General features: G+C 32.3%; 7 protein-coding genes and 1 pseudogene across 7 annotated transcripts in view; 4 read left to right on the plus strand and 4 right to left on the minus strand.

Annotated features, from left to right (window-relative positions):
• The first annotated feature begins 5619 nt into the window (after positions 1-5619).
• LOC134265098 (uncharacterized) lies at positions 5620-7859 on the plus strand. Its single transcript, XM_062747335.1, has 2 exons — positions 5620-5671; positions 6260-7859. The coding sequence occupies exon 2, from the start codon at positions 6286-6288 to the stop codon at positions 7813-7815; it is 1530 nt and encodes a 509-aa protein (XP_062603319.1). The 5' UTR covers positions 5620-5671; positions 6260-6285; the 3' UTR covers positions 7816-7859.
• A 3119-nt stretch (positions 7860-10978) lies between these two features.
• On the minus strand, positions 10979-12065 carry LOC134265099 (uncharacterized). The gene is made up of 3 exons (XM_062747337.1): positions 11962-12065; positions 11516-11705; positions 10979-11173 (listed from the first exon to the last, which is right to left on the minus strand). The coding sequence occupies exons 1-3, from the start codon at positions 11996-11998 to the stop codon at positions 11023-11025; spliced, it is 378 nt and encodes a 125-aa protein (XP_062603321.1). The 5' UTR covers positions 11999-12065; the 3' UTR covers positions 10979-11022.
• Positions 12066-37306: 25241 nt separating this feature from the next.
• Positions 37307-40181, plus strand: LOC134265100 (baculoviral IAP repeat-containing protein 7-like). The gene is made up of 4 exons (XM_062747338.1): positions 37307-37385; positions 37527-37656; positions 38162-38296; positions 39354-40181. Exons 2-4 carry the CDS (start codon positions 37599-37601, stop codon positions 39551-39553), a joined length of 393 nt encoding a protein of 130 aa, XP_062603322.1. The 5' UTR covers positions 37307-37385; positions 37527-37598; the 3' UTR covers positions 39554-40181.
• Positions 40182-56522: 16341 nt separating this feature from the next.
• On the plus strand, positions 56523-60104 carry LOC134265104 (E3 ubiquitin-protein ligase TRIM36-like). The gene is made up of 2 exons (XM_062747341.1): positions 56523-56664; positions 57147-60104. The coding sequence occupies exon 2, from the start codon at positions 57172-57174 to the stop codon at positions 58837-58839; it is 1668 nt and encodes a 555-aa protein (XP_062603325.1). The 5' UTR covers positions 56523-56664; positions 57147-57171; the 3' UTR covers positions 58840-60104.
• Positions 60105-62180: 2076 nt separating this feature from the next.
• LOC134265105 (mannosyl-oligosaccharide 1,2-alpha-mannosidase IA-like) lies at positions 62181-74828 on the minus strand. Its single transcript, XM_062747342.1, has 11 exons — positions 74210-74828; positions 71992-72207; positions 68657-68737; positions 68327-68421; positions 67737-67860; positions 67517-67610; positions 67164-67279; positions 66752-66860; positions 66255-66359; positions 65332-65504; positions 62181-64808 (listed from the first exon to the last, which is right to left on the minus strand). The coding sequence occupies exons 1-11, from the start codon at positions 74786-74788 to the stop codon at positions 64569-64571; spliced, it is 1932 nt and encodes a 643-aa protein (XP_062603326.1). The 5' UTR covers positions 74789-74828; the 3' UTR covers positions 62181-64568.
• A 5665-nt stretch (positions 74829-80493) lies between these two features.
• LOC134265101 (uncharacterized) lies at positions 80494-114163 on the minus strand. The gene is made up of 17 exons (XM_062747339.1): positions 114085-114163; positions 111668-112003; positions 99883-100161; positions 97910-98179; positions 97495-97764; positions 97040-97300; positions 96589-96873; positions 95975-96265; positions 94881-95030; positions 94726-94744; positions 93416-93521; positions 93322-93334; positions 87832-88161; positions 85779-85975; positions 84896-85157; positions 81078-81137; positions 80494-80978 (listed from the first exon to the last, which is right to left on the minus strand). The coding sequence occupies exons 1-17, from the start codon at positions 114161-114163 to the stop codon at positions 80494-80496; spliced, it is 3693 nt and encodes a 1230-aa protein (XP_062603323.1).
• A 267-nt stretch (positions 114164-114430) lies between these two features.
• Positions 114431-115548, plus strand: LOC134265102 (uncharacterized; annotated as a pseudogene).
• Positions 115549-143572: 28024 nt separating this feature from the next.
• The window catches only part of LOC134265103 (uncharacterized), a gene marked incomplete at its 5' end in the record, with an annotated part of 678 nt that continues 71 nt past the window's right edge, over positions 143573-144179 (minus strand). The window contains one exon of the mRNA XM_062747340.1: positions 143573-144179. This exon is cut by the window's right edge and continues 71 nt beyond it. Within this exon, the coding sequence (XP_062603324.1) occupies positions 143573-144179 (607 nt within the window).

Below are 144179 nucleotides of genomic sequence, written 5' to 3' on the forward strand. Positions count from 1 at the left end.
AAATATTCTTGCTTTCTTTAGTATGTGGAATTTATTTCAATTTTATTTAGATTTAATATTGTTGGAATGAATCTCGAAAATTGCGATTTTTCCTGTCAAATAAATTTCCACGCTCTCAATGACACCGTTTTTTTTTTCCTTCCTGAGATGCATGTTTCAAGTTTAATTTATGCTGGTAACTATGAATTCAATTCAAATAGAAATGATTATTAAATTTTACCTATGAATTGACCATATCTATCAGAACGAACGCAGCCTATTTCAAATACATAAATTGTTACGCAACCTCAAATGCATGTATCCCCGTTAATACCAATATCATAATTGTAATCGGACCCTATCCCTTACATTTTAACTCGAAAACAATCTCATTCAAACTCACATATACTCCCAGGAGCTTGTCAGAAGTGTCTCAACTGGAACTCTTTGACTGGTCAATGAATCGAGGAAATTCCGTTAACTTTGACTCGACAATAATACAACACAATTTCAACGGTACCCGTGGTGTAGTAGTAAGAGCGCTCGCCTGCTAATCGGAGGGTCCAGGGATCGAATCCTGCTGGAGCACCTTATTTTTTTTTTTTTTGAATTTTTTTTTTTTTATTTATTTTTTTTTTTTTTTTGCGTTTTTCTTCGTTTTTTCAACCCAAATGACACGGAAACACTTAAAAAGCTGGAAAGACCTCTTATTGTTCTGTGAACAATAAGTCTCCTAGTTTATATTAGTACCCCTGTAACAGATACATTGAAAACTGTCTAAACCGACATCTGAGTAATCCAGCACACTGGGAATTCAGACGTTATTTTTTTTTTCCAATTTGAGTATTATCCTTTTTTTTTTAAACAATGTGAAATCTGACACCCTGTCTTTTCCGACACAAAACTCATCTCCTAGTGCATGTCAAATAAGACAGGTTTCACTGTATAACAAAGTAAATTATTCACGGATATTAATTTCCTACAAAACCTGGGAATTTAAATCACACAACGTGGAGGGAGGTCTAATTAAAAAAAAAAGTACAATGCAAATAAACATACAATCAGAAAAAGACAGAGAGGTTATCTTTAATTTAATGGTGAGACTATGAAACTTTTTAAGACTCAATAATTTTGCTGACATTTCTCTGCACAGTGTGCATATAATGGCCAATAATTAGAATGAAAAAGTATACAGTAGTTGACATAATGTTATGTTCACAGCGACACACTTTCAGCGATTGCGTGAAATAAATTGTCAAAAGATGTTACAGAAGTATGCCTTTATGATGTTTGTGTAATTTCATTAGAGGGTATGAAAAAGTATGTAAAAAAGATTAAGTACCTGTTGACATTTTAGAAAATACATGTACCTTTTGCTCTTTAGTTTTCATATACAAACTTTGGAAGAATGTAAATGAGAAACCATAGATGTAAGTATGTTGTATAGCTACTTTTTAAATAGAATCAATACAAGTTGTAAAAATGTATAAGATCTTTTTTCTTCTTTATGGTATACAACCCTTGGAGTAAATCTGAGTAGAAAGAATAAAAAGAAAATTTAGGCACTTGCAGATTTAATTTTATTTAATCAATTCTACTGAGAACAACAGCAAAAGTTTGGACCGCAGTGAGTAGCAGCACAACTAAAACTTCCGTATCTCCAGGTGTTGACCCATTTGGCATTGGGAGTATTCTTAAGGCCTCGTTTGGAGTAAATATGCAAGGCATCAATGCATTGAGGTTTTCTGTGCAAATGATTAGTGAACATTATCAATTTACATAAACCTGATATAAATGCAACATGATTTAATTATACATTACAATAAAAACTTGCGTATTAAAGATTCCGAAGATTTTTTAAAAGCTGTTGTTATTTATATAGAACCAATGCTTATTCAGGATATTATAAGAATATAACTCAAACACTAAACTTTATTACACGTAATTCAACTGCAATACACATTGATAGCACTACCTACATATGACTGATCTTACAAACTCTCGAACTTCAATTAAAATGATTATTCATTTCAATCGTTTCAACTTTTCTTACTTGTTAAAGGCATCCCAATCCTCATTCATATCAGTGACTGATTGACAGATTGCGTTGCATGACTCTCCACCGACACACTTGCTAGGAATGGCCGCGATGTAAGACCTCTCTGGACCCAAAGCGATACAAGAAGCTGTCGCTATTTCATGATCGTTATCTTGGTCGTAATGATGATGATAATATCCACTAATTAGCAAAATATATGTCTCTAAGACTGAAAATCAATTTTGCTTAATCAATAAAGATCACTTTACAACAAACATTCATGAATTTCATAGTTGTATGCATTTTTAGGCATTTCACGTTGCTTTAATTTTTGCAGAGTTACATGAAAACTTAACAATACCTTACTTCCTTTTGAGATTTATAAGAAAACACTGAATAGTTAGCAGTAAAAGAAAAGCGAGAAAGGGCTTACTCACCCAATGTAACAATCAAATAACTTAAAGACATTGCCATTGCGTATCAATTTATCAGTTCGCCTTGCAAGCAGATGAGCTTACCAAAAATGAAGTTCGTCCCCAACCTATTTTTCTCTTATTTATGCAATGGATATATTGATAAGTATAACCTTTTAAAACTTTATGAATTATGGAAAAGTTTAAATTAAATCGATTTCAACGTCTCCACCCTTTTTACATCTTTGAAATAAGAAAAATATTTTTTAGTATTTATGAATCATCGGTCTATCCCTTTAATTTTATCCATAATTATAATGTCTTTAGCACGCAGAAAGACATGAAATTTGAGAGGAAGAATAGAAAAACTACCTCATGAATTTACACTATTATTTGCAAAAATAATTTAATTAAAAAAAATACTTGGATAATCATGATTATTTTTAGATTGTTGATTTGATATCGAAATAAAAATGTCTGCCATAACGAGCTTCAGCGAAAATGCCGCAACATACCTCAAGATAAGCTTTTTCTCTCGCTTAGTTACAATTGCATCGAGTTTTCCCACTCAAAAATGATTTAAATTATACAAAGCATCTTTCAAGAGGCAAAGAGTACCTTGCTTTAGAAAATGTTTATAGGTAGAACATAATCTAATCAACTGAAATATTGACGATTTAAAAGTTAAAGTCATAAAGTTTATCAAAAGCTCTGCAATCAGATAACAACGAGTTTTTTTTAATTTGAGATCCAAATATGAACCAGATGTTTCTGACTTTGTGGTATGTTTTATTTTAATAGAACTGAGAGATATTGTGTCGACATAAGAATGGAATTAATTATTTTTTTATTGACAATACGACTTCAGTATATCTAGAGTCAAAGGCCATATAATCAAACAAGGTACATTATCAACTAACCCTTTTCATACGGTTGTTGGGCAATTATTTACACAGAGATGTACATATATATTTCCATTTTCCTGATTTTTACAAAGTGCACATAAATGGTGTGACAGGTAGGCAGGTGATGCTCACTCTTTCATGGGACCTGATCCCATTCCTGATGGTTTTGAGGTGCATGTTTGCGTTGATAGTAAAATCAAAGGTTAGATATTTGCTCATTGAATTTATTCTGCGTATATTTGACTATTTTCCGAGCATTCATTATTCCTGTTTAGTTTTTATGTTGAAACATAGGCATATTTCATTAAAAGCAAATATTAACCTCTTTAGAATGGAGAAAAACAAAGAAAACAAAAAAGCATTCTTTCTTCTTAAATATGTTATGCGTCCCTTCATTTCGAAATCATCTCTTTATTTTAAGACTCTATACTAATACAACCTTTTCACACAATCTTCTTTTTTACGCGCATGTTATTATCTACCTTAGTTTAAAATATATTTTATTCATATATAGAAATGGATTGAACAGCAGGCATAAATGCCTATGGTCGTTCTCTCCATATGATCGTTATCTACTTTCAATGCAAAAAAGAGATAACAGCTAAAATTGTATTCTTTTTTTCTTTTTTACGTCATTTAAATTTTCGTATTTTTATTGTTTTTTATGTTCAAATTTCAAAACGTCTTTAATGCTGACGATGTTTATTCCGTAGAGCCAATAGAATTTTTATTATCCTCGTAATGCAGTTTAGAAAGGGAAGCAGCTGAAATGATAAACATTAAGTTTTATGTTTTTCGATCTTTAACACTTTATAGCTTTATTTTTTATTGAAATGAAGTCAATTTACCTTTTTTTCGCATTTTTTTGCATACTTTTTCCTATGAAAACAAATGTCGATATGAACGGTTGCGGGCGAGGCCCATTAGAAGCTTGTTTTGGAAAAAAAAAATGTAAAATTATAACATCATAAAAAGACTTCAAAGTGCTTGGCTTAATCTATCCATAATTTGTTTTGCTCTTCAATGCATCAACTTTTGTCTACATGGGAGCAGTTGCTACGGAAGTCATTAACCGGTGTGTTTTTGAATATTCAATGATACAACAAACATTATAAATGTCCTACAATTACTGTAAAGCACGTATATTGTCACTTGAGATTTTTCAATGTATGCCTTAAAGAAATTGGAAAATGACATAACAAGTGTCAAATATGAATTAAAAAAAAATTCGATAGGCAATATACTAGAAGGAGATGGTTTTGAATAAACATCAATCAATTAGATAAATCAAGAACTGACAGAGATAATAAAAGACAAAAGAAATCTTGTAATTGAAGATCAAATCTATCAGGTATCTCATTTAAAGTCGTGCTGGTAGATCTGCATCAAAAGACATTTGGCCAACCCTTTTCATAGAATCAAAAAGAAAAAATATTTTATAATCCCAACTTGGTCAGAAAAGACTCTTCATTAGATAGTGTAGGATAATTCTGTATGTTTCCGCATGAATAAGATCCTTCACTGCTCAATAACCCTTAGTATCGTGCTTAAGTCAACTATTTCTAATGCTTTGATATTTTTTTAATGTTTATCACATTAATACAGTTTAAAATTGCATTTTGTTTTCATTTACTGGTATTATGAGGAAAATTATTGTTATGTGATATCAAAAGTAAGTATGTCCGATATGAATGAGGTCCCGATCCCTTTATGCAGCTTTAACAATGCAACGTTTAGATACAGGACATACACTTCACTTAATAATTGCCGGTACATGTACGTGTAATAGTCATTTAAATAAACCTTTAATATTTAATCAATTGATATATAACTCCTATAATATATTATTATATTCAGTGATACTGAATGATAACCTAAGGTCGCAGGAATGCAAACAGAAGGTAAACTGAACTTCATTTCAACGATAATAAATGCATATCAAAGATCAAAGATTTACTTACTGAAATATTAAACTTAATTTTTCTTTAAAAAATAAAAAAAAGTAATTGAATGCATCCCTAAATTAAAACAACTGCTTAAAAAGTATTCCGAATATTTAACTATCGTTCAAAAATTTAAATCAAAAGGTTAATTAAGTAAAATAAATAGTTTGATATCCTTTACCACAGGGTCATTGAAAGGGTAAACGTATCTGAATTTTGACCTTCTACATTAGAGTTATCACCTTTATCAAAATGTAATATGCATTTAACACTTTATCAGATTAAGGTAGATGCAAATAAATCGCGTGATCTCAAATCTGGGTCAATTAGAATCAAGATGATTAAACTGTAGATACATATACACCATTAAGAGAGGCTATCATCGATTAACAGGTATTTTTCTCAGAAACTTTATGTTAATGGCTTTGATGTTAATTTAAGTTATTTTAAAATTACCTGTAGGACAATTGTAATATTCTTATTATCTTGAAATTGTCTTGTTTTAACTGAAAAAATTGTGATGAAAGATTAATAATAATTGTTTATATCAGCTGCACCGAAGAGATAAATCTGAAATATTTAAAAATTATAAAAAAAACCTTCACGTGATCAACAAAGTCACATGTTATCATGATAAATATGCTTATAAATAGCTGAAAGAACTCTCTTTAAATATTGGCTGTACCAAAGTGCATAACTTACAAAAAAGTACAAAAAGACCGTGCAATGCAGTATAAAGATTGAACGCATTTAAAGATTTGGAAAGTCTTAACATTGCTGCTTAACACATTTGAGGTGGGATCAGAACCCATGGAGCAAGGATCCCCTAGCTACTGACCAGTCACAACTGCCGTATGCTCCTTGTCGTGATCGGGAAATGATTCAGAATATAATTAAGAATTTTATTAAAAATTGTTCGAAACATGTATTAGTGGAACACGCAATATATATTAGTTTATAATTCTAGAATTTCTTTTCCAGAATCCCCGTCATTTACAAACATTTCAATGATGGATTCCTTATATAGTGCCCAAGATGTTCTCCTTTGTGACCTGTGTAAAATAGCCGCACTTCAGAGCCATTGTGAAGTTTGTAACATTAACCTATGTAAGGATTGTGTTGGTGAGCATCTTTCTGATTCATCCAATAGACACAATGTCGTACCATACACGCAAAACCTATACACAAAGTCGAAAGATTTAGCGAAAGATTTGGAAGAACTAGAAAAAATCATCTATCCTGCCTATGAAAAATGTTCAATAGATTTAAATTCAGAGAGATTAGACGTGGAAAAACATTATGAGAAACTGGCAAGAGATATCATCAAGGAAGGCGAATGTTGGCAGAGAGACATTAACATCATTGTCAACAAACATTTAACAGAGATAGATGGAATGAAGACAAAACATATGGCTGCTTTAATTAAACAGGAAAAAGAAGTTCTCAAAGTTACTTCCGACCTAAAGGTAGCTATCCTTGATCTCAGAAAAATACTAAAATCTTATGATACTTCCATTACCTCTACGTACCATTCCCAGAATGCTGAATTCAGAAGTTTGCCTCCAAAAATCAACGTTTCATTACCTAGCTTTACTTCTCATCAGATCAGCATAGAACACCTATATCAGATGTTTGGATCTCTATCAACATTATCAACTACAATACAAGAGCATGACACAGTTTTAAAGGCATCGAAGACCATGCCCTGTCCTGAACACAAACAACTGCTTGATAAGCCAAAGCTCACAACTACAATAGAGACCAAGTACGAACTATTATACAACATTACATGTCTTGATGATGAAGAAGTATGGACATGTGGCGATGACAAAAGCATGAGACTTTTCGATCTACAGGGTAAACTACTCAAGACAATCAATACCAAATCAGGGAATGTACCATGTGACATAGCAGTGACAAGGAGTGGAGACCTATTGTATACTGACCGTGAAACTAAAACTGTTAACATTGTAAGGAATACGGAGATGCAGGAAATTATCAGACTAAAGGCGTGGATTCCTTATTTTATCTGTTGTACCTTGTCTGGTGACTTCCTAGTAACAATGAAAACTGACAATGGAGACTATTCAAAAGTTGTCCGTTATTCCAGCGCCACAGAAAAACAAACCATACAATTTGATAGTAAAGGTCAACCATTATATTCACCGTTTTACTTGAAACACATAAGTGAGAACAAGAATTTGGATATATGTGTAGCTGACAATGGAGCCAATGTAGTCGTAGTGGTTAATCAGGCAGGAAAACTCCGATTTCGATACACTGGTCATTCCACTTCTGGGCGATCATTCAATCCAGCAGGTATCACGACAGATTGCCTTAGTCAAATCCTCACATTAGACAATAAAACCAGCTGTATTCACATTCTAGATCAGGATGGACAATTTCTCCGTTACATTGATAGTTGTGATCTTCATCACCCTAGGGGGATCTGTGTCAACACCAAAAACTACCTCTTTGTGACGGAATGTCATAGTGGAAAAGTAAAGAGAATAAAATACATGCAGGACATCCAATAGCTATATGTACTAATTGTATTTATGGTCGAATTGTTTCATGTACGAAGTGCAATCTAACTGGATAGTAATGTATATGATCTTTAATTATAATGCATTCTCAGATAGGAATATTTATATCAGTAAATTAAACACTATATGTATTGTAAAAATATCGCTTATAACCAAGTTCTCATTTCGAGAAGATATTTATATATTTACATTACTTTTACTGTTTTTTTCTACAAAACCAACTTTGAGATGGATTTGGATGCCATTTTCGTGTATAATCTCGCTCAGTAAAAACGCGCGCTAAAGTGATGTCACAGTGAGAGTACACACCAATAACTCTAATACAACATAAAAAAAAAGTTTCCTTAATTATTTCTAGTACTAAATCAGATTATAAAAATTATGTTTGTGTAAAAAAAATTAAGGCTAAAAAATACCAACCAACCACCCAAAAAATCATTGACAGAGAGAAGGATGGACAGTAAACGTACACCATGATACTCGATCACATATCTAATGTTTTCAAAGCTTTTTTTCCTGATCGAGGTTCGTATTCTTTTCTTGATTATAACATTTAAGAGTAATTGTTTTATCGACACAGATCTCCAATAATAATACTTCTATTTATAAGGACAAGTATGTTTTATTAGTAAAAACTTTGATATCTTTTTTCGGGGAGTGGGTCAGACATAAAATGATCCATATTCAATAACAACCCCGTATAGCTGGTGTTTCCACCAGTGTAATGATAGGAATATCACAATTTTCTATCACATTTTTAAGGTTATACACAAAGTATTAAACATATGTAATTATAAATTGAATTGTGTATTTTCTATAGTTAAAAAAACAATAATAGTTAAAACTACACTTGATGCATATTTAAAAATTTCAGAGAGTTGTTTCTCCTACGCTATCAAATGAAGACTAGTCATTATAGGATATGTATATATTTTAGTTAAGATTTAAATAAAGTTAAAACTATTTTTTCTTTAAGTGTGATATCTACTTCTCAAGTATTAAATAAACACTGAAATATCAAATTAATTACACAAGATCATTGATTGATTATTGTTTTACGATGATACATAAGACAAGAGGCCCACAGGCCTTATAGGTCACCTGAGTATCATGTAACAACTTTTTGTCAACAATTCAGCTTGGCTCGTGTTTTAAACCAGAGGCCATGAAATTCAAAATTTTGAAAAAGGCACCATTACTTATCATGATTATACACTTCGCAAGCTTACTCAGGACTCCATACTCATTACATTCATGACAACAGCTTGATTGCTTGATGTCAAGGAGTAAAGAAGATTTTTAAATATTTCATTAATTCTACTGGCTTTAGCCGCACCCCTCAAACCCCAAGTGGGATGGTGCGGGGATCATAAAATTTTCACAAATTTTGTTCCCCTTAACAGAAAGATGCTGTATACCAAATGTTGTTAAAATTGGTTCAGTGATTTAAGAGAAGAATCTTCAACTATTCAAATGTTAACACACGACACACGACCAACGATGCACGACGACGGACGAAAACGGATAGGAATAGGTCACTTGAGTGACTCAGGTGACCTTTAACATTTTGCTCATATAGAGATGTAAGTTGAAAGGTATGATTTCTTTTTACATTAACCCAGTACTTGAGGACATTGAGTAGTGAGGCATCTATTTTGAAAAACCTACTGCAACGCTGGACTTCGTTTTTTACGACCTCATTTGAAGTTTCGGCCAAAACACGGCCAGTAGTGGGGTTCAAACCCACGTCATTAGGATCATCTCCTAACTCTGCAATTTTAGATCAAGTGGGTAGGGCATGCATGTTTGAATGTAAGGAGGGTCATTTATCAGCCTCACATTTTAATAAAAGTTCAAAATTAAATGGTGCTTGATACATGTAATCACAAAACATGTTATTATGTCAAGTGAATTACATGTACTAGTGGACAAAACGCCGTTTTTGTTTTCAAAATGTCCTACATGTAACACAGACAGTGCACATGTTTAATATCTTTAAATAACCATTCAGAATTCAAAAAAAATGTTAAGTGTATCATCATATTTTTATATTTTTCAAAGTCAAGTTAAAGGTCATGAAATCAGCAAGCTTTGTAATTTGCCATCGTGTCAAATAATTCAACACCAAATCAATCAATACTCTATATCTCTTACAGATCACAAAGTACAAGATGCAATAGACTGTTAAGAATTTAAGTAGAGACGGACATAAGGAAGGACAGACCCAGGCTAAGTAATCTAAGTAATCTTGTAGCTTCGCTCTGACAATATTAAAATGATTCTTCTTTAATACTTTATCAGAAGACAAATAAATCTTCCCAACATTTCTGTGTATGACTTGAAAACAGGTACAATTTAGTTAGGTTAGTTAGTGCACAATTTTAAAGCAGGTAAATGTTGGTATAGTTTTCCTTTAAACGAAAAATATGAAGGTATACCTTTTTCGAAATCCATTTAAAACATCGCTTTAATGCTACAAAAAGGCCGTGGAATATGGAGATAAAGAATATCATTCAAGGTTAAATTCAATTTAAGCTATACAAATCAGGAGCTGAACACATAGAGACATTCGCAAAACAAGCAAGGATCAGCCACTAAGAAGAAGAAGGCATCCTGTCGACTGTTCCTCACAGCCGCCTTGTGCTCCATGTAATGGTAAAAATACCGAAATATCTGCAGGAATTCCATTGTGTAAATTATTGTACAATAATTTGTATTAAAAAAAAGTCAGTCAGCATTTAATCAAATGATATGTTCACAGCGACACACTCTCAGCGATTGCATGTAATCAATTGTCAATAAATAAAATACGCATTTATGTTGGTTTTTGTAATTTCATCCTAGTGTATGAAAAGTATGTAAAGAGATGAAGTAACTGTCTATAGAGCTTTTGGAAAATACAATTTGCTTGAGCATATCTATCTGCTGCTTCCATAATACATAGTTAGAATAATGTCTTTCTATTAAAGATTTCAAATAACTGTCTCTTTAGCTCTCCATATACAAAATTTAAAAGAAAATAAATAAGAAATCCTATTGTGTGTTTTATAGTTACTCAAAAGCATCATTACAAGTGTAGATATGAGCAAGATCTTTTCTGTCTTTTAATGCTTTATATATATTCCTTGCAGTAGAAAGAAGAAAAAAAATTAAACACGTGCAGATTTGATTTTATTGAATCAATACGCCATTCAAATTTTACCGAGAACAACAGCAAAAGTTTGGACCGCAGTGAGTAGCAGCACAACTGAAACGTCCGTACCTCCAGGTGTTGAGCCATAATGTATTGGGGGTATTGTAAGGGCCACGTTTGGCGTAAATATGCAAGGCATCAACGCATTGAGGTTTTCTGTAAAAAAGATGATTAAACATTTACAATTTACATATACCTAGAAAACAATGCTTATTCAGCAAATGAATCATCACCTCTTTCAAGTGAATCTTGCCACGAAAATTTAAGAAGTCTCAAATATTTTTTGTAATCTCTTTTTCCGCTCGATACTTATTTGAAATGCATCTAGCATTTTATTCCAGAATACAAAATAAAACTACACTTAATTAACTCAAAAGCAAAATACTGATTAAAACTGTTACATGTACATTAAATATATGTTCCTACAAACTGTCAAACTTTAACTGATAAATGTATATTTATTTCGATTATTTGCTACTTTTTCTTACTCATACTCACTTGTTGAAGGCATCACCATATCCCATATTAGTGATTGATTGACAGATTGCATCGCATGACTGTCCACCGCCACATTTGCGAGGAATTGCCGCGCTGTAAGCTCTCTGTGGACTCAAAGCAATACAAGCCGCTGTCGCAATTCCATGATCATAATTAAATCCACTAACGAGCAAAATATTTATTCCCAAAGCTGAAATTCAATTTTATTTTATTAATCTGAGCACATTACATTAAACATTCCTGAATTTTGTCGTTTTTTGTATTTTAAGACACTATACTCTGTTTCTTTTTCAGAGTGTTATAAAAACGCAATGTCTGAATTCCTTTCAGATTTATAACAGAACACTACATAGTAAGCTGTAAAAGAAACAGCTGAATTCTTTTTGTTTGAAAATTGTGTGCGAGAGAGAGAGAGAGAGAGAGAAAGACGATAAACAGTTACTCACCCAGAGTAAAAATCAAACAGCTCAAAGACATTGCCATTGCTTATCAATTTCTCAGTTAGTTTTGCCAGCAGATGATCTTTCCAAAAGAGGAATGTGCCTTTCCAACCTATTGTGATATTATCTATACAATTGAAACATTGATTAGTATTACCTTTCAAAACCGTATGATTCATATAGGAGGAGTTGAAACTAAATTGATAGGAACGTTTCCGCCCTTTTTTGCATGCTTTAAATAATGGGTGGACTTAACTGTCCAGAAAAAAAACGTAAATTAAAGTTTCATAAAAAGTTAATTTTTTCCATCATATGAACCCAGATATCTTATCCGTGTGAGACAGATCCGAATTCAAACGCTCTTTTAGAGGTAAATTAAAAATAATTATCATAATGGAAGGCATGGTGTCGGAAGATTTCTTTCACGTTTTTTTTTTTTTTTTGTCATCGTCTCAATACATAGTCAACGCATGCTTTTCTGCTGTTCTTAAGAAAACAGTAGTTGCATATTGAATAAATAATGCATATTAAAAGAAGAAGAGCCCACCAACGTGTGCACATGCTCACACTTAATTTAACAAAAAACAAATTTTCGAGACAAACTTTGCGTTAACCTTGATTTGTCTTCCATTGACCTGTTGATTATTCTAATGCAACACGTGATATCCACCCGCGAGTGTACATGTGAAAACATTAATTGAAACATTGTGTTCTTCAATCTGACTTCGATCTATATCACATATTTGAATGTGTTTTATTGCCGAAATATACCTATACATTAAACCTTTGTTTTTTGTTGTTGTTTTGTTTTGTTTTTTTCTGACTAAGTTACGATTGCATAGAATTTTCTTAATCAAACGATGTTTTATATCAACAAGTGGAAGAGATTTACGTGTATCTTCTTCTCCCAAAATTTATTTTTTTATCTTTCCTATAAATTAATGTAACCGTATTTTATTAAAACAATAAAACCATATTACTGAGATCCCAAAAGTAATAGCATCTATATTGAAATAAAGACTATACGTTCATTGTTTTTGTTTGTTATACTTACCACAAGTAAATTTTTCTGAAAACAAACACATCTTACATAAAGTAGGATAAGCTGGAAGACCTTGAAGTGAAATAGCTAGTTATTGTATTTAATCTTATTTCATACATGGATAATAGTAAAATTCATAATTTCTCTGTAGTTTGAACATTTTGGATATTTAGGTCTAGAAGTTCTGTGTTTGTCTTGAATAACATTGTGTCTTTTAGATGCATCAGAAAGATGTTTTCCAACACAGACTATAAAGAGGTTTACATGACAAAGTTCACAAAGACTCTGTAATACTGGTTTATGTCCTTCATATTTTAAAAAGAGGAACAATCAAGTTTTTTTTACCTTATTTACGATATCAACAAAGTTTGATGAATTTGTTGTTTTTACAGTGTCTGTAAACCGTTTTAATTCTTCGTTTTTAGTGGTTGATGTTTTCTGTCCGTAATTGGAATTAATAATACCGAGTTTTCTCAACAGACAACAGAAGGCTTACTTATGCATACATGAAAAACGTAACACAACGATCAATTCTGAAATTCTACCGTGTTCATTCTCTTATAGATAAGATATTAACTTATAACAGATATAATTAAATGTTGAAGCAGACATGAAGGAATTTTTCCACATCTCCTATATTTTGGGGGTCAGTTTTGTGATTTAAGAAGTATGGATTCGTTGAGATTTGATTTGATGGATGTGTCTTCACAGTTTACAACATGACGGTGATTGTAAGACTATTCAGTAATGGTATACAAAAACAGTTTAATCAACTATTAGAACCAGATGTTATTTAAAAGAATGTTTAATATTTAAATTGATATTTTATAAATTAAATTAATTTTTGAATATTTAAATTGAAAACAAAGTAGAAACTTTAATTAAATAGCTGTGGAGTTTTATGCAGTAGATAGATTAATGATACAAAAATCTGGGAGGGAATAAATAAAAATATTGATAAGAATATAGTTTCGTGATGTTGAATATCCATTAAATTATAATCAAAACAAAAATAATTTTCATAAATATTTACGAATACTGTTGAATTAAAATATTAGAAAAATAATGTTGAAGTTCAGTTTTAGATAAATACGTAAAAGGACAGTATGGACAATTTATAAAACAATAAAAAGTCTCGAGTAACGGTCCAATATTATCCCTTCAACATGTTCAATGCTTCACAAAAGATGGAAATAAACACATTTTTAAACTGTTAAAGAATAATACAATTCCAATGGAAATATGACTTAACACAAAAGAATGGAAAATAAAACGAAAGGTGTGTGTTAGGGTGAGGGAGGGTCTGCATGTATGTTTGTGTGTTTAACGTCCCTTTTGAGAATTTTTCCCTTATAGGGAGATACCATCATTTGACGGTGGATGTCTACAAATTCATGTATATATTCTCCACTCAGGGTCATACAACAGTGAAAGACATTTTTTGTGCCAAACAACCACTGCGACACGATACCTCTGTTACAATCTCGTCTGAATTAAACACTTTGTAAACATCAAAAGTTGATCCAAGTGCCATATAGGACTATAGCACTCCTGTCTACTGATTAGGCCCACCGTGTGAGAACATTTATTAAACAAAAAAAATGGAGGAATTTTACTTGAATTCTATACTCCACTGCTTATAAATTACTATATATTTATTTTCCTTCTATTTTAAATTACAACAAATTTACGTATATATCTAAAACAAAAAGGAAACCAAGATCCAAAATTACTTCTAGATAGATTCATCTTTATCTTTCCATATTATTTATGATACTTGTGTAATATACGTCTGCAGAAAATATATATATGTCTGACTACAATCAACCACCCTAATAAATACCCCAATCAATAAACAACATTCACTATCAACTCATCACTTGCTTTATTTAAATAGATATAACTGGTAAGGATCAAGTCTTTTGAGTTAGAATTTCACGGTTTACCAAAGTACAAAATAGCAACAAAAAGAAATTTGTTACATCACTGGATATAGATATATATAGTTTGGGAATAAACTCAAAATTTAGTCATTTGCTAAAGAATTAAATAAAACCATTACGAAATGCCTGTCCTTATTCAACATGATATAAAAATGAATCAATAATTACATCAATGAACGAACTCTGTCAAATAGTTGATATGAAATATCCTTATTTAATTTGTTACATTTTCGGATCAGAAGTAATAAGAAAAATTAAAATTTGTCCTAATTACTAGTTCCTCTCATAACTTTTACTTACTTTAGTTCAAAACGCGAGGAAAATCTGTCCAATGGAAATAATCTTACTTGTAAAAGGCGAAGAGAAGAGCTTTTAGTGAGATGTTGATTCTCAAAAACTTAAGAGATCTTTTAGAAACTTAGCTTTAACTTTTCTACTCATTATACAAAATAAAATATAGACTGTTTGATATTACAGGCAATTGATTCTTTAATAAAAACGCTTTTTTTTATTTACTCGAAAGTTTTACAAATACAAAATAAGACGATAAATATTTCTTGAATAAGGCAAAGGAATATGATATGTTTATGCCAAATGGCCGACATCATGATATTTCTTCTCTTTTTCTCCTTTACTCGATTGAATTTTACACCTGCTAAGCTTTAAAGTATAGTCTTTATTTCTATATATGCACATGTAATGATCTATTTTGAATGTAAAATGGAGTAAATACACATAAATTGTATTTGTTTTTCTACATATCTATCATTTATGTTTTATTTCTGTTTTATTACGTATTTTGATGTTTAAACTTCATAAGGTATTTAATGCTGACGATGTTTACTCAGCTGAGTTTCATGCATTTTAAATTTCCTCGTAATGCTGTAAAAATAGGAAAGTAATTAGAATGAAAAAGCATTCAGACAATTTTTCTTCTATTTTTATACATTATATATTTATTTTTAAACTTCATAAGGTATTTAATGCTGACGATGTTTACTCAGCTGAGCTTCATGCATTTTAAATTTCCTCGTAATGCAGTAAAAATAGGAAATTATAAGAATGAAAAAGCATTCAGTTCATTTTTCTTCTATTTTTATACATTATATCTATAATATGTGCATGCACTTTCCTATAATAATAACTGTCGATATGAACGATAGGCCTATTAGAAGCATTCACAAAGTGCATATATGATTACACAAGCAACATATGCACAAATTAAAGACAGAAAAAATGTCAAAACAAGTGTCATATATGAAAAAGTACTTTGTAAGGCAATATACAAAAAAAGATGGTTTAAAATAATTGTCAATCAATAAGATCAGTCCAGAACTGAGTTAATTATAGGTAAAAAAGAAATATTGTAACTAAATTAAATAACAAATCTATCGACCAATTTATAAAAAGACGTCCTGGAGAACCCGCATCAAAAGACTTTTCGCAAACTGTAAAGGCTTAAGTTTTGATATTAAAGAGTATCTGCGAGGATACATTTTGTCATTTTGTACATGCTGCACTTGGCGACAATATGAACCATTCCTTATCGAACATATGGTCGTTCATCGGCGGCGACAAACTATAGTGAGACTTTTCTTTTTCCCCCTACTGCATTATGGACAACAAAATATATAGTCGTGGGAGACAATACAGTGTGTGAACTGAGACGATTTGCACATTTTGTCAACATACTCTGTAGTATTTTGTTAAAGAATATTTACTCAGAGAGGAAGAGAGAGGGGAGGGAGTCCGACAGACAGACAGACAGACAAAAGGAAACATAAAGGATGGAAAACCAAGAAAAACCGTAGTGAAAGCTTAATGATACACTATATATACAGTTTTATTCAGACGCTTGTCAAGTTTTTTTTATAGAATATACAGGAAACAATATTTTAAAAAGCACAACTTGATCAGAATTAATTATACTTTTGTGAAAGATTCATCAGAAAGTGTAGTTCGCTTCTGTTAGTGTTCCGTAAGTGTTCAATGGTCCTTAGTGCCGAGAATTAGTCAAAAGAACGATTACACTTATGGGCCCCGGTAAAATGTGAAAATATATAAAATAAAAAAGCAATTTTTTTTTTCATCTCAAATCAGTAACTGGTATCTAAACCATACGAATCAACAAATTTTACCGCTGAAATTCAAGAATATAAAAAAGAGCAAAGTCATATGATGTGGTAAGGGTAAGTAGATATTTATGATTTTCAAAGCGTTTATTAACTGTGAGGCTAACGTTGTACAAACTTGTGTGAATGACAAAAGACGCATCATACATTTATAAAACTTGTGTTAGAGCTGGTACTCAAAATATTGAAAATTTTTTATGTTTTTCCTATAGCAAGCGAGAGTTATTTACTTGTACAACCTATGTTGAACCCACCTGTGGAATATTCCGGTAAAATCTTGAAAATAAGCCGCGGCTTATTTTAAGTTTTGGTATATTATTTAAATACTGATAGTCACGTGGGTTCTATCATAGTAAACATTCCTCAAAGGTACTCACTGTAAAACATAGCCAGGTTTTGCATAATTAAATTCGTGCCGCTTAGAGATTTTTTATGTATTTGGTTTAGGAACACGGGAGGGTGAGAGTTTAGTGTCATTCATAAATGAGTCAAAAAAGAACTACATTCTTACAAGACAATAAAACAGGTATTAAAAGCCAGCTAAATATTCTTTTTTTTACTTTTAGTATTCAAAGAAACTTCTGTTAATGCTAACTGTTTTTTTATGCAAGCGTGTAAATTACTTTCTATGATCACTATGGCTATAAGCAACTACACAACTTCATTCGATTATTTTTTTAAAGCACATAACATTGCACAAGAAGTGTCATTTAACAAATGCAACCGTGTTGATCCATCACCGTATTGTTCAATTGTCGATTTAAGGAAGCTCTAAACACTGCACACTAAAGAGTTCTTATTATAGGTTAGTTTTATGCTGTTAGAGTGACCTGCCCTTGTAAGTGTAATAGAAAAAATGGTTATTTACAATTAATAACACAATTTGTGTTATTATACTTTTATGTTAAATACTAAATTCTGATTGGTTTAGATGCAGTACACAATCCGTTCTATTACACTCAGCCTTAGCAACACATGTGAGAACGGGTAACACAACGGTAATGTCACATGCGTGGGAAATTATGCGCCTACAGTTCACCGTAGAATTCTCAAAACATCAGTTGCGCGTTTGAAAGAATCGGAATAAACTTGACATGAATAAAAGCTTGCGTCCAATGTAGCTTACTTGAAAACAACAAACGACAGACGAAACATGCTTGCGAGTGCAGAAATAATGAAACTTTAGATGATAAAGGACACTTACAGTATCAAATAAACAATAAAGAGGTCAGTAAATCTTTTTCTAAGTAGTGGAGAGTTTGAAATAATTTCACAAGTACGATTGCATGCAACCACGCGCGACCATGGTCGCACGTGAAAAATCCGTGCGACCTAGGCATTTATTTTCTCTCTGCGCTTTACGTTCGATGTTATCTCGTATAACTTTCGTTGTAAACGTTCTTGGTGCGTCCTACACGCTCTATGGACGCTCTTTGCACGCTCTACCTGCGCCTTTCCATCCAATCTTAACACGATCAAGGATCGTTGTGTTCGATCAGTCTACCATGTAGCATCGACCTCTCGACGACCTATCTTCGAAAGTGTGCTACCTCTGCCGACCAGTACTCGACTTTGGCCGATTTCGGCGCGTACGAGTTGCAATAAACACTCGATCAATACGATTTAGATACGATACAAACGTTCTAGCCTCGATCTATACGCTCAATTCTAGTTCTTTTCTCAACTACTCCTCGTCCGAGTTACGCAAAATTTGCCCTGGTCGTTCAGATTTACGTGCGACCTACTGCTATCGTATAAAAAGACCCAGCGATCAGTGGGCGATCATCAGTTTTGACCACCCTGAAAGAAAATCCTATCGCTTTACAAAATGCAATAACACATGCCCTGAAACTACAGCAAGACTCTATGATCATGCTGAGAAGAAAAAAATATATTAAAAAGAAATATTGGGTTGTTCCGTGGTTACGAGAACGTCAAAGATATGGCCAGTGAAAGAATTGAGGCTTGGAGATTCTGAGTATGCCACCGAAGATGTTCAACGAATGTCCAGGGTTAATCGTGTAATGATCATCGCATGAAGCACGGTTTTCAGTAGGCGTGGCTTAATCGGATTAGGCGAAGGTAAGTCGCAACTTAAGCGAGAAATGATCTTAAGTGGTTGAACCTTAAACGCACATAGATCGCACCTCAATCCTCTGATCATAATCAAATCGTGTCCATTTCGCAAACAGTGAGCGCACTGGTCTAAGGAAAATCGGGAGCAGGTCGCACGAAGCGTGTGTGTGTATAGCCTCGCTCATCCCCGCTCTAGTCTCAATTTCGATCAATATGTATTCGCTGTTTACGCTCTCTTTGCGACTTTTATTGTTTTTTTCGATCTATTTTTCAGGAAGTCTTCGACAAAAAGCGAGGCGTGACCACTTCGCGGTCAATCTTCGACTTTGCGTTACGCTCTTAGATCGCAACTCAGTCTTCCGGGAAGAATTTTTGGTGAAATGGCCCTATAAACGTGAACGTAAAGACGATCGACGATTTTTTGCTGACATCCTAAATCAAGAAGACATTCAGTATAAGTTGTTGTGTGTGTGTGTGTGTGTGTGTGTGTTTTTTTTGTTTTTTTTTTTTTTTTTTGAGATATCCATTAGTGTATAACTATTACCAAAAGAGAAATATTCAGTAAAAAAAAAAATCTTAAGTAAAACGGTATGTAAAAAAGGTACATCAAAGCATCGCTTAAGTGCACTTGTCCTTTGCAGTCCAACTTAGACAAGTGATGTCGTCTCCTTATGAGTGAAAAAGATGTTAACAAATAAAACTAACTAGTCTTTTTTGCAAAGTGAATAGAAGATCAAGGTCAAGAAGTTCAATATAGATGGCATTCATCAATTTTTTTTCCACGTTAAACAATATACAATCAGTGCACTTGCTAAAAAGCATAAACCTACCTCTAAAATACAAAAAAAAAATGCTGCGTACCGAAGCTATGAGTTTCTTCGAAAAAAAAAAATGAAAAAAGTCATGTTCAAAACCATGGACTGGTCAACACTCTCCTTTACAAAAGCCAAAGTACCAAGCAGTATTTATGCAAAATAACAGTTTTACCTCTTACAGTTTTTTTTTAAATAAGGAACATTGTAAAAGACACGTACAAACTGACAGACTGATGGGATAGACGCCTGCTAGAGTCATACTTTATTGTCGCTTTGCTCAGCAGGTGACACGTTAAATAAATATAGATACAGATAAACCGCATAAAATGACCCACCCACCCCCAGCTTGTCATTTTGTATTGATCAATACACTCATTGTTATGGAATATGCCCGTTAAAATACGACTGAAGGATGTGTTTGAGAAAAGAACAACAAAATATAATCTACAATATCTTTACATTTATTTAGTGGACAGCGTTTAAATCAACGTAACATTAAAACATTTGTTTATAGCTGGTTTTTATCATGCACAGAAAATGTTTTATTGTGAAGAATGATTGAATCTGTTGGATACATGTATTTAGCCACCATATGTATGTGGAAACAGAATATTCCATTAAACTTATTGGAAATATTGTTAAATTTGAACCCTTCAGTTAACAATTTATAATTTTGCTTATTTGATAGTAGGTCTAATCTCGATAAACATCGAGATATGAAGATACGTGACCCAATCTGCAGCACGTTTATCACATGGTATACATATACTAGATATAGAATTATTTAAACGACTTATGAAAGATTTTTAATATATAATTGAGGACATATTGTTGATTTGCTTGAATATTTAAGTTGAGACAAAAAAGCCAAGGTATTTTCTTTTCATTTAAAAGAGTTTTTAAATATATTTTTTTAAATATACGAATATGTGCACGCTATTAAATCTGTAATTATAAAATATTAGAAAACATTAAACAATTATGGACTCTTTTGGTGGTAAACTGGATTTGTTATTCACATGAAAACTATAGACCGAGCAGAGGCAGTAAAAGTTGATATTTTTTTTTATCAAATAACTGTTGTTTCTCACCAGCTACAATCTAAAAAGCTTGAGAAAGCCTTCAATTCAAAAATAGATGTACCCACCTCAGGTGTTTTGGAGGTCCGTGCTTGCTCAGCTCTTATTTTTTATTGGTTTATGGTATTTTGATCTTGAATACTTTTTCTTATCTCAATATATTTCATTTAAGAGAAGAAATAATTTCTATATTTTGTGATATTTGACGACATATGTCACACATTATATAAAAGAATCTTTACTTATATGGTCTTCAAAATTTCATATCAAAATATTGTAAATTGGTATCAGTTTTGGGTGATTCATCTGGACATATCATTAAGTCACGGAACAGGAAAATCTACGACGTCATAGGAATTATAAAAAAATCTAAGCTTCTATATTTTTCAACATTTTCCAAAAGTTTCTGCACTGTTTAAATTACATAACTATATGAGTAACAGTAATTAATTAATAAAAGAATCTGCGTAAGTTTTGAACGGCCCTCGTATATGAAGCATATAAAAACCATTATATTCCCTGAAAAAAAAGACAAAACATGATGAATTCAGTTCAACCATACCTAATGTATTCTTAGTTAAATGTTTGTCAATTTTGTAGAAACGAATGATGAACCTATTTGGTAATTTTAAGAAAAAAATGACCCTCTCTGAAATGAGAGATTTTTTTAAAAAATGAAATGGTCAATTGTACAAAAAGATATGGATTACAACAAAATACATACAATGACAGTTTAGACGATTTGTTATGATTATTCAACTATAAAAAGTCAAAAATCAAAAAAGATGAAGAATATTGTTTCAAATTGATATTTAATAATTATATACATTAAAAAGTATGTTAAGACCAAGTTAATGTATATCTCAGGATTTGAATGAACCTTATACAGAAGAGACAGGATGACAGACCGCTTAGTACATATATATCTAATGCTAACAATACAATCTCAGCTAAACACGGCTATCAAAATATATATCTATATCTGTTAATAGACATCCACCTATTTTATAAAGAGTTATACATGTACATGATAAATACATCTAGATTATATCTCGGACATTCAAAATATAGAACATCGATCTGAGTGAAAAAGGAGCAAAATTTATGTGTACATTAACAGGTATAAATCATTTTTTTTTATATTAGAACAGCGGTTATTTAGATAGTATGTGTATATAATGTTTGAGCAATTCTATATATGAAAATCTTTCACAAAAGAGTGCAGAAGTGTTTGAAGGGGAAAAAATCTTATAATAAATTTTGCAACAAGTAGAAGAATAGTTTTATAATTGGGACTTAACTTTTTTAAAATGGTGAACGGCAAGCTAAGTTGCTAGATATTTTACTACCAACTTATTTAGAACAAAAAGAAAACATGTATAGACAAATACAAAAGCAGGCATGCGATTTAGAAAAATTCTTCCGACAAAAGTCAATTAATTTTTCTGTAGAAAGATTCCGTTTAGTCTTTAAATTCATTGACAAACTACATTAAGATTGATTGATTGTATTTTTTTTATTACCCATTCAAGGATTTTTACTCGGTTTCAAATTTTAACCATTACCCAATACTCGGGGCCATTGAGCAGTGAGGGATCTTTATTTTCCTAGGTTTTCAGGGTCATATCCGAATGAACTGCAACTTCACTTCAAGTGCCGAGCGCATTAAGAAGGAACAGTTGCTACCATTTTTTTTTTTTGACTTAAGGTGGCTCATTACATCCACAGTTTATTTTAGATTTCAATACAGCACCACTTATAATGTAGATGTCAAATATCCATTGATATCATAAATATTTTTTATAGAATTTTTTAGTTTTTGTTTTATTTTAGTGAAACGTTTTATTTCAGGTTTATTATTCACAGAATTTCAGAACTTTCAGTGTCAAATGATGGGCATCTTCTTAAGACAAGTACACACAGTGAAAATACCTCATAATACCTAATAATAATTTTATTAGAAAAAATAATTTTCTACTAGAAAAAAATTAATGTCATTATCTTTTTAATCTATGCATAAAACATTTAAAAAATGTGTTCTGAAGAGACAAGGAATGTATTTCAATGAATTACATGTGTCAAATTGAATGAAGAAAGTTTAAACGAAATGAAAAATCCAATTTAAAAAATATTTGGTATAAAAAGTCCACTTTCAAGAGTTATCTTTCCTAATTAGCCAAGACTCAAAACACTATGAAACATTTGACATTACATCTAAAATTCGGAATAAAGCTTTAAATTGCCAGAGTATACATTTAAATCAATAAAACAAATATATAAATTAACACCAACACAGTAAATAGCGCAATTAAATAAAATTTCAATTTCAACAAGGTTGTAGATTTTAACTCGAATTTCCTCCATACATACATGTCAGGGATTGATAGAGTTCACTGCATGCATGGCTATGAAATTGACATTACTTGTTTGGCGAAGATTTGACTGTTGCTTTCTTTTGTTTCTGCCTAAAAGCAATTCTTCTTGGTATATGCATAATGAATCCGTTACTTTGTTTTCACTGTTTATAACACCGCATGTTTCATCTATTTTTAAAGCGTTTTAAAGGTCAGGGTCATATTATAGAGGTACCTATACAACTCGTCCCCTGAGCAAACCGGTCGACACAATGGAGGTTTATTTTTTGTGTAGTACGTCATCAAAAAGTGGTGTAATGAGCCTCCTTAAGTCAGTCGCGGTCGAGATTTGAACTCACGATCTCTCACGGAACAAGCGTTCGGTAACTACGTAAGGAAGAGGTACCCTTACGTAAGAAATTTTCAAGCAAGGTAAAAACTGATAATTGTCGAGTGTTAATCATGGAATACTCACTCACACAAGGTTATAGAATATTTTAAACTTTCATTTCTATGTAAAAGTGATTTCTTTATTTTACAGATAAAGATTGCTGAAGTTAGCTAACGTCGCAAATATGAATCCCCGTACAAGTGCTCAGGACGTGTTGAGGTGTTCTAATTGTCAGTTGGCAGCTGTACAAATGTACTGCAACACTTGCTATATCAACCTGTGCAAAGCCTGTGTTGGAGAACATATATCTACAAAACTTTCAAAATCCCATAATATTATTGACTTTAAGAACAGGAAATCCCCTGTAAATTTTCCATCGTGTAGCTCACACTTAGGTAACCAGTGTGAGATGTTCTGTAATGAGTGTGATGTCCCTATTTGTCTTTTGTGTGCTGCGTCAGAACGTCACAAAGCACACACACTTACTCTGGTGCAAGATGCTATCGAGACTAAGAAAAAAGGTATCGAAAGAGATCGAAATGAATTAAATGATGTCATTGAAGCTATTGCCTCTGTTGAAAGCAATGGAATCACTCTAATAGAAAAAGAATATAATAATAATAATAATAATAATAATACTTTATTTTGAGAGGGTAACCCGATTAGTGCAATGCACTAGTCTTCCTCGGGGCCCTCTAAACACATTCACAATAATACAATATTAAAAATAATCGTACAATATTATAATAAATAATACAACATGACGTGAAAAAACATGTACATATACAGATTGATTCAAGAACATGAAATTTTACAACTTTTAGTTTCTACATGTTATGATGAATTTTTCTGCATTTTTACGAAAAGTTTGTACAGTTGGTGAGAAACGGATATGCAAAGGTAATTTGTTCCATAAATGAACTCCAGAATAATGAAAAGAATTTTTAAATTGATTTGTTCGATATTTTGGTAGATGAAGGTCATAGTTCGTTTCAGATCGTAGAACATAATTATTAGAGGAAATAAATTCAAAGGAGTCTCTTAAATAATACCATGAAGTGTTTTGTACAGTAATACATATTTATGAAAATCAATTAACTCATAAATGGTCAGCCATCCAAGTTTTTCAAATAATGGTAGTGAAGGGGCATCATAAGCTACATCTAGAATAATCCGGGCTGCCCTTTTTTGCAATTTAAAAACTCTATCTATGCATATGCCAGCACCTGGCGCATTACCCCAAATAGTAAGACAATAATTCAAAGAAGGCAGAATGTATGCATTATAAAATATTTTTCTCGTGTGTAAGGGAAGAAACTTCTTAATTCTGCGTAAAGTATACAATTTATAAGTCAAAGATTTACAAACTGAGTCAATATGATAATTAAAGCGTAATGAATGATCAATATGTACTCCCAAAAGCTTTTCAGACTCAACATTTTCAATTAATTTGTTTGACGCATATAAATTTAGTTCAGGGGAATTTATTCTTGATTTCCTCTGTTGAGTTCCCATGAGCATACATTTTGTCTTGTTGGTATTTAACACCATTTGATTTTTGGAACACCAATTTTCTATCTGACACAAATCAGAGTTTAGGGCATTTTCAATATCTTCTACATTTTTATGGTATGTATGTAAGGTTGCATCATCAGCAAACATATCAATATCTGTTCTATTTACATGTAAAGGGAGATCATTTATATACAATAAAAATAATAGGGGACCAAGATAGATCCCTGGGGCACTCCTGCTGTGACGGGCAAAAAATCAGAGGAATATGTACCTAATTTTACACACTGAGAAGGTTAAATAAGATTGAAACCATTTAATAGCCATTTGGTCAAAGTGATATGATTGAAGTTTACTTATAAGAATATCATGATTAACCAAATCAAATGCCTTGCTAAAATCGATGAAAGTTATGCCTACTAAATTTCCTTGGTCCATAGCTTGTAGCCAATTATCTGTAAGTTTTGTTAGAGCGGTTTGACATGAGTGAAATTCTCGAAATCCAGATTGTGATTTAAATAAGAGATCAAAGCTAGAGGTAAAGTCACGTATCTGATTGGCTATGTGTTTTTCAACTAATTTTGATAATGTTGGAAGAATGGATATTGGTCTGTAGTTCCCTGGATCTGCGTGGTCACCATTTTTGAAAATAGGAGTAACTTTTGCTTGTTTTAAACGGGATGGAAACACTCCATTATTGATGCTAGTATTTATAAGATGTGTAATAGAGAAAGTGTATCAGTAGCGATAACAATACATGGAGAAATCTGGCACAAAGAAATTGACAAACTTGTTTATCAACTTAAAAGTGAAGTAAACTTAATGAAAATTAAACATACTGATGTAATTCAAAAATACATATCTGAAATTAACAGAATGCTTGGAAGAGTTCGTGAAACATTACAACAGTGCGATTTGTTACTAGCATCTAAAGATATCAAGCTTTGCTTTGAATACAAGTCTAATAATAAGAACTTAACGAAATTCCCTCCAAAACCTAACATAGATGTACCAATTTTCACACCACAGAAAGTATTACCTGACACCCTCAATCAAGTTTTTGGAAATTTATCAGACCTTTCTATAAACAGAGAAAATCAGGACTGTGGCATGACGTCAGAACAAAAACAACAGGAATCTGGATCTTTTTCGCTAGCCCAACTAAAGTTATCTTTATCTGGATTCTTTAATTTAGGCAAACAAAAACTGTTTGAAGCCAGAACATCCGCAACTGATTCACAACTGCTTGACGTTGCCGAAAACCTTTCCACCATTAATACTGGTTATAAAGAACTTAACAATGTCACCTGTCTGAACGAAGGTGAAATCTGGACAAGCGGTGACGGTAGCACAATTAAACTGTTTCAAGTAAATCAAAATTTTGACTTAAGAAAGATTTTCAGCGGTAAGTGGGATCCACTGATCAAGTCAATTCAAACCAAGTCAGGAAACAGACCCAGCGATATAACAGTGACAAAAACAGGATTTCTAGCATATTCTGACGAGTATGATAGAACGATTCATATTTTACATGACCAGAAAATTGAAGAGTTTATGAGATTTTATGAATGGAGGCCTCTCCAGATTTGCAGTACCTTGTCTGGCGTGCTTCTTGTAATGCTGACAAGCGACGATAACAAACAATCAAAAATTGTCCGTTATTATGGATCCAAACAGAAACAAACAATTCAGTTTGATGAAAGCAGCGAACCTCTCTATTCAGCAGCTAGTCATTACCGATACATGACTGAAAACAAAAACACGGACATCTGCGTTGCCGACTGGAAAGCTAGAGCAGTAATTGTGGTCAATGCCGCTGGGAAGCTCAGATTTAGGTACCGTGGTCACGAACCCGCTCCAAAGAACAAATTCTTCGAGCCACGTGGAATCACCACTGACAGTCAATGTCGTATATTAACGACTGACAATGACAATCAATGCCTGCACGTTATTGATCAGGATGGACAGTTTCTCTGTTTCATTAAATTACATTTAGACAATCCCAGGTGTTTATGCACAGATTCAAATGACAACTTATTTGTTGCTCAATATCAAAGCAATCAAGTTTTGAAAATGAAATATCAACGTTAACACGGAATAAAGTAGTTCAAACGAATGTTATATCAGTAAATGCTCAACCAAGCCCTTTTCTTGACCCCCTAATTGATATAAACAGTAGTGAAGGAGAAACTTTAAGAGGACTGTGCTACAATATGATAAAGAAGTGGTGTTAATCAGATGTGGATACCTACAAATTTCAAGGAAAATACTTAAGACTTTTCAATTTTACACACAAACATTCCACTCGATAAATTACAGTTGCATTTTGATACCATCGACAGCTGCTTTTTCAGTAAATAGATGTGGCTAATTTATTTACCCTAGCATTTTTCATCTGTAAATGATCTTGTTAAAACATTCTAAACATTCTGACTGTACACATAAGTAGTCCAAAGTTGACATAAAAAAGATGGTTGAGTTTCTTATTGATAATATATATGTGGTTTTTGTCCTCCAAAAATCTATTGGAATTTCCATAGGTACCAATTGCGCCCTGTTATAAGCAGAAAAATGTTTGTATTCATATACAGCATAATTTGTCCAAAATCTACAATGGTTATTTCCATTCTTTGTCGATACAATATATCCGGGTGAGGTTAGCTAGAGATAAAAGATACCACACAGTCTGTTTTATATTTCGATATTTTACTTGAAAGATATTGCACGCCAAATACACAAAAATGAGCATAATTTCACAGTTGATAAACCAGGCTTATCAGTTATTTATTATAGTTTACGGAGTGTAAACTATATAGTTGGCAACGTTAATCTATATTTTACATCAGTAAACCAAAGTTAAAGCGATAACCCATGTTTCAGAACCGTAAACTATACTTAACATTAAAAACAATCATTTGCGATTGCAAAACATAGATTACTGAGTATCTGATAAATACAGTTTCACAATTTGAAAACTATAGTTTACAACTTTCAACTATAGTTAACGATCTGATAAATATAGTTTCACTATTTATGAACTGTGAAAATATGTTTATGTTATTTTTGTGAATTTGGCGTGCCAAAGAAAGACATTTAATGGAGATCTAACCTCCAAGCTCTATGATAAAGGTGATGACTTTAACTTTTCTATCGTCAACTTTTATCGTCAACTTCCCTTACTTAAGCAGCAATATACCTTTATCACCTGCATAGTTACGAAGTTTACATATTTCAGATGATTTGATACACAAGAGCATGCTCTACATATGAACAATTTCTAAAACGAGGGATTTTATTGACAAACAAGTTAATGAAACATTAATATCAGAAACCTTATTTAATGCCAATATTTCGTAAGTTCTATGGTCGATACAAAGACTTTGTCAGCAAATATATTTATCACTGAGTCAAATGTTGACTGCTATTTTTCATACTAATTATTATTAGACTATTTATACATTGAATTAACAACCGGATATATATATAGTTTTTATGACATTTATAGCACACGAATTGTTAACTAAAGTCAGCAGGGTATGCTCACTCCTCCATGGCACCTGATAAATATAATATTATTGTGAGGCTATGTTTGTTCTGCTCTATTTTGTATTTTTTTATGGACCAAAATTGAATACTGTTCGTTATCTCAATCATGTTTTATGATAAAATGACAGACTTTAGTTTGACAATTCACTGACAAAATCATATAATTTTCCACATGTGTCAGAATATTTTTATCTTATTTTATACTGTATATGAAAGAGCAATTTCAGTGGAAAGTGTTTCAATGTGTTTTAATGTAATGAGATTAAACCATTGATTCGATGATTAGAGTTCTTATTTTGAACAGACATTAAATCGCAACAACCTATGTGTGAAGATATTTATAAATAATGCATAGTTTAATGTTTCAGAGACACTTTGTTTTGTATTGTCTTAAATTGTATAACAATTCTTAAAGAAAATATACTTTATTCGAAACACAAATCTTTTGGCTACAAAAACTTTATTCAAAGTGTATTAGACAAAAACAATTTTTAGAATAAATAGAAAAAGGATTTAAGAAAAGTTCACAAAAGTTGCAATATTCTATCCCTTTAAATCAAGATATTTCTACAGTTTTGTAAAGCTTTCTTCCGATATCATTCCATGAAAATCAACACAACTTCAAGTAATTGTCACTGAACATTCCTACACTTTACAGACCATTACATTGTTTTCCATAAAGTCATATCCTGCTGATGCTGGTTTGCCCACTAAATCGTATTATTTTTGCACTGAAGTGTTTAGGAATGTTTCCAGTTTTACCAATCCTTACAAAGAGCACACGGTTGTGTGATATCTAAGCAAGGAATGTTCCCTTTTTGTGATTTCTGATCGTTTAATATATTTATGCCCATCTTCCTGATACTTGCACTAAAGGTTGCTCTAGATCTGTTTGATGTAATATTACACTATCTGATCACAACACAACACCGTTTGAAGTTGAAAAAGGTCATTTATTATTAAATGACAATTTTTTAAAACTATTACAAAAATGAAAATGTAGTTTGATAGATTTACACAAGACCGCACGAAAGTATTAGAGTTATCTCGCTTGTCCCACTTTCAATACACAAGAAATGGGCATAAAAGTGAACAAAACGTAGGTATAGGTGGCTAATTTCTAAAAGGGAAAATTGTTAACAAACGTTAATGAAACAACTTTGGACTGCTCTTGATTATGTTAAAATACCTGTCAGTTCTTAGTTTTCTGTTTGCCAAATAAATTTATCCTTGGTCAAATGTTCATGGTATAATAATCCATATTATTGCATTAAAATATTTCCCTTTCTGTAAATATTTCTTTGATATTATTGATACCAAAGAGATGACATTTCAGGCTTTCTGGAAAGCCAAACTTGTATTCACTATAAACTTAATTTTCCCTTTTTAGAATACAGGGTACACATCTCAATTTCAGTCCAAATTCGTATTGACTGAATACGGTACATCCTAAATATGCGTTTCTAAAATTCTATAAAGCAACTGTGAATATCAAAGTCATTTTCATTCATTTAATTCTCTAAAACCACGAATTTGAAACAAAAAAAAAAAAAAACAAAAAAAAACACCCGACATGTACCTGATAAACATTTTAAACTAGTATGTAAACCAAGCTGTTAAGATGTTGGTGTTGCATACTTTGTTGGTGAAAGATATGGAGATAAGGAAGAATATTCAAGATCAAAAGTCCGTAAAACAATACAAAATAGGAGCAGAGCAAACACGGGCCTCCCGAGGTGGGATCAGGTGCCATGGAGGAGTGACAATGTCTGACATCTTTGACATCTTTGACATCGATATTTGTAGCCAACGGCAGAGGTCAATGTAAAACACAATTGTAGTTAATAAATTGTATGCTGAACACAAGCACTAGCGGTATATATAACTGATTCTCAGTTTTAAGTTTCCTATATTATGTATATGCATGTTCAATGTATTAGGTTTTTGCATGGACACCTTTAAAAAACTATAAGTAATAATAATGATTATTGCAGCCCGGAGGACCGGGCTGCTCTATACATATAAGTTTAAGTGTTGATGTATGGGGATTGGGGTGGGAGTAGTTATGTAGAATTGAAGGTTTTTCAAACATTGAAAAGATTGTTTATCAGAATGTTCTTTTCTTTTATAAATTACGAGATACTTAATATATTTACTTCCATAAAGTGAATCTGTAAAAATATGTATGTTTTTCATATTTAATATATAAAGTTACTTATCATTTACTATCAAAACAACGACAGGTCCCTTTTTTTAGAACATCTAATTTTACTTCTCGGATAAAAACGTACTCTGCACAGTTCGTGTTTTATATTCTAAAATTGAAAAATTAATACATTTTTAAATATAAATTATGCGTGTGTCTAACTTCAATTATATTTTATGCAGCCAACATTTACTTGAGGAATTTATCAAGTTTAAATTGTATCATTTTTGATTGATATTTCTCCGACTACAAGTTTTTAAAAGGATACACGCTATAACTTGCTCCAATTAAAATACGATTGGAAATTGATATCATTTGTTTATCAATAAAAGTTATGAAAATACTGTAAATTACACCATTAAAATTAAACGCGTTACAAAGTTATCAAATTATAATTATTTATTATCCTGCAAGGAAAGAAAAATAGCTATTTTTAAATAAATCCATCACGTGACGCCGTCGCTACTTTTAGAATGATAAATACACGTGTCGTAAATAAAACAAGGTAGGCCGTTTGAGATACTACTCACTTTTGACGTGGATGGCAAGCGTCTTACTCTTAATGGTACTTATCTTTTAATGTATTCAGTATCAACCATCTTCTCTGTTATGACGTAAAACATATTGACCTTATATTAGTAATTGTTGTCAAAATGCAACATACAAGGAGAAGCTGTGATTTCCCGTGGACATGTGTTTCTATATATAAAAAAACTGTTTACGCACTTCCTTCATCATATATTTTTGAAAAGACTGAATTATTATTCCTAGAAAATATTTTTGATTGTTTAGTTATTACAAAGACATTGTCACTACAATTTTGTGAAATGTATTATTTTTCATTACACTTTATGTGTTTTAAATCATTAATCATTTTGTTTCACACAAAATTCGGCGTTCATACAGCGTATATGACTTTAAAATATTTGCGACTATCGTCTCCATCAATTAGATGCATGCTTTTTACACATATCGAAGCGGTTTGTTGATCAAGACTCATTTTCATTGTTTACTTTATATATTTCCCGGGCGACAATTGATGGTTACATCAATGTTTTCTTGTAATTTTTACATATAAATCTACTTCTTTAACGTTTTGTCTCCCACGTAGCACAGTGGGTAGGGCGTCTGATCCAGAGTCACGAAGTAAGGAGTTGATCTTGATGCCGCGGGTCCGAATCACACTATGTGACGTGGTGATCAGTCCTTCAGATGAGACCGTAGAAACCGAGGACCTGTGTCGCAGTAGGTATCCCTAAATGCTCAATCAATGCCCCTGAGTGCCGAGTATAGGAAAAAAATGCTGTTCACCGACGGAGAGTGGAAGTGACTCCTTACATGTACATGTATGAGTTGAAATTCTTGAGAGAGATGTTAAACAATATACAATCAATCATCTTTATGCCTTTACTTTCATAGTTTACAGTCAGATAAAAGTTGCATATTACATCTGTCGTTTAATGATTTTTATTTGAAAATGGTCAAAATAAAACGTGTATCCTATTATTTAATTTTTCAATTATTAAAATTTTTTGTACGACACATTTTATAAAAAAAAAATTCTGTTTCTCTCAACAAATTGGTCACCAGTAAAAACGTTTTATCCTATAAGGTAGGCTTGTGTAATTTGGCTAGAATATTTTATTTTTTTGTACTTAAGATTAGATGAAAAAAAAAATCCCTGTTTGTTATGCAACAAGATACCGGAAACCTTTTTCCATCGTAACACCTTTTCCACATTACATTGTTTTTATATGAATTATTTGTTATAATATGAAATATTGTTCCATGTCTTTTGTCCGGTAATCTCAGTTTTTTTCAACCGCTGCATCAGTCAAAATATTTTGTATCATTTCAAATTCATTAAATTTGGCTAAGTTTTTATTATTTTTATTTCTCTGTTGTTAAACATAAAAGATTGAGTAAAATACCGATAAAAAGATAATCATTTTTGAAGACTTCAAGTGCATCAGTTTTTTTGACGCTGATTTAGCGATTTGTCAAGGAATATGCTACAAATGGACATATGTTTGATACCAAACAGCATGTAAACAGAATACTTGATTTTTTAACTGTTGTAGAAATAATTTCTACCGAGTATCCTTGTACTATTACCGTAGTGTGTAATTTTTCATTTGGTCGCATTTACCAACTGACTTCGCATTCATGCATGGGTATACATAACTTTGACTGATTTATGTTCAATTGATTTGCAATTTAATTTGTAAATCTAAATCCTATAAATTAAATTGGTGTAAATGTAAGTTTCAAAACATATTGGTAATTATCAGGCAGAGGATATCCATCGGTTGTTTTTCTTCATTGTTAGGTGTGATAATTCCTGCTATGGCTGAAAAAAAATACTTATCCGTAATTTTTCGGGTAATAATTTCTCTTCTTTCATGTAATATTCATTTAAGAACCTAATTATGTTAGTGAGGATAAAAGTATTATTAACATGACTTGTATTACTTTGAAAATGCTTTTAAATAAATGTGAAATGTTACAAACAAAATATTTTAAGATATTAAATAAATGATCTAATTTAAAGGTATTATCCGGAAATTAACCCACTGGTCAAAAGTACACAAAATCTACCCATTGTGATATTTTAAAATTTTGTCAAAAAATCCAAAAAAGGAAAATTACACTTTTCCTTTACAAATTTATTTCACAAATGTTAAAAATCCCATTCATATTTTAAACCAGAATTACAGTATATACATCATTCATATCCTTATCTGATTAGAAGGGATAGACACGTCTTTTAAAAGAAAAAAACTTGTTTGAATACAGTAGCAGTTCCAGTTTCATTTATTTTTAAATATTCATATCATTCTGAAAATGCTCGTTTGATCATTCCACAGATTCATAAAACAAGCAAAGGGAAATACCAATTTATTTATAGAACAAAAATGTCGATAAGTTTAATAACATGGGAGAACTAAAACTATTTTTACCCTAACAGCTCCGCCATGCAGACAGAATTTGTGAAAGGTATTTATCTCACCTTTTTGATAAAATATACTTTTCTTATTTTTCCTTACAAATCAGTGTTGAAAGAAACTGGGATATTTTTTTAGATTTGGAGACTGAGCAGTTGAGAGATGACTACATCAGACTACGAGAACAAGTTATCTGTAAAATATGCCTGGACAAATACGTGTCCTCGGTATTCCTCCCGTGCGGCCATTTTGTTTGCTGTGCTGACTGCGCCCCTGCACTCCGGAAATGTCCAGCCTGTCACGACACAGTGAAGGGATGTGTGAAAGCAAAAGTGAATTAAAATCTTTTTTTACAACAGAATGACTGAAAGATTTTTGTAACTCACAAACTGTGAAAAAAAACTTAATGTAACTATTTACCTTCTTGATAAATTCATGCTACTTTATCCAGCATTGTTATTTATAATAAAAATAAAACATTTAAAACATTCTTGCTCTTTGTGTTAATGAATCTACTAACATTATTCATCACACCCTTATTAATTTACAAAAATATTAATTATGTATTAAATATGTCTGTAAGAAGAAATAAAAAATAAAAGAAATCATGTAAAAAAGAGAGAACCTATAAAATTCTTGGTCATAAAACTGCAAATGTTTCTATGTTTCAGTAAACTATATCATACGCCATTTATTCCAAATACATTTATTTCATGGTCAACAATACATTTATTAACGTTATACATGTATATCCAATGTTACAAAACTTTATTTTCTTTTACATATCAATTATTTTTCCAGCGTTCTTTTTATTCTGTCTATAAGTTTAGAGTCTATCACATCGGCATTATAAATTGTTAAAACAAGATCAATTGCTTAAAATAGATATTTAAAAATATTGCATTATTTCACGAGCTGACGTGTAGTTATTTAAATATTGTTTTTATCTTTTTGGAATTTCCATATAAAGTATTTTTATCCACTACCTTTGCTGAACGTTCGTTGATAGGCTCGTATTTACTATGTAAGTATTGCTTTGAAATTGTTGATTTCAAAAATTCAAATTCAGTTGAAATCTCTCCTGAATGAGCAGATATTGATATTAAATTTTCACGATTTTATCACTTAAAATTCAATGTTAAATAATTAATAATGTAAATAATGTAAAACATTAATAATTAATATGGGGCCTATATCACTTGCAAATGGTTCAAAATTTGTAAACAATGTTTTTATATAAACAATTAGATGCAATGCAACATTGGTATCAGCTGAGTTGAATAATAAAAGTATCTTTTTCCTAAAAATAGAAGTACAAATATCGAATAAGGTGATATGTCCCTGTTTATAGAATGCACATACTGGGTATTTTTGTGATTTATTTTTAACTTTGCTGGTGCAAAACTCCTTCTTTTAAGTCGCAACCATATTGAAGTAAGTTATATATTCACATATAATTAAATAAGTAATCATTTACAAATCTATTGACAAAATAATAAAAAGTAAAAAGCGTGTAATTTAAATGCAATTGACAATGTTGATGTATAAAAATAGATCTTTTTGCTATAGAGAAATCATAAGTGTGGTAGATTTAATTCTTTTCACTCTTGATTTATAAATATTTAATAAAAATTTTTGCTTTAAAAGTTAAATATGTATGTTAATTAACAAATTTTACACAATCATTATCGCCTTTTGGACATGAAAGTTTTGGATAAATAAAGTCTTCTGAGAAAATATTTTGCAAATTTTATATAAATGAACAGTTAACTTATTCTTCCTTTTAAAAATTATGGCCTTCTGGAAAGAATGTCTACACTATTCACATTTTTCATTAACGAAATCTAAATCACACACCTGGAGAGGAACATAATGTAACTTGCCAGTTTGTTGCCACGTCTATTTTTACTTAGTTACAATCTCTCGGAAACTTATGTGGTATAGTATATATGTACGATTTTTGTTCAACAGAAATTTTTCATTATAATAATTTGTTTTCTTATTGAATATGCACATCAATGATGCATATGCATCATTAAATATAGCAAATTGTCACATATTTTTTCTAAAGGATTCATCACATGGCGTTTTTGCTATAAATATGAAAACTTACAATACAGAGGGAGATAACGGCACCAAAAACTTTTACTGAAAATATTTCTGAAAATACCCAAAAAATCATAAAAAACGAGCAATTGACCGTATCAATAGTTATCAAGATAAATTTTATTTTGCCTTATAGTGTTTGTGCACACAAAGCATTTAATATACGTTATTTATAGGAATAACCATTTTGCACTCTGTTACAAAACAACTAAGGCAATTTAAGAAACATGAAAATATTCTGAAGTCGATTTCTGGAGGCCCACATATTACACAAAACTCTCCATTCTGAAATGAAATTTTAAAGGATATGTTTTAAAAACTGGGCAAAAAGAACTCAATCATAAAACAAATGAATGTTTCATAATACACGAAACAGGAAAAAGTAAATACGAAGGCTGTTCAATAAATAATGTCCTCCGTGCTCAACCATAAGCAAAAGACGTTTTTTTCAATGTATAATTCTAAATAATTTGAAGAAAAATTTGATATAAACATATTAATTAAAACACATTTAAAAAAATATTCTAACTTTTTCTCTGAGAGATTTTTAGAATCAATATAAATTTTTTGTGTTTTCAAATAGAAATTTCAAATATTTTCCTTTTAAATAGATGTTTTTTCAAGTTTAAAAAATGAAACAAGTCAAAAGGCTAAATAAAATATGAAATATTGTTCATGTAAAAAAAAATTTTTGCTGTTGCATTTCCCAAAAATTATATACTCTTTTGGACAAGTTGCATGAAAATTAACCTGTCAAAGATATGTTTTTTATGGGTGTTTTCCTTAGATTCAATAACCTATTCAAGATTTTTTGCAAAACAATTCAAAAAATAAAGAGTTTCCAGACAGAAAATTCTACCTTCCTGAAAACGTTATTAAACATGCAACACGACAATGATAAAATTGCATAAAAGTACTTCTTTTTGCTATAGATAAATCATAAGTGTGACAAATAATCTTATGTGGTTACACTTAATTTATTAATCAGATGTTAATAGGAATACTGTAACTGATTTCTTCCTTTACTTGTATTTGAACTATTCATGAGATTTGATCCAATTATCGCAATGATCTCTTTACCATAAAAGTTGTGGATGGATAGAGTCTTCTTAGTAAATATTACTAAATTTCATCAACAGAAACAGAACAGTTAAATTATTATTTTCCTTTCTAGCATTTATGGCTGTCAAATTTTTCTTGAAAACAAAGATGGAGAGGAACATAATTCTCCCCGTCAGTATATTGATAAAGATTTCGGACATGTCTTTTCGGAAACTTACGTGGTATCAATGATTATTAGTTGATTTTTGGCAGAAATCTTCCATATAGAATATGTAATTATTTTTTTTATTTAATATCCATATCGATGACGCAAATGCCTCATTAAATACAAAAAAAATTGTCACTTTCATATTTTTCAAAAGGATTCATTACATGAGTCTGGAAACGGATATGAAAATACATTAAGAGGAGAAGCAGCACACAAACTTTTCGAGATGGGATTTCTTCCAAATATCATTCAACAAGCAATTGACCGTATCAATAGTTATCAAGGTAAATACTATTTTTGCTATTTGATTTGCATCTAAATTAATTCAGACTAGCTGATAAATTACTTGAACCTAGCACTATCTTCATGCAAAAATAGCTCAGACAATTTAAGAAGCATAAACACATTCTGAAGCCGATTTCTGGAGGCCTACATATAAAACAAAATTCTCCGTTCTGAAATAAAATTTTTAAAGTCATGTTTTAAAACTAAGCAAAAAGGAATCAAGCAAAGAATCAAGCAAAGAAATCTGGAATGATGTTTCATATAACATGCAACAAAAAAGGATATAGTATTAAAGTACAGACTAGGCTGTATAGAGGAAAATACATGCAGTGACTTTTGAAAAAAAAAATCTATCTACATTCGAATTCGGACATGCAAGTTTTAAAAAGTTGGCGTTATATAAGTACCATAAATATTGATATAAAAGAAAATGAAATTAATAAAATTACATTCGTAAAAATTGAAATTTTTGTAAAACATTGATTTTTGTTTTTATTTTAAAAGGTCAATATCCAGAGATCACTCCTGAAGTTATCCTAGATGAGATTGAAAAAATCAAGAACGAAGAAAATGTTTCAGCCTCCAAATTGAAAAGACCAATAGATGCTGATAATATAAAAAACATTACGATTCCTCAAGGTTAGTATTTATTTTAAAATATAACACTCGTAATATTGTATGAATTGTATCTCTACACGTGAAGACTAAAAACTAAATGAAAACTAAAAGCTGCTTTTTGATCATCCTCTATCATCAGTTATCCTTATTTATGTAGTTACGAGGGTTGTCCCAAAAAGTCGTAGACAATGTTTATAACTTTTTAAACATGAAACCAATAATAACAAAATTTCGCATAGACATAATATATTCAATGTTCTTTAAAATTGTGAATTCTTTAATATATATCTTTCATATCAATAATATTAATACGATTTATATGTAGGCGGAGAAGGACTGTCGGCGCATGAAAAAAATTCGGAATAATTTACGCATATAACTTTTACATTTGCTTTTATTTCTTTAGTGCTTTGTAAAACATTGAACTCATATTTAAATCAGTGAAATCAGAATCAAAATCGTAATATTGTGACAATATTTCATATAAATAGCATTAAGAACAGACGATTGGTGTCATGATTTTCAAAGTATTGTCGGAATCGAGTTTGATGAAAAGGACGTCGTCAAACGCGTAACCGGCGCATGGAGATATAATAAATTGTTTTGGATATGGTTTATTTATATCAGAGACAAGACAAAAGAGTACAGAAATGATATTACACACAACATTTTAATAAAGAAGTTATTTTTAAATGGCATGAGATTCAATGATAGTTACAGCATGTACAGTATCGACCAGACCCAACCTGACACCCAAGTAGTTCCAGAAAGCAGTACCCGGGGACTTCAAAAAAATGCTGAGGACGGGATGGGACTGCTCTTAAAAGCAGTAGGTACATGTATCCCCTAACGACGGGAACACCCGCCGTGTGGTCCTTGTCATAATTAATGAAAGCAGAAGCATCCATAGACAGATCAGTTTGTAAATAATGCTCTAACCATTAGTATGAAATGTAAACTTTGGTTGACGTACCTTGCAATAGACTAGCTAAATGCATATCGCTTTTAAAAAACAACCTTTCTTTACAAATATAGACCATGGAAATTTAAACAAAACTTGATCATAATTTCTTTTCAGATCCTGAAGATCTACGAAAAGAAAATCATGAGATGCGTCAGATGTTGCTGTGTAAAGCCTGTAAACTGGTGGATATCAGCCATGTTGTACTAAGCTGTGGTCACATGCTGTGTGAGGGCTGCCTTAAGAATCTAAAGATTTGTTGGAGTTGCAAATCTGAAATCGGAAAGGTGCACAAAGTACGGTTTGATAGGGATTAGATAAGAATAGTTAGCTAGTGACATGGTCCGTAATGTACCATAAATTTCAAAATAGAAAATTTTAAAGGTATCTTAACTGCAAAATTTAAGTGATGATATCTTTTTAGATGATAAAATTTTGAATGTGTAAATGAATAAGAGTAAAAATTTCTATTCTTCAGCCGTAGATATACGATCGCGAGGAATGTCCCTTAAAGTTGTAGACAACGATTAAAACTTTGTTAACATGCAACCAATAATAACCAATTTTTGCAAAGATAATATATATTCAATGTTTTTAAAAACTGTTATCGCCCGTGTGGCGCGCAGTGGTTAGAGGCTCTACTCTAGAGTCGTGAAGTAAGGAGTTGATCCTTATGTCATGGGTTCGAATCCCACTGTAAGACATGGAGAGCGGTCCTCCGGATGAGACTGTATAAACCGGGATCCAGTGTCGTAGTAGGTGCTGGCACGAAAAAGATCCCTCCCTGTTCAATGGCCCTGAGTGCCGAGAACAGGACAGAATATGCAGTTCTCCACCGATAAGTGGTGGCGTCTCCATATGAGCGAAAAATTCTCGAGAGGGACGTTAAACAATATACAATCAATCAATGAATCAATCTTTTAAACTGAATATCTTTCATATTAATCTTTTAAAGTCGCGAAGTAAGGAGTCAATCCTTATCTTTCCCACTGTGGGACGTGGAGACTGGTATCGGATACCGTATAAACCGAGGTCCTGTGTCGCAGCAGGTGCTGGCACGAAAAATATCCCTCCCTGCTCAATGACCCTAAGCGCTGAGTATAGGACAAAATTTGCATCTCTCCACTGGCAACTGACGTTAAACAATATACAATCAGTCAATCAATCTTTCATATTAATAATTTTTGGACGATTTATATGAAAGCCTACATAGTCTTCGGTGCACGAACAAAATTTGGAATAATTTAACTATCACTTTTACATTTGCGTTTATTTCTTTGGACTATGTGAAACATGAACTTAAATTTAAATAAGTGAAACAAGAATAACAATTTTATTTACGTGTCAATTTTTTATGAATAAATAACTTTCCTCAAATGCGTAACCGACGCAAAGGGAAGAAACCATTTTCTGAATACGGTTAATGTACATCAGAGACGGAAAAAGAGTACAAAAGTGACATTACACACATAAGATTCTGATGGAGAAATTGTTTATAAATGGTATGCGATTCTATAATAGTTTTTTCTCTATACCGAAGATAATTATCCATGTAAGAAGTAAAATATTGTTTAGCTGGCAGTGGGAAACGTTCCGGGCCACGATCGACGCCATACAACGTGTATTCTCTGCTGCCTACAACGTAATCTATCGACTAAATTTCGACTGAAATGTGAATCTGCTAAAAAAAAAAAAAGGATTGTAGTGAATACAAATACATGTGTATGTCTCTTAGTCAAGAGTGGTTTTTTAATTTTAAAAAATATATATCAAATTTTAACTTGTGTTGAAGAAAAAGAGATCATGGCGTTAGGACAGACGTAAATTAAGTCGTGCTCCGAGGTACATATAAATGCTTTCTTTACTTTGTGATATCATCACGAAACTTGAAATGCAAGACCATTAAATGTTACATTTTGTTACGACAAGAGAAGAAATTAAATAAAGCAAGGAGAAAAAAAAACTTTTTTCCCTGTCTTCGACTTTTTGGGACAACCCTCGTACATGTATTTTAATACTTATATATTTGATAACCTACGAGGATTGTCCAAAAGATTTACGCAATGTTTGTAACATTATAAACATTTAGTCAAAACTTAGCAAAATTTTCCAACCTTAAATCTAATATGTCTTTAATCAATATTATTTTTAAACAATTTATACATTATGGACCATATCACTCAAAGCAAAGGTCATCAAAATAATAGAAAACAAATAAAAAAAGAACTGGAAAAAAGGTTACTGTTTTTTATTCTTTTACTGATACTTATCGTCATATATTTTTTTTGAAATTCAAAGACTAGTTGCTTTTTATTGTAGAATTCTTAATATTCGACATATCTGATTGTAGTGATAGATCATCAAATCGCACCTCGAACTGTCATTCATAGCTAATTTTGAATATGGATTCATTATATCAAAGTTGCTTTCTTTTAATTTTGATCATTGCATATAACAGGTAAAATGTAATAAACAGGGACGCGGATGTCGATAATTTTATGTGCAAAATTTGAAATATTTCTTTCTTAACAATTTACATTTTGCATTTTGAGTTATTTCAGTATAAAACTGAAGACACGGGGCAAGAGAACAACCATGGCCTGTAATCTATTTCTTAACTTCAGTTTTAATTGATAATCAATACAATGAAACATGGAATTTGGTAAGTGTTTATCAGAAAATTCATTTTTATAAATATATTTCTTATCTTTTGATTATAAAATTGAATATTATAAATGCTTTTATCAACCCAAATGTTTTAAGGACATTTTCTATTTTATTATGTGTTTACCTAAAAAAGTTTTTAGCACTTCAAGAAAAAAAATTATTGATCTTCTAGTATAAATTAAAAAACCGTCCTTTGGTGTTATTTTGATTTTTATAACTGAATAATATGTTAAAAAGCTTGATGAATGTGTGTTTTTAAATGAGAGAAAACCTACAAGGTTTTATTACCTCCTTGATTAAACTTCAACCAGCTAGATAGACTTGTTGTAACGATAACTTGGCTTCCCAAATGAATGGCCCTTTAACAACATAATATTTACATCTCCTCCTATCACAAATGACGTGATGTTTACTGGTAGAACAGCAGAATTGCTGTATAAAAACAGTTTTATGATATTCTCGTACTGTTGAAATAGCAACGTAAGAGAAAATTTCATATGAAACCATCAAGGGTTTCAATTAGCTACCCGTACCTGATACTGCTTTTCGGATTATTGGACCAGGCTCATACATTCGTCTAGATTTGACGAGTGCTTAATTACTATAAGTCCAAAACCGTACAATGCAGTTATATGTTAAGGCGGGTTCTAATATAATAAGGAGGACTGCGATGGAATATGGCATGTCGGTTATTGTATAGGCCAGCGATGAAATATCACACAAATTATAAAGTGTGTCTTTGCATTCTGTGTTAAAAAGTCTACAAGTGTTTAAATATACACATGTAATGTAGATAATCGTCAATTGAATGACAACAAAAGTTTTTAAGGGACCCAAGTATCAGAAGTAAGTAAAAAAGCTGCAATGAAGTAATCATGAAAAAAAACACCATTTCGTCTTAAGCTATACGAAATTTTCGTCAAAAATAAACATTGTTCATTTAAGAAGTGAAGTACACAAAGTAGTTTTAATTCTGTAGAAAGAAAAATAAGAATTTAAAAACGTAGATTGTTTAGATATAGTAAACGCTTAAAAGATTTTTTGGCACTTTTTTAAAGAATGAATAAAAAAAAAACGCCGCTCTGAGGAAATTATTAAGAAAATTAATATGAAAAATAAGAAAAAAAAACCTCGAACACAATGAATTTTAAATATCTCCTATTTGAGAAAAGTCTCAAAACATTTAGATTTACTGCCATTCACTAGTCATTGATTATAAATAATTAGAGAACTTTTTTAAATTCACAGAGGGCTTCATAAATTTAATTTTGTTTATTTTACAAATTTTGAATTGCATTAAGATTAATTCAAATTGTAAATGTATTTTATGTTTCAATACAATTCTGTTCCAGCAGTAGATAGATAAACACTTTTCCTTATATAATCTGTATAACAAATTATGAATTTAGACATAAATTAAAAAGCACAGTTGAAATCTATAAAATTATCTTTTTCATGTCCCTGTTTATTTTTCATCCCATCTTTTTACAACTCTGTATCTTTGTATTTTTTTCTTTATTGTGATTTGTTTTACATATACCTTGCAAATATCCATGACATTCCATTTGATGTTTGCATTAGATAAGCATGTCATTTTAAGCATGTCTTCTATTAAACATATTAGATATTTTTACTCTGTGAACATTATTAAAAGGCAATTGTAACGATTTTATAAACAGCAGTATACAGAATGTATATTAGAGCTCATATGCGTGTATATTCATCTTATGTCTATGTATCACCTTTAATTAAGCAAATTTTTGCTATATGTGCATATTTTAAAGTTTTATTATCACGTTTCAAATGTACAAATTTGATTTCTAAATTCCATAGTATTAACTTTATATTTCTAAAACAGAACAAAACAATGTTTTAATTGTTATGTAATTAACAAAAAAGACGTGATAATAAAACTAATACATCTATGTAAATCTATGTAAATCAATAATAGCCACGTGACCATAAATAAATATCATGCTTTTCAAATTGTTAGACTTTTTTTTTTCAACAAAGTCAAATATCCTTACTTCTATAGTATGCCACTTTAAAAAAATCAGAAGCGAGACAACTTTGTCTTATAACTCGAAATGTCTCGGTTCATACGTTCCTTACTCTCAACACATCTTTAGGATGAAACATATAACCAGCAGTGATAAACGCCCACTTTAACAGTAAAGTTTTGGAGCAGAGCAAACACGGACCTCTAAAACATAAAAGTAGAGACTTATTTAAATGGAAGAATGAGAATTCCGGAATCATTATACGCTGCTGAGGAAAATTTTTATCGCCTATTCATTTTGCTTAAAGAATAAGGAGATTCATATATCCCTTATGAAGAACCCTATTGTTCAGATAAACACGATACCTTTTGATGGAATTATTCTAAGGGATGGAAAACTAATTTTATTTCATTCTGTTACTAGTCAATTTAGTATTGTTCTTCTGTTGATTTTACTTTACCAGGTGCATTTTATTTTTAACAATTAAAGCGATTGTGTATTTTTACCGGATATATTGCTAGACTTGTTACAATCTTGGTATTGTGCATGACTTGGTAAAGTTGACCAAGTACGTAGACCAGATACAAGATAGTATAGAGAAAACCAGGTAACATATTATACCAGAATGTATGATAGAGGGTAAGAATTGTTAGCTGACACCAGTGCTATGATCTCAGAAGGGAAAAGCTCAGAGAAGAAATAGACGCTCTGCACCTCAAACTACCGAGTCTTCAGCGGTATAACATCCTAGAGTAGATGCTAGGTACAGAAACTAAACAACAGTTTAGGTGAATTACATAATAGAACACCATGAATCACAGGAAATGCAGTTGGACACATGGGATTTTCAGAGCTTCGTTAAACACTGTACAATGATAAACATGCAGTATATATAAAACCTTAAAGCAATATTTGGAGATAACAAAGAGTATTTAAGCTCAAAATCTATTAAACAATACAAAACAAGAACAGAGCCAACACGGACCTCCAAAACATCAGAGGTAGGATCAGGTGCCATGGAGGAGTGAGCATACCCTGCTGACCGGTCACACCATGCTCCTTGTCATGATCATTAAAAATGTGAGCTCCTTGCCATGATCGGGAAATGACGAAAATTAAAGTCTGTCGTCAATTCAGTATGTGAATAATGGCCTAAAAATAAGTATGAAAAACTTTTTTCGATACTGTCGAGAAGTTATAATTAAAGGTTGTAGATTAAAAAGAGGTTATAATGAAAGTGAAATTTACAGTTTAATGTACAATGTACTGAAAAATTACAAAAGAGACCATTTAAAACAAAAAAAAAAGAAATAGGGATATTCAATAAACAGCAATTCTGATATAACATTGGTTATGGTTAGAAAGTACAACCCTGCCGTTTGCAATATCAAGAAGAAATTACTGATATACTGGTACATTCTATCAAGAGAGCCCGAACTCAAAGAAATATTCAAAGTAAAACCAATTAAAGCATATAGAATTACAGGAGTTTAAATGATCTACTAAAAGTTCCAAACTCAAATAAAACTTATAAAAGCATCGTTACTACTTAATTACTAATCAGCCAGATCATTTCGTAAATACTTTGGTCAATACTATGAAATTGTCAGCAAATGCAATTTATCATTGAGACAAATGCTTACTGACGTTTTTCATACTAATCGTTTGTCCATTATTTATACAATGAATTGTTCCGATCATGACAAGGAGCACACGGTGTGTCGACAGGGGGTAATCACACCTCCAAGGCAACTGATTCCACTTCTGATGTTTTGAAGGTCCGTGTTTGTCCTGCTCCTATTTTGTATTGTTTTATGGACTTTGATATTGAGTGCTGTTCATTATCACCACATCCTTCCTTGCTGACATATCTATAGCGAGAGACAGTTAATCAGTTGTAACATTTCCGCATATCTATTTACACAAACAACTTTCACATCTAGTACATGCAATATTACAGGACCTTTGGAAATGCCTTCACCGGTTCCACACTTTAAAAAGAACTTACCGATATAAATACAATACAATAAACAAATAAAATGAATCTACAAAATTGATGTAAATTTGAAGCTGCAGATTCATGACGACGGCGGACATAAATAGCCAATTATAATTAATAAATTTGAATATTTACTTATTGATTGGCCTAGCTGTTATCACAGTGATCGCCGAAACATTAGATTAGTATCGGATCTAATTAAGTGAAAACGTTTACAGCAGGTAAACTTTCTGATAGTAAATTAATTGTTTTCTAATAATATACATGTATATACAGGATCATTTTACTCAGGAAGATTTGAACAAAATTATTATCGCCTCATACATATATGTACGTAATTGTTACATGACAGAAAACAAAAAAAATCATATATTCCTTTAAAAAGAACACTGGTTAAGATATTTTTAATTAAGCACTTAACAATATTTCTTGCTAAATTCATTAGGCACAGTAGGCACTTCACATTGTTTATAATTTTAAAGAAAAATATTTTACATGTTTCACGTCATTTTTTAATGATGACTTGATTTAAAAATATTTTACACTAAGGATTATTTGAACAATGATGATGATTTGAATTTTAAAAGTTTTTTTCACAAAGAAATATTCCAACATTTTTTTAGGGATTTGATTTTGAATGGTTAAAAACAGCATCTAATAAATATAATATTCCAACAAATAATAAGCTGTAGTCAGGGAAATATTTTGTTTTAAAAATCTATCGTTAAATTCAGGAAGTTTTTCAAATCAGATAATTTTAATCACCGAAATGTATTTAAACATTTTTGTGATGTCAGCGAACTTAAGTAAAAAACCGAACAACTGCCTGAATGATAACACGAACGACTGCAGGATTTATAAGAAAATACGCAGTAACCTAGTTTTTTTTTATATGTACCAGACTTACCTTGTCATTTTAATTCAATAACAAAGAACGAATACCTTATTCAAACATTGCTATATTATGTTAATATACTTTTCACAAAAAACGTACAAAAATGATTTTTTTGATAAGATTGTCTTAAAACACTACAGTTATATATCATTTCAAATATAAAATGACTTTGAATGCACATGTGATTTTTTCAGTGTCATAGCCATTTTTGTTTAAAATTATCAATATAAATCTTTTGAATCTTGTTAATCTTTAAGTCCTAAAAATGACCATGGTTAATGAAAATTACATATTCCCTGGAAATTCCTTTTTTTTTGCAGAAATTTATGTACCTGACATTAAATGAATACTAGTACTTTATTTATTTGCTTTTGGTCCAGTTATTTATCTGGATAAAGATATTGGAGGAAAAAAGATATGGAGATAACGAACAGTATTCAATCTCAAAGTCCATTATACAATATACAAAATCAAAGCAGCGCAAACACGGACCTCAGAAACATCAGAGGTGGGATCAGGTGCCATGAAGGAGTGAGCATCCCCTGCCGAGGAAAAGGCTTGAAGAATTGCTACAAGTGCCTCCATGGCACCTGATTCCATCTCTGCTGTTTCTGAGGTTCGTGTTTGCTCTGCTCCTATTTTGTATTGTTTTATGGACTTTCAGATTGAATATCGTCCGTTATCTCCACATCCTCTGTGTATGGGTAATAACAATGGGAAAATGCCATGTTTAATGTCCCCTAGCGCCCCCAAAAAAGCATTGTTCAAACGATTTGTATAAAAATTCCAAAATTATATATTCATCAAAACTTATACGTCCTCGGGTAAAGTTTTGCTTTACACTGCTTTTACATTGAATTATTTTTATAATATAAATTGATAACTGTAATTAAAGGATAAAAGGTAGCAACACAATTTTATCACTTAATATAATTTTATTGAAGCGCTTTATTACAAGATGCAGAAATGTGAAGCCACCCTAGAATTAAAAAAAAATCGCAACGTTCAATACTGCATTAATCTTCCATTCAAAGGAATTAAGAGCAAGACAACTGATCTTCAAACAGTTCACACTATTAAAGAGACAAGTATTTTTTAATGTTTTTTCTTGACTTAACAAGGTGGTCCTCTAGTTCCGCTGGATTCTGCGACTGCAAAAGCTTCCTCACTCTCCGGTCTATCTTGTCTCATTCATGCTTTAGATTTGAGATGTGAATGACAAGAAAGCTTACCGAAATTGTCTTTACATTCTGACAATATGCCTACATTAAATAACGTCTCCTACACACATTCCCCAATCATCAAGTTTGTTCATAATAACTTGGACAATTAAGGAGTCTTCTTTTTAATGTGCAATGAGCAGTTTAGCATTCAATAAGGAATCTTCAAGAATATTGAGTAATTCTTATGCAGTGTCGTTACTAGCTGCAGACATGTAGCTCTCCGATTTTTTTTTTACAGACCGGAGAGCTACATTGCAATCCTTTGTAAAAACTGTATTGCGCACAAAAAGTGCGCTGTTTCTCAATTTTATTTTTCCATTATTTTAAAACTGTCATCTCAATGTATTACTAACCGTGTCTTCCTAACATATTCTTTAACTGTTTCCACTACAAAATTCCATATAGTTGTTTTATGGTGTTTGTTAAAACTCTAGCAATTTCCAATGAGTGTAAGGAATTCAAGTAAGCTTTGTTATTCTTTTTTGACATTATTTTAAACGATTTAAGTAAAATAAACGCATACAGTGAATTCAAAGGGATCAGAACTCTTCTTCATTATCAGCAGCTTGAACCTGTCAGCTTTACTTCCACATTGATGTGCGGATATTCACTACAATTTCATCAAGCTTTTTACTGTTTTTCGTAAACAATTCAGACGGAGAACCCATGGAATTGTAAAGAAATGAAAAAAACACTCGTAAACATATGAAACTCGCACTTCATGCTTTTGAGCAAAAAAGGTCATGGTTGAGTAATTACATATTCGATTACAATTTTTTGGCCGTGACAGGTAAGCATTGTAAAGTAATGGCAAAATTGTAAGCAACTTTGTAAATGATGTAACGTGTTTTGATTTTTTAAAATAATAAAGGTGAAGATTAACATTTTGACAATTATAACTGAAAAAAATTGTTTATATTTTTATAGCGGGATCCTACCTCCTTAACCGATTATATATCGATATCCCTATTTTGTTTTTAACTTTATGCAACAGCTTTAAGTAACATCTGTTAAAATTAAGAATATCAATAGCTCAGACAGGTATGATATCACATGACCGGAAAAATCAAGACGAGGAAGTTTGTATGCATTAGGATGCAATCTTGGATGCACAGGTAAAACTATTTTCTCACTTTTTCAAAACTCAATTTTAATTGTTATATTTCAATAATCAGGTTTCTAAAGCTTACAACTGGTGATAAATTTTGTTCGTATAATGATTTATGAACATAAGCTATATTAAAAGGCTGCCTATGTCAGAATGAACTTCATGTCATGTGAGATAACGAAAAATATCCCAATGAATCATATCCACGGGATAACTCGGTCAATATGGGATAAAATTTTGCTGTGAAGTTAAGACGCTCGCGAATTATGGTCCAAATAAAATAATGACTCGGGGTAAATAATACAACGTCGAATAATGACCCCCAGTCATTATTCATCTTCCTTAGCTCACCTAGCTGAGCCAAAGGCTCAAGTGAGCTTCTCAGATCACATTTTGTCTGGCGTCACTCTGTATGTCCGTCTGTCTGTATAGCTGTTTGTTTGTCCGTCTGTCTGTAAACTTTTCACATTTTCGACTTCTTCTCAAGAACCACTAAAGACAGTTTCAACTAAACTTAAAATAAAAAATAAATAAGCATCCAGTCAATTGAGATTTTTATTTCTGTTTGTGGAATATGTATGAAGATTCCGCATTCTATTATACTTGTATATTTCTGTTCTGATGATACACTAAGTAAGTACCGAGCTTGGTCCCTCAACTGTTTAAGGAGAACTGAACGGAAACGCATGTATGTGTAAAAAATGAAATTCCCAATTTGAAGTGGAATTTATCTGACTTTGTTACAAAGAGAAAAACGTGACGCTGCTTTCGTCACTTTGACGTTATCACCCATGCGCGATTCAACACATAGCATTAAATCTCACAATTCCTTAATTTATGCACATATCTATTCTATACGTCTACGAAATTACCGGACAATTCTCGTACGTCTTTTATCTGAATTTGTAAAATAGATCCAATAATGAAAATAAACCAGTCTTAAAGAAATGATGCATTATTGCAATCTGTTGAAGTTCCTCCCAAACAGATAATAAAAGATACCTTGAGTGACTTAATTGACCTTAAAATGGAACTCGATATTTTTCACCTTTTAATCTGCAAAATGTTTTGTTAAATACACGCTGTTTGTATAAATATTAAGTAATACAAACTAGATATTAAAAAGAACCATTCAGTATTTGGCCATGGATTTCAAACAGTTTCCAGAGAGCTTGTCATATTCATAGCAACATTTTGACTGCTCAGTGTTTAAAGCGTTCGCGAAGATCAACCACCATTTGAAAGAACTTCAACTAACTGGATTGAAACAATCAAAAATTCAGAAATTTTGTGCAAAATAAATAAATATATTGAATTGATAACGTGTTTTTTTTCATTTTCTGTGAATTTTTAGGAAGTTTCACAATACATGTACCTCGTTAAAATTAGAAGCGATTTTTTGCTTATAGCGAATTTTGTTGTTAGTTTATTAAAATTCGTTATAAACAATATAACGAAGTATGCTTATAGCGAAGTAAATCTAGAGGTCCCCAGCGCCTCGTTATATCCGTGTTTTACTGTACATACAAAACCGTATTTACTGAAATTAAATATTTGTTGTCACAACTGACTTCAAGTTATGATGGATTCTTTAAATTAGAATTTTACTAACTAAAACAAATGATATTTTGGCAGACCTCCTATGTACCTAGAAACAACAAGATTTATAAAAATTAAAAAATAACTTTATCTATATATGTACAATTAACAAAACAAGGGCGAAAGTTCATCATCGTTGTCACGGACCAGTTTCACACCACGTCGCTACATCGTCTGTTGTCCTCCATAGTGTCCTTTCCAGGCACCATATCCTAAATAGCCTCACCACGTTCAAAAAACCTCCCATCCGAAACAAAGCTTAGAACATAACCTACTTATTCAGCCAATCAAATGCTTCCATTTCTCGCGAAGAATCGATTCTTCATGGTGAAGAATTCTTCTATTCCTGAAATATTTGACGGGATCTGATTGGTTCACTGACAGTTATATGGGTGTGTCTTCACTGGTCTTTGTTCAGCGCACAAAAAGAAACTATTCAAAACCCACGTGCTGTTTACAATTATATTTAAACTTTCTAGGCATTGCTAGACTTTTTATTCCACTGTAATCTTTTGTCGCCTTTCTGAATTTTATTTTTTTCATATTTCGGTACATACAGAAAATACAACCATCGTCATGTATATCAGAGATGAACCTTGTCTTTGAGAACAGATTTAAGTAACAATTTTCATCATTATTTCACCCTAGACGGCAATACCCAATCCTGCTGACAAGGGCCTAATTGTCATCTTAACACAATGATTTTTCAAAAATATAGATTCTTGTTACACGGATATTCATTAGTTCAGTAGCTTTAATATCTTCATACCATTTCCCAAGTAAATCACTTACGTAACATCGTTTTTGAACTTTTTTTTCAATTCTAATTTCTTCCAGTACCATTCGCCCCTGTACAATATTAAATTACCTTCATATTCATATACTGTAGTGAAAAAAAGGAGGGGGGTCATTTTCGAAAGAAAAAAATGCTCCCCCTGTTGCTACGTGCCTGATTCAAGCTACATGTATTTCATATAATCTCATGCTAACCTGACTGCGTTGGAGTCCATTCTGAAACCGCGTGTGTTCGATAGTGATTGCGTGCTCGATATGTACAACGAGCGGTCAAGTTGAGCATTATATAGGACACAGCCGTGGGAGGAGTTTATTTCTAATCCATTCATTTGATTGGCTGAGGTTCTGTTCTAAGTCAGTAAGATCATATGAAGAGAAATCTTCGTCACGAAGAATGGGCTCTGCTTCGCTCCGCCCATTCTTCATGACGAAGATTTCTCTCCGTATGATCTTACTATTACTTAAAATATACAATTTTGGTCACCTACAATTTCTAAAGGGTTTTCTATACAAAATATTTAAAACACATACAATGAAGCGCATTGAAGTGGTAAAATTTCCCGTTTGAATGGAACGTTTTGAGCTATCTTTAGAACGTTGATTGTCATACAATGACACGCCCATTTCTTTAGAAAGGAAAAAATCCGTCAAATGCTTCATTCGAATACCTGTCGAATACCTGTCGAATATAATAGCCAATCAAAATGACGGTCTACATAAACACAGAGTAAGCACGTGTTCGACAAATACATGTGTTATGGTAATTCCAATAAACATGATAAACTCATAATTATTTACAGACTCGTTGCAATACGTGTTTTACAGAAGCTGGAACTTTCTAAATCTCTCTTATAACTTTAAAAATCTCCATTTCAGTGAAACTCATGTTGCTTGTCCCAAAGAGCGGGTTGTCCTAAAACATTACGACAAATATGACTTGTTAGTTCAAATAAATGGGCGTGCCAATCTGTAATAATTGAGGTTCAATACATGACTCAGAACATTTCATCCAAATGGAAAATTTTACCACTTCAATGCGCTTCATTGTATCTGTTCCATATACTAGATTGTACAAACAAATAACGAAAGAAAAGATATATTTGCCGTTTAACAAGTTAATGAATTAGAGCGTCAATATATACATTCTCGCTATATTGCTAACAGTTTTACATAGAATATTGCTCTTTAAAACGTACAACAAAAATATTATAAAGTGTAAAAACTTACTGAGCATTGGCATTTTACACAAGATAAACAAACTGTCGGCCCCCAGGACGTGCTCTCAACGCCACTATAAACATCGCTGAATCCCAAGATCACTCAGCAGGGGATACAGAACACACCCAAGTTCACACAGCATGGGTTACATATATATATATATATATATATATATATATATATATATATATATATATATATATATATATATATATATATATATATATATATATATATATATATATATATATATATATATATATATATATAGAGTTGGGTATTGAGAAGGAAATCCATATTGCGATATATTGCAATATTTTACTTTGAATATTGCAATATATTGCAATATATTGTAGATTTATTATCATTAATAAAATTTGAGCAGAATGTTTGAAATGCTGTCAAGTTCAAAGACTATTTGAATTTATCTTTAAGTTTAAAAGCGGGAGGAGGGATAAGACATTGGTTGCACACCAAATTAACAAATTAACACTTTACTTTACATCAAATTCTAGGTAAAATAGTAAAACAAGATGAACTCTATTGGAGAATTTTCACATTGAAATAAAAATTTTTACAGATTATATAATCTTTTTTCATTGAATTCTTTTTTTTTTGGGGGGTGGGGGGTGGGGGGGTTAATGAAGTAGCATAAAATATTATTAAAGATTAAAACAATATACATATTAGGCCTATATGAAAATAATTTTATTGTGGTTACAAAATGAAATTTAAAAAACCAGAAAGAAATTGTGACCTGTTTTCGTGCGTTTTGGTAATTTAGTCTAACCCGACCTTATTTCACATCAAGATGTACAATCAGGAAATGGCCTGTTTTAATATATACATGCTCCTACTATAGCATAAGGTGTTTAAAATGGCATGAAAGTTATTAAAAATAATTAAAACCACACTGCTACAAGTGAAAACATGGATGACCATTTACTTGTAATATGTACATGTATATTGAACTTGACATTTCACCGCGATGTCGATCCTATAGATTCAATGTGAGATTTTGAGAACCGCAATGCATATGGTATACACCCTGTAAACATGTTTTATATATTTTCTTCCTTATAAATTTTATTTTAAAGTCTTATAAATTAGTAATTTTATTTCAAAGTAAGATATTCAAAACTGCAACAGTGAATTAAAAGCTTCCACCCCCCTCTCACTCCTCTCGCTTTCTCTCTCCCGAACGAAACTGACCAAGAATTCTTTCACGGAGAAGGAAGAAGACTTAGAAGTTTCCAGTTTTATTTTAACAGTTTCTACAATAAAGGAGGTTTTTATATATTTTTATAAATATCGTGAAATACCGGTATCTGATTTTCATATCGCGATATATTATCGTGGTGGATAATACCGCAATATACCGATATACCGGTAATATTGCACACCCCTATATATATATATTATATATATATATATATATATATATATATATATATATATATATATATATATATATATATATATATATATATATATATATATATTTATATATATATATATATACTGGACAAAAAAGTTAAGGATCATCAAATTAAATATGAGATTTGCTTTGTGAAGTCTGTTTTAAACTGTTTGAGCAGAAATCCGTCTGTCTGTTGCTCTCTGATGCCCAGTTTTAAGCTTAAGAGCACTTTGGAAGCGGTGCGTCTCAGTAAAATTGGCCAAATAACGATCCTAACGGACTGCAGTACACCTTGGAAGTCCCGATTTTAGCCTTTTCTGACAATTTTCTGCCTGTAAATATCGGTTCCATAACCGTTAATTCCGCTTTTGGAAAGAGAAAATCTTTCTGCAACGTGAGTTGCGTTTTGCCATGGCCAGCTTCCAGCATCCATGCTACCATGGAGTGTTCGTCCACACTCATATGCCTCCTAATAGCGTCTTATCACTAGTTCTGGCCAGATATACTGAAATTTCCTTATGTTCACTAAAGAAAACCCTCTTTGATACTTTTATGCTTCCATTTTTCCACTTACTTTTTTAACACCACGTACTTTCTTGACCAATATGTCCCAAAACTCAATAAACACATGTGGCTTAAGTATCGAATCATGTTAATGACATGTTTTTAAAACTACTTTAGCCTTGTTATCACATAAATTCATGGGTATAAAAAAATTATTCTTGTCTTAAAATATGATCCCTACCTTATTTTGCCCAGTATATATAAAAGACGTACGCAAGATCACTAAACATGGGTAAAGTATAACTCCCGGGTTCAGACCTCATCTGACGAACACTAGACAACACCCAGTATAACTATCTGACCAAACGGGCTCGACGAGTTTACGTTCTGAGAAAATAGCAACAAGTACAACTCAGTGGCAAATAGTGCGTAAATGAAATAAACGATAACTCTTAATGCCCAAATAAAGATAACTATAACTCTTACCAGTACCAGCCTGTACAATCAGCTAATATTTAACATTGAAATAATGTCACTTGTGACACTTGTTGTATACAATAAAATTATACATGATTTTATAATATTAAAAACGATTAGTTCTATGCAGCTCAACGCACTTTTAAAACTCACATGGTTTTTTGCATAAATTAAAGTCACATTTTTCTTGAAATAAAACTTAAAATTACCAGTACCAGAGTTTCAGTACCAGACATAACCCTTTTATCATTAAATATTTCATGTTAAAGGTGCATATTATACAATTTAAATTGGTGTTGAATATGGTTTGTTTTCACCAGAAAAATATTAAAAGGCGAAACTCGGAAAGAAAAACACGGAGGTGACAAACTATAATCTTGGCATTTATTTTAAACGACGGAAGTTAGTAAATGAAAGTGGTGTCGTTTTAATCCTTGGTCAATATGAATATTTTTCTGGTGAATAACAAACCATATTCAACAAAAGGGAATAATTGTATAATATCATTATTTAAATTAAGTTATAAAAGTCAATATTCTAAAAGTGAATTTGTTAATAAATTGCATGATCTTAAATGTGTATAAATCTATCATAGGTATTTACAAATTAATTAATCAAGCTTTCTTTCATAATATTTATTTGAAATTCTTGAAGTTCATGGACTTCTTCCTGATGAGCACTTTTTCTAAGTAGGGTGCACATTTTCCTTACTTATCTTGGTTTTGTGGAAATGCAGCGCCGAAAAATGACAAAACTGCATAAAAAATCTTGTGAAAGGATAGCATAATAAAGTATTGCGTATCTTTCAACATAGTAAAATGTAAACATTGAAAAGAAAATTATTTTACATCTTTGGTCTGAGACGTTAAAAATTTGCGCTGGAAGGGATCTTTTATGATGCTAGATTGCAGGAAGATAACCTGAAAAAATGATATCTTTATAACAGTCGAACAAATGAGAAATACTTCAATCATCTCTCGCCTTAGTGTCATATTACTGTACAGACAATACAGAAGCTACATGAACTGCACTGTTCCTGTATTTGAGCAAGGCAAAAGTGTGTTTTAAAATGAACAGATACAAAAACGATTGCATTTGACAAAAAACCATAAAAAATCCATTTGGAAACTCTCATAATATATCATCAAAGAACATATGAAAATCCTACTGATTATTATGTGTGAATTATGTTTAAAGTAATGGAATATGATCAAATTTAAGTTATAAATCATTTTAAAATATATTTTGTTCTCACGTCACACAATTTTGCATTATAACAATGTGACCTTAATATGTGCGAAAAACCATGTGAGTTTAAAACGTGTGTTGAGCTGTATGCGCTTGAGTTTATCTTAAACACTAGTATATGGAGTCTCTTGTTTGAATCTACTTGTTTCCATCCTAAAGAGGTTAATTAGCTTTTTCCGGCAACGTTTCACAATGAAACATAAGTATATAAATATAATACAACATTTGTGCTTTTATTGTTCACTTCCTCGTACATCATTTCTACGATATATCACGTAAGTTCATTTTTTTATATCACTGATATAAAATTTAAGACATTTTTAGATTAAAAATATTGAAAAAGTTATTAAAATTTCATGGTAGGCCTATATCAAAGTTTTTACTATAAAGCTCAGAATTTCGTCAGATGATGTTTCATGAATATTGTAGCGGAAGGGGAATTATGATCAAAATCTTTATGCCCTACAGCATTGACATTTATTTTAACTTATAGTAATGTTATCGTGGAATAAGTGACATGCTCCGTGAAGCATGTTTTTTTTTAAATAAGTATTAAAGATGTATATTTTAGATATCATTGGAAAACATCAAATATTTATAGAAAAATATATAGAGTCTTTTCATCTGTTTTCGCAAAAATAGCACGCCCACAAGAAGAATCCTTCGAAAACCTATCTAACAACCCTAGTAATTGACCAAAAATTCTTTCTGTAAATCATTTATATTATTATATTACATTTATATTATTTCTTTCAAGATGACCCATGGAATGAATTTTAATTATGGATTCCAAATGTAGCGCACAAGATGTTTTGCGATGTGATCTTTGTAAAACTCCTCTTCCTTCAATGCACTGTGACTTCTGTCATGTCAAACTCTGTAAGACCTGTGTAGGAGAGCATCTCTCTGATTTATCTAAAGAACATAAAGTGGTCAGATTTAAGGATCGAGGATCAACACTTATCTTTCCTGAGTGCACAATTCATATAAAACATCATTGTCAACTTTTTTGTGAAGACTGTAACTGCCCTGCGTGTTCGTTTTGCCTTTCGTCCAACTCCCACAAAGGCCACACGTTGAAACATTTTTTGGAAATATTGAAATCCAGGCAAAAGGACATTGATACAGATATCAAAGAATTAGAAGATTCCATATGCCCTATATATGAAGAAATTTCGATCAACATCGTAAAAGAAAAACAAAGCGCAGAAAATCACTACAAAAAATTAACATTAGATGTCACTAAGCAAGGAGCAGAGTGGCATAAAGTGATTGACATAGTTGAGAAAAATAAAATATCAAACATCGAAGAAATGAAGCAGAAGCACCTGGAAGCTCTCAAGGAAAAAGAATCCGAAATTAATCGGAACATTTCTAAAGCAAAGCAATTTATTCTAGATCTGAAGAAAATGCTAGATTCTAATGACATTTCCTTAGTAACTACATACAAATCCAGCAATGCTGTCTTCAGGACATTGCCTCCTAAAGTTACAGCAGCTGTACCAAGTTTCTCTTTTGAGAAAGTCAACAAGGAATTAATTTCGGACCTGTTTGGTTCTCTTTCGACCTTATCCTTTATTAAAGAAGAGCGTGCCTCTACAATGAAAACGCCAGAAGCTGAATCCTGTCCTCCTGTCAAACCACTGCTTGATGAACCAGAGGTCATTAACATCATAGACACTGGGTATAAATATCTTAATAGTGTTACCTGCCTGGGTGATGAAGAAATTTGGACTTGTGGAAACAGCAAAGTCATGAAACTCTACAACCTACAGGGCAAATTACTGAAGTCAATTCAAACCAAGTCAAAGATCCCTCCTCGGGAAATAGCAGTTACAGAATATGGAGAACTTGTCTACACCGATGAAGTCACAAGAACTGTTAACTTAGTGAAAAATAAGCAAATAGAAGAGCTTATTAGATTAATGGGATGGATTCCAGAAAATGTTTGTGTTGATGCTTCTGGCGACCTTCTTGTTACTATGGCTAGTGATACAGAATCAAAAATTGTACGTTATTTCGGCTCTTCAGTAAAACAAACTATTCAGTATAATCATAAGGGCAAACCTTTGTTTCCATCTGGCAGTATCAAATACATTGCTGAGAACAGAAATCTAGATGTATGTGTTGCTGACATTGCAACTGGTGCAGTAGTAGTCGTCAATCAGTTTGGAAAACTACGATTTAGGTATACTGGCCACCCATCATATGGCAAGGGACCATTTTATCCTCATGGCATCGCTACAGACAGCCGAAGTCAGATTCTGACGGCTGATTCAAATAACCACTGCGTGCATATCTTGGATAAAAACGGGAAGTTCCTTCGGTACATTGATAACTGTGATCTAAGCAACCCGTGGGCGTTATGCGTTAATTCAAAAGATAACCTCTTTGTGGCGGAGCAATACAGTGGTAAAGTGAAGCAAATTAAATACATGCAAGACGGTTGACAGGTTACATTAAACGATAGTTTTAACTTACCTCCGCTCTGTTTCATTGTCAATAGTTATAACAACAGCTAGAGATATATTATATATCTCTGCAACAGCTAAACAACGCGAAATGTAAACAAGTGGCCCATTGGCCACATTGCTCACCTGAGTAGCTTTGACCATTCTGTTCTTTATCAGATTCCTTCCTTGTCATACATATTGTGACCCCATCCTACCCCAGGGGTCATAATTTGGACAATTTAAAATCTAAACTATCCCGGGATGCTTCCGCATAAGTTTTAGCTTGTTTAGCCCAGTAGTTCTTGAGAAGAAGATTTTAAAAGAATTTTCCTATATAGTTTAGTGTAAAACTTGGGCCTCCTACTGTGCCCCGCCCTACACCCGTGGGCCATGCTTTGAACAATATAAGATCTACACTCCCAAAGAATGATTCCACATATGTAAGTCTCAGCTTTTCTGGCCAAGTGGTTCTTGAGAAGAAATTCAAATTTTTCAAATATATTTTTCAATGTAAAACTTCGGTTCCCTATCGTGGCCATGCCCCACCCCTGGGAGTCATGATTTGAACAATTTAGGATCTACACTACCCCAAGATGTTTCTACATATAAGTTTCAGCTTTTCTGGCCCAGTGGTTCCAGAGAAGAAGATTTTTTCCTATATTTTTTCTATGAAAGACTTTGATTCCCTATTGCGGCCCCAACCAACCCCGGAGGTCATTGTTTGGACAGTTTAGAATCTACACTACCCCAAGATGCTTCCACATAAGTTTCAGCTTTTCTAGCCCAGTGGTTCTTGAAAAAGATTTTTTAATGACCCCACCCTATCTTTGTCTTTTTTTATTATTTCCCCTTATGAGGGGACTTGGCCCTTAATTTTAACAATTTGAATTTCCCTTCACCAAATGGTGGTTTGTTCCAAGATTGGGTAAAATTGGTCCAGTGGTTCTTGAGATGAAGTCGAAAATGTGAAAAAGTTTACAGACGGACGGACGACGGACAAAATGTAATCAGAAAAGCTCACTGATTAATAAAAAGTTTGTGATGAATGTTTTATATGTTGGGTAAAAAAAACAGGTAAAAGATGAAATAACAACTGTACAAAAATTATCAACTTATATAAATATTACATATGATCGTTTGAACTTCTGTCCTTTCATCGTTCTTGTTAAAACTATGCGCATGGTGTACCTTCCAGAACATGTCCCTTCGGAGTCTGATTTAAAGATTCTGACAATAACTAATCATCAGCTTATAGTGATATAATGAGTCTATAGTAACAATTTTTTTTTAAATAAAATCTTTTTTTGTTATTTTTCATATTGTTTCGTGCAAGATTATTGAGAGAAGGGTGTCGGGAAATGAAGTGCGGATATCTACACTTGTGCTAGTATAAATATAGTCCCCATTATTCACTCAGATCGGTATAATTTTATATGTCATATTTTTTGACACATTTTTTACGAGGAATTTCTGGAATTTTCACCAGATACTTCCCTTTTATGGAAATTGTCTAGTTTTCTAAGTTTTTTTTATTTTAACTATACCTTTTAATGAGGTAAATTCCTAGACAATAGAAAGAGCATATCCACCGAACACAAAAGGAAAGCCCCCTAATCGGAAGATCATGCTATGGGTTCAAATCCCGGCAAAGACTGGTCTAAGTTGATAGAAAATAGGTAGCAACTGTTCCTTTGCCACATTCTAGGCTGTCTGAAAAGTTGTCGGTCTTTCGGCGAGGCTTTTAAACACTAAGATTCTGTGTCACGACAGGCTTTGGCACAATAAAGAACCCTCTCTTCTCCATGACACTGAGTGCTGGGTAAGTGTCTTAGTTATAACTTGAACCCCTTCAGCGGTATATGATGAGTTGTTTTAATGATAAATCATCAATGGGACGGAGAACAAGTGAACAACTGTAGATAAAGTCCATCACTGTCTAAGACAATATTTTTTCTCCCTGGAAAATCTATTTTCACAATGTTATATGCAACAGAGATTAAAGCAATATGAGCTGCATTTTTGAGAATTTTATTTTGCTGGTAAAATGTGTTATTATGATTAATCTGTATGTAATCTAAACCCTTATGATCAATAAGACCAAAATAAAGTTTTAAAATGTTTCAGAAGAAATATTTCTGTTCAACCGAATATACAGTATTATATAAGAAATCATTATTGTACAGGACGACAATAATTCAATTTTGCTTCAAGCAAAGCTTATAAAAAGTTCTTCCTTAGCAATATGACCAACAGAAGTTAATAAACGTTCTATTTTCCGGTCATTGAAATAGTTAATTACAAATTTGAAATATCTTTTTTCCGATGTCAAACATGCAGCTCATATTGCTTTAACATAGAATTGGAATCACATATTCATTTCTGTAAAAAGAGCTCTAAAATATCCTTAGCTAATTTATTGATGGTTTCTTTCGATCCCTTTGCCAAATTTGTACTTATGCGGATATTTCCCAGTTGTTGATAGAACGCTACAAATTAAGATAGAAACTTGACATTTCAGTCCGTTAAACATTCAGGAATCTTTTTCATACTAACATCTATTTAGACACGGGACCTCTATTTATCCAATCTTATTTGATCCTATTCCTATTTTCCCAAATGGGAATTTAACTACTGTATATTGGGATAACGATTAATATTCTGGAACGTTTTTCAGATATATACTAGCAGTGTATAGATGGTTTTCGACAGGGTTTTTTCTTAACAAAACTTGTTTCCCCCTTGTCCGCCATATTGGAGGTGGCTGTGGTAATCCTAATTTTACCAAATTTACGATGGTGTAGCAGAAATACTAAGGTGTAAATCATTATGAAATTAAAAAAATATAAAATAAAGGAGACTTCAAAAAACAATGCCTATTACCTCAGAATATTCAGTATAAAATGTTGAATTTAGTGAGTAAAGAAGGAGTACTTGGCATTATAATTAAACCTCCAATATGGCGACCAACGAGGAAAACTCTTGCTTAATTCAGACCTATCAAAAACTATCTACTCCATACCAGGTACATCAAAACTTGGTTATAACGAAGTCGCTGGGACCTATGAAATTACTTCGCTAAATCCGTAATTCGTTATAACCGTATAAGAAATTCATTTAATTTATATAGCTGGGGATCCAAGATGACTTCGCTATATCCGTGAATTCGCAATATCCGTGTTCGTACTAAACAAGTTTTACTGTATATGTTTTTACACTATTTTAACTGCGCAGTTATACATGTATGAACGTATCTGAAGATTAAGACTATTTTTATCATACAAAAGTAACTGTAAACATTCAAATTATAATGAAGATAATTACATGAAAACACACTACAATAATATTGAAAATTAATTTAATGACTGGTCTGCTTTATAAATACATGACTATTAGATGAACACATAAAAGAATCACTATATATTACAAGATAGAGTGCACAAATTCATTAATAATATATACAGTTATGTAATGTGATTTCTAATTCAAGATAACCTAATTTACATCTTTACTACAACTAAAAAAATCCATGTCATAGATATAAATACCTGTACTGAATTGAAGTTGATATTCTTATAGGTATAAATATGAGAGAAATTCAATGTTAGTTCCTTGCATTATTCTGTTTGTTAATCAATATACAAAACATACAAAAATATATCATAATTGTTTGAAATTCCATTTCAGTATACATGTAAAGCACATGTACATGTATATCTAAATACAGATACACATACATAATTATGAATTCTGAAGGTTGTACTGTACATTATTAATATATATGCAAATATCTTCTGAAGGGATAATTATTTGAAACAAACATCCAGCTTCAAGAAAAAATATTTTTCTTTTATTTCAAAATGTCAAACACCTGTCAATTTCTTCTTTTGGAATCACTTAGTAATCTATTGACCAAATTCATTCAATTTAATTGAGGTAAATGTCCCTGGATTATTCCATCAAAACAACTATTGTAGTTATACAAATTACTCGGTATTAGTTAGCTAAAAATCTTCCTCTTAATTGAAGAAAATCATTTTCTAATTACAAGAACATAAATAAATAACTTTGTAACTACAACTCAACATAATAATGCTGTGTTAACAGAACTACATGACATAATTTCAATGGAATGCCACTTTTATCAAGATCAAACTACAAAATTCTACGGAGATTGTTTATAAAAGCAAAAGTAAAATTGTCTTTCTCAAATGAACCATGGATACAGTTACTTCTTACAAACCACCATGATGATCATGTCAAATGAGCATTATGACACAATAATTATATATTTGACATACACCAACTGCTTATGACAAAATTATGAATTTATCATTGTGATAATAACAAACATAATGATATAATTATCATGCTTAATTAAAAACAGAGATATTCTTTCTTGATGATTGAATTATTTAAATTTTTAAATTATTCCCAAACTGAATGAATGAAACACATGATGTATTAATTTACTTTTCTCAGACCTTCTAAAATATTTTAGGCTCTTGAGGAAAAAGTATTTAATTTTTTTTTCACTTAAACACCAAAAGAAAGTCAAATAATTAATCAATGATATTTTCATCTACAATGATGTCATCTCAGAAAATTAAAAATCACTAATATCTACCATCTAACAATCAAGAGACAGCTTAGCAAAGCATATATCACAAAATCATATTTAGGTACAGTGTATTTACATCATAATTACACACAAGTATACTGATAAAATTTATATAAATCTGAATACATAGCAATGTGCTTTGTACACTGCATGCCAAAACAAAAGCATCAAATACCTTGGTTCATGCTGAATCAGATAATTATATAAAATAAAATCAAATGGAGTTTCAATGGTAATATAAAGTTCAGGTGGAGGTATATTTATTATAAAGCTCAGGGGACAAAATGACAAAAATGAAAAAATGAAAAAAATTTATATGTGGATCAGTCCAACAGGCTGCTGCACTTTTTATGCAAAGTAAACATGGTTACATAAATAGATCATGTCTTACTTTAGAGTGGTCTGGTGAATTTGAGAAGGGATCACTAAAAAAATAACCTGTCGGTTAACTAATAAGTTTTGGTGGAAAAAACAAAATTAGCTTGCTGTATGACACAACACTTGGGTCATACTATTTGTGAGAGAGTCCTGTTGTGTCTGAAGAAGAAATTTGTCAACACTCTCAGCTTCTAGCTCACTACCATACTAAACAAACAAAAACACTCTTAAGGAGAACCAATAACTTCTAGATTAAGGATCATGTATGTTACCTAAAGAAAGTAAGCTTGATAATTTTACAAGGAGGATGTTCAACTAAAATTCTACATGATCTTTTCTTTTATTTCAGTCTGTAGTATTTTGCTCAAAATTGTTTCAGGCAGATAAATAAATTCAATTTTTTTTTTATACTTTTCTCAACATTTTTCATGTAAGTTTATAGAGGAATTCAATGATACATGCAAAAATAAGTCTTTCTTTCTGAACAAAAAATATATATTCTTTTGGTTGTCAAATATCCAAAAATAATGAAATTTTGATTTAGAAATAAGTATTTAAACTTGTATACATTGTGACTTAAAAGAATGTCTTATTAAAAAAAATAACTTAAAAATAGATGCATCTACACCATCTATAACTCACTCACACATCAAAACAAATCTATACATAATATTCACACCAAATATATATCCAATCACAGATTTTTAATTAATAATGGGACCTATCGAACCTATCTCTCCTTCTTCTCAATAACTTTATTGGCCCCCTGAATCGGTAAGGGGTGGGCCTCAGTATTGAAGACCCACTTGTCTAGGGGGATTAGTGAGTCATCAGAGAAAGTCAGATAGAGGTATTTCAAGGTCTCTGCCAGGAAGAAGCTCTGCTGAACATCGTCCTGTGACGGGTTTGACTGGTACACGTCTCGTATTCCAGTGTAACCTCCATCTGTCCTACAGTGCTTCTCCAGAGCCTGAAAGGAATAAAAACAGGTGATGATTGTCTCTTTTCATAAAAGAATGTTGCACAGTCAGCTTTATGCAAAAGCTCCATGTAACTGCTTATACAAATTTTTTGCTGAAATATGAAGCCAATAGAAAAATTACAATCAGAATAAAGATTTCTTGATGTAACTACTTAATGGTTTGATATTTTTCTACAAGGGAACATTGTTTGACAGTTGTATACTACTGTGTACACAGTTATTTGCACTTTAATTTTTTGCATGTATTTTTGCCCGATGATAAACGTGTTAAAAGAGAGATAACTCCTTCTCTTGGTCTTTATCTGAATTTCAGGCTGAAAATTTCCTGCTATTCATTACACTTCATTTACATGTACATAAAATGAAATTCTCTTTCTCCTTCAGAATTCGAAAAGTAATGTAGCACTTGCCAATTGAACTGCATAAAATATTTTTATGAAAACATAATTCTTGAAATTTATAACGCTTTGTTTCCTGATATAAAATTGTCCCTGCTCAGTGGACCTCCTACCTGTATGGCCTCCCAGTTCCAGTCTCTGTATTTGTCCTCCTTAGTTAACCTCCACATGTAGAAGTGGGTCTCCACTACCTCGGGACGTAGGATGTAATATTTCTCATTCTGTCGTATCGACTTCGCCTCCGTATTCCCATCAAATCTGAAAGCCTCTGGGCCTAACTTGGTTTCTGAAGATTAACACCACATCTATTAAACTTACTAAGAATTCAAACAATATACTGTATACAGGGTTATTTTCGCCCCATTTAATTTTCGCCCTTTCACACTTGCAAAAAATTTTGCCACGTTTTAAATTCGCCCAATCATAGTTTTATTAAAAAAAAATATACTGTATTATTTCATTTCGCCCATTTTAAATTCGCTCAAATGATGGTAGGGCGATTGGGGCGAAAAAAAAATGGGGGCAAAAATTTCCCTGTATACAGTACCACATGATAAGGCTATCCTTAAAATAATGTTTGCTTTGCTTTTCCAGACTCACTAAGCAAAGCTTATTGAAATTAAATTTTAACACATGCTTAAAGCCAGAATTATGTCACAGGCCACATGTCGGTGGTTATATTTAGGTATTTGTGTTATTTTTGGTTGAAAAAGAAAGGAAAATAAAGTTAATCACTAAATCAATCAATATGATTATTATGTCAAATGGATCTTATCTGCATACAAGATGTGCTTTACAGATCCTTCATAATAGCCTTACTGAATAGCCTTGTTGTACAAATAAAATTTAATTTGCATTAATTTACTTTGCTTTAGCTGTTGTGTGAATGCAATTTAATTTGAATTATTTTACATTGCATTATTTTATTTCACATCAGTTTTACTGCAAATCAAACTCTTTGCATGAACAGAGCAAAAATATTCAACATAAGACCTTGTCATTTTACCTTAAGGATTCAATGGGTAAAGGACCTTACCTGATCTGACATAAGATTCATGACAAGTGTTAGATATTCCTGCTCCAATGTCTAAATACTTCTGTTTGTTGTCTGAATACTCAGCTCCTAAGGCAAACATACCACCTACAAAATACAGTACAACTCAAGTTATACTTCAAATATACATACACCTCCAACAAGTAACAAATATAGTACAACTCAGTTATACTCCAAACATACATGTACCACGTACTAATAATGCATTACAAATCAATAAGTAAATCATTTTTAGCACATTTAAATCAGATTCTTTAGTGTAGATTTCTAAATATATAATTGCATAATTTCATGAAAAGAACCACGCAAAACATAAAATAACTTATTTTTATATTCATATTGATAAAATACATACTACAACTTTAGATCAGCATTCCCCCATAATAAATTCATGTTCTTGTTTATTGTTGTATATGAATCATTTTGCATTGATAACAATTTGTATCAAATCAGTACAAGATCATAAATAAACAACACACCTGCAAAGCATCCTAAGTGGTCCATTTTATTTTCCAGTCTCCCAGATTTGTACTCTGCTACATAAGTTAGTCCTCCTGGGGATTTCTTCACAAGCTTCTCTACAATGGCCTACAATGGTTTTCATAAAATTGGGATTTTTTTTTTTTGCCAGCAGGTTGCTAAATATTATTCATAAAAAAATTATTCTGCAGACATTTTCTGCAAACTAAGATACATTTGAAATAAACACCCAATCTTAAATAAATAATTTGCAGTAAAAAATATATATACACTATGCACTTAAATCAAAGTAAGTTTACGGCATGCAGAAACTTAGCAATAGCTCAATAATTATAAATTATAACATACATGTAAATAGATAAACCAAGACAACTTGATATAAAATGCTAATTATATAATTTTTTTCATTACCTGTACTGCTTCGTCATACATTTTCTTGGCTAAATCGTCTTTCTTTCCAGACTGAAGCCAAGATTTCAACAGATATTCATAAAAGCTATCTCCTAGTGCCCCAATGGCAGTATGACCTACAAAAATATCAATTCTCTGCATTAAATAGCAGATAGTTTAATTGTTCTCCTTAATGCTACAAATTTAAAGTAATTAATGTCATGATTGCTTTATTGATATTTTTTTCAGTTAAGAAAATTTTAAATCTTTTTTCTGCTCAAAGCAATAGACAAAGTTAAAACAGTTTGTAAATTTTTTAATTTTTTTATCAAAAGCAATTGAATAATTAAAACTAAAGACATGAAATCACTTACTTTGTCCCCACCTTCCTGTGCGGGGATTCAGGTAATTAGGGTACAGACCGTTAGGTTTCTCTATGCTGTTCAAGGTCTCCCTGATTTTCATCACCTACAAATATAACAAGCGTTAACTTTATAATACTGAACTCTAATAAGGTTAAGTTAAAAATTAATCAGTTTCAGTACATAAATTTAATATGGCATTTCTGTCAAATGATAATAATTAAACCAATACCTTGTCTTTGTAAACACTTTTTCCGCTGATTTCCGAGAGATAGACAAATTCTAAATGGAAGGATCCAAACTCAGCGAGAATAGAACAGCCGCCTGATGCCCAGCCCCAATTACGTGCACTTCCTCTGTTAAAAAAAGAAATCTCTGATTAGACTGTAGCTCTGCTGACAATAATTTTGATGGATAAAGGTAAAAGTGGAAAGGTACATTTAACTTATCTCTCTCTTTCAGTTTTACATTTCACAGTAATTAAACATGTATCCAGATGGTGCTAAAGATATCAAGATTTATTAAAGTCAACCAAAAACAGTATGAAAGGCAATTTGAAAGCAACTTTACAGATATTTTTCTTCCTATTTTCAGTAGCCATGTTTTAAGGTACATCAATCTCAAACTGATAAAAATAAGGTTTTAAATTATATATTCCACTGATGTTAGAATAAGTTCTTATAATTTGATATCTGAGCAAAACTATGAGGAGTACCATTTTGAAAGCATTTCAAAATGTTCCTATTTTCATGCAGTAGCCCAATGCATGTAACAACATTCAAACTGATTTAAAAACCTACAGAGTTACTTGGCTAGACTTACGTTTTGGTGTTGACCATGGACTGTGGTATTCCTGTGGGTGTGTCAAAGGCTGGGAGCAGTTTGTCTGCCACCACTATGGCTTTCTTCTTGTACATCTACACAAAAAAAAGGAAATAATTATTGTAGAATGTGTAGATTTGTGTGATTAAAGAATTTATTTTCAAAAAAAAAAAAAAAAAAATATTTGATCGCAATTTACAATGATTTACTAGTAATTCAAAATAAATTTTTAAAAAACTATTTTAAAAATACATTTTAATTAACCTTTTACTGAAACCAAGAGTGTTTTTGTTTATTTGTTTTAGCTGACATTTTTTCATAAATACTTACAGCATCCCCAGTGAGAGCATACAGAGATAGAAGACCCCCAACAAAGCGGATATTTGTCTCAAACGCTGACAGCTCAGTTGCCTGAAAGTAAAAAAAATGATAATTGGACACTGATCTTACATTTCAAACATATTCATTTCTTTTCAAGAATAACAGTCTGTAAATAGGAGCTACTGTCTGCCTGGAAATTTTCTGTACTCTATAGGCACTGATCATAATGTTTTTCTTTATGTACATGCTGTAATCATGGTAATGCTTATATACAAATGCAACATACAAACTGTCCAGTCATATGATAACTAACCAGCAAAACCAGAAGAAAGATGAGAATTGGGATGAGAAATCAAAATGTAAGTGTTTGTATGGGGAGTTTATAAATAATGATGACCCAGTACTTAAACTTTAATTATAGGAAAAAAAAATTGGCAGTTACAATAAAAAATCTTAATTTTTACTGAAAAAAGTTCACTGAAATTTTCAGCACAGACAAGTACACTTGGATATATATATTTCAATAAAATTATTCAATGAGATACTAATGAACACCTTTATACATGGTATACACATGCGTTTACATGAGCACAGTGCATCATGTGTATTTTATACATGGCACACCTTCACCAATGCTGCCCTTTCCACTATTTTACTGCACAGTGACTATTATAAGTTCTACATTAAAAGTGAGTTCAGGTTAGAAATCTTTAGCTACATGTAGTTTGATTATTTAAAAATTCCCTTTCCATGATGAGGTGCCCCAATATAAGTGAAAAATTCTTAAAGGGACACAGACAACAAACAATGATGAATGCATTCCCAATATTATCTCCCTTTGCCCCTAAATCTTAATCAAAGTACTCAAAGTACAGAGAGCCGGGCTCATTTACAGAGTAGAATGGATTTCTTACATGAATCACGTTTATATTCTGATGAAAAAATTATTTTAAAACTATCAATATAAATGATAAAACACTGACAGTGAGTTTTTCAATCCTAATACCTCAATCCGATTTTGTCAGAATCAGAATTAATCTGGTACCGCAGCTGAATGTAAATGAACAGGCCAGTCTGGTTCCCTCTCCTGCTTTACCTCGTATGTGTAGATGTAGAGAACTACGGTAACACTGATTATCAAAAATCCTTACGCTAATGAACTATGTTCTTTGACTTATGAAGTTTTCAAAGTCATTACTACATTTTATATAGATAAAACGATTTATTTTTGTTGCTTTATTTAGCGTTTGTATTATTCAAAAGCGGTTGAGAGTAAGAACTATATTTTTGCACGTAACTTTAAAATGGCGACTATGGGGTCAACATCCTGCCTTGAACAGGATCACATAAGCCGGCAATTGCTCTTTGAGCAATAAGCCCAGCTAAAAAGCTATATATCTGGTAACATCAACATCCCCGCCCATTATGTGCACATGTTATTAATAATCCAGCATTCTGTTAACTTTTATGTACCAAGATAATTATGTGTATGCACTAAGTGAAAACATATTTAATTTTAATACATATACACTGTATGTGACAGAATGAAATGCATATTATTTTAAAGGATGAAGAAAAACAAAAACCACTTCTGCATTGTAATGCATAAATATTCCACAAACAAATAAAACATGCAGAGCATTCACAAAACTAAATATGAAAACAGTCCGAGAATTATGAAAAAAAAAAATAAAATATAACTTCAGATAAAGTTTAAAATAATTACATTAATTTTACTGAAATGTGGGCTTTTGGAGAGTTTCTACCATTTTTCCAGTCAAATTCTATTTCTCATATCAACCCAGCTAGTTTTTTTTTTAATTTTCCTTTATTAATATCTCCAGTTAAATTCTCTGCCTGTGTTAAAGCTAAGAGAAGCTGTGATTTTGTAACACTTACACCAAATCCTACTTTCTCTTTAATGATTGAGAAAACACTTTTGGGCTGTAATGTGAAAAACACATGCTTAACAACTTTCTAAGAGAAACGCATGCCAAGCATACAGTACGGTAAAAACAAAACACAGAAGCATTCAATTTAAGCCATATAACACTTTGTTTTTTCTGTCTTTTATGTGCAAGGTAAATTGTGCCTTCGCATGCATGCTAATCACTTAATTTTTGTCCCTGTTCTTTTAATGAATGATACATTAAAAACTTTCAGAATTTAAAAAAAAAAATCAACCTTAAATCATGTAAATTATTCAATTCATTTCAAGATACATGTTTAAAATGTTTAAGGTTTGATCATTATAACAACACATTCTAAGCTACTATCAAGCAAAACATATAACTGTTATGACTGTTATAAAGGTGTATCTGTTACGGGTATACAAGAATTTCTGGATTGTTAAATGAGCTATAACCCCCTCTGTATAAACTTTCCCTCCCACTCACTCCCTAACTCCCAACTGTTTCTCTTTTCACTAAAATATAAAATGGTGAAAAAAAAAACAAGACCACTTTTTGCCTTCTTTCTTGATTTATGAGGAAAAGCTGAGTATTTTAAAAATAATTTTTTTAATTGTCCTGAAAGCAGGACATTTCTTTCATTAATCTGAATAGACCTGCCTATAAATATGTCAGATATATTGAGTAGATTTTTTAAGAGATATGGCACCAGTCTCTCAATCTGAAGTACTGACTTCCCAGCAGCAATCAGTTCTCTAAAGCGGACTCCTTCATTATGTTCACCTAAGGGAAGATTATCTTGTGTGGTACATGTGTATAAATAGTATATATTTACATGTAATTTATATCTTGTGTGGTATACAATACATGTAATTTTTATACTATGTACAGACAAGGAATTCATTGAATGAAAATAACTAATGCCTGGGGGAGGGTATTCTAGCTTTGCTTTCAAAATGTATTTATATACAAATATATAAATGTACTAAATCAACATGATGAGCCTGGGGTATCAGTTTGTTTTAAAAACATAAGCACAGTGGAAGATTAAGAAGAAATAAAAGCTGCAGTGATGCCTAGCAGTGTGAAGTAGAGTTATAAAGGGCATGATAAACTGTAAACCAACTATTATCTCTTGTGTGAAAAATACCCACAAGTTCCACAACCTACTTTAAATGTGTGAATATTAATAACCAGGAACCATGCATTTTGATTAGCATTTGTAGAGAAATGTTTCCACCATCATAAATATTACTTGTTGCAGATTGATTTTTGACTTACAAATCCCAAATAAAAGATGACATGAATAATAGTTGGTTTACTGTACATATAATTCTATAAATGAGGAAATCGCAATTTTACACAAAGTAAAAAAATAAAAAGAAATGTGGATGGCAATGTGAATGTGTAATTGCATAAGAGACTTATACTCACCCCATCAAAGGTAAAACTTGTGGCTATCCAGTCCCGGGCTCTCTTGTACTCATCCATTAACTCCATGATATACAGAGTATCGGCCGCATCAATGATTGTGGCTCCGAGGCTCAAACTTCCAAAAATACTGGCACTGTGTCCTCGCTTGCTGATTGGACGAAGTTCGTTTGCTCCCCAGGCGTATTTCTCGTAATTAACCCATGCATGCCTCATCATCTGCAACAATATTAATTTGTCCATTAAACTGTAACACATGGTTGATATATAAGGTCATAATAAATATATTCCCGATTCTTATCCCCGCCCTGACCCCGATTTTTACCTCCGCCTCAATTTTGTTATTTTGGTTTTTTCTTTGTCTGAATTCTGATCAGTATTGGTATTCAAAAATCAACTACATTAAACTTTTGTTTTAAATTCCCTTATTGTGTGCATGATTTTGACAGCTGAAAAGATGGTAATTGCTGTCATATATATCAAACAAGGGTCAAGCTGCAATGATTTTGCACCATTAGGAGATGCTGTGGAGATAAAGCTCTCTCCAGAAAATATCAGATAAAAGAAATTAGAGAGTGCTACATTATTGCAGCAACTTTGAGCCCCTGACCACGTTCAGGTTGGGCACACACCCCCAAATGGTCATTTAACCCCCGTTTGGTGGTTAATCGCCCATATCGGCGTCATTTTTACATACCAAATGGTGGTCTTTTTTATTCAAATCCAATTTAAAATTTTATTAAAATAAAGCAAAAGCGCATTTACTCAGGCATTGGGGATTTTAATTAACATATTCCTTGCGCATTTAATATAATTTAGTCAATTTTCCATGTGGAATTTCTTTGGAACTTCGTGAAAACCAAACCCACAGTTGTTCGTGATGGCCCAACTATTTGCTCAAACAATATGAAAAATTATTTTGTTGTGTATAGTTCGGTGAAAAATATATTTGAACAAGAGGTGTTAGTGTAGAAAAGTAACTTTTCAAATGATCTTTCAATCTGCGTCTATATTAGGAGTGAAACGGTTCACCACGGTGTAACGTGAAGCGGTCACCCATCCAAGGGTTAAACATTAACTTGCCTGAAATTCTACCGCATCACCAGAAAAGCTAGCTCACTGGCGAGGCATTATAAGTTCCCTTTATACTGTCCGCTACACTTCCCCCCGTTCAGGGAAGCTCTCTGAGTATCTGGACCTCTTCAGCTACGGCAACCAATACCGTTCCCGGACACGAAGTCCGTACCTGGACACAAAGTCCTAGCCTTAGAGTTTCCTGAAGTAGGTCTGAACCTGACTTCAGATACGGCAACCACTGCCGTCTACAGACACGAAGTCTGTATATGGACACTAAGTCCTACATTGTAGCTCTAAGACTTCCTGAAGCAGGACACCAGACACCCAGAGTCACTACGCTGCCACCAATTTTGTAACGTGAAGCGGTCACCCATCCAAGGGTTAAACAGGCTCGCCGTTGCTTAACTTGCCTGAAATAGAGGGAGACTCTACCGCATCACCAGAAAAGCTAGCTCACTGGCGAGGCAGTATAAGTTCCCTATATACTGTCCGCTACAACGGTATGTTTTCTCGGTTCAATACACGGAACAAAATCTCTATTTTCGGTTCGGTTCATTTTTCGGTCGAGATCGTCATTCTGTCAAGATTCGCATATGGTATAAACATGCTCCTCCATACAATTAGTTCAAAAACGTACATTTTTGTGGACTTGAAGTTTGAAAAATAATTTTTAACAGTCAAATTAATTAAATTGATTTCTTCTTTCCATTTTGCACATAAATTATTTGACTAGATTAAGAAAAGGAAGCATAAAACAACAATTGGATTTGCTTCCTTCTATCAAAATGTATCGTACTGAAAATAACTGAACCGAGACCAAATTTTTCAATACGTATCGAACCGTGAAGAAGGCGTATCATTTCACCCCTAGTCTATATCAATCTCTATAAAATTAATCCCGTTAAACATGAGCTCCTCTTATTTTTATGGTGGGCACTTATTGGTAGGTAATAAAGACGCAGATATGGGCGATTGACCACCAAACAGGGGTTAAATGACCATTTGGGGGTGTGTGCCCAACCTGATGTTGACAACAATGATTTTTGCAGGATATCATTTTCAAATTACCCTTAAAAAAATGAAATACTTATACCACACTTGCAGGTTTCTTATGACTTGTGCCCTTTATATATGTTTCCCTTACCTCGCGCACTTTTTCACGCTTTTGTTTTATGTCAGGATCTGTGGGTTCTCCCCCTTGTCCTCCCTCCCCTCCTTCGTGTTCTGTCTCTATCTGTTTAGCCTTCTCTTTTTCTTCTTCTTCCTTTTTTCTTGCTTCTTCTTGACGCAGTTTTAAAATCTTCTCTTTCTCTGAATCAATATCTTCCTTGATTTTACCACTATCTTTCCTTGAAATGTTTAATTTCTTTCCTATGTTAGCAATCCTATTATCCCTATCCATTTGGTTCTGGAATTTTAATCTATCATCGTTTAAATGTTCATGTTCATCTTCCCCGTGCCTAATTATCTGGCCACCCCTTATACCTCCCCGGGGAATCATCATTTCATCTACACCTCTCATTCTGTTCCTAACAACATCGTTCAGTCTGACCCGATCTCGAAGATCTGGTAAAAAGAAAAATGCACCAAAACACACGAGTCCAAATGTAACAAACACCAGTAAGATTATGTACTTCTCTTTAAGACGCAGCGTCTTGCGGCCCTGCGGTACAGGGACCCCGTTAATAAATTTTTGAGAAACGGGTAGCAAGGAGGCCGCCATGTTTGCTACGTTCTCAAACACCGGTGCATGCTATGTCATTCTGAGTGTTATTCGTGTCGAGATTACTTCCTCGTTGTTCAGCGTTTGCCTATCATCAAATTGATCTCCAATTACATCAGTAATATTACATAATCGATCATTTATTTAGTGTCTAGAAGAAAAAATTTGTCTTTACAAACCTTTTTTCACAAGAAACAAATCTTGTTTAATTAATGAATATAGAACGCCCCTTTATGAAATCTATGTCAAGGAGTCGATGACGTGTTACTATTTTGATTGCTTTACTGCCAAACAACTTGGTGACTAAGATCAGCCAACGATGGCTGAAGAAAATGAAAGTAGGAGAAGTGATGATTATACTCTGCGGATTGAAGCCCAAGAAGCTTTGAAAGAAGTTTCTTTTGCCGTGTCACATGTTGAACTTTCCGCTAAGTTACCACAAGGAGTGGAAAAGGTGTACCTTAACATCAGGACTCAGGAGGACGATGTTTACTGTGTCGAGCTATCAGTCCAGGGCTTTAGGGTAAGTTACCAAGTGGTTAAAATGGTACAGACTTGTTAATATGTTGAAAGTGCGAACTTTAAGGCGAGAGTTTTACTTTAGAGATCAGGTTCGTCAAACTGTGACATATTGCAACGTCAGAACTCTGCATGACGTCATTTGACGTTGTGTGTATGTTGCATTCCCCAGATAAAGCCCGAATATAGTCTGAAATATCTGTCGTTTTCCAGACTTTTTTCTACGATCTTTGTTATTTTACAATTTACATGTTAATCAAGAAAACGTCAGAAAGAGCACCATTACAAAAACTGGGAATTCTCTGTCTCCATCAGGAGGCATTATTCTTGGGTTGATTTACAATACTTGTCGACGAATGGTTTGAGTAACAGGCACTTGTTTCAGAAATAGATTTTTAACCTGTTGTATAATAATAACACAAGGTACTCTAAATTCCTTATTTTTAATGAGTACTTATATATGTATTTTTGCAAAATAGCTCTTCAATGTCAAAACCCGAGAATAATTATTCACAAATGGCCGATTGATCAATAGAATTTACATAGATTTTAGCACCATAAAAATAAAAGTGAGTAACTTAATTTTGTGAGTAATGCTTCTCACAGAATCAAGCAATAATTTATTCCTCATTTAATATTAGCAATCTGATAGTATAGTATATCTAAGTCTGAATTGTGCACTGGCTGGTAAACTGTTTGTTACCATTGTCCTCCCTCGATAATTTATCTACACAACCATCTATATATCTATATATTGCATGTATGTCTTTTTTTCTTAAAATGTCAAAACTTACCAAGTGGAATAGTCGAATTCAACCATGAGGTGGTATTGTACCAATAATACACAGAGATTTTGATAGGCTAAAAATCTCCTTCTAAAATATGACATTGTTTTTATTGAAAATGGGACATTTATTGAATGCAATATTTAAAATCTGGAATTCAATTTTTTAACCCACTCATTTTTAAATTTTTCTCTTTGCCTGATATTAGCACATACTGTTTCATGGATGAGTTTGACTTTTCCACTCATTGAGCATTGTTTTGACATTGTTTTGATATACTCAGAATAGAATCTTTTCCCCATTTTGCACCACCTAATAAAAACTGATTGGTTCTTTTTTAACATGTACCTTTATTAATCAAATTATGTATGAGTTTTTTGTCATTGTAAATTAAAGCCTTTTTCAATAAAAGAATTTTCAATACACAAATACTTTGTATATATATATTATTAAAATATAATCAGTAAATATTGTTGGAAGAGCATTTGATGTTATTGATGACTCAGCCCAAGGAAAACACACAGAGATTTTGATCTAAAAATGCATTACTGGAAAAATTGTCATAGTGTTTTTATTGAAAATATTTATTGGAGACACATTATTGAAGGAAATTTTGAACATCTTCAATTTTTAAAGGCAGATATTAGCACATCCTGTTTTATGGTTGAGTTTGACTTTTCCCACCTACCAGTTTTGATAGGGTAGTGGAATGCTGAATTGTGCCTCAGAGACTGTAACCACAGTGTAATGATGTTTATAAAACATCTTTTTGTGGAAAGCATATTGAATGTAAAATTGGTGCCTAGCTGCCAACCATTTATCTTTATACAGAAAATGAATTTTATCTAACAAATAATTTTAATCCTCATTTGTGGTAAGTGAATAAAATATTAAATTAGTTAAATATTGTGTCTAGCAATTTTTTTTTCAGATATTTTTTTTTTATTTAAACAATTGAATTTATAATTATTGCAGGATTAGTTGGACAAATTATAATATACTTATTATTATAAAAATAAACACCTTGTTAAGATTTGTATGTTTAAACTTAACAATACATAAATTGTTTCATTTTTGTGTAAAACTATAAACATTTTTATTAAAAATGTTTGTCTAATGATATTTTAAAGCCAGTTGCCCACGGACATGTATCTATTAAAAGTGCATTAGCCCTGTGCATTGGACAATGGGATTTGTCAGTCACAAGAAAAATAGTGGAACATTCTTGATTATGTTAATTAAAAAGATAAACCTTTATTTTACAGAAAGTGGATTGTGTACTAATTTAAGAAATAAGAAAATACTGTTCATTCAAGTTAATAGAATTTAAAATTCACCTACAATTTTGTAATTTATATCATGGAATACAACGTTTGCATTATAGATGTAGAAAATGCGAGATAAAATTTGGATGTAATTCCTAGATTTATATTTGCAATGTTTACACCAATTACTAATTAAACCAGTCTGGTATAATGGGTTGGTTCAGTTTTTGAACCATAGCTATTATAATTATAGTTATATAATCTTTCTATAATTGTTAATGATTTCCATGTTTATTTGATATTGTTTTTGAAATTTTTTATGAAATTAAATAATATATTCTATACACTGTTATACCCTTACTATAAGATATTTCATGGTAATACATGATGAGAATGAATAATACAATTGTTGCACATACATTTATCATTCAGGGTCTGTTTTTCTTTTAATTCTTTGAACTCTTTCTTTGATATTTTTATACACCTGTGTTCCCTACATTGTGCATTAGTTATCTTCTCAGATAATGAATTATACAAGACTTTGTCCCATTATTCCAAACAGAGAATTTTATTATTTTTCTATGATGATCTATGTTCTTTAATTTACAGATTTTTTTCAGTTATTTTTAATGATAGACTTTGATACAGTACAGGAATTGTGTTTTCTGTTCTACCAATCAGTATTTCAAAACAGCATATACATGTATCTTGTCCAGCAAATCTCCAGATTTGAGCAAGCAGTCAGCTTTAACAAGCATAAAAAAGCATTGCTAGCATACACAGAGTATTACTTATATATCATATTCAAATCAATGAACATGCCTCAAATTAATGTTTGTGCTACTTTGTAGCAAATTCATGATCATTTTGATTTAATTTCATTTTAATTGTTCTATAATTATGATTGTGCTATTTACAGTTTTATAATGGTGCTCTTGTGCATTTAAATGCAGCAATAATGATTCTCATTCTAATGATGTTGTTGCATTTATACAGTATTTAATATTATTTCAAAATATTTCTTTCATGTCCCGTTATTCTTTTCAATGGTCATTGCAGTTGTCCTACCATAAAATTTGAATTTCAAAATAAAAGCACTGTGTATTGTATAGTTACTATACTGAGCTTCCAAATCAAACTTTTTATTTAAAAGAATTCAGAGTTTAAAATATATTTATTACCATATATGCATTAAACATTATGTATCATTCAAGATTAATTATTTTTATAGAAAAAAGAACATTTAAATGATTTTTTTTAGAGTACCACTGTATTAAACCACCATTAAGCTTAATACATGTACAATGTTATAAAAGCTGCTGAATGTTTTAGTTTTAATAATTGTTATGTAAAACATCTTTGTCTGGTTATTTACCTTACAACCATACCTTTCATCTACCGCTGGCTATTTTGTGTGACAATATCTTGCAAATGACCTTTGACATAAAAAAGATGTGTCTGTAATCAAACATTGAAACATTGATGCCCTGTTTGGTGAAGGTTTTTAGTTTCTAAAATGCTAGTCAAACTCCAAGGTAAAGACTAAAAGTTCAAATCTGTTGGTATCAGGGGGAAGGTCTTTTTGGGGAAAATTCACCTGTGAAAAATGAAAGCCCTGGTTCTAATTATTCAAACGTTATGGCCAGGTTCAAAGTTTTTCTGGTCAAACTCTTAGGTCAAGGTGAAAATATTAACACATTAAAAGGTCTTGTCTCATGGAATTCAAGTTTGAAGAACAAAATCCTTAGCACCTATTTAAATGTTATGGCTAAGGTTAAAGTTTGTGTGTTTATTATTTATTTTGGAAAAATGGATCAAAGTCTTAGGTCAAGAGGTCAAATTTGGTGGGATCCAAAGAAAGGTATTGTCACAAAGAATACACACGTGAATTGTGAAAGCCATAACCCCATCCGGTCAAAAGTTATGGGTTCATTTCCCAGAGAAACAAACAGACAGAATAAAAACTTAATATCCATAAGTCTTCGATTACAATGTATAAAAAAAACTCTGAAAATAATTATCTACTTAAGAAATTAAGATTTCCAAAATTGTCATATTTGGATATTTTACTTGAAAAAGACGTTAATGGTAATCTAACAACCAAGCTCTATGATAAAATGGATGACCATAACTTTATAGTCGTCAACTTCCGTTACTTTTGCAGCAATACACCTTCATCACCTGCATTTGAAGTAATCTAACAACCAAGATCTATATATATATATATATATATATATATATATATATATATATATATATATATATATATATATATATATATATATATATATATCAGTTGATTCTATACACAAGAGCATGCTGTACGTATGAAAAATTTGTAAAACAGGGTAAATTATTGACAAACAAGTTGATGAGACAAGAATATCAGCAGTCTTGTTTTCTTAAGTTCTATGGTCGAGGCAATGACTTATAAATTTGTCAGCAAATACAATTTATCATTGAGACGAATGCTGATGTTAATGATTTGAAGAAAAGTATGTCCCCGGGCTTCGATATTTAAATTTGCACAAAAGAACAACTTTGTCGTAATTTCTGCCAATTTATGAAAATGTAAATTTTATGAAAAATTTCATTTTTGAAACTGGTATTGTACCAGAAAACCGGTTACGAGTATTTGGATATCCTTAGCAACCCCCTATTGCTAAAATTTGGTTATTTCTGACGAATGGATTGTTTTTGAATAGAAAAAAATGTCTTGCATGGTAACAATTAAAAGACTCGGAGAAATCTTTAAGTTTCTTTGTAAGAACGCTACGGAATGTGTCACATGACCGTCAATATCACGTAATTGGCGCATGGACAAAGCGATTGTAGATGCACATTAAAAGATGGGAGGACTTTTTTTCTTTTGAAAATATTGGATACTGACACCTAATATTATTTCTTCTTTGGTAGAAATTAGTTCGCAAACTTTTAGACCACCCTTCCTAAGGTTGATTGCTTAACAAATTATGCTGGTTTGGCACCTGCATGATCCCACCTCTTATTGTTTTGGTTGCTTATCTTTTATATAATGAACTTTTGAGCTCAAATATACTGTTCGTTATCTCCTTGTAATTCATTGTTGATAAAATTCATACAAACTCTAACAATAAATATGTAACAGTATATGCCATTAACTAGTATCAACCTCGGGAAGTGAGTGCGGTAACCTTGAAGACTCAAGGTGTCCTCTGACCTCAACAGTATTGTCCATAACATCAGATGCATTTTCGCCCTCTGCCAGTCTTTTTAAAAATGATTTCTTCTTTTGTTTGCCTTTAAAAGGAGAAGGTGTTGCTAATCTTGATACGTTGTAAACATTATTCACAGGACTTGCCTTGTTTCTAGATTTGACATCAGGCCGGCTAAGTGATGGTGACACATTTTTCTTAAAGAGATAACCTTCATGCATCTTTTGACCCTTCGTGGGGGTATCTCTGCTCTGCTTTTTAAGATGGTTGTCAGATTTCTTTATTACATCTGGTTGACCGATGCTTTCTTTACATTCAGAAAGTGACTGGGGTACTAGTGTGTCTTTTGCATTAGCCGCACAAGTTTCGATTTTCTTTGCAAACATTTTCATTTTTACAGAAATATCTTGAACCAAGTCATCAAACTCTTTTTGTACATTTTTCAGATCATCTCTGTTTTCTTTTAATTCTTTTTTGAGTATGTTGTTCTCTTTCACAACTTCACTATACGTCGTCATATCCTCACCTCCTTCCCGTGAATCATCCACAAATTTGGCGGAAGATAATCTAAATATATTCAAAGCATCTGCAATAAATTTACAAATAAAATAAATAATAAGTTATAATTTTTTTTATATGAAATAGTTTTTCAAAAAAGAGAAGTCAAATAATAAATTAAAATAAATCATTTTTTCATTGTAAAAGAAATTGACAAAAACTATTTATAAATTAGTTTTAGTTGAACTTTCCTCAAAATTTGTTTCAAAGGAGGTATAAATCATGAGAAGACCCGAAAGCCCGTCAAAAAGTTTTACATTAAAGGAAATAGAAAACTGAAGTTCAAAACTATGTTCTTTATAAAGAAGTTCTTATAAAGGTACTTTGATTCATCCCAAGATAATATTGATAATGTTGTTATAAATAAACCCAATTAAATTACATTCAACTTCAACTAGTGGGTATTGTTTTTGTCACACAAAAACACAAAGCACTTTAAAAATAAGCTAAGTACAGAATTTTTTTAATATTGCAAAACATATATAAAGAAGCAAGTACATGTATCAAGAGCGAGTCTTTATTCCGATTGGTTTTCTTTGTATTGAAAAATGCAGTGCATCTCAACTTAACATATTGACCTCAACTAAATTAAGTTAACTTTCGATTGAAAAATGAAAAATATTTAAATATTTAAGCTTATTAAGCTTAATGCACACTCTAAACTTAATATAAATATTGCAATCTATCCTTTTTGTGATGCGCATTTATAGAAAAAAAATGGATATTTGCTGAAGTCCTGTATTCAGTGCAAAATTTTGTTGACTCTACTTTTTCCTTGTATGTATATAAAGAGGTCTTTTTAAATTAATTAATAGTTCTAGTTGTGAAACACTAGATTAACAACTAAAAAATTATGAAACAAATTCTTCTATAAATTAAACAATTCACACAAATTAAAAGATAAATTAAATCAGAGTGAGCACTAAGTAGATTCATTAAATTAAAATTTTGATTAAATTATTTTCAGATAAATTCCATTATTTCTAAAAGCACAAGTTTTTAAAATACCAAGTTAAAATCGTCGCCATAAAAACTATGTCCATGTATTGGTTTAATAGGAAAATAGTGCCATTTTGTTTTAAGTACAATTTAAAATCAAATTGTCGCCCGCGTGGCGCATGCAGTGGTTAGTGTGTCTGCTCAAGCGTCGTGAAGTATGAAGTTAATCCTTTCGTCACGGGTTCGAGCCCTATACTGTGGGACGTGGAGACCTGGGGCCCGTTTCATCAAAGGTCGTACGCCCAGTCGTAGCGCTACGCCGGTGTAAAGTCAGGACTAGCACGAAGAGTTGCATTTCATTAAAGAGCGTATCGTTACACCTGACTAAATTTAGGCCAAAATTCTACGTCTACTCGTGGGTAGGCGTAAGTTCGGGCGTAAAGTTTAAATTTAGTAATTAAACTAATTTTAAAACAAGTAAGCGAATTCTAAAGAAAAAGTACGGTTCTTAGAAGTCTTTTAAATACAAACGTTGTATTATTTAATTTTACATACTATGAAGAGGGGGGGGGGGGGTGGGGGTGGGGGTTACAACCACTTGGGGGCGTTGTTGATTGGATTAATAATATACTGAATTAAATCTTCTCAGAAGAAAATATTGTCTAAATACAAATTTCTTCGACCACCATTTCTTACGTTTTGACAAAGCATTCACACACATTTGATTATTGTATTGTATGTATTTATAAGGTGTTGTAAATCGACTATACATATATAACTATATATTTATACCCCCGCCTGAAAAGCGGAAGGGTATATAGTAATCAGAATGTCCGTCCGTCCGTCTGTTACGCTTTGGGGTGCCATTGTGTCTTATTTTACTTTTTGGTCCGACTCATATTTTGGGTTTACCATAGCAAAACATGGGCACTGCCATTATATTCATATGGGAGGCGGGATATCCATTAAATCGTCTCTTTTGAAGAAAAATCGCAAAATTATTTTTTTTTTTTGGGGGGGGGGGGAATCGGTCTCAAAACAGAGTCATCCTCTTTCTAGTAATTTTCTACATTAAACTTAAAGAAAAAAATAATTAACCTTAAAACCAGAAAGGTTTTTTTATCATGTTCGAAGAGTCCATTTTTTATTTACTCCTCGTCCACAAGCATGGATTTCGAAAGGACCGGAGAGAGGGTTCAGAACCTCCTGAATTTGCAGAATAATAAACATTTAATGCACAGGGTTAGGGGCGAAGGTAATTATTCTTCTAGGTACATGTGTAACTGAGACAAGTGAAGTCCCTGAGAACAAAGACGATACCCGGGGATAGGGGTCTCATAGACAGTAAGAAAATTTTAAATTGTGAAAATATTGTTACTTTTATTATATCGATGTAAGACGGACATAATTACACAGTCAAGTCAAGAAATGACTTATTCCTAAAAATATTTTTTTTTCTCAGACAAACATTGATGTGCAGAAGACATATTTATTTTTCATGATTTCGTCTAAAAGAGTAAATTTTACATACTATAGCATAATCTGAGTGCATATAAGGCACATGTAAGAGAACAATATGCATATTTTTGATTCCTGCATAACTTAAATTCTAATAATGAAAAACAAAATAAAAACTAAGTGTAACTTAATTTCTAAGAGGGAGGCCACGCAAGCAGAGACTTTCTGTAAGAATATCTTTGTAGTCAGTTCTCTCTCTCTCTCTCTCTCTCTCTCTCTCTCTGCATACTTGTAAAACGGTACAGTAAATTTAAGCTGCAGATAGTAAAGAATTTTTGTCTATAACTGCCTGTACCTATAGAGTCTAATATTTCGATATTATTATATGAACCTTTGTGCCATTTTAATAGTCAATAAAAATTATAATTAATCATTTGACAGAAATTTAATAGACTTAGAAAGGATTGTCTTACATGTACCTTAAATTTCTTGACTTAAAATGTGTACATATGTAAACTGCATTTTTATACATTATTTTTGCTTTCAATTAAGTACACTTGTATACATATCTTATAAAAATAATGTTTTAAAATCGTATTGTCTCAAACTTATTATAGTATTTTATCAGTAGAGTAAGTAATTATCGAATCATGAAATGACTATCAAAAGCGAAGTCATTTACCTGTATCAATTTCGGGGGGGGGGGGGGGCTGCTGTATATAATAAAAATTCTAAAATAAACAGTTTAGCTTTTAATCAAATTCTGAAATACATGTACGATCCTTTTCTAACTTTCAATTTAAAAGACTTTTGTTATTGAAATATTGTAAAAACCTAAAATCGATTTCTTATAAGGTACATGTCTCCTACATGACCCTATAAATCCATGCATGTTTCAATCAGTGCAAGTATTTATAATTTTATAATTTGTGTTATTCTATTCTTTCACGTGCTAGAATATTATATACATGTTTGTTCGCAGTGGACAATGTTTATATTTTTTGCGCCTGCGCAATGCAACGTTGTCAAGGTCTTAGTCCTGCGACTAAGCGTATAGTTTACGACTAGACTTACGCCACTTGGTGAAACGCAAATTACGCCTGACTAAATTTTGGCGTAAGTCCCGGAAGTACACCTAAGTTTAGGCTTAAATCTACGACCTTTGATGAAACGGGCCCCTGTTCTTTTGATGAGACCGTATCAACTGAGTTGGTGCTGGCATGAAAAATGTCACTCACTTCTCAGTGGCCTATGTACAGGGTGGAAAGCTGCAAATTTTGCCCTATATTCGGCTTTTGGGCCATTGAGAAGTGAGTGACCTTTTTCTCGAAATGGACGTTAAATAACAAAGAAACGATAATGTTGCTCTTGGCCCTGCACTTAACTTACCAAATACTTTTCTGTTGCATCTCAAATACACATACTGGGATGATCCTATGATACCAAAATGAACAATGGCCATGTGAGACTCTTGTTCCAAGGAGTGGATTCTGTATTCCTCACGACCAGATACCACGATACAAACTGTGCAGCGGAAGGCGTTTGCACAAATGTAAAATACAAACGGGTTCCATGTGTCTGGACTTTCCTGGTTAAGAAATTCGGTAATCCATTTGGAGCAGTTGTCAAATTCATTATAATGTACTCTGTGCTAAAATGGAACATTTAATAACTATAAACACAAATTTATAGTTATTTACAAAAAAATTGAAGCCAATGTTTCTGATTTCATAAAATCAATACACAAAAGGAAAATTGCTCTGGATAAAAAAAGGATCTGCTGGTCTGTGTATTGATCAGATACTAGTATATGACTTTTGAAATCGCATCATCTCGGGTTGATTTTCCGCTAGTCTGAAAGGCCCGAGAAGTTGCGATTGGTATATGACTTATACATGTATATTCCATACTAAAATGTTTAGGACAGATTTGAATAGGAATGTTAATTACGACTAGTATGTGGAATACCTACAAAAACGAGTCATCCGGGTTTCATCCGGATTTTATTTTAATATGTTGTTTTATTCATTTGAAAAAACACACTAGTGAACATACATTTTTTGAGTATTAAAAATCACAATATAAGGATTATTAATTGGGTAGATTTAATTCAGTCTCAATTCGAATTAAGTTCAAGAAAAATGTTTCCAAGATTCTTTCTTATTCTTTTAAGTTTATGTATAGAAAATCCTTCTTCTTACAGTTTTGAATTTTGAAGAATCAAAAGTTCAATCAAAATTTTAAAAGTTTTTTAATCTGTGAACATACGTACCTTCTTTATCTCCTGGCGAATTTTCATCTCAACAGTGGTTCTGTCTCCAAATGCGAATGAAAGGTTATCGAGCATTTCTGCACCATCCTGAACAATCATTTTATTGCTGTTAAACCATTCAGCAGTTTTATAGGATGTTCTCTTGTTCAGCTTATTCATAATGTAGTTTATTTCTTCTTTATGAATGCGTAGAAAGACTGCAAAATATGCTTTTTTACTGAGATATGAAGTAACATATAAAATTATAAAATAAAATTAATTTTGTATCCGGATACATGATCGTGTGGCATGATTGATCATGCACCTTAAAAGAATGTGTTGTACGTGTATATTAGAGGTAATACATTGCCATTTTATGAAAAGGCCATACTTTTTCACCAGACCTATAATCCGATATCCAACATTATTCTCAACTGTCTAACGAACCTACATGTATACACCATAGAATATGCAGACTGATTTGTTGACTGATACAATACAATACAATACAATAATTTTTATAGCGCATTATAATAATGACACTCTAGTGCGCTTCACATTAAAATAGATATAAGCTTACAAAATGGAGAACAAATTACTTTTAAAAAAAAATACATGATACATATTTGTGCATAAAAATAAGATATCTAAAAGACTCTAAAAATTTACAATTTATGAAACATTTTGAAAAATAATAATAATAAATATTAAAGGAACCTGTACTCGATCACTAGAGCACGAAATAAAAAAAAAACATTAAAAACTTTTAGATCAGTTCAGTGTCCTTTTACATTAGGTATATATATCACTTTAAAAACACTATTTACATTCCCTCGTAAGCTCGTTCAAAGAGGTGAGTTTTAAGTCCTTTTTTAAAAGCGGACACAGATTTGGAATTTTTAAGACACAGAGGAAGAGAGTTCCATAGTGAGGCGGCGGCGTAGTCAAATCGACGACTGCCGTACGTAACAGTTCTAACTTTAGGAACATCCAAAAGAAAAGAACACTGTGAACGCAAGGACCTGGAAGGAGAATATATTTTGAGAAGCTCGGATAAGTAATTTGGAGCACGATTGTTCAATGCATTGTATACAAACAAAAGTATTTTATATTGACTTCTGTATTGGGGAGGGAGCCAGTGGAGATCTTTCAAGATTGGAGTCACGTGATCAGATTTCCTGGTACGCGTTATCAACCGCGCAGCAGTATTTTGGACTTTTTGCAGTTTATTCACAAGTTGCTTATTTATGCCATACATCAACGAGTTTGCATAATCGAGCCGGGAAGTCACAAGTGAATTTATCAAGGTTTTGCATGCGTCGTCAGTGATGTACGGACGGATGCGACCGATTTTCCGGATATTATTGAAGCATGTTCTAACTATTGAAGAGCAGTTTTTCTCCATACTTAGAGTCTGGTCGAAATAGGCTCCAAGGTTCTTCACAAAAGGAGAGTCACTAATTGAGCTCCCTCCAAAAACAAGATTGAATGTAGAAACGTCTTTTATTTTATGTTTTGGACAAAAGAACATCAATTCAGTCTTTTCATGATTTAATTTTAAAAGATTGGTGCACATCCATTGTTTTATGTCGACTAGACAAGCATTAAGAGAAGAGGCCACATTATTCAAGTCTTCGTTTGGCTCAATAACGAGATATAAAAAAGAATATAAGAATCTCTAAATAGATTTATCGAGGAGAAAATAATTCATACAATTGCTGTATTTTATGTTACATGTGTTATAGCTTGTGTAAATTCACTGTACTTAAAAAATACTGCTTTGAAAATATTGTGAAACCATTATGTTCACAGGGAGGATTATCTGTGGTTTTATGGGCCAAACATATATACATGTACATGTACCTTATCATGTACGAATTTCCTTATACACGGACGTTTATCTTATAAAATTAATATATACTAAGTACATGTTTTGGTATATTTAAACACCCAAAAATTTTATAGTCAATGGGAATATAATAAAAAACATACTGACGTTAAGAGAGTAAATATACCCAAAAGTTTCTTGTTCCAGTTATAATTATAGCAAATACACATGTATACAAATAAATACCTTCTCTATCCCATTCTTTAACCCATGTCATATAAATTTCCCTAGTGGAGAAAGATTTCTCCGAGTTTTCTCTCAGCCAGAGGAACAGTTCGGGTTTACTCATTCTTCCTTCCTTCACATCGTCCCATCTGATTTTAGGATTCTTGAATAACTTATGCTTATTCAACTCATCTCCTAAGGAGTGAATCCTATTCACGTTATACTTTGACGGTTTTGTTTCCGTTTCTATTTGAACTAAACCCAAGATTTCTGTCACTTGTTTGTTGACGGATTGACCTGTAGATGAATCTTCGTCTTTTGTACTAGAATCATCAGTCTTTTCTGCCATTTCTAAAAATCATTATGTACATTTATTTATTTAGTGTGTAAAAATGTATGCAAATTTTTTTTTTCATTTTATATGTACAATTTCATAAATTGATCTGTGGTATATTGCTTTATCATCTATGATATTTTTCAATTCAATGCCAATAACAAAAAAACTACCGTCGAAAACAACATAAAATTTTATTCAATTTTTTGTTCATGACAACATGGACAAAGTGTTAAGATTTCATATATGCACGAACATAGCAACTGTTGTGTTTTGTTAGTTCTTGCGCGCTGTATTTATTGGGAGGGGGGGGGGGGGTATTTAATAAGAAGAGAATACTTGCTATATCAAGATCAACATAAAACATAAAAAAATCAAAATTATAATTATTAGTATTAAAGTGAACAATTTGCAAAATTACTTTATAATCATTATCATCAAGCTATTTATTTGCAAGCGAATGGGCCTTTTTCAGAATCTGAATAACTGATTAAGGAATGATGTTATAAAAGTAAAAATAAAATGAGGATATAATGGAGACATATTACAAATATACAGTCATGTACATTAAGCAAATCAATGTAATTGAAAAGAAATTGAAATTATAGTTTCTTTATAAGAATATTTAAAGAAATAAAATTACATGTTATCGAAGAGGTTTTTATTACAAATAATGTCCATTGTCTTCATAAAATCTAATTTCTTGCAGCCAGTTACAATAACTACAGTGTATTTTGTAATTCAATTCAATTATATATGAGATTAATAGTAGTAAATTATCAAAACTTACCTTAATACAGAGGATTTTAGACGTAAATAATCAAAATTGTTATTTATATGAATTTGATTAACTTTAAACGATAGTGCACTCGCAGAGTATTTGTCATATCACGGTCATTTAAGAATACAGTCAGTGAAAGGTGGAACAAAGAAAGATTTTATTTTTACTTGTGTATGAAAACGGTGTTTAATTACATTTCTTGTTTAGAATGAAACCTTTTCTTTGTGTCAATCAGACACATGCTATTGCAAATTAATATGCGCGAAGAGTCATTTAAAAATAGGCATTAGGAAAGAAACATGAACTTAGTAGACTCTTTTATTTAAATTCAACTAAGTTAGTGATTGGTAAATGAACCGATTTTCAAATGTTATACTGATGTGTTTGAAAACATTTATTAAATTCGATATATTAATTTTCAATATATAGTTGTACTTCAACTTAAAAAATCAATTTTACAGTACAACAAGAATGCCCGGGGCATATAAAAGCTGAGTATGTACGTGATGCAGAAAGATTATGCAATGACAAATAAAAAAAGGTGAATTATTTTGTCTCTGTCAATGTAAGATTTGAAATGTTGTTAATAAACCTTTAATTACATAGTAGTTTTTATAGGTAAATTTATGTAAATATAATGTTTATATAAATATAATGTTAATACTTGAAAAACCTGTGTGTGTGCGTAGAAAATGTCATAGTTCTACACAAATGTGACTTTTGTCCCTAGATTTCTGAACAAGCCATGTGTAGCCATGTAAATACTGACTACTTTACTACTGCAACATTTTCATGATTTTGTAAAACTAATATTCAACAGTTATCTAACACAGCAAATATATATTATACTCTTTGCAAGCCATGAAGTTGGGCTTTCATTCCCGAAATACAATTATTAAGATAACATAAAATAATCATTCTTTAAGTTTTATTCAATAATACAGCAACATGTATCAAAGACTGATGAAAACGTAACCGAAATGAGATTTGGTGCCATATAGAAGTAATCATTTCATGTCGATCAACTTGTCACATTCACTGAATGTTCTTTGTCATGATCGGTTAAAAGTAGAAATCCTGACAACATTTATCGTACACTTTAATTTCGACCGAATAATACTTTGTACTTCGTAATAAGATATTTGGAGATATCAAACAATTAAAAGTCAATAATACAATGCAAAACTGTAGTGGAACAAACAGGAGCTTTCAAAAATCAGACTTGATATCAGGTTCCATATAGGGGTGAACAGGTCATGCCACATCCACCGTGTGCTCCTTGTCATGAGCGGGAACGAACAAATGCATAGTCAATTCAGTACATAAATAATGTCCTTACAAGTTGCAACTATTATGCAAAACTTTACTCAGTATTTGACAAAATTATAAATTGTATTTAAGAAATAAATAACAAGTTTATAAACTTCAATGGGAATTGAAGTGGGTCGGTCACGTGATCAAATCCTGTGAAGGCCGGAGGCCTTCTCAGAAGATTTGATCACGTACCGACCCACTTCAATTCACATTGAAGTTTATAAACTTGCTATTTATTACTTATATATACATTTGAGACAGACAATTGAATATTTTCGAATTTATTTATTGCACTAACCGTCCGTCGTAGATTTTGAAAAAATGACGCAAGGTGAAAATCGGCTTGCTCAGTTGCATGGCGGTTACGCCTTGAATTTGTCAGGCTAAGGAATCTATTTCGAAGGGAATATTTTGTGGAAGGCTACTTGGGATCAGTAATAGTGAACAGATTGTTGTCTGGAAATATTTTTATTTGTGGCTGAAAAGACACAAGAAACACGTCCGAAGTTTGATGAAAAAAGTTAGAGGAATTTTGGTCGCCTGAAAGGGATGGATGGATCCGATGGATGGAGACACTTGTCCGAGCCAGATAATTTGCAATTTGATCAAAATCATTCTACGATTACAGTAACTAAGGGCATACTTATCGTAAAACACTGATAAACACGGACACACTGGCGACATCTTTACATTGAACTACGAAAACGCAGAGGTGTTTGGCAGCTGTTCGTGGCATGATTGTTGCAATGGTATTTTCCTGCAGATTTACACATTTATCGTGAGTAGAATTTAAAGATAAAATAATAGCCTAGTTTATCATGAAAAATTAACGAAAGGTCTACACCAAAAATAAGGATGAACATTAGGCCAGAGACTTTGCATTTGACAAAAGTGAAAAAAATTGTAAACGCTAGTTTTCTCTATGTGCAGAGGTTGAATTGATAGCCAACAATCTGTATGAAATACTTGTTTACATTGTAAATAAATTAATTATCATTTTACTTGCTTATTTTGTTCATTTTTATACCTGAAAAGCAAGTACAGCAGGTCATTTTATAATTTATGTACCGGTAGATATTATTGCGACGTGTGATTTGGTCACGTATTGACCTCTGACCTCTGACAAACTTCATACAGAATTGAAGATATTTTCTCTCTGTATGTTTATATAATGGAGAGATACCACAAATGTATATATTTGCTGATAAAGTCTTAATTGAATATTGACCACATAATTTATAAAACGTAGACTTCAAGAGAGACTCCTGATAGTCCTGATACATCAACTTGTTTCTGTTTCTCAATAATTTATCTCGTTTAGAAAATCAAAAATTGTTTCCATAGTTCAACAATAACAATATAGCTTTGCATAACTACTAACACTGTGATTTTTTTAAAAGATATTTACAGATAATTGAGTCTGAATATATTCTCATAGGATGGATTGAAATAAAGATAAATACAGTCATAAGGTCTTTTTTCCCATGGAACTTCTATCTTCACCTAAAAAATATGTTCAGATACGTTAGTATATTGCATACATTGTCAAATCACAATTACTTAGAAAACATATATTTTCAACATGACTAAATTGTTCTTTTTGATGAAATGTAAAATTACAAACAACCGTCTCGGAAAGTTTAACTAGATTCATTCATTTTCCCACTAAGATACATGTATATATTTATATTAAAGATTATTTGTATGATTATCTCAATTTCTTTTTTTATTCAAACGTGTTAAAATAACTATACTATGCAAAAATGTTCACATAATCTGGAACCAATTGATAATCGTCTCTTAACGACGTTCGATCCTGATATTTAAAGTCTTAAACTTTTTTTGCCAAGTATACATGTATTATTAGTTTCTACATACATAGCTTAATTAAAATTCAAATTAAAAAAATGGGGGTCAATATGCTTCTTTTAGCGCTACAGTACATTTAATATGACCTTTCTGCACTGAAATTTGTGTCTTAATTAAAAATTACACCTTCGACGTTTTCCCTCCAATATTTTTATCCAATTAAAGCATGAAACAAAATGAACTCTAAGTCTGTTTAATAAAAGACACTTAAAAACTGTGACTAAGAAAAAGTTTCAAATTGCTTCGCATAATTAATTATTTGACCTTTCTGCACTAATAAAATGTTATTTTTAAGGCATTGAAAATATAATAAGCAAGAAAATTATTTTTAAGTCTTAAACTTTTTCTGATTTTAAGCAAATAGGTCAAAGTTATCTTGAATATTTAGAAAAGAACATCAAAAGTGGGGGTATATGATGTACATTTTCAGATATTACTAAAAAAGTGTGATTTTTACTTTAAAATTGGCTAAATTTTCCCCCGGATTTTCAAAAATATTAGCTATATTTGTCACACTTTGTTGATAGAATTCATAAAAAATAATTTAATAGATATTTCAGAACCAGCATAACATATTTCACTGCAAAAAACAGCTTTGTGTGCAACCAGCATGGAAAAATAGGCATCCAAAATTAACAGTACTGTTCTAGTTCAAATAGAAAAAACTGACCATTTTCGTCTAAAAAACCTTCCGCCACAAAATATAGTCCCTAGCTTAATTCTACTTGAATGGAATTTAATCGCGGTTTTTTCATTGAATATAGTTTAATTTGCATTGTAGAATTCAGTTTTACTGTTAGAACCTAAAAATGATGCTTAATTTTATGAAAAGAGGACCTGCGCGAAATACGCTCAAAATATCAGGATCGAACGTCCCTAAGGATTGGTGGACGTTCTTATAGAACTGGATTGGAATAAATTGACGTCAATGTTTGTGTAGTATACAGGCAATATCATGAGCAGACAGTAGTTTATTTTGCGGGCAAGTGTACCATAGATAATAGGTAATTTAAAATACCTTTTTATTCACGAAACCTTTGGGGGTTCTCATATACGTGTTTTCCATTGTACCGATCTAAACTCTGGTAAGTATGCCTATAAACATGTTAATTAAAATAAAAAGTTATCTGCAGTAATAAATTTTATATCGTATATTATTTCAGAGAGAGAGAGATTCAGAGTTTAAATTTCATTTTTCTTTACTTTGTTTTACCTTCTGGGTATATCTGAAACATTTGAAATGAAATAATGAACAATAAACCATGTCAAGGTTTGAAAAATATACACAAATCACATGTCACCATTACTTGTACTCGTATATCAAATATGTTCCTAAATTCCGATGGATATTTACCAGTTAGCTCCTCATAATGATTTTCATTCTCTTCTTGTGTTGATTCTTCTTTCCCCTCTCTGTAATTAAAATGTTCATTGCCAGTATCTTGAATGCACTGCCTGGAATGCTATGTTGAGTTTAAAAATGTTAAAAATGCATCCTTTTGAAAATTTGAAGATATAAAATTATTGTTTTTCTAATAAATAAGTCAGTTAATCTTGAGTGGGAGAATAAGTGAAACCAATCAAATTCATATCACCATATGTAAAAGAATAAAGCAAATCTTTTCATTATTATAGTTACCTTTTTAAGAATACTGGATTTTTTTTTTGTTCGTTAAAAGACCTTCAGACTCAATATTGACTCAAGAAAATGCTGCTAAATAATGGAATAATGAAATAGGAATTCAAAAAGCTTTCACGAGAAAAATAATGACCTATTCAATATAAATAATGATCTCAGAATAATGAAATCTTAATCATAGTTCCTTTTACGGTGAAATTGATGCATAAGATAAAAACAGTTCAAGAAAAATACAACATATTGTTTTTTATATGTGCACTACTTTATATAACCACACATAATACGATAAAGTGTCATCAAATTAGACTTAAAGTTTGAATGTGCACAAGGGTCCGTGAAATACTTCACAATTCAAATTTCTTAAATTATTTTGACTTTTTCAATGTCAGTTTATGAGTTCAAAATTCTTGATTTCAAAAATTCAAACTGATCTGGTATATTTAAATAATAATTTAATATTTTAGTCGAATATAGGTTAAATGAAAAAAATACTTCTCATGTTTTTAAATTATATTACATGTATAGCTGTACATGTAGATATTTGAAGTAATATATTGTTTGGAATGTAGAGGGGATTAATTTTTGCACTGGATGGCGATTTTATAGTTTGGACAACAAAAAGAATGAGATTTGGGGATTTTGAAAGGAAAATACAGATGTGAACTTTCATTATTTAACTGAAACGTCAGATGCAGAACGTATACATGTATCAATTTCCATTTACAAGCACAGAGAATAAATACCTAAGAGATTACATGCATGCTGCATATTGATAATTATTACAAGAATACATCTGAGTAGTAGTAAATTAAACAAATTGAGATTAGAAACAGTAATCCCGATCAAAAGTCCAATAAACCAATACAAAAAAAAGGAGAGAGCAAATACGGACCTCCAAAACACCGGAGTTGGGATCAGATAAAGCATTACTTCCTAACATGATTGATGAATAAAAAAGGACTTCTGTTTGATACATACTTGTTTCTCCTTCTAAATTCTACAAAAAACAACATTTAATAATTATGTTTCATATGTTTAGAACTTAAAAATAAATTAAATTTATCACTGAAAAATCTTTGATAAAAGGTATTTGAATCATTTTTAGTAATTGCTCATGTCAATGGAAAAATTACCTATCATGCAGGAACATTTATAGCGACGAACTATGACGATAGCAAGGACAACCATTGTAGTGAACACTAGAGATCCACCAAAGCTCCCGATCGCAATCTTAACTTCATAACTGAGAGCTTCTGTCGATGGCGCTTCAGGTAAATATAGAACTACAAATAATATTGTGATAATTATGTCTAGGAAAGCTTAATTACTGTATATAAATATATATCATCTATCAAAAGTCTTAGAGGTCGGAATTAATCACTTAGATAGTTTGATTGATTGATTGTTGTTTAACATCCCTCTCGAGAATTTTTCACTCATATGGAGACGCCACCACTTGCCGGTGGAGGGCTACAAATTTTGTCCTATGCTCGGCACTTAGGGCCTTTGAGCAGTGAGGATTCTTTTTCGTGCCAGCAACTACTGCGACACGGGCCCTCGGAAGGAGTGGTCACCAGGTCCCGCAGTGGGATTCGAATCCGCGACGTAAGGATTGACTCCTTACTTCGCGACTTTATAGCTCTAACCACTGCGACACGCGGGCGACTCACTAAGATAGAAGAAATACCTGAAAAAGCTCAATATATCTTGAAACCTTTAGAAGCTTTACATTAATTATAGATATGGGGGCATGAATGTTTATGCATTTACATGTATATTTGAGGGCGTGTGTGTGAGGGTGTGTTTAAGGGGTTCAAGTGTATAAGTTTAATTGCATGTCTTCTAACATTAAAAGAAGGACATGGAGATTGATAGAACAATATCTAATAATAGATATTTATGAAGTTTTCGTAGAATGTAGCAATTTGAACCAACAAGTACTCTTAAGTTATTGTTGTTTAATTAAAAGATACGAAACATAATTTTGATATACTTGAAACATTTTTTATTCAAAAGAATGTTATTTTTGCGTTTTTTTCCGTAAGAATTCGTGATAATTGTGTATTGGCTATCTTGCAAAATCGAGTGTCGCAAAAATTTAGTGATACACAGTATTTCAACAGAAAATTTTTTCACAAAGTTTACATTCATTGCAAAATTCAAGTCTTTCAAGTTGTTTTTACTAAAGCAACAATATTAGTTATTCAAAAATCGTCTGAAAATATACCTGCCATTGTTGTACAGCTGGTTCTGTTTGATTTTGTGATACCATGCATATTTTTAGCAGAAACATAAAACTCATAAAATTTGGATGGTTGAAGATATCCTATGTAAGTTTCGTGAATAATATTAGATCCCCTATCTGGAATAGGACTTGACCAGCCTGATTCAAAGCCGTCATTCAATGAAGTGACGGTAAATGTTTGTTTGGAACCCCCATTAAAAGATGATGTCCATCGTATCTTTGCCTGTGTTACCAAACATGATGCTTCAATGTCTCGTGGTTTACTTGGTTTCCCTATAACATTCATTTAAAATATCTTTAACATAGATTGATATTTACAGCTTTTCAAACTTGTCATGAAATTAAAAAAAAACATTTAAAAACAGTCTAAATATCAACATTTAATTTAGAAATTGTATCTTAAGCTTTATAATTTAATATGACCTACATACAAAAAAAAACTTTGACATAGCATATGCCACAGAGATACCTGAAATTTTTAGAAAATGTTGATTATCATTTTTCACTCTGGCCAATTTTTCAAGCTTGTCCAAAACTTCACCAGATAACTCTCATATTTTGAGAAATTTTCGTATTAATTGTTTTTTAATACTTACATCGAGGTATTACTTCGATAAAAATTCTAGAAATCCCAAATGAATTCATAATTTCTAAAACATAGATTCCAAAATCACTTTGTAGCACTGTCTTCTTGGTATAAGAAATTGTGAAATTATTTATGGCATTCCTGAATATAAAACGAGCCATATTAGTGTTTGTAGTTCCATTTATATACTTCAGTACATACTGAGGCTCCGGGTATGCAATTATAGTTGTTGAAAATTCAATTCCTATTTCATCTGCAATTCCCAAGGTAATATTGCGATGTTCATGTGGTTTACCTACAAAAATTCATAATTAATGATACTAGGGTTAAACAAGTATCTACAATTAAGCATTATAACTATTTTAATATCAGAAAAAGATGTTGCACATGTATGTAACATACATTTTATTTTAAGTCTATTTTCTTCAAAATTTTGTTTAAAAAACTAATCTGAAATTTACAGTTGACAATTAATTCCACCGTAAATGTGGCATTAATGTGCATTCCGTTACTGGCTATAAGGGTAAAGTTCTTTGTATCTGTACACAAGGCCTTCTCTATCGTTAACGTAGCAGTTTCCACTGATGTCTCCACTTTCAGTAACTCTGCTCCACTATACCAGGAGACATTGGACAGTGGATTACTGCTGATCGCGAAGGATAATGCTATTTTTTGACTTTCATTCACAATAAAACGTGATGTTTCCTCTATACTAGGTGGATCTAAAAAAAAATAAATAAGATACTGAAGTTTATATTCAAAAGTATATCAAAGTATGAAATTGACGCCAATCAATTCTGAAAAAAGAAATCAGAAAAATGTTGTTTTTTTTAATCTCCAAGAGAAGAGTATAGCAGAATTGGTAGTTGATTAAAAACGTCAACATTGATTGTTGTGAAATGTTACTAAAACTTACAAAGAACATCCACATGCATTGACTGATTGGCCACACCCATGTAACTTTCATTGATGTAGTTTTCTGCAATACATATATATGTACCAGAACTGTTTCTCTGAATGTTAAGAAGCTGTAGTATAGCTCCGTCTTTTCTATACAGGGGATCATCAAGCTTGGTCCAGTAGACAATAAAAAAACTTGGATTCCCAGCCATCACATTGCAGTTGACTGCGAGATTAGCGCCCTCTATTACCCTCTGTTCGTCAGGTGCGTGCACTAACGGTGGATCTGCGACCCATAAGTTAATCATTGAAACATCTTAAAATCTTAAAAATTTAAGTATGTAAGTTTATGTCTTATATAGTTTTAAAGAGTAGCCATGCATTATTTTACAACTGGAACATGTGAGATCGAATCGAATATTAAAACTTACAGAGAACATTAACGGTCATTATTTGACTACTCGACCCTTTCCCAAGACTATTGTAGTAGTTTTCTGCCGTACACCCATAGGTACCAGAACTGCTCCTTTGTATTCTAGATATAGTGAATCTTTTCCCATTAAATCTAAAGCTAGGGTCGTCTGTCTTTGTCCAGAAGATTACAGAGGATCTTGGGTATCCAGCCGTCACATTACAAGTGAGTGAGAGGTTTTCTCCCTCTAGTATAGTTTGATTATTCAGAGAGGACACAGACGGTTCATCTGAAAGAAGATATTTAATTTACACATGTATTTCATATTCTTAATATAAGCTTACACTTACATAGCTGCATTATAAAAGAGGATTAAATATGCCACTAATTACTGTTTTTAAATTTCATATGTACACTTCCTTCAATTTGAAACCATTAAGTTATTTAAGTTTAATGTGAAATGATATAGTTTAGGTTTTCATGATATACATATTCTGGTGTTACATAAATTAAAGCAAGTGTAGTAAAAAAAAAAAGGCAAATTGATCATATTTCTTTTTCCCTCTTATTATTGTAAAAAGTGATGTCATGGATTTTGTTTATTTTTTAATTTTGTTATGGCACTTTTCTATGTAAGTGAAAGCCAGTTAAATGTAGACATAGAATAAATATTTTTAATGACATAGTAGAAAACGAACAGTATTCAGATTCAAAGTCCTCAAATCCTCTGAGTTCCTTGTCATTTTCCTAAAAAAAAAACAGAAAAACTCCGTGCACACTTTCAGTGTGTAAATTATGGCATAGGAATTACTATGAAGTACGTTAGTCAGAATTTGGCCTATTAAAATAGGTTTTAAAAAATAAAATGAAAAAATAGAATTTATTGTTACAAACAAAGAAGATTTGTAAAATCTTTTCTGCTTCGAGATGGCGAGTAAATAACAAAATTATTCAAAGGTGGTATAGCGGCTTAGTAAAAATAATTAGTTCCAGAACATGCAGTTTTGGAGGCTGCTACCCTGTTCGTGCCTTTTAATGAATAAGGATCAGAAAATCCTAGATCATGGTCAAACCAACTCATATAAATCATATAAAAGTCAGGTAAGCAAAGACTACTTTGATATATAAGTTTATTATACTTTTTGTTAAATACTAAAATTTGATTGGTTTAAACAACGCAAACATTAGTATTCCTAATTCTTTACATAAATAGAAGACAAAGTTTTGTCAGAGGGTATACGAATATGTACTAAAATTTTTTTGCTTGCTTTAAGATTACCAAAGATTCTTCAGAAAACTTAAAAAGCATTGTTTTAATGTAACTAGTAATTTTTCAATTAATTTGACTGTTCAGTGAATATTTCAAGCTCATTAGTAAATACCGTATCGGTATAGGAATGGAAATGACAATTGGTAAATGATACTACGTCGTAGATAAATCCAAAATATCGAGTTGATAATCCAAAATATCGAGTTGATAATCCAAAATATCGAGTTGATGCCCACATCAAGTGTTTCGTTTTTTTACGCATAAGATTTTGGATAAAATCTGCTTCATGTGGATATAAAGATATGCATGTTAATATTGGGACGCATTTGAGACCCATGGAAATTCCAGTAGATTGTTGGAGGACCTGTTCTCTAAAAACTACGAAGATATTTTCAATCAGAAACTCAAGCATCTCTATTATGTTTATTGTAAACCTCAGAGTACTTGTGTGTGCAATCAAAATGTTTTAACGAGAGATTTTGGTTAATGAACAATGACAAGGTAAGTCAATTTATGAGTTCCGCTTTTATTGAAATAGCAGCTGTTTATGATAAAGAATGGACTTTGATTTATCACAGAACATTCTTTATTTTTAAGTTATGTAAATATTATGATTGATTTGAAGTAATCTTTGAAGAACCGAAAGCCACTCACGTGGTTTGTTCATAAGTTATATAAGTGTATAACTATTTGAATAGTCAAATATTAAAGTGTTAACTTACATAAAACTTTAACATGAATATACTGCCTAGACGTCTTTTTGTCGCCATTGCTGTAGAAGTTTTCTGCGTTGCATTTGTAGATACCCGAACTATTTCTCAATGCGTGAAGAAGTTCCATTGTTGTTCCATTCTGTTTAAAGGAGTCATCGCTTAACTTTTCCCAAAACACAACAGAAGTAGCATTCTTATCAGCTGCGCCACAGTTTACAGAAAGATTTGTATTCTCAACTACAAAGTGGTATCCATCTAAATTTGGAGGCACATACGGTGGTCCTAGGCCTGCAAAAGAGTGCATCATCATAAGTATAAATTTCATACAAAATTAGAATATTTATGTAGTTAAATTGTATGGTGGTTGATAAAGTCAAAATAAATTTAATTCATATCAGTGATGTGTATCAAGGAATCGACACATAGTATACATTTCTGAACATCGATAATATGCTTCACAAAATATATGTTTAATTTTCAAAATGAACAATTGTTTAAAAAAGCAGATGCAACTATTATAATTACTGGTCTCAGTCATTTGTATTTTGATAATCCAAAATTTAACCTAGAAGGTTTCCGGCTTTTTTTATGCTTATCCTGAATATTTGCTAAATAATAAAGCCGTGAACATTCCAAGTACAAATACTTTGAATCGCGAATTGACAGAATATGTATATTTATTGTCAAACTTTGTTTTTAAGAACTACAGTGCAGTACTAATACTTATCTATGATTTTCTCTTTAACTTTGCTTGGTCTTTTTCTATGGAAGCACAAAAACTTTGTTTTCTTACTTTATAATTTCGTTTTTCTTTAATTTATAATTTCGTTTTTTTTTTGTTTGAACTATACAAGTCTTCTGTAACTTTCGTTTTGGTATCTTAAGGTATCTGACAAATAATAATCTCAGACTCAATAGATCTAAATGCATAAAAGATATATATTGGCTGAATACTCAATATATTTAGAAATGGTTTTCATGTCAATAGAAAAAATTGATAATTTTTCGAGTGAGACAATTTGGAAATTTTTATGCGCCCGAATCGATTTATTCGGGGCGTAAATTGATTTTGTCTTGTCTGTCTGTTTGTCTGTCTGTCTGTTGTCAACTTTAACCTTCGCCATAACTTTTAAACCGAGAGAAATACAGACTTTATATCTGGTATGCATACTCCACTAATTAAGTTCTTGCAAATGACACAAAGTTCATTGACCTTTCGACCTTGATTGAGACCTTTATGCTAAAAATAGCTTTTTCAAACTTTAACCATTTCTTTTGAACCATAGGAGATAGAGTCTTCATATTTAATATGCCTACTCCACTAATTAGGTTCATTCAAATGACACTAGAACCAATGACCTTGTGACCTTGACTCTAACCTATATGCTATAAATAGCCTCTTAGAACTTTGTTGACACCGGGCACATAGTGTTTCACACATCTTGTTTTTAGATGCTATATGCAATAGACAATTCAAGTTTATGGGAAACATCACTATTTTGTGTAATATAATAAAGGGTCGACTTTTGAAACCTATCCGTACACACTCCAATTTCATCTGATTTCTTTTCATATATAATTTGATTTGCCCTCTTTGGAAAAAGTCCCAAAATAACAAGCACCCTTTTCGAATTACAACAGTGATAATACTTTCACTACACTCTTTCAGATACACGCATGTGGTGTTTTTTTTTTATATTTCATAATTATATTATTGATAAATACGTCCTTTTGTTTTTTGGCTTGTCAAAATTTGTGGAGGCTGGTTCCTTACTTAAAATTGTTTCTACACACCTAACATTCATATGATAAGTTCAAGGGTTCACAGTGAGTACTAATTTTCGGTGTTAGGTGAATTACATGTATATTTAATCATGATGTACCTGGATTTATGAACTAAAGTCTAGCTTATAACAGAAAATCATACCATTCTTCATGTATCATGCAACAACCATATCCGAACAGATGATAAGACCACTGCGTAAGACGTAAAAAAGAGTTGAGTAATGAGGGCCTTTTAGCAAAATAACCGTAATTTTTTATCATCCTCCTCCATTAGACTCCCAGGAAGAAAATTAAAATGTTGAAAACTTATTTCTATATTATTAGTACTATGGGTTAAAAATTTATTTATGAAACAAGTGCCTGTGATGCCAATGCATCGACAATTGTTCACTCTTTAAAAGGTTTTACTTAGTAGTCATTTTTACTTGAAATAACAAAGATAAGTAATATATAACTACTAAGCATTTACTTACTTACTTAATTACTGAAATATATGTCAATTACTTAATTCAAATGTTTTCCTTCATTTTTTGCATTTTTAAGAATTGTTTAACTTAGACTCTAAAAAAGTTTAGCTTAGTAATTTATATTTACTTATATTTGTGTATATAAGCAATAGAGTATTACTTAGTCTTTACTTACATTTTACCACAATTTTTTTTCATTGTATTTAATTGGTTTACTTAAAACAATAAATTATTAACTGAATTAAGGATAATTCAGAGCAGTTGCAGTACAAATTACTTAAATATGGTAGTCTATTTTATATTATTATAACAGTAACTTGAACCGATGGGTCGTATCACGTTGAGTTGACAACCGCAGATCATCAGATCTAAGGAGACGCAAAGCGTCGAGTTTTATCTGATGATCCGCGCCTGTCAACGAGACGTGATGCAGCTCTTAACGAGGCCAATTCCACTTGACAATTGGAAACAATAACGTCACAATTAAAATGACGTCAAATTGCGCTTAAATATTCTGTTGATCTTGCATACCTGGAAGTTCTATAGACTGTGCATATTGAGAGCTGGCTCATTCTGGCATTTCTATTATTTACATCAGGGTTTTTTAAAATTAATAATAACTTGTAGAACATAATTTATTTTGAGGTATAAATTTCTAGGTACAGGTTCATTAATTTTATCTTGTTTTATTTCACTTAATGAGTTAGAAAAAACAAACAAACACTGCAACCAAATTGAAACGTAAACGATTTTAGTCTTTCTCCTTTAACATGTTGAAGTACGGAAGCCCGTTGGTGCCACGTATGAAAAATATTTCATCTGGCGGCCGCCACTTATTTTTTTGTAGAAGTAAATTTTCTGATGAGAGAGAAAAAGTGGTCATTATGACCTTAACCATGTTAACAGGGTTTTAAAGCTAGTCAACGAAATTTTATCTATGAGGTATTTTTTTTTTTTTTCTTATTTTAGGAAAAGCTTCATCTAAGAAAATTGTACTATAATTAAAATCACTGCAATAAAATAATCACAAATGCCATTATTTATCACCTGTTGATTAATTATTAACAAATTGATATCAAATTGAGGAATCTAAACTTTATATGTGAAAGTTTATAAAAGGTTAGTACTTATATCAAATTTTATAACCATTGCACCGTGAAACTAAAAGTATGTTTTTAATCTGATAGGTATTACCTATTGACCCTGTGCAGCCAACAAACAATAAACATGCCATCTTACCAGTAATGAAGAAGTCAAGAAAACTTTAATTGGACTGATGGGTAAGAAGCCCAGCCCTTGGATATTAAATGTATATTGAGAAATGAAGAAATGCAGGTAGAAAAAAGACCAAAGCTATAAGCTGTTCTTTATATTTATTTTAAACAGTAGCTGGTGTTTATAATGTAATTAAGATCGATAAAATAGTCTTCTCATTGTGCATGCTGTTAGTAAAACTTCATATAACTCTGTTCAAATACTTAATATTGTTGGTTTTTTTGCCACCACTTGAATAAATTTCTTTTATATTTATTATGTAAAAATACCATCTTATTTTTTTCATGATGAATTTGTGGCTGAATAATTTAAACTTTTTCCATATGCTGTTCTCTTTGTTTGTCAAAAGATAGGATTCAATGCATTGGTCATGAAGATACAATGTAATGTGTAAATTTTTAAATCCTTCAATTAAATGTTTTGCTCCTTATAATGTAATAAATTTTATATAACATTACACATTGTTTATATATGCATGGTGTTGTAAATTGTATAACTATACATGTACGTATGCATAATGTAGCTGTACTTTCAGCCATTTGGATATCTATATAAGATATTGATTAATAATTTTTTTAAATAAAATTACAAAGCTGTTTCTTCTCCGTGATCGGGAGGTCGTGAGTTCTTATCTCGGCCGCAACTGACCTAGTCGTTAAAATTGGTAGCAACTGTTCCTTCGCCATGCGCTCGCCACTTTGAAGTGAAAGTTGCGGGTTCTTCGGATGAGACCTTAAAAACCGAGACGCCGTGTCAGCGGCAGGCGTTGGCACGATAAAGATCCCTCACTGCTCAATGGCCCTGAGTGCCGAGTAAAGGTCAAAATTTGAAGCCCTTCACCGGTGTAACGTTGAATATTGACCCGAGTTGAAAATTGACCCGGGGGTCATTTTTCGACGTTGAATATTGAACCGGGGTCATTTTTCAACGTTGAATATTGAGACCAAAAGTCGTTGAATTTATACCCGGGGCCATTTTTCAACAGCTTGATTTTTTTTTTCTTACACCTGATGACGTCAACAAGTTGAAAATTGACCCTGTTGAATTTTGACCCCACCTCAAAGTTTGAACATTTTTTTTTAGCTGGGAAGTTGTTTTACGGGATTTATCAGTATCACTTTATTTATATTTCGGTTTCAATTTTTTTCCCTTTTCAAGAATAATAGAAATAAACATACAGTATCACCCCGTGTATACATGTACATTTTGAACAGTGCACGGTTTTAGTTATCTTCAAGCATGACACCTTTATTTTTGACAATACTTTCCAAAATCCATGGCATCCATAAATAACTACAAAACAACAAATAGGGCATAAAATCTTAAAAATCTGCAATCTAGAAAGTAGCCCTATATATATTTATCAGATGGGTGGAACATCCCATCTAGTCAAATTCAGTATAAAAATAACAAAATTCATAGCCTAAAAATTAGAATGAAACACATCGACCAAAATGATTCCAATGATAGGTTATATTTGTGAAAAGAGCAATATAGTGACCATAGCATGTAATTAATGCTGACTTTAAATAACTTGTTGAAATCCCTGTAACAATTAACTTATTTGTCAGTAGACTGTCTCGGCTTGATCGCTTTCGGACCATAACCTTGAGAATGAGATTATTCTTATTCTAAAACATTCTTATTCTATAGAATGCGATTCCTATTTGATTACTTGTTATTTCTATTCCATTATTTGTAATTTGTATTCGATAAATTGCTATTCCAATTACAGGAAATGTGACAATATGATTCATATATCATAAAATTTACATATTTTTTTTCTCGAAAACACGCGTTTCCTATTCGATGTCTATTAGGGATCAGCATAAATTAAGCTGTTGCTGTTTAATATTAAATAAACGTGTTTCATTTTATACATTGGTGGAGTAATTATAGTGGATTTAGTTATTAAGAATGCTAATTTAATTATTTGATTATGTCTCGTATCAATTTTTGACAAAGATATCCAATATGTTTTAATATAAAGTACATGTAGATCCTAACTGAAGACTTCAAGGCATTGTTACGTCTCATCAATTACGGAACATTAAAAAATATTATTACAAGTTGTGGTAATTTTTTTTTCAGAAACATCAAGTCATATTCTATATTATCTTTAATTGAGAAATCAATACTATTTCTGTTTTTACAAAAGATTATCTCCATTTTAACACTTGTTCTATGAGAAAACCAGGCGGTAGGGGGGGGGGGGGGCGATGTCACTCACTTTAATGACATTTTCTAAAATGACTCCTGCAATATAGCATATGATCACAAGAAAAAAAACATGAAGTCAATATGCATTTCAGATTCTATAAATAGTAACTCAAGTCTTTATGCTGTTATATACTTAATCATGTGATCAAGTCAGAGAGCTTAGAATAAAAGGTGATATCACCTTTTCGTGCTAAATAGGTGCTATCACCTATTTGAATAAGTGGTATAACCTATTCGAAAAGGTGATATTACCTTTTTGAGTTTCTTACAACAGTCATTAATGAATGATCCCTATAATATATAGATTACCACTGGAACCAAGAAAATTAGGACTACCCAGTTTTCATGCGTTTTCTACGATTTTCTTGTTGTTTGCATGATATATAAGTGAAATAAATTAATATGTAAGCAAAAAAAAAACTACAGCTGTTCGAAGGGAAAAGGTGATATCACCCAATCGAATAGGCGATATCACCAATTCCAATAAGTGATATCACTTTTCGAATTGGTGGTATCACAAATTCAAATCAAATAGGTGATATCATCTATTGGAACAGATAATATCACTTATTCAAATAGGGGATATAACTTTTTCCAGTAAATACCAAAACGGGGCCTCATACCTAAGAATTAAGTCACAGTAGTGAAAACCCAATCATAAATATGTGTTTTTATGCTGTTGAATTTTGAACCGGTTTCATGATCAAAATTCCACGACCCGGCTCAGTTTTCAACGGATTGGGGTCTAAATTCAACACCTTTGGTCTCAGTATTCAACGTTGAAAAATGACCCCCGGGTCAATTTTCAACCCGGGTCAAAATTCAACGTTACACCGGCATACGGTGACGTCTCCATATGAGTGAAAAATTCTCGAGAGAGACGTTAAACAGTATACAATGATGATCAATCAATCAATCAAAGATGTTTCTTTACATAACTATTTCATTTACTTAGTAGGCTTTTAAGTAATAATATTCTAGATTTTAATAACTTTCAAGTATTGCATTACTAAGTAATAATTCATAAAATTTAGTAAATAGAAAGCATATCATCTCTAAATTAAGTAATATTATTTTACCAAAAATGATATGTTCATTCACTAAGTAATATGATTCCTATTGTTTAAGTAATTCTATGGATACTTAGATAATCATTTTATATTAAGTAAATGAATTCCTTAACCTTCATCACCTGCGTACGGAGTATATATATCTCAGTTGATTCGATACGCAAGAGCATGCTCTACGTATGAACAATTTCTAAAATGAGGTAAATTATTGACAAGCAAGTTGACGAAACAAGAATATCAGCAGTCTCGTTTAAAGTCATCAATTCGTAAGTTCTATGGTCGATACAATGTCCTTGTCAGCAAATATAGTTTATCACTGAGTCAAATGCTGACTGACGTTTTTCATACCAATCGTTAGTCAATTATTTATACACTGAATTGACGACGGATTTTTTCCGTTATTTCCTGATCATGACAACGAGCATACGGCGGGTGTGACCGGTCGGCAGGGAATTCTCACTCCTCCATGGCACCTGATCCCATCTCTTATGTTTTGGGGGTCCGTGTTTGCTCTGCTCTTATTTTGTATTGTTTTATGGACTTTGAGATTGTATACTGTTCGTTATCTCCATATCCTTCTTCATCTTTATTACTAATTATGTTTACAATCACTAACCATGATAGTCATTTACCTGCTATTCTGACTAAATGGATTACTAATCATGTATAGTTCTTCTTAATCTATTATCTTATTTTAAAAACTTTTAAGAGTGTTGGATTATGTGCAAAACTGGAACAGACCATTATCAGTAGATTATCCAATGTTTCATATTATCGATTTCCATGGCACACCCATCAAAGTAGACAAAAATTCCCTATATTTCCATTTCATCGTGAAATATTGTAAATTCAAATTTCAAAAATGTTGTTTCATAGATTTAAACAAGCCAAATCAAAAAATTTGGTCTCCTGCTTTCGGTGGCTTTGTGGGTAAGATGTCACCTTTTATGTCATATTGTGTTATAAATGAACGCCTTTTCATATATCAATCAGACGTTTTCACCATATTTAATTTTTCTTGAAAGTTAGGTCAATTGTGACGGTCAGGACAAGCGCTCAGAAATTAGAGCGTACTCAGAAATATCTTGTCACTGGATATGCACATGTCAAACATGAAAGCCTTATCTTTTTTCTGGAAACTGGTCAAACTTCAAGGTCACTAGATCAAAACTCAAAGTGTATTTAGAAAGGTCATAACAACAGTAATACACATAGTCTCTTGTTTTAGTAGATCAGGGACAAGGTAACAGGATCAATACATAATGTATTTAGAAAAGACTCACCACAGGTAATAAAAATATTAATATGAAAACCCTATGATTCAAACGGGATAAGGGTTAAAGTTTTTAAAAAGTAGGTCAAACTTCAAATTCAACGTCACGACGTCAAAATAATACTTTATTTAGAAAGGTCGTGCCACAGGTAATACACATGTTTCATATGAAATTCCATTTCTTTTCGTTCAAAAGTTATGGCCAATTCGATGTACATAATATTTATTGTTTTAAGTAGTCAAACTTCAAAGTAAATATCACAGGGTCAAAGATCATAATGTATTTAGACAAGTCTTGTCACAGGTAATATACATGTGTAATATGAAAGACATATCTCTTCTCATTTAAAAGTTATGACCAACTTAAAGTTTTTGTGACGGACTGACAGATTGAGAGACCGACCGTCGAATGAGATTGAATGTCCCCTCGCTTTTGCAAATGCGGAGTACAATAACACAAGACCTCATCTGTCAATCTGGAAAACATGTGATCTGAGGTATAATGTGACTGCCCAGTTCAATTCGAATTAATGCCCTGTTCACACGGAGAGTTTAATTCGCAGTAAATTAATGCAAATGAAAATAATACGAATTAAATTGCGTTCACACGACAGAATTAAAATTTTACATCTACAGTCAGGCGTCAGTTTGGCTATTACGACGTCATTGCTAATCACGTCACCTTATGCAGAAGCAGATTCATTTGACCATATGTTACTGTGTCTGTACACACATTTAAGGAATATTTTCATGTTTTGTGTGAGTTATTGGTGTGTGAATCACACATATTTGTCACGTAGGCATATTTCATGAAGCGCGCTAGCAGTTGATGACTACTTGTTCATGGTGGAAGAGAGCAGTGGATATGCAAGTTATGAAAATGGTATTTAAATCAATTTCACAGTTGGCTTAGTTTAAAAACATAACGAATGTAAATATTTTGTAATACACACAATTTTCCTAGTTTTCACTCAAAAATAGCACACATACCACCGACATGTGGCATTTCACTTATTTTTCCAATTATGCATGTCCAAAATTTAATTAAGGTCTTCCGTTGGAAACTACTGATTCTGTTGGTAAAAATTATTCTTTTTTTTTTTTACTTCCTAGACTCCAACTTTAAAGCCTCATATCTCACTCATTTCTCAATAAATTTCGCTCAAATTTTCAGAGGTACTAGAAGTTACTAAACTATCAGAATGCTGTCGAAAATTTCAAAAAGTCACTTCCGGTTTTGAGTTATTTCCCTTTAAACGAAAATTTATAGGTTTTCGTTTCCAGACAAAGGCTCAGAGACGGCTAAAGCTGGAGCAGAAATTCTAGTGATTTTAGATAATAGAAGGATTAAAGTAGTGCACATCAGTTTTTGTTTTTCGATTTCTCTATTCAAAATGGCGCTATATAGGGGTCAAAAATTAGAACGCTTAAGAGAGCCAAAAATTACTCATATTTTGCTTTTTATCTGCTAAACTAAAAATATTTTGTTTAAATAATTTGTGCAGAATTAGAAGATGTTTCAAATGATATCTCGGAAAAAGGGCTGACCCCTAAATTTAGGGATCTAGAGGGGCCATAAGTTTTTTCCAGATATCTCAAAAAGTATTGAGAATTTGTTATACATTAATGAAGCAAAGTTGTTGAAAATCTCTGGTAAAATCTACTATGTCATCAAAATATGTCCTGTGACGTCACTTCCGGCCAAACCGGAAGTTGTTCGAAACTGCATATTTTTGCCGTTTTTGACATGTTTTGGGGAAATATTTGGGGAAATATTTGTCACTGGAAGCATGAAACTTAATTTTCCGTCCGTCGACGTCACTTCCGGTCAGACAGGAAGTAGCAAAAAATGGCTTACTTTTGGTTTTTTTTTCAACATAGCTTTGGAAGATTTAAATCATTAGAGACGTCATTTCTCTCTCTCTCTCTTTTATTTAAATAAAAGTTACTTCCGGTCAAACAGGACGGAAAACCTACTCGTTGCTTTGCAACGAGCTTTTCTCTAGTTTAAATTAGCTTCTCTTAGCGTTCACACGGAGCTAATGTGAATAATTTAATGTGCAGAAAATTAATTCAAATGAAACTAATTCGCATTTAACTCTCCGTCAATTTTAATTCTCAGTAACTTAAGTTTAATTCGAAATAAGCGAAGGAATTGATCCTTACGTCGCGGGTTCGAATCCCAACGTGGGACGTGGAGACCGGTGCTTCGGATGAGACCCTATAAACCGAGGTCTTGTGTCGCAGTATTTGCTGGCACGGAAGAGATCCCTCCCTGCTTTGGCCCTAATTGCCGAGTATCTGACAAAATTTACAGCTCTCCACCGGCAAGTAGTGGCGTTTCCATATGAGTGAAAAATTCTCGACAATGGTTGCATAAATTTCACAAATTTCAGTGATTTTTTTTTTTAAGATTCTTATCAAGTTTTACAGTCGCTAAAATTAAGAGTTTATTTCCTCTCTAGTTTTCTGATTCTTTATCATTCATTCTTAATGCAATGTCTCGAATAGCTTCTCACAATGAAAATATGAGATGAAAATTGGTCCTATAAACTGATATCAATTCATAAAAGATTCACTCATGAGAGAAAGTCAAGCTAAGTGTCATATGATATATGTGTTTTATGTCATAGAGTTCAGCACATTATTTATTGAACAACCCTCATAACCAGTGCCAGATGTTATCATCTCATAATCATCTGTATTTATTTCTTTTACACTTCTTCACTTGTATTTGACCTATGTTACAACGCACTTTGAAAAATTACGCACTTTGAAAAAAATTTTCAAAGTGCGTTAAATTTTGGAACCAAGTCAACGCACTTTGAAAAAAATAAAATTTCTTTTCAAAGTGCGTTAATATGGACCATGTTAACGCACTTTGAAAAACTGTGTATGGATTTGTCAATATTCCTGCAAATCTTAGGTATGATAAATAATTGAACCTGTTTGATAATTCTTCTGTGAAGAGGTCACATCAGGATATGAAAGTGAGCGATTTTGATTGTTCCATACTTAGAAAATTCTTTCTCGCTTAAATGCTTTACTGTACTAATTTTTTTTCAAGTTTGCATGCATTTTATGTAAACTTAAATTTATTGAAAGTTTTCAACGTCATACCAGTTATTAAACACATATATTTGGGTGTAGCATAGGCAACAGTACCGGAAAGGGGGCTTACATGTAGGCACATAAATATTTTGCAAAGATATACATAATATATACATGTATGCATTAAAAATTGGGGCTTACCTGTGGGGTCAACTTTCAATTTGCTACCGACGGCTATGTACAATGTTTAAGAAAAAAAGAGGGGATGAGAGACCTTCTACTCGTCTTCTCCTTGTTCTCAATGAGGTTAAATGAGTTCATGTAAATTTAAAAAAGTTTTTCGAAAGATATAATTATTACAATTTGATTTCCTCTATTACTAAAATCTAAGTCTAGAATTTTTATTTTCATTCATATCTTTTTTTCAAAGTGCGTTAAATGCCTCCATGGTAAAAAATTATTATGTGCATTCTTAACGCACTTTGAAAATTTTTTTTTCAAAGTGCGTTGAGTGTGTCCAAAATTTAACGCACTTTGAAAAATTTTACGCACTTTGAAAAATTTTTTCAAAGTGCGTAATTTTTTCAAAGTGCGTTGCCACAGACCTATGTGTTCATGTAAATGTTTGCAATAGTGTAACGTGAATATCTTACTTTCAATATTGAGCACGAATTCTGGACTTCGATAAAGCAGATTACCAGAACTTCTACAACTCCAAATACTGTTTTGCTCATATTCAGTCATGTTTTCCGCAGGTATAGTTAAAGTAAAGGTCGATTCGGACAAACATTCAATGATGTATCTCGGATCTCTACCAAAGGTATAACACTTGGAACCAATAACTGCGGCTAAAACAGAACTGTAGCTGTTTCTGTAAAAGAACACATCAGCAGATCTTTCCGCAGGAGGTACAAAAGCTTCACATGTCCAATTAAACTCTTCTCCAAGAACTGGAATCTTCGGAGATCCTGTCAGGTTAAACTGCTGACCTAAAACAAGAAAAAAGAAGTTAATTGATGCAAAGCATCAAATCGGCCGCTAACATATTTAACATGTCAAAAAAGTACTTTAACAATTCAAAGCATTCATGCAAGAAAAGAACAGGATATTCAAAGCTGAAAAAGTGATCATTTTTATTTCAGGCCCTCTTCAAAGCAAAGTAAAAAGATAAATACTTTTAAAAATTTGATAGAAATTTTAGCATCATGCCTGCTGTTCAATCCAGTTCAATGAATAAAATATATTTTAAACTATAGAAATTTTAGTGCATTTGCTCATCCAATAGATTTATCGATGTAAAAAAGACTATGATGAATATGCATGGGCGTCGGAAGCTAATCGAAATTGGGGTGGGGTGGGCTAATTGAAAGGGGGGGGGGGGCTGAACCAACAAAAAATGGTAAAGCCCTTTTTCAGTGCCTATATAATGTATATAGGCTATTTGCAAAAAAAAAAGTGGGGAGAGCTACCCCCCCCCCCCCCGGTTCCCACGCCTATGATATGAGAAATTATTGGCATCAAAATAAAGATGTATGCCTTTCAAGATATACCACATGCAGATACCCTGGTTATTTGTAACGTGATTATGCCTATATGGTTTCACTTTCTGCAGATTAGGCTATATGCTGCATGGTGCGGTGCAAAATGTATAAAAATAATCTTTGTTTCATTCGCAGCTGCAATCTCCTACGCAGAGTTGTCGTTCGTTCCTCTCTCAGACATGTATGAGCCGATGGTAGAGAGTGTCGCAGCTGTAGGATTTTCAAACAAGTTTTTACTAGTATAGCAACTTTTCAATTTTTTATTCACCATGCACTTTGACCTCGTGCACGTCATTATTATCCGGAAAATCATAACGATTTCCTTTCGTATCTTACACACTACATTGATATGGAGTACCTATTGTAAGTTATAGTTAAAGTACATTTTATCGAGTGTATCATGGATAATCAAGGGGGCGGTGACGAGTTTGCGAAGCAAACGAGTCTCCGCCCCCTTGATTATCCATGATTCACGAGATAAAATGTAATTTAACTGACTTGTATCAATGAATCAATCAGAAAGCTCGAAATATTAGGGCGAACATTTTCCATGAAACAGCATGAGAATTTATTCCGGAAAATAACCCGCGAAAATATCGGGGGTTTTCGTTATAGAGGCGCGAAAGTATCGGCAGTATTCGATAGATTTCGTTATCATTTCCCGCGCAGCAACCGGCATATTATTGGTTCTATGGACTCTCGGGACATTCCATAGTCATTTCCCGCTAATTCTTCGTGATATTATGCGCATTTAGTCATTTACGTAGATTAAGCTGAGGACGATGGACGTATTAGGCCTAGACGATTTGCATTTGTCGACTATTGACCTGGGCGATTTAGGAGATTTAGACTTTTTTAAAATGTGTGGAGTTACCGACGAAGATATCGAACTCTCGCAGGTATGTGATGAAATTGAATAAGAAAATGCCATATCCGAGGGTCTATGTGAAGTGCTGAATTTAAATCGTGTCGAAAATATGGACTGTGAAATTGGTACCGATTTTGGGTCTTTCAACCTAGATACTGTGGACCCAGTAGCTGATATTTCCGATGCAAAGCCTCGACCAGTAAAATCGGAACCTTGTGATGATAACGGTGAACGGTTCGGAAAACCGGTGACAGATGATGAAATTTCAAAATTGATTGCGTCGAACGAGAATGCTAACACAGGGGCGTAGTATCCGGGGGGGCCAGGGGGGGCCTGCCCCCCCCCCCACTTTTTTTCCCAACCTTACTTACACTATAGGAAATGTTAATTGAAAGCCTGGTTGGCCCACCCACTTTTAGAAATGTACCAAAAATGGAGTATAAGAATTGGTACCATAAGAAGTTGACACTGAGAAAAAGTTTACCTACCCCCCCCCCCCCCCCCTTGAAATAGGATTTTCGACTTTGGGCAACTTTTACCTTTTTTTTTTTTTTTTTTTTTTTTGGCTTGTCAACTTTTTCAGGTAAGTAAAAAAAAATTTTTCCCTGGCTGCCCCCCCCCCCCACTTTCATAAACGAGGCTGTAACACCAAGAAAAATACCACCTGGGCGCTCAAGGTTTTCGAGGAATGGCGAGAAAAACGTAAAGGTAATTCCGTTGGTAAAATACCACTCTTGCATTTAATGACGGCAGAGCAGTTGAATTTCTACTTGGGGCGCCCTATTGTGGAAACTCGGAGAAAAGATGGCATTGAATACCCTCCCCGATCTCTGTACCTTATATCGTGTGGGATATTGCGCCACCTCAGAAATAAAAACGTTTTCGACAAAAACATTGTGGACAATAATGACCCAAGATTTAGTGAATTCCGGAAAATTCTTGACAGCAAAATGAAAGACCTTCTGAAGCGCGGGTTTGGAACGGCGATTAAGCAAGCTGAGCCCATTATGCCACAGGATGAGGAAAGCATGTGGGAGGAAGGTGTATTTGGGGATGGAAGTTCCGAAAATCTTAAACATACCATGTTTTTCTATAACTGTAAACTCTTTGGTTTAAGGGGGCATGACGAGCATCACGAACTTGAGTGTAGTCGGTTTGTTCTTGGGGAGGACAGCTCTGGAAAATACGTGGAATTCATTGGACGTGCCAGCAAGACTAACAGGGGTGGGTTGGCCCAAATGCAGCTGACAAACAAGCAGATCGATTCGACATTATAGTCCACCTGGTAAGATACGATTTCAGAATTTAATGACTGCATGACTAATTACGTAACGACTCGGAAATATTGATGAATAACATATCCCATATGCACCTCATCTTATTTATTACTATTTATATTAATCATTCAATTTAGGTGAACGTTGCATCGTCGACTTTTACAAGACTTATTTGGCTGGCCTTGGTAACGAGGGACCATGCATTTTATCGACGTTTGTTGCAGGGACATCCGCCGAAATACGGGAACCAGGTTGTAGGTGTAAACAAGCTCAAGACCATGATGAAAACGATCTGCGCAAAAACTGGACTGTCTGGACAATACAGTAACCATTCTGGAAAACGCACGTGTGGCACTCAATTATATATGGCAGGGGTGGACGAGCAAGAAATAATGAGGAGAACAGGTTCTTGATATGAGAAAGCAGTCCGTAAATATAAAAAACCTTGTGACGAAATTTCCAGAAAGGTGTCTGAAGTACTCGATCCCGGAGTGCCACAGTCGCGAGAGAAAAGAAAGCGCGAGGAGTCCGATATAGAAAGTGAAAATGAAGGCCATCTAAAGAAAACAGAAGTACTCGATTCTGGAGTGCCACAGTCGCGAGAGAAAAGAAAGCGCGAGGAGTCCGATATAGAAAGTGAAAATGAAGGCCATCTAAAGAAAACAGAAGTACTCGATTCTGGAGTGCCACAGTCGCGAGAGAAAAGAAAGCGCGAGGAGTCCGATATAGAAAGTGAAAATGAAGGCCATCTAAAGAAACCCCCCCCCCCCCCCCCCCACCGAGTTTTTGGTTCCGATATAACAAATGGACAACACTTTCATAATTGTAATATTTCTTTCAATTTTTAAGAATTGAGACTTGCTAAAAAAAAAAGCATGACTGTAAATGTCAAGTTTTTGGGTTAAAAAGTTCGGTTTACTGATTAATGTTACAAGAAGTAATTAAAAATGTTATTAAAATTGTTTTCCCATTTTCAAAAGGAGGTGGGGCTTCCTAAGACTTGGTAAGAAGTTAATGTACAGTTTTCTGTACAATAACTTCCTGATATTGGAAGTTATTGTATGTTTGGAAGCTCCACCCCCTTGGTGTATCAAGATTTAATGAGCTGCTGCCAGGAAAGGAAAATACACAGGTTCGTGATACAAGTTATATTTACAGTTCTTTCTTTCGTTTGTAAGGAATTTATTGTACAGAGAGGCGTGGCAGTCGAGTCGCGCAGCGACGAGACAGCCACGCCTCTCTGTACAATAAATTCCTTACAAACGAAAGAAAGTGTCTGTAATTGTGTTGTGTCATGGTCATTTGCATAGCCACTCCCTCGACATCAAACTGCTCGCGACTTTACGTCACAGGCCTAGGTCCATCTTAGACGGTTCAAACAAATCAGAAAGTACGAAGGAGATGGGTGCATTGGAAAGTCATGCGATGTTTAAAGAGTGTGCAATTGTATTTGATGGATTACTTTAAGTAGTATGTCAGAATATTTAAAAAAAAAAACATGAGGTACTGGAAACCTTGATCTGTCCTCAAAATGATCCGCTTCATTACTGTTACTACGGATATAGTTGCATGTCCGGAGGAAATCCGAATGGAGTACTGTAGCCAGTAGCCACAGGTGTCAAAATTATGGAATGCATTGTGAAAAAGTCCGAATGCATACTTGTATATTATACGAACATGTACCAGTGTGCATGTAACTCAAGGAACCCAGGAAACAGGTACTTTTAAGAAAATCATCAAACTCCGCGTGTTTTCAATATTGTCAGATTTAAATTATCTTGTTTTCATTTGAATATACGTGTTTTTAGTGATATTCTGTATATTGTTTTTATTATTTGTTTAAAGCTTTTTACTAATGAGTTTACATGAACATGCATTTCTCTCGAAAATGGTTTTCACGTAATTCAGGGATGGAGTCGATTACATTAAAAAGAAATCAATCAAATTACAATTACTTTGACTTTCTCTTCAGGCTTTATAAATCATGTAATTAATTGCTTTATAATTACTTTACAAAAACTGTAATTAACTAATAACAGTCAAGTACAATTACTTTTTTGTTCAATTACCCCATCCCTGTCACGTATGCATTTATAGAGTGTAGGGGGGGGGGGGGGGTGTGTAGATTCTGTGAGATTTCTCATGTTTCCTCTAGATATTTTGTATAAGCTTACAGAAATTGAAAAAAATATATTTAAAACCATCGAATTCTGTCGGAAGTTATTGTACGGTAAATTGGAAGTTATTGTACGGCGAAGCTCCGCCCCCTAGAAGTTATAGTACGTTGGAATTCAGCCAAAGGTTTTCTATCTGATTTAAAGTATGGCCAACATCAAAAGAAAAAGTACCGCACCATGACACAAACTCTTTTTATTTAACCATAAATTATCAATATCTGATGCCAAATGATAATGAAATTGAAACAAAATAACAATGATTAAAACTTAATTTAAAGCAAGTTTTTAAAATATTTTCTCATGATTTGATACATGTTATCATTTGAGAATTTTTTTACTGAACTAATAAAATAATAACATCTCATTTCCCCAAACTGTGCACTTTTTAACACAACCACAAATAGATTGGCCGCTGCTGCGGCCGATAACAAGAATAATATTCTAAGTACCGGTCAAATTTTAAAACCAATATTAAATGTTCCTGTCATTTTGTTTTATTTGTATAATTCTACTATACTATGGAAAATGTCCAAAAAATATTCAATGAATCAATTGTGCATTTTTTTATTTTATAAAAAATATACATACGGTAAATCTACATGTTTATATGGAATATTATCTGAGCTAAAATATGAAAAGGGATTACGTGAAAATATACATCATGGCGTAATTCTTAATTCATGTGATTTATGTTCAAATTTAAATTCTCACCAATTTTGAACATGTAAAACATTGCATTTCTAGGGTTTAATTGACTTATTTTTTTGTTTGTTTTCTAAATGTAAGGTCGAAATATAAATGGATTATTGTTAAAAATTCTTGATATCTTAACTTTGAAATGTGCATGATTGTGTTATTTACAAAAAACCAAATCTTTAAATAAAATAATTAATATAAAGTTGTTTTTTTTTAATTTTGATTATCTGATGTAACTGTTCTTAAATAAATGCATCAAATTAAAATAGACTAAAATAAATAAATTAAATATTTTATTCACTTTAAAACAGACTATAGCCTACCTATAATTAATTTCTTTTGTTCTCCACCTACACCCCATTCCCACTTAGCCAACACAGATTTACCTGTGTTTTACCTGTATTTTTTCAAAATATTGGCTAAGTGGGAAGACACAGGAAGCACCGTCTTTTCTTATGGTTTTTCACTGTCCATTTTTATTCACAACACAATTTAGATATTCATATTTTACATTTAAGAAATAACTGAAGCTTACATGTACAAACAATGATTGATCTTAAAACCTATTTTATTGTAAATAAAAACATTTTTGGCAGCAAATTTTGTAATGAGATACTGTTGTTATAATTATATACTCATCATTGATAACCTAAATGATTAAGATCTTTAAATTAGCCACCAGACATGTAGGTGGGGGGTATCATTTATTATTGGCATCTGGTGAATAATTACACGTCAACAGATGGAATTTGCAACCTGGCATGGCAGGGACACTGTGTATGCAATAGCCATCGTGATTAATACAATTAACTAATTATCCAATCAGATTGAAGTAACCTATACTGAAATCTTATCTTGGTCAAAGGTATCTCAATTATTCACTTTTTTGTTTTAAGAGCTGCTGGACGCACCTAAAATTTTACAAGAATTCAATTTACCCGATGCCAGTTTATCTTCAATTCTTACGGATTATTTAGAATCATCTCAGAAGGTATAGGCCACCCATATCATTTCTCTATCCGTCTGTTTTATACATTTTCAGTAATTTATAAATCATGGTTCATCGGGTTCTAGTTATTGGTCACTCATTTGTACATAGGTTAGAATCATTTCTTTTCAAAGAAAGAGCATTGGGTTGGTATAATATGGGATTTGATGGAACTGAGATACAGGTTGAATTTGCCAGTTTGAGTGGCGGAACTTTGAGGCCAGGGCCGAAATGCATCCAGTCACGAAAATTCATGGATCACTCCTTTCAACCGCACTCAGTTTTTATTCAAATTGGCGGAAATGATCTAACGCACGAAGATCAACCAGAGCGGTTGGCTCGTGACATTAGATCAACAAAACAAAACAAAACAAAAAACAAACCAAAATAAAAAAAACAAAAAAACAAAACAACACACTCTCTAAAAAAAAAAAACAGAACCAAAAACATTAAAACAAAAAATTAGTAACTGGAAAGTAATAATGAATGAATACTGAATTTCAAAATTAATTATTAAACATAGAAGAAAACATTTCAAAACAAACACCTTAATAATTAAAAATTAGATAAATTAACAAATTCATTCATTAGTTAATTTAATTTAATTACATGTTATAAATGATTGGAATTGAGAAAAAATACTTTATTCCTTGATTAATGGACTAGTTATATTCATAAAAAAACCATTCAATTAAAAATTTCACTGTAATTTCTTTCATCATAATAATTACATTAACAGATTCATTCATTAATTAATTCAATTAAATTACATATTATAAATGATTGGAATTTATAAAAATGACTTTATTTCTTGATTAATGGACTAGTTAAATTCATTTAAAAAAAATTCAATTAAATATTGCACTGTTATATCTTTCAACATGATAAATATTTCATACTTCTTTTATTTTTAAGGTTTCCTTACAAATAATTTTTTAAAAAAATAATATTCATACATAATATAATATTCATATTGATCAAGATTACAGTAATTATTTCCACGAAACGACTTCTGAATCAGCGATCGCGTATTTAGATCGGGCGTGGTGTGCAGTATATCAAGACAAGAAGAAACCCGTCGATTCTGAGGTAAAATTGGCTATAAAAATTTACGGATGTCAATAGCATTTAATTAAACAACACATTAGGCCTTATAGTACCCCATTACATTCAATTTTATGGGGTTTCCACCACTTTATTGGGGTTTCACCCCTCCTGTATGGGTATTCTCCAAAAATCGGGGGGTTTCGGGTTTTTCCAGTTACCGCAGAATTTTTAATTACCGCTTATGAAATTAATCATATTGTGGTTGGTCAATTGTTACCGAGGTATTCCGAACGTTCGGGCCCTCGGTACAATGACAAGGTCGTTGAAGTTAATAAACATCTGTCCCAGTTATTGTTAGAATGTGATAATGTTACTTTATGGAAACATCGAGGTTTGTGGAAGGATACAGCTTCTCTTTTGTGTGATAAAGTTCACCTTAATGATGCAGGTATGCGAATGGGTGCGTCGATTTACCCAAAAGGACCCAAAAGTAACCCAAAAGGACCCAAAAGGACCCAAAAGGAACCCAAAAGAACCCAAAAAGAAATCATAAGGACTCGAATTAATATATTACAATACATTGAAAATTAATAATTTGAATTAAATTACGAATATTATATTATAAATTTACCTAAAAATTGGCAAAAACATACATTTATATTGTTGCAACTTTTCTTAAAGAAAATACATACGACTTTTATAACACATCAATCATTAAATCTGGTCAGATATGCTTTGATTTCTTTTAGCTGAATTTAACAAAGTGCACTGTATTATTCTATTTCTCCTTCTGTTTTATTATATCTTATTATATGATATTTGATAAATAAAGAAATAAGTTTATTTAATGAAATGTTCAAGGCATATGGTATCGGGGATGGGTGGGGGTGGGGGATGGGGGGGGGGGCTCCCACCTCAACCCAAACACGCACTTTACCCTCAAAAAACTAGTTTTTGTTTTAATAAAATATGAAAGTATTCATTATATATCCATTTAATCTCTTTATTTCAAGTTCTTTTGGGTCGTTCTTAATTTCCTTTTGGGTCCTTTTGGGTTCCTTTTGGGTTCTTTTGGGTCCTTTTGGGTAAATCGACGCACCGTATGCGAATCTATGCAAAAAGCGTCCGAGCAGCTGTAGGTTCAAGTAAACGAAGATAGAACAAACTCGAACCCTGTAATGTTTGTTTTCGTTTACGATTTCACAAAACCTGTGAATTGGATACCCGATGTTGATTAGAGTAACAAACATTACAATTTGGAAATATACGGCGCTTAAGGGCCTGATCATGAAGGATTCGATTATCAAAATCTTGAAAATTGCATATACTGTAGGTACTGTAGTAGATCATACTAAACTAAAAAGAAAAGAATCTACAACATAGTTTATATCAGTTTAAAAATTCCTTTATTGGAACTGTTACTAGTAGTCAGGTTTATCTAAATGAACATTAGATTTAATTTCTGAACAGCTTTATTAATTATTATAATTACTATAAGATAAATATTATCCTATTACATTTCAGTGGTTTTTGTGGCTATTTTAGTAATTGTACTTCAGTATTTTTGTCCTTCTTGCACATACTTTTTGATCAACTGTGACGTATTATTACGCTCTAACTTGGCAGTTATTGGCATCATCTATATACATTTACAAAATTTATCACTTGTATTGTTTTGGCATTCATCTGTCTCAAAACCTGGTTACATTAGGATGTTCTTTTGTAATGCTTAAGCACTGTGTGTTTCTTTATGCACTTTGGTTTCTTTTTTAATGCTTATGCATCATTGTGCATCATTATGCACTTTATTTATTGTGATGCTTAGGCATCGTTGTGCATCATTATGTACTTTGTTTATTGGGATGCTTAGGCATCTTTGTGCATCATTATGCACTTTGTTTATTGTGATGCTTAGGCATCTTTGTGCATCATTATGCACTTTGTTTATTGTGATGCTTAGGCATTGTTGTGCATCATTATGCACTTTGTTTATTGTGACGCTTAGGCATCTTTGTGCATCATTATGCACTTTGTTTATTGTGATGCTTAGGCATCTTTGTGCATCATTATGCACTTTGTTTATTGTGATGCTTAGGCATCTCTGTGCATCATTATGCACTTTGTTTATTGTGATGCTTAGGCATCTTTGTGCATCATTATGCACTTTGTTTTATTGTGATGCTGTGGTATTGGTTGTGCATCACTGAGTATACACTCTTACACTCTGCTTTTGTTTATTATTACTCTGGTACTTGATCATGTTGATTATGATTTTAAAATTCATGCTGTTTCATTGTGAAGATGAATAATCAAACAATATTATATAATTACAGACAATTTTTCAATTCATGAATATTATATTACCAAATTCATCATACCAGGGTATATAATTCGTTTTTATCTTAATCAGTTACAGTGTTGGTTTCTTTCCTAATACAATTTTTATTTATTTATTGAAATAGTATTCAAGATGCCCAAACAGAAGAAAACAAGTTCAACCAGAAGGGCGAGGAATGCCAGTAGAGCCAAAGCACCCACTGTTGAGAGCCCAGCCGTAGAGGCCCCCAAAATTCCAACCGCTAATGAAATTGCTACGGCATTAATTTCCAATCTGAGCAGGAGCCAGGACACAACGCTGTCATCCCTACTAACTCAATTGAGGGGGAACCAATCCACAGATGGTCAAGTGACACAGGGCCAAGCCGAACACATGACAGTTGATGATGCAACCTCTTCCCAACCCTCATCGGTAAACGGAGCCTCGTCAGTCTTAGGTACCATGAGTAACATTTCAAACAATGCTTCGTACGTTTTAAAAAATTCCCTTCCACTTGGGTTTAATGTGGAGCAAAAACTAAAGAAAGACATTTGGGAGGACAATTATATTGAGTTACCAAATCTGGTTCCTAGCTTTAATGAAAATCAAGAAGACGAAATTTTGTTTAAGTCAAAGGGTTTCAAAATCTCAACAAATGCAAAAAACAAACAGTTAGTATCAATTCACCAATGGTCTGAAGCATTTGATATTTTCATATCAGTGTACATTACAAAGCATTCTGAATCAGCATTAGGTCTCATCAAATATGCCCACAATATTAGATGCATGTCTAAGCAATTTGGGTTTTCTATGGCAAGGGCTTATGACGAAAATTTCCGTAAGGTGCGCAAAGTGATGTTGTTCGATTGGGCAGTTGTAAATGAAGACCTTTGGAGGTCGGCTTTTTACGATCATGTAAACATAGGGCAGGGCACCAATATACAAAGCACATTCAGGTCAGGTAAACAATCCCAATTCTCAAAACATCCCTTTCAAAAACGGGTCCAGCAACCCCAACATCAGTTCCCCTCAGGATTCTGCTGGACCTACTGTAAAACAGGGGCTTGCGCAAACTCCCAATGTAAACACAAACATCAGTGTGTCCAGTGTGGAAAAAAACATGCAACAGCAAACTGTAAAGACTGGCAACAAAAATCTCCCAACTCCAATAAAAGTAAATAAGTTAGATCAATTCTTAAAAGGATATGACACTCTAGCAAAATCAAAACTGATCCAAGGATTTACATATGGCTTTAAAATCAATTCAAATATAGTAAAAGAAGATCAACAATATCCTAGAAATCATAGGAGTGCTAGGGAAAACTGTGTAATTGTTAGGGAAAAATTGCAAAAAGAAATTGATAAAAACCGAATAAAGGGACCATTTAGTCAACCACCATTTAAAAACTTTATATGCTCTCCTCTAGGTGTAATTCCTAAAAAAGAAGCTGGATCTTTTCGTTTAATTTACGATCTGTCATTTCCTAAAGGTGATTCAGTTAATTCTTGGACCCCTCCTGAATTCACTAGTGTCTCATATCAAAATATAGAAACAGTCATAGAGTTGGTTCAAAAATGTGGCGTTAATTGTTTAATGAGCAAAGCAGACATACAAGATGCTTTCCGTCTGATTCCTATTCATCCATCAGAGTACCATTTGCTAGGTTTTTGTTGGGAGGATCAGTTTTATTATGATGCTTCCTTACCAATGGGTGCCTCAGCATCTTGTCAGCTTTTTGAGAGTTTTTCAACAGCAGTTCAGTGGATTTTAAATAACAAATTTCACATACAAGGGGTTTCACATTTGTTAGATGATTTCTTCTTTGTGGGGAGAGCTAATTCTGTGGAATGTTCAACAGCACTAAATACATTCTTAAATTTAGCAGATGCTTTAGGGGTCCCTATTAAAGAGGGAAAAACACAAAGACCATCTACTTGCATTGTAATTTATGGAACTGAAATAGATTCAAATGTCATGGAAGCACGCTTACCCAATGAGAAAATAGAGAAAATATTACAGTTACTTCAGGAGTTTAAGGTCAGGAGAAAGGTTACGTTACGTGAAATGCAGTCATTGCTAGGCTTACTGAATTTCGCTTGTAGTGTGATTATCCCGGGAAGGGCATTTTTAAGGAGATTGTATGATCTTACTATAGGTCACAACTGTCCTCATTTTAAGATTACCCTAAATTCAGAAGCTAGGGCAGATTTGCAAGCCTGGTACGAGTTTGTCTGCAACTACAATGGAAAATCTTGTTTTCTATATTCAGAATGGATTTCATCCGATGTCATAAAATTATACACAGATTCAGCGGGTGTGCATGGGGGTTATGCAGCAGTGTTTGGTTGTAGGTGGTTCACTGGTGAATGGTCTACTGATATGAAAGATTTACACATAACTGTAAAAGAATTATACCCAATTGTGTTAGCACTAGAAGTTTGGGGAGCAGCTATGTCAAATCACAGAGTTTTGTTTATGACTGATAATCAAGCAGTAGCTGCAATCATTAATTCCACCACCTCCAAAGACAAAACATTGATGAAGTTAGTTCGTAGATTAGTCATAGCATCAATGAGATTTAATGTTCATTTCAGAGCTAAGCATATTGCGGGGAAAACAAATGTTATAGCTGATCTTCTCTCTCGATTTTCCTTTCAGGAAGCACATCGCATGGCTCCCTGGTTAAACAAAAATCCAGTAACGGTTCCGCAACATGTCTTGACACTGTAACAAACAAGCTTCTGCAGGCATCACTATCAAACTCCACAAGAGCTTCTTATCAACGCATGCTCAACTGCTATGAACAATTCTGTCAGGAACATTTCCCACAGTCATCCGTGCTGCCTTCTACTCACATTATGATTGCTCATTTTATCTCTTACTTATTCATAAAAAATTATCAACCCTCTACAATTGCATCTTATGTGTCAGCGATCAGTTACGTGCACAAAATTAACTTCAAACAGGACCCAACAGATTCATTTTTCATTAAAAAAGTTTTAAAAGGAGTACAAAATCTCAGGGGATCCTATGATAGCCGATTACCAATTACAAAGGAAATACTTTCCAAACTTATCTCAGCAACAGAGTTTGTCGTTCATGGCCTGTACAATCAATTATTGTTAAAGTCAATGATGTCTTTGGCTTTTTACTGTTTTTTAAGAGTCGGGGAAATGGCACTAAAATCTAGCTCTGATAGGAATAAGGTTCTGCAGTTGTCAGATCTGCAGTTTGATTATTCTATGCAAATTGCAACAGGAATGACAGTAAAAATGCAATATTACAAACACAGCAATTCTTAGACTAAAACAATATTTATCCCCAAAAATTGTAACAATCAGATGTGTCCAGTCAAAGCTATGCTTAATTACTTAAACATTGCAAAACACAATACAGGACCTTTGTTCCAATTTACATGTGGTACACCAGTATCATATGCATATTTTACTTCATCCCTCAAGTCTCTTTTGAATTTCATAGGATTAAGTGCACAATTATACAAAGGTCACAGTTTCAGAATAGGTGCAGCAACAAGCGCTGCAGCTGAAGGCACTGCCCTGCCTGTCATTCAGCAAATGGGAAGATGGAAATCTAATGCATTCAAAAACTACATTCGAATGAACAATTTCTAATAAAAATAATCCATAGTTAGTTTGGTTATAGGCATGTCAGAGGTCAACATGGATTGCTCTGACATATTTTATAAGATGTAGAGGTCAACATGGCTTGTTCTAAAACTTATGTTATTCTTTACTAAATAGAGGACAACAAGGCTTGCTCTATAGATATTTTTATGTACTAGGTAGAGGTCAACATGGCTTGCTCTATACATCAGTACATTATACTGTACTTGTACATAATTTTATATACTAGACAGAAGTTAATAAAGCTTGCTCTAAACATATTTTTGTATATTTTCAAATATACTACTATTGATTTCTTTTAATATTTTATCAAAATTTTAAAATATAACTTTATGTGGCCTGACTTTTCCTTAAGGTATAATGTCATCAAAATAGAGGTCAACAAGGCTTGCTCTATTTTTAATAATAAGTTAGTTACAAAAAATTCTGCCCATCACTTTGCGTGCCTTGCACATTTATAAAAAATTTCTGTATTTAAATAGGTAGTGTATTGTATATTTTTTTGTCATTTACACATGTGTATTTTTATTTTGTATTTTTTTTTAATTTTTGCTTTTTGTTCCTGATCTCCATTGAGTCTTCGGGTGGGGTCTCTCAAGTTTATCACTTTCGGTCTTGGCGGTTTTTTAACCCCACCTTTGCACATTTATTGTCATTTATTCAATTAATTTTGGTTAATCAATGTTTGACATTAATTTCATCATTTGATCAAATATATTTTATGATAAATTGAATAAATGACCTTTCTCACAAACAGAAGTTGTTCTGTCTTTCATTGCAAATGAACTCAGACTCACTGGAGAACATAACTGATTGTCTCATGTTGACAAATAAAAGGTATTTTATGTAAACACAATATGGAATGAAATTTTAAGTTTTCAAGTTATGGGAAAAATTTGGGTGACAAAAATAATATTCTCAAAACAATTAAGTTTGTAGACGGGAGAATAAAACACAGACCCCTCGAAACTCCACATATGCGATCAGGTACTAATAATGAGTAATCATTCCTTATCGACAGGTACCCTTGGCAAAATATAAAAATTTTGAAGAAAATATTGAAAAGAAAAGACACAAGGATGCTTATTCCTTCATTGCACTTAATTCCACTTCTAAACTTTTTAGATAGAGGCGTGTAACGATCTTGAGCTGCTTGGATCTCATGCACAAGTACTTTTTAATAACCTACACGAGAATAACCCATGTAGTATTTTGATTATTTGCGAGAATAACCCATAAATATAGATCTCCTATAGTACTGTAACACAAGGATAACCTGTGTTTGGACTCGTAAATAGCTACGGGGAAGTTAAATGATAAGACTTATTTAAAGTTTACAGATTTCTTCAATAAATGAAATTCACAATATATATTAATTAATATTCAATTACACTAAAATTCACTAGAAAGTCGGGAATCACCCAGATTCACAGTGAAAAGACTATATTAGCACAAGCTTTGTGTATTACGCTAATACCACAAGGGAGAAGGGGGACACTAAACGAGAATGACCCGAATAGTGAGTAATATTTTCATTTCCAATTTTTTTTCTCTATAATAACCCTTTGAAAGTAAGCAGAGTTGATTTCCTGATAATTCTGCCGGAATGTAAATTAGGCAGGTCGATAGGTCAACAGCTGAAGAGGCCTAATACGCATGCACATCTCGTGCGCATCTGTCTCTGTGTCTGACGCTAAGAAGGACAAATATGCATGTAAATCTCGTGTGGCTGCCTTTGTGTTTGACGTCAGTGTGCGAGAACTATTGAAATTTGCATGGAAGTCCTCATGTTATTTAAATCGATTAGTCTACATTCTTAATGTCAAAGTCTGCAATTTTATTTCACAATGAAATGGAAATATAAGGAATCACTGTCTAGTTTTGAGAGTATGCCAGGGACATCAACAATAGTGGGAAACATGGGATAATTTTAGCATAACGGGCTTCGCCCGTTATGCAAATTATCCCATGTTTCCCACTATTGCTGATGCCCTGGCATACTCTCAAAACTAGACAGTGATTCCTTAATTAAAATCTTACAAATACCTTAGAATAACCGCAGTAATTCTCCCTTAACAAAACTACACAATTTATCAAATTATTTAAAGCAATACATTTATCTCTATAATTTCTATATCAAATCCAAGTCTTTTAAAATCCCTGCTTGTATATTTCTAACACGACTGAATTATCACTTTAAATTGATTGAATTCTTAAGATCTATCAAAGTTAATCAATTATTTACACGGAAAGATTTCAAGACTTACTTTCAGTCAAACCATAACAAAATTATTTAATCGTTAAATATCGAGATTAACCCAATATAAACGTCCTAGGATAAATACTAGTTATTAATAGTGATACGAGATTAACCCGTAATCACTGTAAGAAAAATAGATGAATTACATATAAAATTACTAAATTCCTTAAGAAAAATTCTAAGAATCCAGATAAACACCCTCTAACCTTCGCATCAAAACTCATCGTCCACCTGCAATTCTTATCCCCTCTTATTACATCTCTGGAGAGTCCCTCCCCCCACCCACCCCCCACCCCCGGAAACCCACGCGCTTCCTTAGGGACGACCGGCAGATCTCCGATGCCACCGGAAGTCACCGGCAGTTACCGGCAATAATCATTGTCAAAATATGTTTAACAAAAACAATAAATAATCAACATTAAAAATATGACAATCGTAATATAAGAGACTTAATTATACAATATGACAATATCCACCAAGTATAGATTTCGACAAAAATGCTTAGTACAGAGAAATTACAATTAAAATCGGGCGTGATATACCACAATACAGTCACCAAAATGACGGTATCTGTAAATGAAACGATAATTACAACAAATTCAGCTTATTTCAGTACAGATATTAGTCCAGGATGATAATATTATAATAATATGATAACACCTTTCTAGATATGTAAGTACAGTAAGTCATGATAAGAAATCTAACTGTATGTGAGATTTACAAATAATGGGGGAAAGTATCAAAACAATACACATTCATACATGTGAGATACTGCGCATGCGCAAAAGTAGTAGACGTAAATTTTTGTTGCTCTTAAAATTCTTACAAATTTATTTTTAAAAAAATTAAGTTTAAGACGACACAAACCACAGGAAAGTTGAAGTAATACACCTACAATCAAAGTGTGACTCGATCCTGCTACCTTATTGGTAAACCACTGTAAGATTGCGTTCATATAATGTGAAAACAATAGCCTAGTGATCTGTGAGTATTAATCAGCTATCATCAAAATGGTAACAGCACCTTGCCGTAGCCATACAAACCTCGTCTGACCATTGTAATTGTATGTTTGCATCTGTATCAACACAATACTCCTTCTATCCATCTTATTTGTGATATCATGCCTCGAGAATCTGTTCTATCCACAACCAGAATTTCCTCTGTCTAATCAGAATCTTGATCTAACTGTGAAAGTGCAAACTTTAAACTTCACCATCCTAAGACAGGTGATTAATAAGAATTTACTAAAGGACCAAGAGAACACAAAGTCCCTGTCAGTATTTCTTATTCCTATCCTTATTGCAAGATCAAACGATGTTGAAAGTAACCCTGGACCTGCTGATTCCTCCTACCCATGTGGAACTTGTGATCTTCCAGTTACTTGGGATGACAAGGTTATCATCTGCGAAACAAACAATCAGTGGTACCATGCTACCTGTCAATCTGTTCATAGTAAGACATATAATGAACTTTCAACAACAATGCTATTGCTTGGGATTGTATCATAAGCGACTGCTCTAACTATAGCTCAGTCTGCTTTGAACAAGTAGTCACAACATCAGACCCTTCAGTGTGTTATCAGACTCAACCATTGCTAGTCCAACACCAAGTGCAACTATTTAACCAGTTATTACCTCTACATCAACTAGAAACCATCAACCTAGACCAAAAGCATCTATCAAACTACTGTAAACTGCCAGTCAATCAAGACCAAACAATGCTGTATCAAAAACCTCATAGAAAGTAACAAACCTGACATTGTTTTGTTTACTGAGACTTGGACAGACCCATCAATTACAGACAACCTAATCTTTCCAACAGAGTATAAACTGTCCCGTAAAGACCTTGCCTCTAACGGAGGAGGAGTGCTCATTGCTGTCAACAAAAAATATGTGAGCTCACCAGTTCCTGAGCTAGACTCTAACTGTGAAATCATCTGGACAAAGATCAGTCTAGTTGGACGGAAAGATCTATACAAAGCATCATGTCATAACCCTAAAACAGCTTATTAAGAATCACTAGAAGAACTACGCAAAAGATTGAATCGAGTACACCAGGTAAGAAATGCAAGTGTAATTGTTGCGGGTGATTTCAACCTACCAGGATGGAACTGGGCAAACAAGACACTAAAACCAAATACCCCCTGGTCAGGAAACCACTACATTTGTAGACATCCTGGATGACAATGGCTTAGTTCAGCTAGTAGAATGCCAAACAAAAGGCGAAAACACCCTGGACTTGATACTGACCAACAATCCTTCAAAATTTAACAGAGTTGAAACTATACCAGGCATCTCAGACCACGACATTGTTTTTGCAGAAATAGACACGAACATCCTAAAGAAACATCAAAAACCTCGAAGAATACCCTTGTATCGCAAAGCCAGCTGGGATACAATGAAAGAAGATATAACATCAACCCTAAACACAATATCAAAGATGGACGTTGAAAATCACAGTGTAGATGAGATGTGGAAGTGCTTTAAAACTAACCTGGAAAACAGCATAAAGCAAAACATATCACATAAAGATGCCAGAGCCAAAGATGGCCTGCCATGGATAACACCAGACCTCAAGAAACTCATCCATAGTATATGATATGACGTCAAAATGGAACTCGGAAATTTACTTACCTTGTCATTGGTGTCATTTGCAAATTATTTTTAAAGAAATATTCCGATTGTGTATACAAGTACTGTGAAATCAAGGAAAGATGTTTGCTTTTCTGATAATATCTATGTGGTTTTTGGGGACCAAATCTTCCAACAATCTATTGGGTACCAGTTGCGCCCCGTTACTAGCAGACCTATTCTTGTATTCATGTGAAGCAGAATTGCCTAGTACAAGACAAAATTCGAAGCCCCTCTTCAGTTTTCATTGACGTCTTAAACAAGGAACGTAAAACAAAAAAAATATCTCTTTTTGCCATTAAAAGTGCCTTTTAAAATGAAAAGAAAAGAGATGATTTCTCTTAGCAATCATATTATGTTTATTGAATTTTTCCCTGTATATGTGAATGGTGTAGGCTTTATCTATACTCAAAGAAATAGCAATGAGCATGAGATCATGAAAAGTATATTGTATCTGTCGTTGAATATATGCAATGGAGAAACTGATAACCTTTTCCTTCCACTCTTTTTTTCAAACTGGCATTGTTCATTGTTCTTGAATGATTTGTTTTTTTTACAATTTTGTTGAGTGTTTATTGAATTTTTTTCCTTTTTTTGTTCTTTTAAAATACTTTTTATCATTTTAATCTACGTTTCTCATTCAGAAGGGAAAATGTCAACATTGCTATCAGATGCACTTTAAAATTGGCGGATGTATTGTAAATTCAGAAAGGGGCAACCCCTCTTATAAAAAAACGATTTATCGCTTAGCATACTTACTTTTCATGACATTGAAATGGAATGAATAATCTGTTTTATCTCGCAGCCTAAGGTTTATTTTTTTTTACCTATAGGTACTTCTTTGATGCGCGTTATATTTCGTCTGATTAGGAAACTTGTCCACATTTAAGTACATTTGCACTTTTAAAACTTTCAAATACATTGAGAAGTTTTTCAGTTCAAAAGAAAAAAAATATTTGTACACGTAATTACGCATTAAAACATTTTCTTAAGGATTTTTATAGAATAAAACATAATTATGGAGATAATAAACAGTATTCAAGATCAAAAGTCCATAAACTAATACAAAATAGGAGCAGAGCAAACACGGACATCCAAAACAGCAGAGGTTAGATCAGGTGTCATGGAGGAGTGAGCATCCCCTGCTGACCCTGATGAAAGTAAATTGATGAACTTTATTAATTTTATATCCTGTTTAATTAAGAAATAAATAACTAGTTTAAAAACTTCACTGGGAAATTCATCGTCGGAAACCCACGGGTGATCTCGTCTTTACTTATCACCCGTGGGCAAACTAGCTGAAATGTCACCGTAAAATATGCTAATTTGTTGTTTTCAGTCAACCAATCGGAAAGTTGGAAATCTTCAATTTTGAAAAGTACGTTTATTATTTTGCTATTTATGGTAAATATTTTGACACTCGTTAAAACGCGCAAAGTTTGAATTAAAACAATGAAAGTTATAATATCCATCAGATATATTTAGGAGTAGCTCTTTCTTACTGCAAAAATGCGCCGGTGAGTGGATTAATCAGTTGTGTTAGTTTTTCATGTTTTTGGCAATGCCGAATATGCATATGTAACGTGAGCTGTAAATTCGTTGTTTTAGCATCGCAACTCTGCCAAGCAGCCAATTAAACGGACCACGCATATTTAATTACATACGGCGATTTTTCGGCGAGTTTGCCCACGGTTGGTAAGTAAAGACGAAGTCACTCGTGGGTTTCCGACGATGTGGGAAATTAAGTGGGTCGGTCACTAGGATCAATTGCGTCGAAATCTGAATGTCTTTTCATATGAGGTGATCCCGCACGGGCCCATTTCAACGCCGAGTGAAGTTTCTAAATCTCTCTGTATGTTATTATAAATCAGAGTTACAAGATTAAGTTTATATTTTCAAAGGACAAGTGCACTTAAGCAATGCTTAATGGGCCCTTTTTATATGCCATTTTACTTTAGAATATATAACCAAATCGTTCTCGTTCGGAAATTGTTATATACTAGTGGATATTTCTAATTAAAAACCACGATAATCATCACCCAAATCAGCATGGACTTGAAACAATTGACTTTTTTTAAATGTCTATATGCACACCCTAAAAATCCGGAAAAGTCGTACCGAACCTTTTTTTAGTTTCGTTTATGTAAATCAAGGCGAAGAGATCTTAAACAATCTGATGGTGAATCATAGTCGGGCGCGTTTGTGGAATGTAACTTTTTTGTGCTATATCTGTTTAAAAAATTTGAAAGAAGTAAAAAAAATGTGTAGTTGCCTGTAGCCATAATAATCAAACTAAGAAATCAGTACTCTTGCATTTGAAAAAATACCGGTATATACAATATAATGAATTTGAAATCTAAAAGGAGTGTTTAGTTGGCTTCCAATACCTGTTTCATTGTCTTGCATAAATGTTAAAAATGTCTGACACTTTTATGAGTGGCGCTAAACTCTCTTTACCCTACCGTAATCTTAAATATAGATACATAGAAATATTTCTAAGCGACTTTGACTAAATGATAAAAAAAAAACGTGCCGATGTTTTATAGTGAGCACCTTTGAGGAATGTTTACCTGGGTAGAACTCACGTGACTCTCAGTATTTTAAATAATTTATTCCACAAGTGGGTTCAACATGGGTCATACAGGTAAATAGCTCTCACTTGCTATAGGAAAAACATTGTAATTTTTGTACATTTTTAAAATTTTAACTACCAGCCTAATCGTGTACAAATTTCCTACTTTCACACAAGTTTTATTAATGTATCATGCGGATTTTGACATTCGCACAAGTTTGTACAAAGTTAGGCTCATATTAAACAAAAGCTTTGAAATCAATGACTGTTCTCGATTTACTATAGAAAATCACAAATGTCGGTTGACTCCTCCCGCATTCTATGGTTTTGTTCTTTGTATATACGTGAATTTCAGCGGTAAAATTTGTTGAATCTTACGGTTTAGATATTAATTAATGATTAAGGATAAATATTTTGCTTAATTTGAATGTTTATTTTTTCACATTTTACCGGAGCCCATAAGTGCACTCGTTCTTTTTACCTTTTAAGGACATGGATAAAAATCAGTACCCGGAATTTTAATATATGTGTTGATTATAGAAAGTTACATAATAGAGTTTTAAAACCTAAGTCTTATAAAAACTAATATGACGAGGAATCATTTTTAAGTCTAATGTTTTGGAGTATTTTTAATTAATAATCATTAAAATATTTTCATTTATAAGTTCGTTTTATCATCACTTCTTGTGTTAATCGATGACAAATTTAATCCGTCAAACGTTTCTATATTGACGTGCCCGAAATTCATAGATTAACAGATGTATTGATATAAATATTTTCGAGGACAATTTAAAAATGATAAATTAACAAGATGCTAATGTTCCTTCAACTTAGACATACAATTAAGAAGGATCATATTAGACTGAGGCATTTAAAATACCGGGTATATTTATTCAGAAGTCATTGCACCATCTGCTGAAAAGATGAGGAAAATAGACTTTAAATATCATTTTTAATGCAATAATAAATACTTTATATATATCAAGAACCAACCTTTTGATAATTTAGCACAATAAACAGCCATACAAACAGACTGGATGAGTAAAGGAATAATCCATTTTCTTTTTTTCTGATTTGACGTCATGATTTTTCAAAATTACTGAATGCCACGCTTGTTTTATCTGTTTTGGGTTGGATCCCTTAAAACAGACTGTGCAATTTTACGACACATCTTAAATCACTATCCTTATCTTAAAAAAAGACTTCCTGGAACACACGATATTGCTGCAGTTTAACTCATCGATCAACATTTATTAAATTTGTCTAGACGACATTTATAGACGACCAGAGAATGTTAAAAAATCAATAATCAAAATTTATATACTTGGGGTAGACAAACTTTATGATTTTCTATTTGTTGCTTATGGTTAGATAGAAATATACATTTGTCTAAAAAAAAAAAAAAAAGAAAAATATAGTAGGAACAATACCCTGAAAATTTAAGATTCCTTTGTCATACTTTTATTTTTAGATGGATTTGATGCATTCGTTTCAAATGAGTTATTTTTAATGCAATTGTTAACTTTACACCTTATCTTTAGATCTCACAGACAAAAAGATCTGATTTTTCAAAATGCCTCATAAATTTTTTATCTCAATCTTCATTTGTTTGTTTCTGATTCAATTCCTTCGAGAACAAGGGGGTTATCGATATAACGGTTTCTCAATATTTGAATCTGGTTTATCTGAAATTTGACGCCAAAAATGCTGCATCTAAATGTTGCTAAGCACAAAATGGAAAATGGGAGATTGGGAGCAGATGTAGGGCAGTTTACAACTGCAAGAGGTTTTAACGTTACTCACAACACCATTTTTAACTTATAAGATACGTGTATATACTATACACAAGGAACACCTAATAATAAAATAAAAACGGCATACCACGTGTGACATAAGCAGCACAGGATCTCTTCAGAGCTCAGATCATAATAACGTCATTAACATCTTTAACTATCCCTGAACTGCAGAGAACATCTGATTAGACCATTTGCAGTTTAATACAAAATGCTTGAAGCGGATTATTTATGCCATTGTTCTGACTCCATAACACCCAAAATATTAACTTTCATTATCTTAGTTCAACAGATTATGACAAAAGCAACATCGCTTAACATTTCAGTTAAGCTACTAGTCCTGAATGTTTATTGAAAGCCTGTTAAAAGTTTAAGAGCGCTAAGGCTTAGTAACTGACACAAAGACATTGAAAGACATTGAAAGATTTGGTGGGGGTTATGTAGTTGTAGTGTACACGAATCAGTTTACGTATGACTTGTTTTGTAGTCTACCGGATATTTCCGGGTTTGCGGTTTTGTTTTGTGTATTAGATTTAAGTTCTCCATGCTGGCGTCTGATGCAGCGCATGTTTGCAGCTACAACTTAAATATTTTGTATTAATTGTCCATCCGGCCAAGAGCACATTGTAAGTTTATATTTTTGCAAATGTTTGATATGATTATAGTATGTGATTTTGCTTAAATGTCGGCATAGGTGTCATATTTTGAATTTGTGTATTTTCTTGTTGTTTCTAAAAATAACAGTTACCGCCAAATTTATAGTGTACGATTTTGCATGGATATATTTGCATAGTTTGCTCAATGAGATATTGTGAGATATTATGAGATATTATTACTTTGAATTTTAGTGGAATTTAGTCTAAATCTATTCCTGTAATTTCCAAAATGTATATAAATCAGATTAATAGCAATTTATTGGTAATCTAGTCAGTTGCATGTATGATTGTCTGTCATTTGATTACATTGTTTGTACAAATTTATTTTTGTATGTTTCAGCCTTTCACCACGTTCTTCAATATATTTGAAGCACAGTTTGATTTGGTGGTTTATCTGCTTATACGCAGTGACAGTAGTGATATGGAAAACGGTATTAAATAAAAGTAAGACTGCTTTAGTTGATATTCATTGGACTTTGATAGAAAAAGATACGCTTATTATGTTCTACCTGCACATATTATTTCTATTTTGCAGCATCCTGGAGCCGTTCTTCCATCTGACAACACAAAGTCACATTTAAAAATCAGGTAGATCTGGGTTCGATTCTCGATTTCAGTGCCAGGCAGGCATTGTTCATCGTTCTTGATTAATAATGTTTAGATGTCTGTTGAAAGCTATTTCAAATTTCTTCATAACTGTTTTTAACGTTCTTAGTCAATGTATTATTACACAACGAAAAACACTTGTAAAAATTCCCATCAAATATTTTTTTTAATTGACAGTTTTACTGTTTATAATGAAGGTTTCCCCTCTTATAAAAAGATTTATCGATAAACACATGTTTTTGCCATTGAGCATTTTTAACTGCTAATTTGAATGAATAATCGATATATCCTTGCGTTCAGTTCTTATTTTCATGCGCCCGAATTTTTTCGGGGCGCATATTGTTTTTGTCCTGTCTGTTTGTCTGTTTATCTGTTTGTCTGTTTGTCTGTCTGTCTGTTGTCAACTTTAACCTTCACCAAAACTTTTGAACCGTAAGAGATAGAGACTTCATATTTGGTATGCATACTCCTCTAATAAAGTTTTTTCAAATGACATCAAGGTCAATGACCTTGAGACCTTGACTGTGACCTATATGCTAAAAATAACTTTTTCAACTGTTTGTCATAACTTTTGAACCATAAGATATAGAGACTTTATATTTGGTATGCATACTTCACTAATAAAGTTCTTTCAAATGACATCAAGGTCAATGACCTTGTGACCTTGACTGTGACCTATATGCTAAAAATAGCTTTTTCCACTTTTTGCCATAACTTTTAAACCATAGGAGATAGGGACTTCATATTTCGTATACATACTCCTCTAATAAAGTTCTTTCAAACAACACCAAGGTCAATTACCGTGTGACCTTGACTGTGACCTATATGCTAAAAATAGCTTTTTCCACTTTTTGCCATAACTTTTGAACCATAGGAGATAGGGACTTCATATTTAGTATGCATACCCCACTAATTAAGTTCTTACAAACAACACCAAGGTCAATGACCTTGTGACCTTGACTGTGACCTATATACTAAAAATAGCTTTTTCGAACTTTGTTGACGCCGGGCGCATAGTGTTTCACAAACACATCTTGTTTTACTTACAGGTACCTCTTAAAATGAGTCAACTTGATAATGAACATTGCCCACATTCAAGTACATTTGACTTTTCGCATAAATTTACGGATTACTAAATAAAATTAGTAACTTTTCTATAGAAAAAAAATATAGAATATATCAATATGAAAAAGGAACTGCGCCTCATTTAATAATTGTTTTCTCGGGGTGGAAATTTTCAATGTTACACTCAAATACAAATCAATTACTTTGACTTTGTCAGGCTTTGAATGTCTCCAAAAGAATATTAAAATGATTTGATTTCCCGCGTGTATTTGTACTTTTTGCACCTTTTTTTACTTGAATCAGTTATCGATTTAATGAATAGTGCAGTATCATTTATTTACCGAGTATATACATAGATGTACGATGAACAACTGTGAAAAGAAAAACTTTGGTACTTATGTTATTTTAGTCCAGTCAATCTAGCTCAAAAACACCCAAACTTTAAACAAATTGCAACAGAAATTATTCCAGTGGAATTATTTATAATGTGCCTTTTGATATATCAAAACTCTAGAAAAATATATTTGTCCAAACATGCTTTTTCAATTATCAAAAAACCCTATATTTGTTCAAAAATGCCAATAAATCTCCTTTTGAATACCAGGTAGACATTCTATTTATGCATAAAAATAGTTTTGCCATGTATATGATCTTGAAATTTTTTGACAGTCATGCAGAAATGCGTCTGCAAACTGAAATCGGTGATTATTTCATTAGTTGCTATGGATTCCCGTTCTCATGGCAATAGAAATAATAGAAAAATAAAACCTTTCCAATACCTTAGTATGGCTTTGTGCAAAAATATGTAGCTACAGTAGGAATGAATTAGTATAGTTTTAATTTACTAGTGAGGATCTAAGATAAAAAGTTATAGGGGATAATGTAAGCACAGATATCCAAGATTTTTTTTCAAGGGGGGGGGGATCAAATCTCACAGATGTTAAGTCTCATAATTTTTTGATTAGCAAAAATGAATAGACAAACAAGTAATGAAAATTTAAAATGAATAATTAATATAAATATGCGATTTTATCAATATACCGGTTTATCGCAATTTTTTTAATTTTTTTTTTGGGGGGGGGGGGGGTAATACGTATTGTGATGCGTTGACCTAATTACCGGTATTTAGGTACATATCATAAAGTCCAGAAATTGTTCATTTATTTTTTCCAACTTTTCAAATAAGAATTAAGGAAAGTCTAAAACAAATTGTAAAAGGTGAAAAGAACGACACCTTACCATCCAAACATGATCAAAGGACAAGTGCACTAAAGCAATACTTAATGGACCCTTTTATGTGCCATTTTACTTCAGAATATATTACCAAATCGTTCTATATTGGTAATAGTTAGATACTAGTGGATATTTCTAAATGAAATGCATGTTAAGCGCCACTGAAATCAGCATGGATTTGAAACAATTAAGTATTTTGAAAGCCCTATGGATACCCTATAAATCCGGAAAAGTCGTACCGAACCTTCTTTTAGTTTCGTTTATGTAAATCAAGGGGAATAGATATTTAAATCGATACTTGAACAATCTGATGGTGGATCATAGTCGGGCGCGTTTGCGAAATGATATTTCTTGCGCCAAACCTGTTTTTAAAAAATATGGAATGAAGTTGTGTAGTTGCCTGTATCTAAAATGATTAAACTAAAAAATTGGTACTCTTGCATTTGAAAAATTACAATAATAGTTTCATTGAATTTGAAATTAAAAAGGAGTGTTATACATGTAGGTGGCTTTCAATACCTGTTTCATTGTCTTGCGTGAAGGTTGAAAATGTTTGACACTTTATGAACGACACTTAGATCTCCTTACACTCTCGTATTCTTAAAAACAAATACATACAAACATCTCTAAGCGGCACGACTTTGACTTACTGGAACAAAACCTGCCTATGTTTTACAGTGAGCACTTTTGAGGAATGTTAACCTGGGTAGAACTCACGTGACTATCAGTATTTTAAATAATTTATTCCACACACTGTCACATGGGTTCAACATGGGTCATACAGGTAAATAGCTCTCACTTGCTATAGGAAAAACATTGTACTTTTTATAAATTTTTAATATTTCAAGTACGAGCCTAATCGTGTGCAAATTTCATACTTTCACACAAGTTTTATAAATGTAATATGCTTCTTTTGTCATTCGCACAAGTTTGCACAACATTGGGCTCATAGTTAACAAAGGCCTTGAAATGAATGACCGTTCTCGATTTACTATAGAAAATCGCAAATGTCGGCTGAACCCTACCACATTGTATATTTTTCTTCTTTGTATATTCATGGATTTCAGCAGTAAAATTTGTTGAATCGTATGGTTTAGATACCAATTAATGATTTGAGATGAAAATTTTTGCTCAATTTGATTGTTTATTTTTTCACATTTTACCGGGGCCCATAAGTGCACTCGTTCTTTATGTAGATAAAAATTTCAAAAAAGTGAAAATTTGTTTTTCTAGCATATTTTTAAGAAAAATAATGTAATCTAAAATCATTGTAAAACTTGCTTGTAAAAATATCATGATATTATCGTGATATTTTCAATTTTGAAAAAAATCGTGATATATCGTGATATGAAATTTTTGGCGATACTCATCCTTATATAAAATTATATAAAATGTCAAACTTCAAAACCTCTTTCAGCTGATAGGGTGGTCTATTTTTATAAGGTATATGACTTGACATTTTAATGGGTCCTGGGGAGTAGGTTCATGGACATTACATATCGGGAGAACCTTTTAACTCTAAAAATTTCAGAGGGAGGAGGATCTCCCCGACATATCTACCTTTATAGCAATGCATATGCATGGAACATTCATTCGAAATATGTTATATCTATAGTTAAGTAAAACCTGAACGAAGTCTTAAAATTCAGATCCCCCATTGCTTTTATTTGAAACGTTAAAGATATAAAAGAAAAAACCCATAAAATCCACTGAAGATGCCATGGAATCCCTAAAATGCATTAATGATTATCTTTAAACTGGAACTGGTTCCTCTCCTAAATGTTAACCTCAATACAGTATACGAATTGTTTCTCACTGTATTCAATATAATGTCCATTGCTAGTTTTTATATTCTTTCGGATTTATTTTGTAATTGTGTATGTGGTGGGGGGATATCACTTTACTAATTAAGCTCTTGGCACTTTGAAGTAAACGTTGCAGGTCTTCGGGATGAGAGCGTTTCATGTTACATGTAGTCGTTGGCATGATAAAGAACCCTCACTGCTGATCAATGGCCCTAAGCACCGAGTAAAGTCTAAATTTTAAGCCCTTAAGTATATGGTGAAGTTTTTATTTAAGTAAAAAGTTCTCAAGCGGGGCGTAACACAACACACATTCAACCAAACTGGGTCCTTTGGATGAGACATAGGCCTATAAACGGAGGTCCGAGTAAAGGACAAAATTTGCAGCTCTCCACTTGCAAGTGCATGGTGGCGTCTCCACAGTAGTGAAAAATTCTCAAGATGGATATTAAACAACAATCAAACAAACTAGCCCTATTTATCTATGGCCAGTGTCCTTCTTATTGCAATTAAAATTTTATATGCAGTTTTAGATTATAAATTCTACTTATTGTGATAGGAAAATAGTATTTTTTATAACGTTTACTTTATATGTAAGTGTATTTAAATAATTTTTATTTAAGTTAAACGTCCTCCAGCGGGGCGTAAAACAACATACTATCAATTGGATGAGACCTATAAACAAAGATCCCTCAGTCTGCTGTAATTTGGATAAGTCGGAAATATTGTGTAGTTTTTAAAAAGCTGAAATGCACGAATCTATTACACATAATTTGATATGTTTTTAAAAAGATGTCTGAAAATCTTGCAATGCGGCCCATTTCAAATTAAATCCCTTGTCTGACCTTACTTGGCTCCAGGTTATGTTCAGAAATAACCAGAAGCCAAATGTGAATCAAAGTTATTCATAATGTTTCAGAAATATGTTTACAAATTACAAATACAGTAAAATAAACTTTACATAATGAGCACCATTGCAAAACTAAATACACACACACACAAGTCAAGAATAAGGCCATCTTTAAAATAATGCTTGTTTAATGCAAATAAACAATTTAATAATTTAATAAACAAATAATGCTTCTCAAGACTCAGGGTAAAATTATTTGTAAAATTCTTTTCCCAAAAAATTTCAACATATTTGTTGATGAGATAAGAGGTATAAAAAAATTTCATGTTCTGAAATGTAAAAAAAAAAGTTTTCAGACGGGCCATTTTAGTCAGTCGGTCGGGAGAGGGCAACCAAACATTTTTTTAAGAGATGTTCTAAATTATATTACATGTATTATTACTAGTAAAGTAGATCTCACTAATAGAATCAATATTCTAAAGAAGAAAAAAATCTTTAAACAAAGTCAAACAACAAAAGTTTAACTTTTAGATTATAAAATATTTTTATGTTGCAATAAAACCACTGACGACTCTCCATAGATTATTTCCCCTAATGTTTCAAACATCTAGTAAAGGAGAAGTTAACACTACATTTAGATATATATAGAATTCTCAATTCTTATATCTTCAATAAATAGGTGAAATATAAATCCTGGTATGTTTACAAAATGAATTATTAAATTTATTATGCTTGTTTAAAATGAAGAGAGGTTTGTTTACAGTGGTAAAAATTATCTCCCTTGTTGCATATGGTAGCACATTTCTGCAATACATATTTTTTCAAATTAGTAAATATTTATTTCTAAAAAAGACATCTTTCGCCTTTATATATTTTTCTAGAGTTTTTATATCATGTATATGTTAATTAGAATACAATTTACTAATTATAAATAAAGAAAAAAAATTCTGTTGCAATTTGTTTGAGGTTTATGACAGTTTGACTGGACTATTTTCAGACAAGATAGTATAGAACAAACCTGTTCACAAGTATTTGTTCGGGGTATTTTTTAATAATGAAAATTTTCTACTCTAGACAGCAGTTCTTATAATTTTTTAACAATATGTTATTAGTATTCTTATATTTTTGCATGTTATTAATCTAAAAATATTTTGTAGAAAAAGTACAAAGGAACATCTCATATAACATCTCAATTTCTAAACATGTATGCGCTTCTATAAAAAATCGGCCGCTCCAATAATGACAATGCCCCAGACAAAGCCGAGATCGTGAATATGTTTTTTCAAACTTAAGCTGAAATTCCTTTTGAAGATTCATAAAAGAAATAAATTCAACCTCTTCAATAAAGCAAGTATAAAATAAATGTTTAAAAATCACGTTGAATGTTCTATAAGTCGTACCGTTGATGATAGATAAGTCCCCTTAAAACATTGCTGTGCTGTCATTCCTTTGTTCTTGCAGTCTAAATCTTTACCTGTGGCAGCCCGATATTAGTGAGCAGTCTGATATTAATCGTAATATCAGACTGTTTCAGCACTAATATCCTTAAAATTAGACTGCTACAGAACAAAAGAAATAAAAAAAATATGATAATTTAACAAACAGTCATTTACATTTCTCACATAGAATGATGATTTTGAAACATTGAAGTAAAAAATGCGTATCCCTCAGATATGACCTTAAAAACCGATGCCCCGTGTCACAGCATGCAATGACAGTATTAAGAACGTCTCTGTACATGTATGAGAGGAACATTTTCACATTGGATGTAAAGTAATGTTAGCAAACAATCAATCTTAAAGTCATGTTTCTGTTAACAAACAATTACTGTTACATCTTAGAATTAGCTTCTCTTTTTCTGAACAGCATTTTTTTCACAAAAAGCCTTATATTCCTGTTCGAGCTTACATTGTTGTTAAGTGGTCAACTTCATAGTCTTGACAAAGAATGTAATTTAAAAAAAAAAAAGAAGATATTTTTATGAAATATTATTATGTAAGAATTAATAATCATTTTTGTAAACATTCAATGAATTAATCATGACATATGAGGTATCGAACAGTATTCAAGCTCAAAAATCAATTTAAAAATGCAAAAAAAAAAAAAAAAGAAGCAGAGCAAAAACAGACCTCCAAACTGTTTGAGGTGGGATCAGGTATCATCTAAGATAACATAACCGAACAAGAGGGAAAAAATCATTTTTAGTTTAAATTCTACATTGATATATCAGCATAGCCTTCAAACTTCAAGGTCACACCTGATTACATTTGGACCTTTATAAATCTGCTTCATCTAGATCAGTGATCTTCTACATTTGCTATGGATTTCTGGAACAAAAATGAAGAATTTATATCTTATAATTTAAATACAACCGATGGTATATTCTTTACAAGTTGATTACAGCTTTTTTTCAATATAGTTGTGTAAATAAAACCAAAAGATAATTATAACATGCTTTAAAGTTCTTAATTTGCTTTAGTGTATGATATGTGCCTCTATATGTGTACAAGTAGATAAAAGCAAATAGATTACCTTCTATTTGTATTTTATCTTCTTGATTTTTGCACTGTCCCACTCGGCTACATACAGGTTATCTTTGCTGTCTGTACACAATCCATGTGGGCTTTCCAGATCTAGGCTATCAAGATAACGTAAAAATTGTCCGCCCTGATCAAGGATATGCACGCAGTTATTATTGCAATCAGCCGTCAAGATCTGCCTCAGGCTATCCGTGGTTATGCCTCGTGGTGCAAATGCTTCTTTCTTGGTACTTGGTGAATGGCCGGAGTACCTAAACCGGAATTTACCGGCATGGTTGACAACCACCACTGAGCCAGCACCACAATCGGCTACACAGATATCTCTGTTTCTGTTCTCTGTTATATACCTATAAAATTTTCCTGGCTTGAAAAGATGCTTTCGTGAATCATCTAACTCAATCGTCTGTTTTTCGGTTGTCCCAAAGTAACGGATAATTTTCGTTCTTTTCCAGTCGTTACTGAGAATGATGACTAATAAGTCTCCATTCATTGTACAGTAAACATTGTAGGGTTTCCACCTTTTCAACTTTATCAATTCCTTAGCTTCTTTATCTTTTACCAAATTTACAGTTCCTGCATCATCGTCTGTGTAAACTAATTCT

This window comes from Saccostrea cucullata, unplaced genomic scaffold (assembly GCF_032062105.1).
Source record: "Saccostrea cucullata isolate Sc308-1 unplaced genomic scaffold, CSIRO_AGI_Scuc_v1 ctg2349, whole genome shotgun sequence".
Taxonomy (NCBI): Eukaryota; Metazoa; Mollusca; class Bivalvia; order Ostreida; family Ostreidae; genus Saccostrea; species Saccostrea cuccullata.

Coding starts and splice junctions, on each gene's coding strand:
- LOC134265098 (XM_062747335.1), top strand. CDS start 6,286: ATGATGGATTCCTTATATAGTGCCCAAGATGTTCTCCTTTGTGACCTG.
- LOC134265099 (XM_062747337.1), bottom strand. CDS start 11,998: ATGGCAATGTCTTTGAGCTGTTTGATTTTTACTCTGG. Junction 11,706..11,961: donor CTGTTTGATTTTTACTCTGG/GTGAGTAACTGT, acceptor ATTGAATTTCAG/CTTTGGGAATAAATATTTTG. Junction 11,174..11,515: donor TATGGTGATGCCTTCAACAA/GTGAGTATGAGT, acceptor TCTTTTTTACAG/AAAACCTCAATGCGTTGATG.
- LOC134265100 (XM_062747338.1), top strand. CDS start 37,599: ATGGGATTTCTTCCAAATATCATTCAACAAGCAATTGACCGTATCAAT. Junction 37,657..38,161: donor CCGTATCAATAGTTATCAAG/GTAAATACTATT, acceptor TTATTTTAAAAG/GTCAATATCCAGAGATCACT. Junction 38,297..39,353: donor AAACATTACGATTCCTCAAG/GTTAGTATTTAT, acceptor ATTTCTTTTCAG/ATCCTGAAGATCTACGAAAA.
- LOC134265104 (XM_062747341.1), top strand. CDS start 57,172: ATGGATTCCAAATGTAGCGCACAAGATGTTTTGCGATGTGATCTTTGT.
- LOC134265105 (XM_062747342.1), bottom strand. CDS start 74,788: ATGGCGGCCTCCTTGCTACCCGTTTCTCAAAAATTTATTAACGGGGTC. Junction 68,738..71,991: donor CAAGTTTTACCTTTGATGGG/GTGAGTATAAGT, acceptor TTTTACTTTCAG/GCAACTGAGCTGTCAGCGTT. Junction 67,280..67,516: donor CACAGGAAGGTGGGGACAAA/GTAAGTGATTTC, acceptor ATATTTTTGTAG/GTCATACTGCCATTGGGGCA.
- LOC134265101 (XM_062747339.1), bottom strand. CDS start 114,163: ATGCAAGAGTGGTATTTTACCAACGGAATTACCTTTACGTTTTTCTCG. Junction 96,874..97,039: donor GGTGGAATTAATTGTCAACT/GTAAATTTCAGA, acceptor GAATTTTTGTAG/GTAAACCACATGAACATCGC. Junction 96,266..96,588: donor TATCGAAGTAATACCTCGAT/GTAAGTATTAAA, acceptor TGAATGTTATAG/GGAAACCAAGTAAACCACGA.